The sequence below is a fragment of the Cottoperca gobio genome, chromosome 10 (assembly GCF_900634415.1).
Source record: "Cottoperca gobio chromosome 10, fCotGob3.1, whole genome shotgun sequence".
Lineage (NCBI taxonomy): Eukaryota > Metazoa > Chordata > Actinopteri > Perciformes > Bovichtidae > Cottoperca > Cottoperca gobio.
Genome location: NC_041364.1, coordinates 16,756,165 through 16,874,694, shown reverse-complemented (window position 1 = coordinate 16,874,694; position 118,530 = coordinate 16,756,165). Strand labels below are relative to the sequence as shown.

At 41.0% G+C, this 118,530-nt stretch overlaps 9 protein-coding genes across 17 annotated transcripts; 5 read left to right on the top strand and 4 right to left on the bottom strand.

The window, feature by feature from the left end:
- Positions 1-12,131: 12,131 nt before the first annotated feature.
- Positions 12,132-22,819, bottom strand: dctn4 (dynactin 4). 2 transcript variants are annotated; one of them, XM_029441333.1, is made up of 14 exons: positions 22,627-22,819; positions 21,846-21,916; positions 21,511-21,689; positions 21,266-21,309; positions 20,926-21,033; positions 20,146-20,166; positions 19,510-19,583; positions 18,199-18,311; positions 18,000-18,109; positions 17,821-17,894; positions 17,375-17,429; positions 16,670-16,777; positions 13,621-13,718; positions 12,132-13,544 (listed from the first exon to the last, which is right to left on the bottom strand). In XM_029441333.1, exons 1-14 carry the CDS (start codon positions 22,759-22,761, stop codon positions 13,325-13,327), a joined length of 1,410 nt encoding a protein of 469 aa, XP_029297193.1. In that variant the 5' UTR covers positions 22,762-22,819; the 3' UTR covers positions 12,132-13,324. The 2 variants fall into 2 exon arrangements, with proteins under 2 accessions (XP_029297193.1, XP_029297194.1); XM_029441334.1 differs by lacking the exon at positions 20,146-20,166.
- Positions 22,820-25,977: 3,158 nt separating this feature from the next.
- Positions 25,978-29,826, top strand: gpx3 (glutathione peroxidase 3). The gene is given in 6 exon segments (XM_029441335.1): positions 25,978-26,025; positions 26,028-26,081; positions 27,757-27,904; positions 27,999-28,116; positions 28,621-28,720; positions 29,335-29,826. Coding segments are annotated over 6 exon segments (669 nt in total). The 5' UTR covers positions 25,978-25,992; the 3' UTR covers positions 29,551-29,826.
- A 129-nt stretch (positions 29,827-29,955) lies between these two features.
- Positions 29,956-44,668, bottom strand: tnip1 (TNFAIP3 interacting protein 1). Of its 6 annotated transcripts, none has more exons than XM_029441326.1 (18): positions 44,516-44,668; positions 40,041-40,223; positions 39,341-39,484; positions 39,111-39,196; positions 38,910-38,969; positions 38,006-38,215; positions 36,159-36,253; positions 35,523-35,679; positions 35,170-35,262; positions 34,982-35,047; positions 33,795-33,926; positions 33,540-33,668; positions 33,310-33,444; positions 33,079-33,204; positions 32,841-32,924; positions 32,158-32,367; positions 31,813-31,897; positions 29,956-31,562 (listed from the first exon to the last, which is right to left on the bottom strand). In XM_029441326.1, the coding sequence occupies exons 2-18, from the start codon at positions 40,186-40,188 to the stop codon at positions 31,459-31,461; spliced, it is 2,064 nt and encodes a 687-aa protein (XP_029297186.1). In that variant the 5' UTR covers positions 40,189-40,223; positions 44,516-44,668; the 3' UTR covers positions 29,956-31,458. The 6 variants fall into 6 exon arrangements, with proteins under 6 accessions (XP_029297186.1, XP_029297185.1, XP_029297189.1 ...); XM_029441325.1 differs by lacking the exon at positions 44,516-44,668 and adding an exon at positions 41,323-41,437; XM_029441329.1 differs by lacking the exon at positions 44,516-44,668 and adding an exon at positions 41,323-41,437 and having other exon boundaries at positions 32,158-32,277.
- A 1,380-nt stretch (positions 44,669-46,048) lies between these two features.
- On the bottom strand, positions 46,049-57,145 carry anxa6 (annexin A6). Its single transcript, XM_029441332.1, is given in 26 exon segments — positions 46,049-46,504; positions 47,468-47,605; positions 47,827-47,885; positions 48,001-48,096; positions 48,216-48,309; positions 48,416-48,469; positions 48,697-48,776; positions 48,861-48,951; positions 49,977-50,090; positions 50,264-50,358; positions 50,445-50,526; positions 51,092-51,170; positions 51,466-51,524; positions 51,617-51,739; positions 51,882-51,940; positions 52,032-52,127; positions 52,616-52,709; positions 52,965-53,021; positions 53,143-53,190; positions 53,192-53,223; positions 53,314-53,404; positions 53,498-53,611; positions 53,703-53,797; positions 53,974-54,058; positions 55,791-55,846; positions 56,750-57,145. Coding segments are annotated over 25 exon segments (1,998 nt in total). The 5' UTR covers positions 55,794-55,846; positions 56,750-57,145; the 3' UTR covers positions 46,049-46,444.
- A 3,387-nt stretch (positions 57,146-60,532) lies between these two features.
- LOC115014696 (cationic amino acid transporter 2) lies at positions 60,533-65,439 on the top strand. Its single transcript, XM_029441732.1, has 11 exons — positions 60,533-60,902; positions 61,398-61,553; positions 61,634-61,799; positions 61,929-62,065; positions 63,001-63,223; positions 64,179-64,315; positions 64,399-64,501; positions 64,609-64,742; positions 64,843-65,009; positions 65,117-65,225; positions 65,309-65,439. The coding sequence occupies exons 1-11, from the start codon at positions 60,533-60,535 to the stop codon at positions 65,437-65,439; spliced, it is 1,833 nt and encodes a 610-aa protein (XP_029297592.1).
- Positions 65,440-66,876: 1,437 nt separating this feature from the next.
- LOC115014838 (platelet-derived growth factor receptor-like protein) lies at positions 66,877-69,713 on the top strand. Its single transcript, XM_029441927.1, has 7 exons — positions 66,877-66,997; positions 67,377-67,543; positions 67,629-67,771; positions 67,888-68,039; positions 68,166-68,459; positions 68,864-69,003; positions 69,298-69,713. Exons 1-7 carry the CDS (start codon positions 66,916-66,918, stop codon positions 69,502-69,504), a joined length of 1,185 nt encoding a protein of 394 aa, XP_029297787.1. The 5' UTR covers positions 66,877-66,915; the 3' UTR covers positions 69,505-69,713.
- Positions 69,714-71,164: 1,451 nt separating this feature from the next.
- On the top strand, positions 71,165-93,382 carry n4bp3 (NEDD4 binding protein 3). The gene is made up of 10 exons (XM_029441345.1): positions 71,165-71,392; positions 88,470-88,741; positions 88,873-89,038; positions 89,599-89,808; positions 90,109-90,230; positions 90,379-90,574; positions 90,665-90,757; positions 90,845-91,096; positions 91,292-91,550; positions 92,005-93,382. The coding sequence occupies exons 2-10, from the start codon at positions 88,503-88,505 to the stop codon at positions 92,391-92,393; spliced, it is 1,926 nt and encodes a 641-aa protein (XP_029297205.1). The 5' UTR covers positions 71,165-71,392; positions 88,470-88,502; the 3' UTR covers positions 92,394-93,382.
- A 1,061-nt stretch (positions 93,383-94,443) lies between these two features.
- rmnd5b (required for meiotic nuclear division 5 homolog B) lies at positions 94,444-101,435 on the bottom strand. Of its 3 annotated transcripts, none has more exons than XM_029441347.1 (10): positions 101,371-101,435; positions 99,692-99,862; positions 99,376-99,518; positions 99,160-99,297; positions 98,853-98,953; positions 98,091-98,257; positions 97,403-97,568; positions 97,099-97,201; positions 96,853-97,007; positions 94,444-96,399 (listed from the first exon to the last, which is right to left on the bottom strand). In XM_029441347.1, the coding sequence occupies exons 2-10, from the start codon at positions 99,828-99,830 to the stop codon at positions 96,336-96,338; spliced, it is 1,176 nt and encodes a 391-aa protein (XP_029297207.1). In that variant the 5' UTR covers positions 99,831-99,862; positions 101,371-101,435; the 3' UTR covers positions 94,444-96,335. The 3 variants fall into 3 exon arrangements, with proteins under 3 accessions (XP_029297207.1, XP_029297206.1, XP_029297208.1); XM_029441346.1 differs by having other exon boundaries at positions 101,327-101,416; XM_029441348.1 differs by lacking the exon at positions 101,371-101,435 and adding an exon at positions 100,898-101,146.
- A 3,096-nt stretch (positions 101,436-104,531) lies between these two features.
- Positions 104,532-114,238, top strand: LOC115015146 (serine/arginine repetitive matrix protein 2). The gene is made up of 3 exons (XM_029442353.1): positions 104,532-104,571; positions 104,731-104,914; positions 105,480-114,238. Exon 3 carries the CDS (start codon positions 105,559-105,561, stop codon positions 113,716-113,718), a length of 8,160 nt encoding a protein of 2,719 aa, XP_029298213.1. The 5' UTR covers positions 104,532-104,571; positions 104,731-104,914; positions 105,480-105,558; the 3' UTR covers positions 113,719-114,238.
- Positions 114,239-118,530: the final 4,292 nt, after the last annotated feature.

The window sequence follows — 118,530 nt, the reverse complement described above, 5'->3', positions numbered from 1 at the left end:
TGAAGAGAGGCATTTGTGTAGTCTATTTAGACCACCCTCTCCGTCTTTGTTTAGTCTTTTGTAGTGCTCTCCTGCCCATGATTCTGCTGGCTGCATTGCCTCTACTCTCCAGTGCTCTCAAAGAAAACTCCTTCAGTTGGATGAAGAGCAGTCCCCCAGTCGCTGGCACTGTGCAGACCAGCGCTCTGATGAATTTAAGGGACTGGGGCTGCTGGTCGGGGGCAGTGAACTCGGTCCTCCCCTGGTGCTCTCTGACAGAGTCTAATCCATTTAGGTCGAGTCCTGGCAGAGAATCTGAGGTCTGACAAAGCCCAGCTCTGTCTCTGCGATCCAGCCTACTGAGTTTTAAGCTTTTACAGATGTGTGGATAAAGTAGGCATGGAGCAGGCCCAGGCTGGGTTGGCTGACTAACTGGATGCAGGGTGCTAAATCTGCCTTTCAACAACAGCCTGATGAATCCTTCGTCTGCTTCCCGTCTCTCTGCAGAGCGAGCTCCGAGCAAACCTACACACAAAGGAATCCGACATCCAGAGCCTTGCGGTTATTTCCAAAACTCATAAGGCAGAATTTGGATGCGTTATGCTTTGTTGTTATGTTTAGGGCGGGCAGCCAAGCGTCTTATCAGCCCTGATGTTGTCTTTCTTGGTCTCTGTCCCAATGCTCTCCAGAAGGAGAGGAGGATCCGATGAGGAATGTAATTTCTTTTGACTCAAATTTCCATTAAGATCCCTTGTGAGCGATTGTCACACTGTTGCCATCAAGGAAACCACTGGCAAATCTGGAAGAAATTTAACATTTCTCTGATCAGACAAGTCATAGCAGGCATCACTGTTTGCCAAAAGTGATACGGAGGACATCAAAGCAGACAAAGTTGACTTTGTTGACGGGCAGTACATCTAGATTATGTCAAGGCAGCTGAGTACAAAAAGATTTATTCAACATGATGCTGAAACAGATGTCAGCGGTGTGCGCTGCCATGTGAATGCCCCTTTGTTTCACTTTTCACTCAAGAAAAATGAGTTACGGGGCCGTCATGGTAAAATCCACATCCAGCTTCTCTTTGCCCCCGAACAAAAACCATTTGAATCAATTTCTTTTGCTCTGATCAAGTCCAGAATACAGATATGGAAAGACAAGGCACATCATGAATCTATTAAAACGTGATGGAATGAAAACAGCATCCTCTAATGTACTACTGTGCAATCATGCTGAGCAGACATACAGTGCATGAGCTACAGTAAAGTAGCAAATAGTCATTTCACTAAAAGCTGCGGCCATGAGCCAAGATACACAACTACCACAATGTAAGGTTAGTTACATGTGACAGCATATAATACACGGTTTGGACAGGATAGGGAGGGCGTGAGTGTGTGGCTTAAGACCAGGATGGCAGGCAGTGTGTGGAAAGATGGATGAGGATGTGGTGGTTGGCTGAAATAAAATAGGTGTGTGTTAGGTGTGATAGCAGCACCTTCTGTGTGTCACTTCCTGGCCACCTGTTTGCCATCGAGCATGAATAGGAAGGTACTGTGCTTCTCTAAGTAGGATCCCCTCAACACCCTCTCCTCCTCCTCCTCTCTGAGCATTCTAGCACAAGTTAGGTCAGACTCCATTTCACAAAAAGAGCAACTCACTAGTTATTCTGCCAAACATTTCCTGAGAAACGGAGAAAAGTTTGAACGTTGTGTGGGCTGTATTGACAGAATGGCTGAGTCTAGCATGTCCCTATTATTTTATGCTGACCATAAATAGTTAGAATGTGAATGTTGAGGAAGTAACTAGAAGAAGAGTGGAAGTTAATCAGAAGTTTAGGAGTGGATTAAAAACAAATCACAGCTGGATGCATAAAAGGAAAACCAAATTCAAGTGTCCTCAACTGCTTTTTTTAAAGGAATAGTTTGACATTTTTGGAATATGTTCTATTCGCTTTCTTACCGAGAGTAAGTTGTAAGATCGATAACATCATTCTCATGTCTGTCTGTTCAGTATGAAGCTATGAAGACTGTATAAAATGTGGATATAGCTGTAAAATGTCAAGCTATTCTTCTAAAATTCCTTTGCGCATGGCGCTGGAGAGCAGCCCACTACAAAACACTAACTGTACTAAATGCAGGCAATGCGAGCAATCAAGGCGACACAAGACTGAAAGCCCACATCAGTGCAACACAATGTTATTGTCTGTAGAATCAAAGAGAAGACCATTTCTTCTGGGAATAAATCCAAAGCAGCATTCTGCCTCCTGAATCTGAGTCAGTAACCATCCGTGTGTGTTTTCCAATGGCAAGTCTAATTACTGGCTGCAGCCACTGTTAACTGACAGTTTGGGTTCTACCATATTTCCCCCCATAAACCTTTAGTAATGCAAGGCAACACCACACAACCCATTAAAAGTAGTATGTGACAGCTACCTCCTTTTGCAGAAAATGCACACCCATAGGTTGCAGAGGTTGAAGAAAACATGGAAGAAATGGGTTCAGCTCAGGTTATTTGACTGCAAAACTAAACTCATATTGTCACAACACAAGGCATTGCAGCTGAATATAATACTGTGTTTTCTTTCTCACTAGCGAGGGGCTAATGCCAGGGTACAATGTTTAACAGAGCATCCAGAAAAAGAGAAGAACATGATTGGCATGCAAGATCTTCTAAATGGAGAAAACTCTGAATCTAATAAAAGTTCTCAGTCCATCAAAGTCCTTTGCAGAATCACGTAATTATGAGAATGAATGAATAAAATGACAATAACATCTTTGGCATTGCAGTGGTATTTGTAAACTCGTCGGGTATTGATATAACAGCCATGTAAGTTATGAGAGTATCCCTGGAGACACACACCCAAATATAAACAGCCTGACATACACGCCTGCCAATCCAGCCAGAGGCAGCCATCTGGGCCTATCCAGTTACAGTGCTGAATAGGAAAATGAGAAAATAAATAGCTAGCGGTACCAAGTTCCTGTTCAGGCTGACTCAAGACAACCGCCTTCTCCTGTTCCAGCCCACAGGTGATCAAGCCAGTGTAAAAGCTTACTAATAAATTCAGCACCACAGCCCCCGAGGTGTCTGGGATTTAGGGGTCTTGATTGAGGTGATGTTTGACCTTCTGGTTGGAGCTCTGTGCCTCCAGAGGGCTGTTTTAAGCACTAAAAAGTCGTGCCTGGGTTTTAATTCCGTGACCCACTTAAAGGCTATGTGCTGGCAAACGTTCCCGAAAGATTTCTCGTCTGGCAGCGAACCTGGTTTGCTCGACTTCTGGTCTGCCAATGCTTAGCAACGCCACTCTTGTTTTCACTCCCCTTTAATTAGGGGCTGGATGGACCAGGAGGAGAGAAAGAAGGAGGAATGGACAAATGGAAAGATGGAAAAATGGCCAGAGAAATAAAGAAAAGGAGAAGAAAGTAAAGGCGGTAATAATAGCTGTGAATAAGAGGGGAAAAATGAAAATACATGGGGAGAGATGGAGATGATTTTTATTCTGTGCAGAAGGAGAAGGAATGCTTTGTTTAGCTTTTCATGAGGTCATGTTATGATAACCTTCAGCATGAAAATATTTATAAGGGTGAAAGAAAGGCCCTTAATAACAGATCATGTTGGACATAAGTTCCTGCTAACAATGTTGTGCAAGTTATCGCAGAAACATGAAGTCACTGCAATCCTCGGGCTTACACCCACATGTTGTTTTACTTATTTAAAGGAATATCTCAACAGCAATACAAACGTCTCCATGTGACTCTAATCTGTATGAAAGTACACCTCAGAGGTGGTCCCTCTTTCAACATCCAGCGAGCGGAAAGTTTCTTAACGCTGAACAGAGTGATGTTGATACAGTGGAGAATGTGTTGCTCTTGCTTCAGGGTGAACAAGGTCAAGTACTCAGAGGTCAAGCTCATCCATCCTGTCGCAAACGGAAAGATGTCAGGGATGCACTACTGCTGCACAGCCCGGAGTGCAGTCCCATACCTGGAGCTGTGGGGGAGCTGCTGTGTGCACACCGTTCCCATTTTGTAGCACTGCTAATGCTCATATTATTGTAGATTGGATGTTGCCCGCTAACTCCCATTAGCATCCTGTGTTGTGATAGTTTACATATACATTGGAAAAGGCCCCATGTGAATTAAAATGCAGAAGAAGTGAGATCCCATGAGGAGTCCTTGTTGCTAAGTCTCAACCATTATCAAAAGATGCTACACAGGAAAGGAGTGACAGATGCTTCAGATTGGTCCCAGACCAAAATATTCCCCTCCTTTGAAGACATATTGTCTTCCCTTGGGACTCTCCCTCTCTCTCTCTCTCTCTCCTCAGACGCTCTCTCCTCTCTCTCTCTCTCTCTCTCTCCTCAGACGCTCTCTCTCTCTCTCTTCTCTTCTCTCTCTCTCTCCTCAGACGCTCTCTCTCTCTCTCTCTCTCTCTCTCTCCTCAGACGCTCTCTCTCTCTCTCTCCTCAGACGCTCTCTCTCTCTCTCCTCAGACACTCTCTCTCTCTCTCTCTCTCTCCTCAGCCTCTCTCTCCTCAGTCTCTCTCTCTCTCTCTCCTTGGTCTCTCTCTCTCTCTCTCTCTCTCTCTCTCTCCTCAGACGCTGTCTCTCTCTCTCCTCAGTCTCTCTCTCCTCAGTCTCTCTCTCTCTCTCTCTCTCTCTCTCCTTAGTCTCTCTCTCTCTCTCCTCAGACGCTCTCTCCCTCTCTCTCTCTCTCTCTCTCTCTCTCTCTCCTCAGACGCTCTCTCTCTCTCTCTTCTCTTTCTCTCTCTCTCTCTCCTCAGACGCTCTCTCTCTCTCTCTCTCTCTCTCTCTCTCTCTCTCTCTCCTCAGACGCTCTCTCTCTCTCTCTCTCCTCAGACGCTCTCTCTCTCTCTCCTCAGACGCTCTCTCTCTCTCTCTCTCTCTCCTCAGTCTCTCTCTCCTCAGTCTCTCTCTCTCTCTCCTTGGTCTCTCTCTCTCTCTCTCCTCAGACGCTCTCTCTCTCTCTCTCTCTCTCTCTCCTCAGACGCTGTCTCTCTCTCTCCTCAGTCTCTCTCTCCTCAGTCTCTCTCTCTCTCTCTCCTTAGTCTCTCTCTCTCTCTCCTCAGACGCTCTCTCTCTCTCTCTCTTCTCTCTCTCTCTCTCTCTCTCTCTCCTCAGACACTCTCTCTCTCTCTCTCTCTCTCTCTCTCTCCTCAGTCTCTCTCTCTCTCCTCAGATGCTCTCTCTCTCTTCTCTCTCTCTCTCTCTCTCTCTCTCTCTCTCTCTCTCTCTCTCTCTCTCTCCTTAGTCTCTCTCTCTCCTTAGTCTATCTCACTCTTTCTTTTTCTCCTTAGTCTCTCTCTCTCTCAGTCCTCGATCTTCATTATTCCTCCTCTATTTATTTGACCGTCTCCCACCCTGCGACCAGGCCGAGCCACTTCTACTGCACTTCAATATCACCACTATCCAATGTCAGACAACAGATTGTTATTAACCCGTTGCTTCTATCATATACTACTTCCTACACAGTCTCACTTTCAAATTCTCTCCAATGCACACTCTCCCACCACTCCCTCTTATCAAAACTAAATGATAAAACGCACACATAACAGCGAGGTCTACCTTCCAACAATAAAGATGGCGGAGGGGTTTCTTTCAGGGTCACAGATAAAGTCTTCGTGGCTCACTGAAGTGAAATTCTCCCCCACCAGAGTCAACGGATTGGCAGAAAGATTATCTTTCCTGCGTAGGCAGGAAATCAGATCTGTGCGTCCCATCAACAGGAAATTAAAGACAACAACATGGTTTAGACAAGAGCCAACAAACCCCGGTCTACCCAGATCCTCCCAGCAACCACTTTACCCAGTGACTGGACCTGGCAACGCTTGAGGATATACTGACAGTGAAACACTCCTCAGTCCAGTCTGCAGATAAACAGAGTCAGGCTTATCTGGGCTCATTTCATTTATATGTCACTTAATATGGCCACTTAGATTTATTTATTCTATTTCACACCCTCTCTGACTACAATTAGCTTTCCCTAATCACACAAACTGTGTCATGATAATCTCATTACATGTTCCTCCTTTTGTATTGTTTCAACAGGGATGGCAAAGTATAATTTGTCTTAGATTCCATGGGCATGACAGAAATGTGTAACTTAGCCCTCAGTTCTCTTCCGACAGTCCCTGTAGGAACATTACTCTGACTCTGTTTCCACAGCTAAGCTTTAGTATCTATAAAACTCTTTTACAGATTTATTAATTCAGAGGGTGCAAGTTTAGAGTTGGCAGTGTGTGTACAGGTGGAAAACAGGATTACTTGGATTTAAAGATAATAAATACTGAATCAAACCCCAAGTCAGAGAAAGATGAAATACTGTCCACAAAAGGTGACAAAAGGTGTTGATATATTAGTTGCATTTCCCCTCATGCCAGGAAGTAACACACATTCAGTTCTCACAGAAAGCAAAACTCAGTAATTAATCTAGTGTATACATATATAGTCTGCAAGGGTACGATACATAACGTTCAAAGTAAATCAACAGTTATTAAGAATGCAAAACAATAAACTCAGCTGGGTGGTTCTCTGAGATGGCTGCCTTTTGTGTCATATCACTTAAAAAATATATTGTTTTTCTAATCACTACATTTGATCGTGGACAAGCTCAATCTTTAAGAAAATATTCCCAATAATCTTTAAGCATTTCTTTTATCACAAAAAGCCATTTTGGAACAGGGTTGAATGCGATGTGGTGGCTAATAGTAGCCATATCTCCACATTTAGCTAAGACAATAGCACCACATGGCATTTTATATTTTGCAGTTGAAATGTTGAGCATCTCTATCTGACACCAAACACATTACAGGTCACTTAGCAGATGCTCTTATCCAGAGCAACTTACAGTGAACTAACTACAGGGACAGTCTCCCCACAATGGTGGTATTGAACTCACAACCATCTGGTGTTGTATTTGGAAGCCATTCCACTAGACCACTAGGCCATCACCAAAAATGAAATAAGAAAATATGCTGACCCTTGCGTTTCTTTGCAGAATGTTATTCAAAAGACTTGTGTGATGTCACTTCCTCAATGCAATGTCACAGGGACTGATCCATTATTTTTATAGGGGGTAAATGGTATATATATATATATATATATATACATATATATATATATATGTAAATGGTATATATATATATATATACCATTTACCCCCTATAAAAATAATGGATCAGTCCCTGTGACATTGCATTGAGGAAGTGACATCACACAAGTCTTTTGAATATATATATATATGTATATATATATATATATATATATATATATATATATATATATATATATGTATATATATATATATATATATATATATATATATATGTTGAAAGGAGCCAGTTGAGGTGGTTTGGGCATCTAGTAAGGATGCCACCTGGGCGCCTCCCTAGGGAGGTGTTCCAGGCACGTCCAGCTGGGAGGAGACCCTAATTAGCTACTAATTAAATTGGCTTTAAATTAAATGCATTACGTGGGTTCCTTTAATTGAAAATCTTTAAAGTAAGATTCAAGTTAGCAGTAAGCTCATCACAGTATATTACCAAAACACAAATCAACAATCACAAAACAGCTATAATAATAATATGAGTACATACAGATAATACTCTGAGAGCATGTGAGGAGTAGATAAAGATGCCTGTCAGTATTTACTTGCTGACAAAACGTAATATAAAATATATAAAAGTTAATATAACAACGTCAGTTAGCTAAACTGCAACTGCCATTGTGTCATTAGGTTACTACTTCAACTGAAACTAACTGCTGCTGGAAGAATACAACGTATATATTGCTTTAAATACCTTTTTTGGTTTGTGACCTAGTTGTGACCTTTCATCCCACGTTATGGTGTTAGTAGTAATGGGATGTGGGCAGTGATTATTTTCCTTCATGGATCTGTCTCATTCGATGAATTATTTAAGCCCTGAAGAGGTGAAAGTATCCAATATTTCATCTTGCGAGGCCCCAGGTTGGGAACTTCCCCATACATTTCATATATAATACATATCTTTGATGAGCAAAACAAAGAATAATCATGAAGCCGTAATCACGCAAGTTATTATACACTAACACTGTGTGTGGATATAAAGCTTTAAAATCAGCTGCTGTTTACTGACTGACAACTACAGTGGGGCCTCTTCAGTCTGTGAAATGTGCCACTGATAGAGTCTACAACAAATCCACAGAGACAGTTTGACATTTCATATTCCTGCACGGTAAATCCAATGAAGCTCTCATTGATTCCCTACATTGATTTAACTCAGCCTCTCCAGGGTGAAATACAGCACTGCTCAGTGATGGGAACTTCTGTGTATATACTGGATGAGGATATACAGTGTTTGTGGTGTGTTGGTGGGTCATGTTAGGCTGGGCTTCTGTAAGTTTGGCTGCACGCCCCACAGGCGGCTGCACAGCAGAATCCAGCCGCCTTTGTCTTCAGAATCCATCCACATGTTCTCAGCTGCCAGCACACTTTCATTGAGGCCTAATGGGGCTTAGCTGCCTAAGAAGCCTCCGGCTATACCGTCCATGATGAGAAAACAAAAGTGTATCTATTACAAGTGTTGCCCTAATTGAAATCCTCTATTTATTGAACTTGCATTATTGCTGGTGTGTGGCTGAATTTCTTTAGGGCATGTAATTAATTTAGCCAATTAAGGAACCTTGTTTGGGCGGACACTTGTAGACCACAGAGGATTATCTTGTGCCGAGCATTGAGATCTCAGTGTGGCAGGTGCAGTGATGCATGGCTCTTTTCTATCTTCTAATCTATCTTTAAATGTCAGAGGAACTCAAGCTCTGCTCTGTTTGCTGAAATAAGCAAATAAATGAGTGTCTTTCATGCTCCAGGGGGAAATATCCTGTGACCGGAATTACACGTCTGTGCTAAAGAGACCCAAAGCCTTTTGGAATATTCAGGCATCGGTGTGATTATGGCAGCAAGCTCAGGTTGATCTTCAAGGTTTCAAGACTACTCACAAGACTGGACAAGACTACACTAGTGTACATGCTACATGCTAGTGAAAATCACTTCTAATTGCATTTGAGAAATACACTTATTTGATTTTGTACAAAGAGTTACATGAGAAGATGGATACCACTATTGTATCTGTACGCTGAAGCTACAGCCATCAAGGCATCATCCCTGTGTTCCCAGAGCATGTGTGTCTCTAGATAGAAGCTAACATTGTAAGTGATTGGGCTTCACAGTTCACAATTACAAATACAGTTGGAATGATATAACTCTATTCAGCCACTGTGGAGATATAAATGTCAAAAGTCAAGAAAACTTTCTGGTGTGTAAATTTGAGGGCATATTGAGGAGTTAAACATCAACAGGCTACAAGCTGTAGGTGGGTGATTTTAACATGTTCACCCAGGGAAACTTACATTGAACACTTGACCTCAGGTCACATTGCTGAGAACATAACTGTTTTTTAAGGTCTCCTTAATGTGTCATATTAATAAGAGGATATAGAGCTGGGGAACATAGGACCCTGGGAAACAGCCGCTTAGCATAGCTTAGCATAAACACTGGCAACATTGGGACTCAGCTTGCTCTGTCCAAACGTTAAAAAAAAGTACCAGCACATCCTAAACTTACTAATATCTCATATTTCAAGTCTTTGTGCTAAGCAGGTTACATCTTCTAAGGTATTTTTGTGATCCCACGGATACTTTTTGATTATATTTAAATGTTTTGCTTGAAACTGGAAAAAGCTTTTATCTCTTTGGGCAGACAGCAAAGAGAACCCTGTGGGACCAAATGTAGCACACGGTGAAAAATGGGGCTATCCGATTTCCTTCACTAAACTAGACTAATCCTGATTGTCTGATTTCATTTCTTCTCTGGTCTCTCCATTGAGTGGGAAAATGTAGAGAAAACAGCAGACTTTCAGCCCTCCAGCGGCTGCGGTGATTGCCCCGGGGCCCCAATCTGTGGCACTGGCCTTAGCTCGGGGTGCTAACACCCTTGTGTCATTACAGACGTAATGCAGCCGGTGAGCAATTGAGCAAATAATAAATGAAAGCAAAGAGTGGGCCTGCAGTCTGACTGGGGCTCAGAGGGGGTGTCGAGGGTCAGCTGCTTTCTCAGAGCGATCTTTTTCAACCAGCCGTCCAAAGTCAACATTCCAACTAACCTACAGCCATCAGAATGCAGACTGAATGAAAGCGATAGGAAATGGAGAAAGATGGAGAGAAAATGACAAAAAGAGGTTTTTTTCCTTCTTGAAAGCTAATGTTTCACCGGTTTGGCTTTCCCAGCTTTGGAAGCCCACATGCCTACAGTTATTCATCTGGGTAGACATCATCCATTACCTCTAATTAACCAGATGATGGTCTGGTGAGCAGAAAATGAAGGAGGCGATTAATCACTCACAGCACCTCCAGGCCGACTGTTCAACCTAAATATAAAAGGGGCAAGTGAACATAAAGAGCTCTCTTGGATATTGTTGTGCTTCTCCTCCTCATGCCCAGAAAAAGGACGTCCAAACTATTCTGGTCCACAAGCAGGAGAACATAGAGACTCATCTGACGATTGTATTGGTATATTTATATCTCTGCAGCTCTAATGAAGAAAGCACACCTTTATACTCAGCCAAGTACTGTACGCTGTACAGTTGATCCGTGAGAGGGGTAGTGATACATAGAGAAATGATAGTGGTGCAGGCTTCAAATTTGCCATCTTTTTATGAGATGGAGGGAATTTACTGCCTCTGTTGAGATGTAGTTTTTCTCCTCTACTGCTCGTTTCTTCTGTGGGTGAGCTGCTTGCGGTTTGGGCGGATGACGTAATTGTGGAAAGGTCCCGGGTGCAGTCAAACTTGTAATTCAGTGAGGAATTTTTCATCTGGTCAAGGCTGGCCGGGTCTGTCTTTATAAATAAAGATGTGAGTCTTCAAAAGAGGGATAAACAGAGGAAGAGGAAAGGAGAAACATGAAAGCCCTTTCACTCACTTACTCAACACCGGAGAACCGTCATATTAATTTCTAATCCTCATAACATAGTCACAAGTCAGGTGTCTGTGCTGTTTACAGTATGAGGTTCTACAAATAAGAACAGGCTGTTGCTGAGCATGAAATAACTGGAGTCTTGATCCAGGAAAATATTAGCCCTACACAGAGGAATCCAAAATTTGTCTTCCAGACGGTACTTTTGGGGATAATTCAAGGTCTGTTCACGAGTCAGTTATAAGGTTACTGCATAAATCTCCACTGCCATATGCAATTCAGTTATTTTCAATCACTGTCTTCTCTGTTTATATAAATTAAATTATGGCCGTGAGTATGTATATATAAGTTTAGCATAGCAAGCGTTTATCTTTGTTTAATAAAATGTGATATTCCCAGCTGGAATCAAAGCAAGCTCCCAGCAAGTGCAGGTACAACCTTTAGCTGCTGTGCACTGAAAGTCAGCTACTGCTGTCATCAGCTGTGCTTTAAGTGGGAGTCCGGGCTGTTTCAGTGGTACGGACTCGCCCCGTGCGTCCTTTATTACCTCATCTTCGGTGGTGATTTATGGCACTCACGCAGGCCACTTTTCTGAGCTGTTTATATCTGCCGAAAGATAAAAGAAAATCATGGCTTTATTACCCAGAGGGAGTGGGTCTGTTTGCACAGCAGACGGGCCTCATTGGAGAGCTGCAGGCCTGCACCACACACATCTGATGTGCCTTTTCACTGACAATAAACTGTCCAAGTGTGTGCAAAGCATCACTGAGGGGGACTGATATGTGTTAGATAGATACTATCAGTCGGAACACACATTCCATTATTATCTACTCCTAATGTTGACATTTTATCCCCATGACTCACATCCAGAAATAAGAAAACATTCAGCTTTGCTTGGATTATTCAATGTTTGTCTGGATCAAATTGTCGTGTACCTTCTCAGTCAATCAGACATACTGTGTCAGCTTGTAGGGTGATTCAAGATCACACTAAAGAACGCATGTCCCTGTATGCTCTCATGTCCTAGGAAAGCTCTTCCATGCAGCTAAAATCTGTTTGCCTGCAGCGCCATCCTGTGGTGAGACAGAGATTAACGTCATCATGGGATTCAGCAAACAGCCAACAAACTTTAAACTGCTTTAAGTCATGTCATCCCTCAACAAACAAAAGAAGTCGAGAGGTGCGTTACAGTATCACATTATTTTATTAGCCGGTACAGAAGATTAACTGTGTTGTGAGGCTCTGTTCTACTAACACACTTGAGACCAAATATGACAGCAGCTTACTTACTTATACACTGGCAGAGGTCAATAAATTCTACAAACCAAAAAATGATAGTGTCTCAGTACATTTAAATAATGAACACTTAATGTAAATTAGAGCTTCATCCTCTCCTTAGTGCCAGTGAAGGTGACTGTTTGACTTCAGACGAGTCAAATTATGGGCAGGTTTCACCTTCAACCAAAGCAAAACCTTTCCGATAAGAAAACAGTACAGGATCAGTGATGACATTGTCTAGCGTGTGCGATATTCACTATAGTTGAAGCATGCAAGTTAATACGATATTGCTGTCTGCGGAAAAAGGATGTTGCCGAGGATACATAAGCTGAAAGCGTAGCGGAGTGTGCTGCATGTGTGGGAATTGTTCGGATTGTTCTCAGTTATGATTTCTGATTCTGCTCATCCCTCACTTTCTCTCTCCATGTTGTTATATTAACGTATAACCACTCACTCGTCTTTCAACATAAACAGCTGTTTTTCACATACTTTATGTTGTTATGTTAAGAAAATCCAGAGCTGATACATTAAATACAACAAAACGTACTTTGTAGGTGCTTTGCCATTTAAGAAAATACTGCATGAAGCACAAAGATTAATCTTTCTTTTCTCCCCACATTCAAGCAAATAAGTGGATTTTTTAAACAATGCATAAACATTTTTAATAAGAGATGTATTGTAAATATAAGGTTCCGTTTCCTGTAGGTAACCTCACACTATACGGGCTTTTTACTGAAAGTATAGTGTTTAAGCTGAGGAGAATGATGTGGTGAGACACAGTATACCATCATGTTATTGGCAAACAAAACAAAACAAAAACCAGAAAGTCAAGTTAAACCTGAAGCTCTTATCAGTCTGCAGTCGGTAATAGTTTCATGTAGTTTTATAAACCATCGTGCAATCACTGTATGTTGCATAAAGTGTCTGTTGATGCACCTTGAGCTAAAACTAAGAAACAACTGAATGCCAAATAGATCACAAATATCTCCTACACCAATAAGCAGAATCAGAAATCATTCAATTAAATTCACCCCACAGTTTAAAGAAATTAGTTCAAAGAACCCAACACTAGGACTGTGTGATAGTAGAAGTATTCATGTTCAGGGAGCGAGCGGTCCCAGCCTCAGCTCTACATGGTGCGTGAGCCAAATGGCCTCGGCGGGGGTTTCGGGTCCGTCTTCGCTCTGCTTTAAGGGAGCCGCGAGGTTACGGAAGTCGTGTCGGATCTTAAATGAAACGGTGACGTCTGCATCCTCTTCTTTCTGAGGGATCACTTTGATGAAGAAACCAATCTTGTTGGATTTCCTGAAGGCAACAACACTGTGGAAAGAACAGAGGGATCAGGTTACGAGTTACCTCGCGCTATTAATTCTTCATGAGTGCGTCGTTAACTTACTCTGGGTCATCCTGGAAGTCCTGAGGTTCAGCCAGCTCATCGTACTCAGCAGCAGCATCCTTTCCTGCCAAGACCAGTTGTTTCCTGGGCACCATAACCTAGAAAAACAAAAACGTTCAGTGACTTTCAACCTCGATTTAAAAACGTATAGCTCCTCTGTTTTGTAGTACGCCAATGTCAATGTGTATTTTGGAAAAAAACAATCTAAAAATCCCCCTCGACTCACAAATGTGTTTTGCTTATTGTTGCTTCACTTGAAGGTTTGACCTTCCCTGTGCGGAATGATGGACGTGGAGAGTTTGTCAATTGAAGGCTGTTTTAAAAGTGGAAAGTTTTTCTGTGCTCTCCTTAAATCCAAGTTTACGCATAATGTTAAAGATTTGAGATTCTAGAATGGAGTCGGATTACTGCAACGTTAGTAACTTATGAGGGAAAAATCAGATGTATGGAAATTTGGACATGCATGAAAAAAACGTTACGTTTCTAAAAGCTCCACTGGAAGCTCTTCGAGGTGTTGCTGCTCCTGGCAGACTTCATTCAAAAAAGGTGTCAAAAAATCTAATTTGAATACAACCGATTTATATTTCCACTTTCCAGAAATCTAATTAGTCGTATTTGTGCAATGTGCGAGTGGGAAGAAGATAACTCTGGATCGCAGTCACCTGTAAAATAAATATGCTGTGCCCGGTATAGTCATCAGTAAAACATTACATACTGTAATATATAAATAAAACATATATGCAAGAGGCGAGCGAAGGCGGTTTTGGGAAGAGCTGGTCGATGAAATCAACCAAGCATGGCTCGCTGTGGTTCATGCCGCCCCTCCAGGTGTTTGAATATCTGATCAAGTAGAATGACAGGACTGCACACTCTGTTTGGACCCAAAGCGAATGGAAATGGGTCATGAAGATGCTCTGTTTTAGCCAGGAGCTCTTCCTTACCCAGTCTGGCCCATGACTTCATCGCTAAACAGGCCAAGACAAACAGCCTGTAGTCACCCAGAGCCTCGCAGCAGCTGCTGGCAACTGGCAGCTCAGCAGACCATTTACCGCAGGAACACGGCACTCTTAGCTGTGCATTTGACAGCTGACAGATGGAGGTAAAAACAGGACCCAACTGCTCTGCATATGAAAAATGACAAGGCTACCTACTCCAGAAGGAACAGGCGGCGTGAAGCAACAGACCGCCCTGCGCTCCCTCTGACGCTGGCTGAAAGATTGCAGGAATATGGATGCAATATGTAATATTTAAGAGTAGGCAGCAGGTGGTAAACAACTGCCACGATCTGTGACTGTGCACACTTCTTATATTCTGTATTTGAGCCATAATGCTCTTTCAAGCAGTTAAAGCTCCATTCATTGACGTCTGGCCACCATGTGTTGCGGAAGCACTACCAAACAAGCTGATAAACACACAGCCCTGAAATATTATTGCCTCATAAAGTGCTTTTAGTAAACAAGTGTGTACCCAGCAGTCGACATGGAACTAAATTATCATCCGTGATGACCCCTGGCCTTCCCTGCCAACCTGTTGCTGCTGTGGCAGGGGATCATTAGTGTCTATAAAGCCCTGGCTGCTGCTAACAGTGTCACTCTCTCCTTCCCTGCAGGCACCTGTATGGTTATGTAGCAGCTTTAGTTCCTATTTGGCAGGAATATTAAAATATCTGGGTTTTAGCTGTTAGACTGCAGAGCTGGGTGAGAACTCTCAACAAGTTTGTCATGAGACCCCTTTTATAATTAGCATATTCTTTAGAGTCAGGATCTACACCAGGGGTCGGGAACCTATGGCTCGCGAGCCATATATGGCTCTTTCGATAATGCAATATGGCTCGTTTAACATTTTTTAACATGATTAACAAGTAATAAATAATTATAGTGTGTCATTTTAAAGTAAAACTTTTAGCAGCGGATTTGTTTTTAGTTCTCCCCTCTCCTATCCTCCGCCCTGTCTCTGGCTGTAGGTTAAGGTGTGTTCACACATGAGTGCGTAGGGGGCGGAGCCCCGCCCTTCGCGAAACCAAGCAGAGGAGAAACTGCACAAAGCAAGCAGTAGACCGGGGGTGTCAAACTCAATCACAGAGAGGGTCAACATTAAAAACTGGGAATACGTCGAGGGCCAAACATGGTCCACATGTATTGAACAGGATACACATATTGGATAAAGTGCAAAAAGATATGGAACATATTTAAGTCAACTGCAAACGGATTGTTGAGCAGTTCAATTTTCAAGTTCAATTTAAATTTCTGAGCTGCAAAGTCGGCAAATGCGCTCAGTTCATCAGCAGAAGACAGTCGGACACAGCGTGGAGATGTTTGTCAGTGTGTGGAAACACGTAGTGACCAAAGTTTCCTTGCTGCATCAGTCTCCCACAGAAAGCTCGGCTTAGAAAGCTCTCACTGCATCATACATGTCCGTGATCACACGGCCCTGAAGCTGCAGGTTTAACAGTGAGATGCTTCGTTGTGTCGCACAAAGAGTCCAGCTCACATCGTCCCAGATGTGTGGTGTGTTTCCCTTTGCTTTCCAAAAACTTTCATTTCATTCACACATTTAGATTCTTCCTCAAATATGTCTTTCCCCGTGGTTGTGCCATGCATTGATTTAATTACCAAAACCGGCGGGCCAGTTATGACAGACATATGATCTTTTCTCGCGGGCCGGATATAATTGCCTTGAGTTTGACACCCGTGCAGTAAACACTGAAACGTGCATCATATATGAGATAAATAACGTAAGCGTTTAGTTTATTTAATAAAAGAGCTAAATGAAACACTGATACCACTATTAGTACTCGGAGACGTGTTATTCTTAAAAAATACACGCATAAAGTTGCGTTCAAATTTATATATTTTTATATATGGCTCTCAAGGAAATACATAAAAAAATATTTCGCTTTTATGGCTCTCCCAGCCAAAAAGGTTCCCGACCCCTGACCTACACCATCACTGCTTAATCATGGGGTTTTATCGTAGTTGGGACCCCTACTTGAAACTGATACTTTCTGTGCCTACATTCATCTCAATAAAGAAAGGAGAAAGTAAAATACCGTAGCAGTGCTGTTGATGTCATCAGCATCTTCGTCCTCACAAGCAGCCAATGTGACGTGGGTGATGTTCTCCACGGGGTTGGTCAGGGTCAGCAGCACTTGGCTCTCCTAAATAGACAGGAAGGGGAAAAAGACAAAAGTTTAACCCACATTACATTTCAAAGCCGAGTTCACTTTTAAGGTGTAGGCTTCTTTTGATCACTAAAACAGAGATTTTAGTTAGAACTCGGGATTCTTTGTTGAGGACTACGTTTAGTTGTTTTTGCTCTGATCAGCGATGCTTGTGGCGAGCAGGTTCTAAGGGATGCCTGGTGCATTTCAGCCTTTTCTGACCAACACTTGTATTAGTACTTCGATATCTGCAGAGGTGCAGTGTCTCCTTCGTGTCACAACCCCGTCTTAAAACAAAATACCACCTCACCATCATACACTCTGCTACTAGCTTCTGTACTGCGTTCAAATGTCCATTGTTATCTCTTTTTTTTTATTGATTTTACTTGTTAATCATTTATGCAAATGTTTTCATATATCTGAGCCGTTTTACACCTGGACTGCAAAGCGATGTTGGACAATAAAAACGAAGACTAACTTGAGCTCATTAAGTTACAGATGAAGTAGCTTGGTTTTAACAGTAAGATTATGAACAGAATGAATAAGACATGTGAACGATATACCCAACATGTCAGAACCAGTGCACACACTGACCTTCATGGTCCGGAGGTTTGGAATGGACATAATTCTCACTTCAGGGATGTAACTCCTGTGGGAGAAACAGGCAGACGCTCAAACACTCGGACCGTGTTCAACACAGCAATCAACCACATTCACTAAAAGCTGAGACTTTCTTTGGCGGTACAGGTCAAACTTAACCATTCACAAACCGTGAACTCCTGAGAACAGCATTACCCCAAAGCAGATCATGTATGTTTGATTATTTTACTTTAAAAATAACAAAATGTGTTTAAGATTGAGCTACGTTTGAATGGATCATTTCCTGAACACATGTTTATAGTTGCACTTGGCTACAATGTAACTTTAGGACCTCAATCTATCTAAACTACAGGCTTCAGGCTGATTTGTATTTTCTTTTATTAAAAAAGGATCAGCATCATTATGAAGACACATGTTTAGGACGGACTCTGAATACTCACACAGCCACCAGCTGGATTTTAAACTTGATTGAAGTAGGATTAAACTCTGGCTTGCTCAAGTTGTGCTCACATTTCTGCAGGAGGAAATTAAGAAAGAAGATTATTATCTAAATGTGATTTACATAAAAACAACAGCGTAACAGTGATGCAGGAGAGTAAAACCCTGACGTGGTACTGACCCTGCAGCGCAGCGAGCGCTTCATCAGGAGGTGCTTGTGTCTGGGGTGGAGCTGAGACGCTCCTGCAGGCTGGAAATCAGGCTGCAGAAGCCGCTGGCGCAGCGTGGTCACTGGAACAACACAATTTAGATTCAACGCTACCTCAATTAGAAAGACACAACTATTAGTATCGTTTAGTGAACCCTAAACAAGCTCTTACCCTCTGGTAAGCTGATGGGCCTGGTATAACAATCTTCAGGCAGGGGTTCCACTTCATCAAGTCCCTGGGCAGGTTCGATGGAGATCTCCTTCTGGTCCTCACCCTCTTTAAGGCTGGTGAAGAAACTGCTATCAACAATATGTTGCATCTCTTATAATGATAGCATTTAATGTAAACTGAAAGCCGTAAAGCACAGTGAGATGTGCTGATGTTTGTCACCACTCAGACCACATACACATTACAACAAATACAGTACAAGTGGGGTGTTTAACAACAGCAAAACTTTATCAAAACATTATTATTACAGGTCCTTTAGCAGACGCTCTTATCCAGCGCTACTTACAGTGAATTAACTACAGGGACAGTCTCCCTGGAGCCACTCAGGGTTAAGTGCTCACATGCAAACACAGACAAGAAGCGTGCCTGTGGAAGCGTGAGACCGTTTATGCGGAAGTGTTTAAAATGGTAAGGTTTCAGCGAAAATTCACAGTGGATGCCTGAGAGAAACAAAGTTTTCTTCACAAATTCAAGGTAACACAGGGTGACAGGGTCACTTTGTGTGTGAAGTATTCCTTTAACTACTAATCACCTACATATATCTTACAATGCCTGAGCATTTTCCCATCTTAAAGTAAGACCGTAGAATTCTCTTGTACTTTCTTGGGAACCGCTGGTTTGCCCAACTTGCAAAGACTTGAACAAATACTAGAGGAAGGTAATCTTATCAACAGTTCAGAAGCTATATTTTATTTTTTGTCAGGGTTACATTAAATTCGACAGGTTACAAAATGGACTTTTGAGAACTCCGCATTAGTGCCTTCAAGGACACTTTGACAGCCCAGATTTTAGACTTGGCTATTAAACTCCAACCTTTTGAGACAAGAGACCAAATTCACACAATTACTTTCATGGTGCCTTTTTGACGTGCGGCTCCTGGATCTGACAGCACACTTTGTCAATATAGTGCTTTTTGTCAGCCAATTATTAATTTTCCTCTCCAAGCAGGGTCCTTGAATGCATCCCGGTAGTGGACTATAAAAATGGTAATCGCTCACAACTGTATTACTACAAGAGGATGATGTAACTTTGAGAAAAAATAAGGGTGACGAATTGTTCACTGTGATGGATTACCTTTACATCTCAAGCCAAGTTTCAAGGCTCTACAAATTGATTTTCATGGCAAGCTGAAATTAATGAAACAATGGCTGCTGGATGGTAAGAAATCAATTTATCTAAGTCACCAATAATATGCATGTAGTTGTGAAGTAATAGGCAGCAGTAATTCCCTTTATACAACAAAAGAGCACTCACGAAAGGCCGGACAGGCTTGATATGGGAGCTCCAGACCTCTGCCTCTGCAGTCTGGTTCCAAGGCCATATTTTTCCTGAATGATTTAGGGGGGAAAAAACAAGATCAGGCATTCTGCATACTGAAAATGTACGAGACACGAAGCCAATTTATGAAATGACATAATCTACAACCATTTTTCTACATGACTACTTTTAACACAAGGTTTTGACCCCAACTGGGAATTTATGACAACTTTAAAAAACAAAAATGGAAATATATAGTATTTGATATTTAATTAAACAATAAACAACCCAATAAACAATTCCATTTGTCTTGTGGCAAGAGACAATAACAGGAGCATTTCTGCCCAGGATAGTGGGAGAGAATCAACTGTGACAGTCCGAGGGTTCAGGACTTAATTAGTATGACAAATAGTTTGATCCGGTTATACAGACTCTAACAAAGTCTTCCATTTCTTCTCTCCCTCTAACCAACATAAAGGCTCCCATTGAGTGGATCTCAGTCACATTTACCCAAGGAGACATTCATGTGATCTGTGAGGTCTCTCGGTAACAGATTAGACAGAAACAGACATAAAGAGAAGACAGTGCTACTGTAAAGACGAGACTATCCAAGTTGTGAAAAATACAACTCACCACCACATGAATAGTGTGTTGCTGGGGGGCAAAACCAAAATATCAGAGTGCATAAGCAAAGGAAAAGGAGAGAATAAAGAACCAGGTGAAACCAAAGCAATTTAGCAAACATTTGTGGCATTTTGGTGACATGCAACAGCAACAGAAATGCATCAGTGATGGAAAACAACTGCAGGACATCACAACTTAAGTGTTTAAAATGGTTCCAATACTACACAATAGGAATAGGACTGGTTTGCATTGTTGGATGTTAATTATTGTAAAAGCAGAATGTAGGAAGTGTAAAATCATGTACCAACAAGCTTTGAAAATGTACATTTTCTGCTCCGTTGTGGCCTTTTAGTGAGATTAATCACGCTTTCTTTCTGTTGTTTTGAAATTTCAATGTGGATGTTGATGCCATTATAACAAGTAAACAGCATTTTTATATTTATCCATACAATTATAGACATGGTATAAAGCTTTCACTCCAACCAAACAGCAGCTTATTATTATTATTCCCTCCTGCTTTGGTTAACAGGTGTGTTAATCATAAAATATTCTCAATGGTACATACTTTGAGCAAAATGTTGGTAATGTTATTGAGATTTAGGTAGAACCTCTGTATTAAATAAATCTCTTAAGAGCATGTAATCGTTAATCTAAATTCTGCTCCAACAATACCTGCACAATTGTTTAACAGATTGCAGCGAGACAACAGCTGTTTGACATTTGAAAAGGTTAAAGAAGAAGGTATGGAATTTTTGAAAAGGTGAACTGGGCTCAGAGTGAGTAAATTACCGAGAACGCCAGGGGCATGCACTGTCGTCTCCGGGCCAGCTTCTTCCTATCTCTATCCTGCTTCTCTCTGTGTGCCAGCTGCTGGTAATACTCGATCAGCTTGTTGATCTGTAGGGAACACAAATCCTGGTTATCAATGCTTTCTGTATTTTGTTTTTATAAAACTAAAGTGATGAAGGGTTGGACTCAAGAAACCACTTAGTATTGCTTTTGCCTCTGGCCGGCTATGTATGGATCTCACTTATTCAAAGACACATCTATTCAAAAACAAGTAATGCATGATCAGGAAGCATGTGAGCAACTTGTGACAATTTAAAAATGACCACAGGGAAAAACCTACCCGCTGAGTATGAGGGTTCTCTGGCTCCTGCCATCCACCGCTGGCTGTAGTGAAAGAAATCACCAAAACATGAGACTTTAAATAGCATATACTAATGACAGCTTTCTTCATGAGCTGAATCAATGAGAAACTATAGACCTACAGCAGGACTTTGTGTTATTGTAATGTTGGTGCTTATTACTCGTATTTGAAGTTAAACTTTTGGAAATAAAGTAAATATGACCACATTACAGTACAGCACCCACCAACTGATTTGTCAGCCATTCCCACGTCCCTGGAGGTCCAGCGGCAGAAGCCGCAGGCCAGGTAGTAAGCCTTCTTCATGGCCGTCTTGGTAGGATCATCAGGCAGAGGAGCTGGGATGTTGGTGGCTCGGGTAGATAGTGTGTGCATGCAACATGGGCAGTCAAAACAATTTGCACACCTACAGTAGAGAACAACAGATCATCAGGAATGAATGAATGACATTAATGACATAAATCTGATGAAGAAAGAAGACAGGTACAAAGTCAGCAGTGACCTTACACAAGTTATATTTTGTGTATGCATATTTCATTATGCATGTGCATGTCAGTCTCACCTGTTCTTTTTAAGCTTGGCCTCTGCAGATGGCATGTTCTCCAGACAGCTTGGACAATAGTGGGAGTCCACCTTATCATCAAAAACAGGGGTTTAAGAGAAGTCAGTCAAACCGTGCATCCTCATCCTAAAGTTTATGTTACACCGGTTACCTAACTGTTGGATTATCAAAGTGTTTTAATAACTGCTACATAACTGTGTATATGTAATAGTGCTTATCATACCGATGGCATTTATTTGGTACAATGTCGAAGATGGGGAACTGATTTTTTTGCTCAATCACGTTCTTACAAAGAAAAATCACTGACTAGTAATCTGAAGTTGCAATAGGTGAAACATCCAAAGCACTCTGGGTGTGGTGTCTATAACTGTGAGCCACGTTAACAATTTTTGATTTTGACAGTGAGGACGTTAGCTGGGGTTGACTAATGCTGTTACAAATAGCTTTCACTTGTCGGACATATTCTTTATATACGAGCAAAGCGAATACTTTAACGTTGAACTCAAAGAATAGCAAGAGCTCGCTAACGTTAGCTAGCATGTTCGCCCATTTAGGCTGTGATCCACATAGAGCTAACTCCAACGGAAGTTAATATGTCGCTTGCAGCCAATGAGATGAGGAGAAAACTTCATTGACAAGCGGCTTAGCCATTCAATGCGTGAGGTGGTTAGACTAACCCCACCTACCTGTCAAAGCTACTAGCAAGCCGGCTAACAACAAAGTAGCTAAATTAGGCTACCAACAGCTATCTTGAGGATAGTGGGGGAAAAGGTTCACGTACCTCGTGAGACACACATTCCAGAGACCGTAGCTCACTACAGTAACGACAGAAATAAAGTTGGGATAATGGGGCTCTGATCCTTTTCTCTCCACGAACCAGATAGACAACTCTATCTGGCTGAAGAAGGGACGCCATCTCTGAGCTGCGCAGACGAGTCTGTGGGCTCACTGACTGCACTGCTAGTACTGATGTCACCGCTAGTTGTCTGGTCTGTGAGGAAACACAGTGAGCTCAATGTCGACCTCTTGTGGTCAACACTAAAAACTGCAATGGCGAGCTCTGACGCCCTACGTCCCTAAATTGCGTAAAGAGGTTTGAGTCAATTACTGTAGGTAGGTCATGAGTTTACTCGACAGATGCCCAGGGGACCAAGTTCACTCCTCTCCTTTCCTCCGCTGTGTCTCTGACTGTAGGTGTGTGCGCTCGTGTGTGTTTGTGGCAGCGAGCGGAGGGAATGTGAACGCGCAAGGCAAGAAAAAAACAAAAAACTTTCAGGGGCGCGAGGTTCCGTTGGGGGAATATATGGGTCATTCCATAATTGGATGACAATTTAGACATCAACACTTTTGAAAAATGAACCTTTCATTTTATTCTTTTTTGTTATGTATTTAGGAAAAACAGATAATAAACCATCAAAAAAGTGATTTGGCCAGCTAAGGAATCAAATGTACACTTTTTATTAGATGTTTTATTTCTTCAATAAAACTCTAAAGAAAGTCCCATTTATATTAAATACTCATGTAGTTTTGGATAAAACTGGTTTAATATTAATTTAAGTAGCTTTTTAAATCGATCTTGCCCAACTTTTCAATTGTCACACGTTTCTTTTTACCAATTTCAGTATTTAATTTGAAATATTTGCTCAAATACATTATGCATATAATTAACCAAGCTATTAAAAGGACATTAGTTTAAACTTTTGTGAGCTGAGAAAATTATTTAAGGTTATTTTAATAGAAAATTATATAGTAACAGGGTTGAAGGGCTACATTACTTTTGGTTGTAGATCATGACATAAATGTGACAAATAAATACTCAGGGCCACAGCAATGTTGTTTGATAATATTTAATATATATTTTCCAATGAAGGATTAACAGGAAGAGCATCAATGATATATAAAAAAAACTTGTCAACACAACAATAAACTGGTTATAATCAAATATACACTGGACAAATATAAAACATGGAGGTCACTGAGGTAGTCAAACAACTCCACAGTGGAAAGGCCCCAGGGGTTGATGAGATGCGTCCAGAAATGCTGAAGGCTTTGGGTGTGGAAGGGCTGTCTTGGTTGGCACGCCTCGTCAACATTGCGTGGAAGTCTGGGACAGTGCCTAGGGGGTGGCAAACCGGGGTGGTGGTTCCCCTATTCAAAAGGGGGAACAGAGAGTGTGTGCCAACTACAGGGGTATCACACTTCTCAGCCTCCCTGGGAAAGTCTACTCCAAGGTGCTGGAAAGGAGGGTCCCGACCTCGGATAAGAGGTAGACGATGGATAGATGGAAAATACAGTAATACATTTAGAACATTATATTATGCTAAATTATACAAACATATGACGTACTATAAATAATAGAGTAAACTGAAGGAAATGCAATCCTGTTACTGAATGTCAACCTAATTATACTCTAATTATAGTAACAGGGTTGCAAATCAATGTTAATTTTAGCTTTTACCTCAGGAATTAATTCTAGTTTAGTCTACAATGTAATACTACTGTCAAGGAATGGACACACTTGGATATTTAACTAAAGAAAGATGTATTTGAAATTAATTTGTTTTAGTCTCATAATGTGAGTAACAGGGTTGCGTTTGTGTGAGTGCCACACTCCATCAAGAGTGAAAAGATTGGAACTATATTAAAAATAAAAGAGAGTACTTACCTTTGGTCTACCCATGGTGGTAGCACATGACTTGCTGATGTCATGTCCTCTGTGTTACGTGACTAACAGTTTTTTAACTTCCTCTGCCAAGCTAAAAAGGTTTCGGTAACAGGGTAGCGCACATGTTGTGGGACACACTGTCAGTGTGAAATTACTGTTATGTAAAATATGTTTATGATTTAACAAATTGATACCAATACAAGAGACATATATCAATAGAATAATACCAAAAAAAGTCAATAAAAACCTTATTTTAAATGTTATATTTGACATGCAAGTTGGTCACCAAGAAGCTGGGACAAGAGAAAAATGCTATTTTAGGGGTGTTTTTAGGGTGTTTGATATTTTAAATAATATTTTGAAAAACTTTTTCTGCAACTTTATATACATTTTGTCTCAAGACAAGTATATTTAACACAACAAGTGCATGGTTTAGCTTTTTGGGCATGGATTATTAGATTTTTTATATGTGGGATATGAAATGTCCTCCAATTCTGGAATGACCCATATATATATATATTAATTGTTTTTAAAGGGAGCGCGATCTACCCGCACTACACTCGCGATTGATGCTGTAATAGTGTCCCAGGAGTTTGTTCTAATATCCACTTTCTACATAGCAGCTACAGGGTCTGTCACTCAACATGGGGTCATAACAAATGTGAATAAAAAAAAGAAAATCCCTCAAAGAGACTGAATAATTTGACACATTTATTATGGCTTTCTACTCACATTGCCTTGCTGCTTAAAGAACGTATTTGGCCTTTGTGGGACACTGCAGATCTAAACTGAACACTGTAAAATATAAAGGACGATGTGTTTTAACAGGCCTGCCAGGGCATATGGCTGAGTTCCAGCTCACCATGGCAACAGCTGATCCCAGAGAGGAGAAATGACCCATGAATAAAAGTTAAACCGTATTACGTCTCTCTTTTAGGAAAGGTGGCGCTTATCATCTTGTATTTATTGAGATTCAGTAGCCTAAAGTTTAACTTGCCAATAGAATATTTTATTCTTTCACAGCTTATATCTTTTTTCTCATACAGTCTCAGTGAATACTTTTTATATTCACTGTGGGTTAAGCATCAGGCATACTCACACACACACAGACCTTGTCAACTTTGTTTGCTTTATTTTTGGCATCTGGCCTTAATTAGGGAAAGTGAATGTAAGGGAGATCATTTAGTTATTATATCTAAATAATCATTACTAAATATAATAGAATCAAAAGGATAACATACAAAATATCAAGTAAACAATAGACAGTACTTATAAGGTTAAAGCTAATCATTTCTAAAGTGTATGTTCTCAATTATAGATCGCATTCATTCATTCTCAGGCCCATCTCACTGTGTACACTGTTACGTCAACAGAGAGCGTCATCTCTGCCAGCTGTGCGCCCCTCCGCCCCCGCCGGAAGACTTCATTAATCCTCACTGGGAAGCGGACACACACTCACAGACAGCCGCCACTGTGTCGCTGATGGACGGCATGATGCATCCCTTCTTACCGCGCTGCTGCTGCTGCTCGGTTTGCTGCGACCTTGCTCCGCAGAATCTCCACTTACACAGGTAGGCTACCTGTTGATATCCACACACAACAAACTCATTGTATTAATCCATTTAGAGATAGAAAGACGGACCTTGACAACCTGATACCAGGTGACAACACTGTATTTTCTAATGAGGCACTGTTCACTTCAGCTGCGTTAACCTGAGTTAAGCTGTAGCAGGACAACGGGATATTTGTTCAAATGCATGTATTGATCTTCAGGGTCTTTTCAACACGTCATTAACAGTGTAATCGGTACATATATTTGGGATGTTGTGGAATATTCTTCTATATTATAATGAAGTTCTCGATGAGATGTTCAATAAAGTTACGGAAAACCAGGTTAAGTCTTTGACACTTTATTCTCAGATCTCAGAATCACAAGTCATACAGAGTCCGAAAACAGTCTGCAGGAGAGCTCTCTGAAGACAGAGAGAAAACATACATACATACAGGTGACCTCACAAAGCATTAGTTGCCGTCGGGACATCTGTCCTGAGCAAGATGTTCTTTTGGTCTCACAACAAGATATCCGTTGGATACACAAAACACGTCCTTGCACACATAGCAGTTTTCTGGTGAAGGACGAGTTAATGTTTTGCATAGTTATAGAAGAACAGAAAAGTACATGAACATATAATAATTACTATCACATTCCCCCCTTTTGATCATATTTGATTTGACAGTCATAACAGTCTTGGACATCCACACATATAATTCATAAAAGGATTTTAATATGCACTTCACAATGACTAGTCATGAGAAAGTAGCTGTTTTTGTGGAGAGTAGTCCTCCTATTGGTTGTAAGCAAAAGTTAATGAAACATGAGGGTACTTAATAATGTATATCAGTTATATTTACAGTTGTGTCGGATTGGTGGCCGTCGGAATTGTTTGGTTCGTCATCGGAGCCGTCTGGTACCGGGCTGTATCGGGTGTCAGTGGGGAACTGGGGAAATGAAGTGTATTGTACAAACGCGGATGCTATCATGCTACAGATAACCGTTCTTAATTATGGGGATGACAACACATATGCAACAACAGAGTAGAGACATGATGGTGAGGTACGGTACTGCTAGTCCAACCAGCCAAGCCTGCCAACCCTCGGAGGTCAGCCAGGACCACCAGTCCCAGCCACCAGGGCTGTTTGGCTTGTCGTCCGCCTTCAAGTCTGCCAAAAGGTTGTTGAGGTGCTCTATAGTGCGAGTGATGTTTTCAGAATTATCAGGAATGTAAGTACAACATGAATCTCCTATCACGTGGCATAAGCCTCCTTTTGAGGCAAACAAAATGTCAAGGCCCATTTGATGCTGGAGCAACATGTTGTCATTACAAAAAGTGTTTTCGTGTTGTTGTTTCTTAAAGTTTACACAAAGTGACTCATTAAAAGGGGAAATCGTTTAAAGAAATGGGTGACTGAAATGTTACCAAACACTCCACCCATAATCAAACATTTGAAGTGACAAAGTTCAAATCCATGTCAATGCATTAGCTAGAAAATGGGTGTTGTAGAAAATGGAAATCGTAATGCAAACAATTGATATATCCAATGTCCTTCAGGATAAGTTCATAAGGCTTTTTTGCATATATATCCAGAAAGCAAAACATACTCTAATAAAGAGCTACGGATGAACGTGTTGGCTGTTGGCCAGTAAAAACAAATTTAACCTGCTGTGTTCTGTGTATGTTCTCCCAGCGGTGTGACTCCACAGATGGCAATATTTACAGATACCAGGCAAACACTCTAAACGAGAGTCGCACTGTGAACTTCAGCGACTACAAGGGAAAGAGTGTCCTCTTCATCAACGTGGCCACTTACTGAGGATACACCTTCCAGTATCTGGGTGAGAAACGGCACGACAGGCATCATTATTTTGTGTTTCTGTTTAAAAAAATTAAAAATAGCTTCTCTACCTGAAATTTATTTTCCATTTTCAGGACTGAATGCACTACACGAGGAGATGAAAGCTCTTGGATTCACTATTCTCGGCTTTCCCTGCAACCAATTTGGGAAACAGGAACCAGGGCAAAAACATGAAATCCTGCCAGGTTTAATGTGAGAAATGTTTCTCTTTTTAAGTGCAAATCAATATCAGGACAGCCACAACTCAGTAAATGAACACACTGTAAACCCAACCAATTAAACATGAGGTTAAAATGCCATCATTTCAATTTGGTAAAAACCTTCTTCCTTCAAAATGTCAGCTTATTAGAAATGTAAAAGTCCTTGAAACTGGATTGTGTTTCAGCTTGTAGATGTGAAAACATGAGAATCTCCTAAATTTGAGTCACAAGCTTCTCACCAGACGGTATACATAGTAGTGCTCTGTAACTTCAGAGCTGGATGTAGAAAGGAATTTGCAATAATGGTAAATCCTCTGTCAATCAACAAAGCTTAATTTAATCAGGGAAAACATCCTTATCCTTATGGGTATCCATTGCAATAGTGTGTTGGAGTGTTTTGTTTTTCTCGGCTTGTAAGTGAATCTAGGGCAGCAGCCAACCCACAAAGTGCTCAGAGGCATGTCCACTGATAAGCTGCCCTCTTTCTGGATTCCAGGCATGTTAGACCAGGCAACGGATTTGTTCCAAACTTCCAGCTGTTTGAGAAAGGTGATGTGAATGGAAAAGACGAGCAAGGGGTTTTCACTTTCCTTAAGGTACGTGTGTGTGTTTGAATGCTTTACTCTAACTTTTCACAAACCCTTCAGACAAATATGTCATTACTTATTATCTTTAAACAACTATTAATAGCTTTTTCATTTATGACCCACTGGAAAACATTGTCACTAGGTTTCCTGTAATGGACGAAGAACGAGGAGTTATTATAGCATCATATAAACGATTTAATTTACTGAACAAAATCGATGTTTTGCCCCACGTGTTGGAAATCCCTCGCTTTAGTTACTCGTTACTTTGCAGATTGAAATGAATACAAATCAATGTTTTAATTATGATGCATTATATATTAAGCTACCCAACACTATCGTTCATCTTTACCAACTGCAACATCAAAGTGATGAACGCATTAATAATTAGTATCCAGTAATATAAATAAATGATTCTGAAATGGGTTATTTTACTTTAAGTATAGTTTGATGCCAATACTTTTGTACTCTTGAGTTTGAATGCAGGACTTTTACTTGTAACTGAGTATTTCTACACTGTTTTATTACTACTTTTACTTCAGTCAAATATGGGAATACTTCATTCACTATTGCTCGACAGTGCACAGACCTTGTTGCTCTGATAATCCTATGCTTCTGCCACGCAGAACTCCTGCCCTCCAGTTGGAGACCTCTTGGGGGACCCCAGCAGGATGTTCTGGGGGCCCGTGAAGCTCAGTGACATCAAGTGGAACTTTGAAAAGTTTCTGGTGGGACCGGACGGGAAGCCGGTGATGAGGTGGCACCCAAATGTCAGCATTTCAGAGGTCCGAGCTGACATTCGCAAACACCTGCTCCAACGATACACACAGATGTTTAATTAGATCCGAGTCGTCGTATTGTATCGATATGTAGCGCTAATGTAGAATATAAAAGTAATGTTAACAGATTCTGATGCATGAAGATGGCATGTTGAATGAAGAGGAGGCTTGAAAACAGGAACTCTGTGGAGCCTCTTCTGAGTCTGAGGTTCAGGTCGGCTCTTCAGTGCATTCGGGCCGCCCTGCAATCCCACAGCACCATGTCATCTTCTCATCCCAGGACCCGTTAGCTATTACAGCCTAAATGTTCATTACTTCTAATAAATAATTGAAAACGCACTGATTTGTTGACTGTTTTTGTTTCAAACAAGAAACTGTGTGGTGGGTCATGTTATGGAAAGGTGAACATGATGTAGCAATAAAAAAGGGGGAAATATGAACATGAATAAGCAGGGTTAGATTCTAGAAGACATTTAGAATAGATTTATTAAGCCAGTCAAATACAAAAAGTCTCACATGTGCTTTTGCCTACAGCAAAAAAAATAAAAAAGGGCTACAAACCAAGAAAATACAACTGCCAGTAATTACAGCATACCTTTCAAAGTGCAATTTGTAATTTTAGCTCAACCATCAGGAATTTGTTCCCTGTAACTTGTTTGATAAATCTAATTCATCTGCACACATGTTGAGCCCTTCTTGATTTGAGATTGGATCTTTAATATGGTAACGCACATTTATCGAGGTGTGTGGAACCTCTTAGGGCCTCGACTGTTACAGGACAGTCATGGCATAGTTTGCTGGTTGAAGTGGACAGAGAGCAAAGCCAGATCTCCTGGCTGAGTGCTTCCTGAGGAGAGGCTGTACTGTTGTAACTCTGGATCTAGGGTCTCAAAATGCTGACAAACCGTCCTCTTTCTGTAGCTCGAGCACAATTTGAATGTTTCAGTACTAGTTGCAGTGATTGCAACTCAATAATTTAACACAGATTAGCCGTGTGAAGAGAAGTACGTCATCGCTGCTGCCTTAAGGTTTAGGTGCTGTAACTTCTAGATGTCGGGGCTAAACTGAGGGCAATAGTACAGGATGCAGTAAGATGAGTATGAATATCGGAATGAGTGGTCAAATCATCAAATCAATTGTGGTCAAGTAGAAGTGTTGTGTTTAATGAGATTAGGTCCATCATCATGGGAAAATAAAAAAGGCTGTGTATGTACTGTGCATTGTGTATTGTGTCTGATACAAACATACAATGTCAATAGCTACAATATATTGGGATTACACTAACAACATAGAAAGAACAGCATTACTAAAGACAATGATTTACACTTAGTCAATGCAACTATCAAAACAGCAGGTTATAAATAAATCATCAATAATCACAATCATGTTTTTGGTATGACACCATCAAAATTCATTTCCCAAAACTTTTGTATTTCAACAACCACTTTTGAACAGTTACATGTATGGGACAGTTCTATAACATCAATGGTATTGAGGAAATTTAAATAAATCAATCAACATTCACATTGTATTCTATAATTCAATGTACTTATATAATCATTCATTGTTGGAATGAGTATATGTTGTCTTAGTCATATTGGGGAATGGCTTCCTGTAACCCTACAAGTAACAAACTAAGTGTCAGGTTGTTACGTATTTGCAGAGAAACAAGCACATAGGTATATCTTCAGGAGAAGAAAAAAAACAAACAGTGTTAATTATTCCAACCTATTTAATAAATGACTTCAGTTCCTGATAAAAAAAAAAAAAAATCTAAATAATATTTCATGTATATATTCAGAATAGCGAAGTGTTTCACAAATAGCCTTATAAAACGCAAGTATAAACAACATTACAATAGGATATCTACAGTTCAGTAGGAAAATTATAGATCAAATCACACTTTGTCAACTCAAAAACAACTTATTTCATGCTACTACCCAGACTCCGTTTGGTGGGTACCGTGATGCTTTAGTGCTTTCCAGGGTCAATGTTCTGTCGCTCCCTTTTTCCAAATCCTGCAGCTGCCGCTGCTGCAGCAGCCGCTGCTGCTGCCGTCGCCGCCACGGACTGATCTAAAGTCACACAAAAAAGGAACAAGACTGCATTATCGTCAGTCACAAACTTTGCTGCTACACACATTTAGCGGTATTGTGCAGTATAAACTCATGAGTCGATGATTTCCATGAAAGGATAATGATGGAAATTATTCTTGATTTTTCTTGTCAGCAAATCCCATGTAAAGACCAAATCCACAATGTACACAAATGTGATTTTTAACAAACATTAAGAATAAAATATTGTACTTGGATGGCTGTACCATACCTGCGTTCTCTGGTGGTGGTCTTGAACTCTCTCCTACTGCTCTGGCCCCTCTGGGCTGCGGGAAAGACGACTGCCAAGGAAAACCCTGACCAAAGAGAAAGCTCCAACTTAGTTGAAATCACTAAATATACCCATTCATCACAACCAGCAGCCCTCAAGTCTTTGCCCTAACCTAACAATAGCTATTGAATGTAAGCGTGGCTAGGTTAAGCTACAGTTAGACCTAATCATAACTTCCTCCCAAAAGATAAAGGGAGTAGAGGAAAGAGAGAAAAGAGCCTTGTTTCCTCAGTGAACAGGAGTCACTCCAGAGACAGAGACAGAGACGCCTTGGAGGACCCTTACCGGGGTAACAGGCTGGAAGTCTCGTACAGGGAGCGGTGCTGCGGTGGCTGTGGCGCCTGCTGCATTGGGCATCCGGGGAGGGAAGTGTACGGGCCAGCCTTCAAGGCCCTGCGGTCCCACCTGCACAAAGGGACCACAGTAGGGAGGGCTCAGCGGGCCGTTCACTGAGCCTGACGTGGGGTCTGAGGTACGTCTTTCCTGCTGCTGCCCCTACGAGGGATCACAAGTACACACGTGATCCCCAATCAGTGCACGGCTGCTACTCTCAGCGAGCACAGAGGCCGGGTCATGGTATGGGCCACCGCTGACCTTCAACCCTACTGCAGCTGACTCCCACTGAGGAGTGGGAACGTTCCACCTGCTGCACTGACAAACAACCTAGCTGGAGTGAGGCTCTTGTCCTGGAGTATTAATTTGTCCAGTATGAACTTATTACAGTCAAGAGCTACATGACTGCATTCTGTCACAAGGGGGCACTAGTCTGCAAGGTTTAACTCATATCCTACTGCATGATGCATCCCAAAGGCTTATAGAGCAACTTTCAGTGAATGCATTGTCCCGATTAAATGTATTTGAAAGAATGGCCAAAATGACCAAACATTTCACCTATCCAGGCTGACGGCACCATTTCATTTCACATTTCAACAACACTGCCAGGCTCAGACCTGAGCTGCAGCCAGTACCTGTTTGTGATGCTGCATCTGCAGTCTCTCCAGCTTGCATCTCTCCGTACGTTCTCTCTGACACTCGTTCTGTGCCTGATGAAGCTGAACCACAAACATACAATACAAAAAGGTCAAAACCAAATCTCAAATGAGAGCAGTTCAGTTACTGTTCAGTTGTGATTCAATGTAAGAAACAAAAGCTAAAGTATTCCTTGGCATGCCACATACACAGGATACTGTAAAACACACAGCTTACCTGATTGGTCAAATTAGTGATCTGACCCTGGAGTCTCTCAACTTGCCGCCTTAAGTCCTCTTTTTCCTCATTCATTCGCTCCCTGTCACTCCTCTCTTTTCTGAAGTCTTCTTCAAAGATCTTCACCTGAAGTACAAAACAACAATTATAATCAGCAAATAGAACTGTGTGTGTGTGTGTGTGTGTGTGTGTGTGTGTATATGTTGGTGTTTGTATCATTTCATGTCTGACCTGTTCCTTTAGTACAGTAATTTGAATCAGCAGATCCTGCTTCTTCAGGTTATTGGCTGCATCTGCAAAGTTACCCTGACCAGGTGGTTGTTGGGAGGATGAAGGGGTGTGCAGGTTTAAGGCTTCCTCTAAAGCCTGAAGTAAGACAAAACAAGTATTGAAGGAATTACAGAAGGAAACGTCCCTATGGAAAAGATGCAGCAATAGATAAAGAGATGAAGTGCACTCACCCTGTTGAGACGTTGGATCTCCTTCTCCTGGTACTCCCTCTGTTTGCTGAGGGGCAGCAGCTGATCTTGCAGGTAGCGAACCTTCTGCTTCAGCTCAGTGGTCTCAGAGTTGAGGCACTCCTTCTCCCCCTGAAATATACACACCCAAAACACCTTTGTTAGTATCCCAAAATATTTTCCCGCATGTTTCTGTGTCCTAGTTTAGAAATGTCAGAACCAATTTCACCTTGGGCTTTGCGTCCTTGTGTTTCTCACCTGAACATTTTCAATCTTGGACTTGGCCAGCAGCAGCTTCTTGTCATAGTCTCGTTGCCTCTGCTCTCGCTCGGCCTCCAGCTCAAGCACAGTTTTCTGGGACTCAGCCAGCCGTTGTCTGAGGTCTGTGATCTGGAGGGACAATGTTTTAAACCATTTAGTTGAGGACAGCATTTACCAAGCGCACAGTTCCTACATACAATTCTCATGAACACAAAAAAAGAAAAAAGTGATTTAGTGATAACATCTCTCTGGTAAAGATAAACATCAGCTCTTAAAATACAGCTTTAGAAATATGAGTTATGAAATAACCTAAACCACAGCAACAAGGAGACATTTGCAAACACACGCAGTTCTGTTTTTGTGTACAATATGAACAAACAGAGTGACGCAAATGGATATATCTAGGGTTCTGCGGTCTAAACCTATGTCTGCATGGTGTCCTCGTCTTAACAAAGTGTGAATCTAGGTTTGTTCATGATTGTGGATGTGTACATGCGTAGATGTGTTAGTATTAGTGTGAGAGTGTGTGCATGTGTGCGTCTCTGCTGCCCTCTGACTGCACCACAGGAGGAAGTCAGCGGGTACCAGAGAGGTGAGGGGAATTCTCACTGAGGTGCGACAAGCCTTGTGGTAAGTATGCTCAGATAGCAAGCTATTGCAAGATTGCACCTTTCCACTGGACAAGCGTGAAGAAAACACACGCGCACAGACACACAGCTGCTTTACTGCCAACTGACGCATAGAAACATCAGAGACCCATGTTCCTTAAAGATATTTCCAAAATGACTGCCATCTGTCAATTCACTTATCTGAAAGACTTTATGTATTATTCCAATTGCATAATGCAAAATTATTTTATATTTAGTAAAAACAGTGGAAAACGCAGTATAAATACTCCATGTACTGTCATTTATAAGTGCTGTATATATTTGCTTTGAATCTAAAAAGAACCATGGCATGTGGAAGAGGTCTTTGAAAATTACTTCATATGAAACTATTGAAATTACACGATTTCATAAAAAGGACAACGTGTGTTATATGAAATGACTAATTTTATTTTAAAGTTTTTCTGAGGAATCCGGAGAGAGTTCACCATTAATTCTCCTTCGACAGCTCTACATAAGTCGAAGACACAGCAATGTCTTCCCACACCCTTCACAACAGCTGTAAAGTCATTACTGTACCTTCTGTTCAAACTGTGACTTCATCGAGTTCCACTGAATGTCCCACTGCTTATTCACCTCCAGTACCTGTAAGCAGTGCCAGAAAGCAAAACAAATGACACTGAACATAAAGGAAACAAAATACACAGAAACTTTCCTCTATGGCAAAAAGAGGATGAGCAGTAAGAGCAAAAAAAAAAAAGTCTCACATCCTTTCTCTGCTTCTCCAAAAGCTTGATCTTCTTTTCATACACCTCTACATCACAAGGTTTAGTTGGAGTTTTCTCGGCAGCTTTTCCACTCTGGGGGCACACAAAACATTTCTTAAACCACAACATTCCTCCATTACTCTAACCCCGCATGGTAAGTGTTAATAAGCGGGGAAGTTTTAAGTCAGAAGGTCATTGAGAAAACCTTGTATTTCTAAAAAAGGAACATTTTTAAAACAAAATTGTATTTGGCAAGAAAATATGAAAGACTTATCAATATGACGCAAAGTTGTAAAGTATGTCTGTACATAATGAAAAAAATAGTTTACTAAGCAATTCATTTGAAAAAGTACCTTCTGCGGTGTGGTGGCCTCCATCTTGGGTCTTACGGCGGCTGATTCCTCCTTCACAGGCTCCTCTTTGGCCTCCGGAGCTTCGGTGTCAGATGGCACCGTCGATGTTGCCGCTGCTCCTCCTGTGACCAGCTCCTTAAGTTTATGATTCTCCTGTCTGAATCGGCAAGAAAGTGAAAATGATAGTGTTTGTGAGCAAAGTCCCTTATGAGAGTTTGTTGACGTTTTCACAAAGCTTCAGGAAGTCTTTGGGAAGAACCTACAATGCCCGCTGGACTTAATGACGCCAACAAAAAGCAATGGAATAATCCCCCATAAAAAGTGAAAGCATGTCAAGTGTCATCAACATCAAGGACAAAGTAAAAGTTGTGTAGGACTTTGTCTTCCAAACAGTAACGGGGGGCTGATTCCCATTATATTTAAAAGTTCATGAGAAACAAAATTGTCCCAGTTAAAAATAAAAAATAAAAAACATACCAGAGGCATGAGACTGAGCGGTTAAGAGTGTTTATTATTATTTGTATAGAATATACTGCAGATCTTACAATTTGTTCGCTTTACTAACAATAAAGTTCCTGCTCCAGCAGAAGCAACACAAAGCCCAGTCAAATGTAAAATAGAAGCAAAAAACATTACCTCAGCTGTTCCAAGTCTTGATTCCTGATATGATGATCGTCCTCCATTTTCCTTCGAAGCTCATTGTTCTCCTGTCTGAGCTGCTCACAGAGAGTCTATAAAACACAAAACCACAATAACGCACGATTCTGTATAAGGACAGCAAAAAAAGTTCACTCGAGTAAAAATTATGTTGGAATACTGTACACATGTATGAGCAGATTCATGAGGAAATATATGCCACCTCTAAAATGAGCCATGGTCCTATATATAAAATAAATAAATAAATAAATAAATATGCAAGAGGTTTTTGAAGCGAAAAATAAATAAATAAAATGTAATAATTACATTCCAGGTCATTTAGCAGACGCTCTTATCCAGAGTGACTTACTACACTTGTAGTGAACTAACTACAGGGACAGTCTCCCTGGAGTAACTCAGGGTTAAGCACCTTGCTCAGGGTGCAATGGTGGCAGGTATTGAACCCACAGCTTTCTGGTGTTTGGAAGCCATACCACTAGACAACTAGGCCATCACCACCCTATAATAATAATAATAATAATAATAATAATAATAATAATAATACCAAGTCACAGCAAATACAGCTTTACTTTTGCATTTTAAAATTAGGCCATAAAATGGTCCAAGAGGTGATGCACTTCCACTGTTACTGGCCATGAATATGCAGCCTCTTTATGTGAACATCTATATAAAATAAGCCTTAAGATTTATATTAAGTGTTTTTTATTGTATAACGTTAGTCTGATTTTATTGCAAATCACTATGCAACATCGTTAGAAATGTGCTATAGCAATAATGTTGTTAGTTAAAATGACCATTTTTTCAAATAAGAAAAGCTTGTGTAGAGTGCCAGTAGCTGTTGTTGTTGTTGTTGTTGTTGTGGTGAATGTCTTGCACAGCAAACACTAAACCCACACGGATAACTGAATTAAGACACCAGAACTACTGTTGCAGTGGGGAAACAACATTTGTCAGAAGAACTTTGTACACGTCATTAAAAAATAAAGACCTTTATCCTCTCTACAAATAAAATCTACCTTTAAAAAGATTCCTTCCTAAACACAGCGCACATATTTTATAATTTTAAGAGATGAAATACATTTTTACTATAAAAATGTACCCCTTAAATTAATCATATAAATCATATCTATGGATTGCATATGCATGTCATTACAGTCAATGTGTAGCATTTATGTTTTTCAGTCAGAATGGTTTAAAGCTATTCATTACATTTAAAAAAAAAATATTTTATTCATGATAAATCATTTTATATAGACATTTTCTCCCACTATAAGATTGTAATTCAAATAAAATGTTAAAGCTAGGGTTGGTAATCTAGCAAGAAAGTTGCCACGTTGCCAACACTACAGCCCGTCTCTTCAGGTCTCCCTCTAAAGACTCTCCCACAAACTTATCGTTACGAGCGTAAACACATTATAATGAGCGTAAACACATTATAATGAGCGTAAACACATTATAATGAACGTAAACATATTATAATGAACGTAAACAACTATCATGGCTATGTTAGTACGTAAGATAGTGACGCACAATGAGTGCATGGGTGGAGTGGTTGCAGTTTGACAGGCAGGCCGCCCGTCCAATCATTTAATTTGGGCCGAATGAAATGATTGGACGGGCTTATTACATCAACATCATTATTATTATTATTATTGCCACTGAAACTATTTTCTTTTTTTTGTCAGAGCATTTGATAATTTCAAAAACTGTTGTTGAAGATTACCAACCCTAGCTTTAAGTGCATATAAGCCATGTTAGGTTAAATGTCTTAAATCTAAGGAGGTGATGTTTGCTTCGCCAATCATACAGCATGACGTATAGCATACCTGTAGGAGGGAAGTCCTCTGTTCATTCTTTTGGACCTTAGAGGAAAGATGGTGAAACTCCACAGCCATTCGACCGAGGTGAGCTAAGAGCTGGTTCGGGTTAGACTCCTCTGCAAATATGCTGAATGAGCTCTCTAGTCTCTTTAGCTGGCTAGCTAGCTCAATGTTCTCCTGAGGCAGGACGGGGATTACTCCTGCCACTGACCCGGCCTGGAGATAACACACAGACACAATCAATCCTCCCTCTCCAGCTGACTACAATTATATATGCATTTCAACCAGCACAAGACTGAAAGATCAACATAGTGTAAGAGTGCTATTAGTTCTATAAAAAGCCACAGCTGATTAATCTGAAAAGCAGACAAACCAGTTTGTACTGTTTGGTCTAAATATAGAACTCACAGAACAAAGTTGCCTGTGTTTAAATTTTTACCAAAACTATTATGTTCAGGGGTGAAACTGTGGCAAAAAAGAAAAAGAAAAGTAGGCTATAGAATTTTACAACATGCATGAGAACAGCATGTTCTGGCATAGTGTCCCAATAACACATCCCTTAGGATGTTATGTGCGACTGAATGAATCAGTGGTATGTAATCTAGTCAGTAATAATCTTGGACTTTCCCCTGGTTGACTCAGGCTGGAGCTACCAGTATTGAGTTTGATGGTGAGTCACGGCACTAAGGATATGTTCCAAATATTGAGGAAATGGCTATGAAGAGGAAAGGTTAAAGTTAGCCTAAAGAAATTACCCAAAATATAAATCCTTCTTGGAATTTAGTACCAGGAACATTGTTATATTCTTAACATTAAAGATTCTTGGGAAGCCACAAAAAAAAGGAGAGTTCCTGTGGTAGTTGGAAAATTATTAAATCATAATTTGTATCACAAAAAGTCTGGTACGTACAGTCAAGGCTTCTGATGTCTTCCCATCTAAATTCACGACTTCAAACTCTGCCGAGACCTCCTGTAAAAAGCAAAACGTAAGTAGCACCATAATACAGTGTGACTTTAATTGTATCAATAAACTTGTAAGAACAAAAGTAAATAACCTCGTTACAATCACCCCAAAGTTGTTTCTGCCTGTACCAAATTACAAATTACTTACATTGGGCTTCTCAGGCTGAAGGGTCTTCCCTAAACAGCTGGTTTGCTCCTCCTTCAGCTCTGCTGTGGGGTGTAAACAGGGTTTACCTGGAATAAGCCATACCAAAACCAAGGTTAATGTAACTTTCAGTAAAGCAGAACAGCATCCCGCATGGTTACTGTCCAAAGTAATAATCCACTAATATAAAAGAAACTTAAATAAATAGTTATCATCAAATACGTGGGACCTACTTTGTGTCTCGGTCTGAATGGGCCCTCCCATACACAGACTGACGGCAAAGCTCGAGGACTTGAGGGCCTCGTTGTCTCTCACAAGTTCCTCCACTCGCTGCCGAAGCCTTGATGCCTCTGATTGAGACTCTTCCAGCAAATCACCTGCAAGTTTCAGAGAGATCTTGTCTTCATCTAGCAGCACTTCACTTGATCTAACTTAATTTTTTCAACAAACACTGCCAAGACTAGATCCATCAGCATGAGCAGTCACCAACTATGATGAGATACGATTGGTGATCAGTAAGAAATTACATGCGAGTAGCACCCTTTAGTGAGTCACAAAAGGAGCAATCAGGTGATTCACAAGCTTTTCAACAAACTACCAATGAAGATCATCAGGTTTTACTACATTCCACCTCATTTGTTGTACAAAGGTTTCCCTCTTCATTTGCATATTTTAACTTGAAATCCAGTCATGTTATATGTTATGGAAGACCTCACATAATGTCTTTGAAGGTGATTTTATCTTAAAATAATTAATTTAGTGCTGCTAAAAAATGAAGCTGGACACCATTTCTGCTAAAAACCACAATAAAGAAATGAATGCCCTATACATGCACACCAAACTGCAAAAATAAAACCCTCAGGTGTTAAGACAGCTGCTGTCATTAGCCCTCCATCGACAACTTTAGATAGCATGCTGTCTTTAGGAACTTACCTAGGCTCCTAAGTCCCTTCATCCGCTCCCTCAATATGCTATTCTCCTCCAGTAGGTGTCGATAGCTGCTTCCCCCTCCGGCCTCCTCCCTGGCCTTGACCTCACTCCCACCTGGATCATAGATGCGGTACGGGCCTTTCCCTTCCATTGCCGTCGCTCACTTCCTAGACATGGTCTTCTGAACTGTGGAAAGAAGAGACAAACTGTTATGTTCAGCTTAATTAAAAACAAGGTACCCAAAACTACTCAGCGGAAGACAAAAGAAATAAAATAAAGAAAAAACAGAAATAATTGCTAGCTGACCTTTATAGAAAACAAAAATTGCTGATAGTAAAGCCTTTAAAAACATGGAGGACTGAAAACTTGTTAAAAACTTTAGTATTGAAAAAAAGACCCATTTGAATCCTAAATTAAAAGGTGTACTGCTCATCGAGAACCACCAACATCAAATGTCGACACCCAACTGTCAATGCAGAGGAAGGAAACAGATGATCAGAAGCGTTGGCTGTAACGTTACAGTGAGAAAAAATAACTTAAACATTACCTTTTGGTTCTCATATTCCTACAATAGAAATACCATTGAACCACAACTCATGCTGTAGCGATATTGCAACCACTCAGAAACAAATGGTGTTTATGACACTTCTTGGTCGCAGATTAAATGAATACCACCCACTCAGACATGCTACTGTAAGTACCGTTACTATGAGTTAGCCAGCTAGAAAAACCTTTTCGACCCATATCTCAATTCATTTACAATGATGAGTGAAAACTATCGGTGAAGCCTGGGGAAAAAAATAAAGAGCAGCCTAGAGCTTTGAGAGGACACAAGCAGCAACAATATCACCGTAATGCTACCCTGCCAGAGTAAAACATGGCAAGAATGTGCTAACGTTTGTGAGAGCTAAATATGACAACTACAACGTTCATATCCGAGGGGGAAAAAGGACAAAAGCAGAGGAAAAATACTAAATGTTACGTGAAACCTGCTAACAAACATCTACCCAATAGATGAGAGTCAAATACAGCACAATCTAGCAAATGATAGCTACCTTGATTGGCTGAAGAAGGCTAATATTAGTTTTCGCTGTTGTCATGCAAATTGCTAGCAACATCCTCGTTAGCTTTCGGCTAGCTAACACTAGATGACAGTGCGGGACAGGAAGCCACTAGCTCTTCTTTTTTACCCATTACAGATACTTTTATCGATGCAATAAGTCGGTCGGAAAGCGGAGTTAAACAACAAACGAAAGAACAAAGAGGTATCTTTTGTTCTTGGTACCTTTCAGCTCGCAGTGGCCTCTCTCGTCTCTCTGCCAGACATCTATTGCGGAAGTGGTCTACTGGTCTATGCTGTAACCCGGGAATTTCCACCTCGTTTGATGTAAACAGCAAGTGATTGACAACTCGGCGGACCAATCAGGGCGCAGCTCTCTGTTATCGGGGCACCAACAGGAGCCCCTGACCGTAATGTAAACACTGGAGCAAAATGCTTCACTTATTCAGATTTCTTGGTAGATATTTGACCAGAATGACTCATGATGGACTTTTACATATATACATAACTATATGCTCATGACTGGCTCATGACACGATGACACCAGGGTGAGTAAAACTGGTAATCAAAACCAGCCTGATTTTTGTCTTGATTCGTAATGATTTTAATTAACTTCTTATTGCTATTTTTACCTTTTGAAACTCATCTCCTATAGTCCAAGGACAAACCCAACCATTTTCACAGAATCACTTTTTTCTTCATTGATAAATTTAGAGAAGGGGCTGGTGGGGGTTTCTGTGATTGCATCACACATTTCCTCTGAACTAGGAGGGCAATAAGGCCTAGTTTAAATTACAGTGAGTTTTTTTTTTTAAGTCCACACTATTGATTAAAAAGTATTTGGTATGAAAGCTGCTGTGATATATATAATGTTCATATTGTGATTAGAGCAATATATTATTATTTTCATTATTAATAAATGTTTTCTTCATCAATTGTTCATTGTATAAAACATTAGAAAGAAAGAAAAAAATGCCCATGAAGCTAAAGTTGACGTATTCAAACTGATTGTTTTGTCCAACAAACAGTCCGAAACCTCAAGGCACCCAGTTTACTATCAAAGTAATACACTAGAAACAGCAATACAATAACGCCATATACTTTTCAAATGTTATGTCAGTAACAGCTTAAGAGTTTGTTGAGAAGCACTGTGCCACAATTGGCAGAATTTTATTTGAGGCCCCTAATTTACCAAACATGAATGATTTAGAGCAATAGTGACATCTTGTGGGAATAAACAAACAGGTAATCTGCGGTTACCTCTTCAGGGAGTTCCAAAAATCATTCTTCGGTAAACTGGAAGCGCAAACTACCTCTGATGAAATTCATCTTGTGACTTGAAGTACTACAAAGTCTTATATAAATTATAAGTAAAAAGATAGCGCTGCATCAGAGCAATCAACATTGGAGGTCTTATCAGAAGCATGCTGTGTTAACACAGGAAACACCCAGTTTGCAAATTATATTGGATGACATGATTTAGTATCAATAAATGTAACTAACTTGGTTTTCATTTTATGTCCCCACCATTATTACTCCCTCCAAGGCGAAAAAAAGTGTATTTTTTTGGCATACACCAGTAATACTGAGGTGCCTCTAATATTGAAACTGCTGTAATAGAAAACAGTTTGGTAATAGCTTATATAATAAAATAAACCAACTTATTGTACCTTCCATGGTTAAGAATTTAAAACAGGATTTCACTATACTGCCTTATAAAGGCACACAGCAGTAACTACATAAAAGTAATCGTCAGATAAAATCAGATACTAGTACTCGACCTTTTAGCAGGACTAATTTATCTGGTGTTACTTTTTCTTTCTTTGTTATAGGATTTATTGCCTTATACTGTATATCTATAACAAACAATTAAACAACTGAGAGTTTGGAGCATCAAGATACTTTTTTAAATGACAGGAAATAGGTTGAAAATGTCAGTAAATTACCTTTAGCTAAGGTTTTAAACAAAATTGATGAAAATTACACATTTCTATAATATTTTTCATATAGTAAAACTGAAGTCGGATTTAAACTAAATGTTTTACCAAATATGTAATTACTTCATTTTGGCTTTGTTGGGGAGTGTACTGTACTACCACTGTATTACAACATTTGTCTCCTTGACTTCCTACCTCTCTGATGAATGAGTAATAAATGTAACAGAATAAGTGTGAGAGTGCGTGGACAGCCTGTAATGTGTATAGGCTACTCTGTTGCCCTGATTGTGCTTTAATGAAAATAAAACTTATTTGAAAATACTTTTCATACATACACATTTAGCTTTAACTGATTTTTGATTCAGTGCTTCAATTAAATTACAACAAAAAAACGACAACCAATAACATTTCAGAGCATATACTATGTGGACCAGCAGTGCCCCAATAGTAAGAAAACACTGGTAAAATGTATAAATGTGTTCCCAAGAGAGTTATCAGCTGGCAAAAAGCAACGGCGTGCAACCAATAACCTTGTCGTTAGTTATAGGTGCAGAATGTTTCAGTCTGCTGAAACAATAAACAGGCTGGTGACTCTGAGCCTGCCAGCTCAAAAACAAAAGCCAGAGGATACAAGTGTCACCCATCATTTAGTCTGACACTGTACACTTTGTTTTTTCCTCCCAACTACTTGAAAAAAATTTTTTTAAACCATTTCCCTCATTGTACAAAGACAGTATGCACCCCACCCTGTTGGATCAAAAGGACAGTCCAGTCTTCCGTCTCCTAGCAGAACGAATCAGCAGCTGATAGTCATTAGCTCTGCGCTGCTTAATACAAAATGTCCTTTTGTCAGCCGACTAGTGACTCCAGCTGTCCTCTCGAGGCCTTAAACCAGGGACATCCTCACTCAAGAGTCTCGATCACTATGCCAAAAATGTAGACGACATGTGCACTGGCACCAGATATGCTTGAATGTTAACTCTAACTGGCTCTTCATATCACTTTTCTTTACTGAAAATCGAAACTCTAGACAGTAACTACCGAGAAACCACTGTGACAAATAGCTAAATTAATTTCTCTCAGGCTTATGTATAAAAAATGTATAATGATAAAGAATACATTTTATTTTTAAGCTAAAATTGCTCTTAACATGGATTTACCAACATGTTGTAATAAATTACAAAATCATATTTTCCAGCAAAGCATTTGCTTAGGCAAGCAAGTACCCCTAAAACAAAAAAGCCATACAATTATAGAGATTTCTTCCAGCATATAGGGCAGAAATCAATCTTTTCATTATGTTTGCCTCACATGTAATGTTCCAAACATAAAACAACATCACTCGTTTCAGTGACAACATAAAGTTATTCAACCTGCCCTAGAATAAAAAACAAACAAGAAAACATCACAAATAATGATAATGACTATAATTTGCTCTGGTACTACACCTCAAATGTTAAAACAAATAAACAACAACTCACCCACACATTCAGCTTGTGTCGGAGAGAAGCACTTTTTAAGGAAACGGGTGAATAGGGGGGAAGCAATTTCACTGAGACTTGGGGAATTCCCATAACTCAGTAAAATGGCCTGATACTGTACACTAAGCCTGAACACAACCTGGTGTGTGTCCAACTGTGTGTCCTGCCTTTACTGAGCAGCACAACACGTGAAAAAAAAACTGAATGCATTTAATTAATCTTTGTACAATGGCTGTCAGCACGTACACCACGTTGCACACATTAATGCATGTCAACAAAACTAAAGGATAGAGGAGGCCACAAAATATGACACATGACATGAAGAGAGGAGCATTAAATAAATGTTTTACAGAATACTAACTTGTACAATACAGTATGAGTTTTGTTTACATGATCACTTCATGATGTCACTACAATCATGGAGACTGTAGATAAAATAAAATAAAAAGTCAAAGGCTAAAGCAACACACATAACTCTCTCTGCGGATGTAACAGTTTAAAATATGTACACCTTAATCAATTTAATAATATACAAATACATATTTAAGCTGCTTTGAACAAAGCTACAGTACAAACTTCCCCCAGCTGTCAAAAGGGAAATTCAAAATTGTGTATTTTGACATTGGCTACGTTTTAACAAAGTGCTATTGAAGTAATCTCTTAATCTGTTATAATTATCATCAAATGGAGCAGTTTCAGATTGGGTGTGCCATTAAAACCAGAGTGTGACTGATGCTGCAGACTCTATTTGTTGCCTTGAATTTTGGCGTACTGCAGGGGATTTCCTCGCCACATTCGTCTTTTTTTCTTCTTTCCTCTTTTAACTCAAAGATGGCCTGACAACAGCTGCGCTCACACATACGCAGTGAACTGACACACTGAAAAGAACAGAGACAGTTGTCTTGTCGTGTACTTTTCTTCTGAATTAATAAGTACAAGTCCAACTGAGACACATGAAATGAAGTGTTAAGTTAATACTATAAGTGTAAACAACATTTTCATTTTGTTAATTTAAATGTATAGGGGCATACATAACTAGTCAGTCATGGTAGGTAGTCAGGTAGCCGAGGAAGTCAGTCTATACCACTAGAGTGTTTGACTAACAAGAGCCTGATGTTTTTAGATTTAGGCCACCAACGTTAGCTACTAGCTGCTATCTAACAATGAAAATATTAGCTTGAACTGTTATTGTTCTGTAAATATCCCCCCTAATTGAAAAATAGTTGCCTTTATGAACAACAATAACTTGGGTATTTTTGAGTTTGTTAAGCAGAAGAGGCATTGAATTCGAGTGGGAGTTGCCTGATGTTAAATATTCTAGTTCTCATTTTGCTCGGCTCATTGGTATTGCCAACATCAACACAGTTAATCATTGAACGGCCAAACACAAACCATGCACTCCACCCAGAACACATACTAGCGCATATAAGGGCACAGCAAGAGAAAATTAGCATGATTTACATTTCACATGGACTTAATTTGCACATTAAAATGTATTATTGACATATTTTCCAAGAAGAAGACGAAAGAGAAAAAACATAATTTCTTTGTATTTTTCATCATTTTATTCCGATCTATATGATACCTTAAAATCACAGTAATCATTGGACGGCCTGGATCTGAAGGCACTATTCAACTTCTATTTGCTGTATTTCTATACCAACGTGAACATCTTCATGTTACATATGACTCTGTAAAAAAAGAAAGACATCATCCTGATGGACAGGATGATCAGACATGAGAGCAGAAGACTGGCTTTGAAGGCTGGGAGGTCATAGGTCACTTGGTTTGGCTGAGGAGTAGCAGCAGTTTAGGGACACTGACAACAGATACTGACATTAACCACCACAGTTTCACTATGTGATCGGGCTTGTCTCGTCATGATTTTTCATTGAAGTCTTTGAACGGAGCTGCAGAGTCTTGACACGTTTAATCTTCCCCTCCACAGAGCATCAGTAGGGTTTTACGGTAGTCTCCTGAGGTATCACCCTGAACAATGATAGAGACATACACAGAAAGATCGTATTAATAGAAAATAATGTTTTTGTCTGCTGACATTTGGTCATCACAAATAATTTTAAAGAACTAGTTCCTCATTTTGGGAACTACGGTCATTGGATTTCTCGCCAAGAGTTAGATCACATCTGTATGGTAAATATGAAGCTACAGTCAGCAGCAGGTTAGTTTAGCTTAGCACAAAGACTGGAAACAAAGGGAAACAGCTAGTCTGGCTCTGTACCAAAGTAGCAAAATCCACCTAATTACACTTCTAAAGCTGGAGCTGGTAGCTTTAGAGGGGCGGTAGGTGGATTTACTGTACAGACATGGGGTTTGTATGGGCCTCCTCATCTAAATCTAAGTCCTAAAATCTTAAACTATTCCTTTGAATGTATATTTTTTTAATGTATCTGCTTCCTCTCGGATGTCAGTGACACTAACCTTTCTGTAAATTGGTTAAAAATACACAAACGAAATGAATAACTGAACTCTAAAAGACTTCTTGTACAAAAGATTTTCACTAAATACACTCAAAATAAACTATATATAGCAAATCCTTGCTTTTGCATAATCTGATAATATGTCTTGCAAAGACAATGCAGAGCACCTTACTTGCTTGTTTGTATGAGTGATTTCATCTGTAAATTATTATAGAACGGCTTCTGGGTACTTCCTGTCTCTGCAGCTGTCAGCCAATCAGACAGCGGATATAGAGAGGAAGCATGCAAGGGAAATTCCTAAACAGCTGTGCAATAGCCACAGACCCATAGTCCACCGCAGGAAGCTATAGATTACCATACTCCCCCACCCCACCACAGCAGCAGAAGAAGGATTTGCAACACACGCTCACACAGACAAAGGCCAGAAGACAAAACGTCCACAGAGACACACAGATGAGAGGAGAAAACACAACAAACCGACCAGGAGTGTTAGTTGACAAAGGCTCTGACTTACGATCATAGTTTCTACCTGGATGAATTCATGGAGGGAAACATCATGTGTTTCTTTGAACTCTTTACGAATGTTGAAAAGGTCGATCTCGCTACGGGACACCATGATGCGGATCAGTGCTCTGTCGTCTGTGCCAAGGCCCTGCAGCAGAGATCAATATATTCAGTTTATTCTGATTTACTTACAGTAACTGTTGCTGTCTGAGTGCACTCAGCAGCACCAAGAAAGTGCACAGAGAAAGACACAAAACTTAAGTTTCCCACATGACAAACATGACCTTGTCACTACCCTGGTGACGTGCTGCAGCTTAGAATTATACAACTGCATATACTTGCCGTATTTAAAGCATTAGGAATAAATACCTTCATGGCTTTATACAGACGGTCTGCAAAATAAGAGGGCTGGTTCTTCACGCTGCGAACTGCAAAGCAAAGAGAGCGCAAGAAAGGGCTGAGGAGGAGTCACAGAATAGACGTTGTCAGCAGTCTACAGTGTGACACATTTAAAAACAAAATAAGGTCAAAGACAGTTATTACCTATTGCATAAAAGGCATTTTTGACATCTCCTGACATGTCCTTCTTGATAATCTGTTCAATGTCCTTGTTGCTGTATCTGACAAACTCCTGGAATACTGTGAATAGCAAAGGGGTATAATCATGAGCTCGACCGATTACATTCTGTTTTTGAGAAACACACACATTTAGATTTGTAATAAATTGATCACTATGATTTATCCATCTTGACCTTTACCTCTCCTAAGATGGGGGAAGCTTCTGGTGCACAGAATGCTCATGAACTTAATCTCCATGTCATCAGAGTCGGCATTGCACGCATCGGCAAGTTCCTGATAAGTTCAGGAGAAAGAACAGGAACAAATACTTGAACCAATTTTTCAATTTCATATTTTAACACAGTAAAATGTTAAAGTAAAATGTCAAACACTAAATCACCTGAGCATCTGCTTCAGCTCTTTCCTCATCTGCAGGGCCCTCCTCTCTTGCACCCTGCACAGAGTGAAGACGGTTAAAACATTTTTGATCTATTAAATATCAGTGGTTCACCAAGAACGTTTAGTTTTTTCTTTAATATGTAACACTGTGACCTTGTGAAAGAAAACTGCATGCATTTAAATGGATCTCGTGATGTCTGCTACAGTCAGCAGACAGACTGCAACCAGTGAGTGGGTGTGGAAACAAAACACAGCCTCAGTTCTCACGATGATGAACATTACCTGTGTGAGAGAAACAAGGATGCGGCAGAAGTGGCCTGATGTGTCTGAATTAATGGCTTCCTCCGTAGACTTCTTATAGGCTGTGATGTCAAAAGTTTTGCGTGTTAAAGGTTTCCAGAACAAGAAAACTGTTTGAACGCATTTGTTTTAGGTGCAAAACTCACCATGCTGATAAGCAGCATTCATGGCAAGTATTTGCTCATTGCTCCTGGTGACCAGGATCTCGACCAGGGCGTGTTCATCTGTCCCAGCCCCCTGGAAAAAATGATGAGTAAAGCACAAAAAGGAGAATTTTTCACCAAAGTAACAACAACCAAAAAAGAAACCCCACATAAACAAGAAGAGACTGAATGTGATTGGGGCCTCTTCATATCTGACTGACTGCTATTTTTGTTCCATTTTTATCATCTCCATTTATATTCTAATGACAGAACTTCCTAATACTGTATTCAACACCAAAGAACAAGGAAGTGTCGAGTAAAATATCAGAGATAAACTGTGTGTCGGGCAGACGATACAGGAGCCAGACACGAGGACAGTTTTTACCATCAGGCTTCTCAACCTCCAGACCCACAGACATACCCACTCACTCACTGTCTGCACTACATAAATATAAATATAATTATTTATTGTACTGCGCAACCCCCCTTTTTTTCATATATGTACATACGCTATATTGTTTTTTATTATTGGTTTAACTTAATTGTATATAGTACTCTCTTTACTTTAAAATATATATATATTTTTTTAATAATTTGAATCTCTCAAACACATTTCATTGTACCATTGACCCTGTGTTAACCTATATTTGACAAATAAAACTTGAAACTTGAAGTTGCTGATTCACAGATCAGTGCTTTGTGACCATTCAAGACTTAGCAATGCAGCCAACGGGTGTTTTCTATTTAATCCTAGCATGGATTCCTATTTTGGCTGTATGCCTTCAAATAAGCAAATTATTTAATATAAAATGTACATAATAGAGACATACAATTGTAAAACATTATTTTGCACTTCCTGTATGTTCAGAGTAAAGCTTTCAACACAAGGCAATACAGTCAGTGTTTACAAATACCTAAAATGCAAAGTTATTTGACTTCCAAATACATTCTGTGTAATTGTCTTGACATTCAAGCACCAACTGTACCTCTGGGCCTGACGTCAACCATCACAGACTTGGAAAATAATTAACAGTGTACTTCTGAAGCGGTGAATTCCACCCATGAGCTGTCTCTCTCTACTACACAGGTACTGTAAATCAACCATGTCATCTACTTTACCTCCATTGCCTTCTTCATCATTTTGGCATCAAACTCTGCAGGGTTGAACATGAGCCCAATGATCAGCCTCTCGAGGTTCTTTGACAGCTCAGACTTCAGGTCCTTCATCAGATCCTGAGGACAGATCAAACACACAGAGTTACAAGAAACAGCTTCAGGCAAATAACCAACGAGATGTTGACTTTAATGTATCTACTGGTACTTGTGCATCAGAAAATGAAGAGGTAAGACATACTGTATGTTCCAGCTTGTTGAAGTTTTAATTCTCAATAATGATCTTCCCTCACCCTTCCCAGTAGGGATTTGTAGGTCTGTCTGATCTCTTGCCTCTGAGCATTGCTTCTCTGTGCAACAATGTCAATGATTGCATCCTCGTCTGTTCCTGTAGGCAGTGACAGGCAGTAACATTTGTAAAACTTCTTTTGTAAAATTGTAGCAGTGTAAATGTGCTCTTTTAGGGTTGCGTACCGAATCCCTTCATAGCTTTCCTCAGCGCTTGTGCATCAGCAGCAGCGTCAAAACTGGGTGCAGCACGGACTGATGGCCTCAGCTAAAGTAGTGAGATGACACAATTAGAAGTGTGAGATTTAATAATAATATACACACATAATGTAGAGTGACAAAGCAAGATTATGTAATTGAATTTAAGTTTTATTAAATCACTAAACATGCAGAACTATACAACATGTGCAAAAAATGAAAAGTGTTTGTTGAGGGTGAGTGTGCCTTCTTGAGGTTAGAAGCCATGACACCACCAACAATGGAAAGGTGGGTAGGCTGGAAAACAACTGTTTTATAGAGTGCTAGTGAGACGAGCTTTTGTTGACCAAAATGCTGAGACTTTTACTCCAATTCACTGCAAGGACAAAGCGAGGCAAACGTCGGTTTGGAGAGCGCATGATAACAAAAAAAGATTTGTATTTGAGTGAGCAACATTCTGATCCCATCCGCAGTTACACAAAGCCATCACTGTGTAAACATGGCAGCGTAATCAGCACAAGTTCATGACACTCCAAAAAGCAGGTCATTGCAAGGCCAGAAGGTAATTAGGATGCATGCCACTGCCAAGCCAAACATGCATGACACATCTAAAGCAAGAGCAGATAGACCCAAACCTGGACTTTGGTCATGGCACTTGTTTCCCACATCTTGTAAGCTATCTGAGCAGCTTCAGGGAAGAACTCTCCAGCTAAGCTGTAATAATCAGTTTGACACAAGACATCACGGTCAGCAAAGCCAAAACTTCAAGTGGGACAAAGTGAGCACTTTTCTGGAGACAGGGAACTAATATTTAATTAACTGCTGTTTTACTTTCAGACAATCTTTTGATATTAACTTCACCAAGCAGTTCTCTATGCTGTTGCAATGACATCATCTTTCTCCCATAAGTCAATAAACATTATACTATCCACAGAAAACAATAACTCCTGAAGAGTGGTGCTCTATCACCCCCGTCTGGTTGCTGCCGTTGCTTGCAGCCATAACTTACTCATCATCTCCTCCACACAGATTAAGCAGAGTCCTCTTGTAATCCCCTGATGTGTCATCCTGAGAGGTTTATACACAGAATCAAGTTAAAAGTGTATGATCTTCTACTTTTTTTAATTCTAAGTCAATTAAATTATTAGTGTTTAACCAACCTTAATCATGTTATAAAGGGACTTCTCATATAATAAACGGAAACACTCTCGAATGTCCAACATGTCTATTTCAGAGCGAGAAATCATGATCCTGATCAGGGTGTTGTCAGTTGTACCGAGACCCTGGAAATGAAGGAGAGGACAAGTGTTCAGGGTCAGGATGCTAAGGCAACTAACTAGGAAAAACATGTCAGGATGAATGTGTTGCTAAGGCATGTCTGTCCACAAATACGTGACTGAATGGCATTTTTGACTTTTTGTTTACCTTCATTGACTTGTAAAGGCGCTTGGCATAGAACATGGGAACACTCCTTATGCAGTGGACTGTGAGAATAAACAAGAAAAGAGCCCAGTGTAAACTTGACAACTTCACACGCCTCATGTTATAAAATGGTACATTCAGTGTGTTTCTTACCAACAGCCAGCATCAGCCTCTCAAAGTCTCCAGACAACTCATGCTTTATGCTGTCCTCTATGGGAATCTCTGCAATCTTCTCGTAGGCATCAAAAACTAAACAAACAGAAGACATTGGCAAGTAATGTTATGTATCACGTGCTAATTGAGGTATCTAAATGTTCTGATAATGATGATACCAATCTGATGAACCTGGTAAATGTTACAATGTTACAGCATGCTGATGTTAGCTCATAGTTCCACTGTGTACAGCCTCACAGTGCTACTAGCATGTGTGTTGTTACACAAGGCCTCTTTGCATTGAACAAATGCTACAATTGGCATCTACCAAAGTAACTAATTATCACAAAAGAATAGTTTTCGTCCACCATATTTCTTCTTGATCTTTTATAACCTGTCTATCTGCGATGCACATGTTGAAATTTGGTTTCAGAACAGTAGCCTATGCCTCAGGCAGTTTTTGTGGCATTAGACAGAGAATGTAGACAACTTTCAAAGTGCCATTATCTGCTGAGACTTGAGGTCACATTGGGAATGTCTGGATTCCTCACTGTCATGTTAATTATCCAGGGAGCCGTGCTCACCCATGTGGAGGTGGGTCACACTGCGGTTTCCCAGGATCATGATGAATTTGGCCTCGTCTGTCCCCCACTGCTCTTCTCCGGCCGCATACAGATCCTACGCAGAGGTAAGAAAGCACAGGATGAGATATTGTAATAAAAAAACAAAACTAAATGTTTCAGACATCAAGAGTCTATCATTGAATGCAGAGCTTCGTTAATTGTACATTGCAAAATAAGGACAATTACACACACAAAGTAAAAAAAGTTACACTTTACAAATTTGATTACTTTTTGAAAGAAGGCCATATAAAGTCAATAAGCCCAAGCATGCTGCACGTCTCTACTAGTCATAACATGTTCAAATTCTCACTTGTGCATCCTGCTCCACGAGGTCTGCGTCCACCACTCCTGACTCATCTCTGGACCCCTGGAACCATCAAACCAAAAACAATCAGTCAGTGGTTAAAGGTACTGTGTGTCTACGACAGTCTCTTTGTGGTTGACTGGATACTTCGCTCATGATTACATCATCTCCTCTGTGAACTGACCTGAAGTAAAACAATCAGCATCTTCTTAAAGTGACCTGAGGTGTCCGCTGATTATATCCTCCTCAATGTCTCTGCCATAAGCTGGAGACACAGACATCAATATAACATGTTGAAAGATGTTTACCAAATAAAATGTTGATTTAAAATGATATCTTATTTAACATGCCTTACCATCCTTGTATGCTGCAACCATCTCATGCGTCTCTCTGTTGTTTCTAGATGCCATGACTTCAATAAGGCATCTCTCGTTTGTTCCAGCTCCCTTGAAAAAGAGCATTAAGTTAAATTAGAAGCAGCTTCTGCTTCATTAGATGTGACGGGAGTGAATAATCTTACTATTAGGTAAATGTCTTACTTTGACTGCATCATGGATTTCTTTGGCATCATGGTAAGCTGAGGTTCTCATCAGACTGACAATAAGACGCTCAAATTTGCCTGTCAGCTCATACTTCAGATCCTCAATCAGGTCCTGTTGAAACAACAAAAACATAATGAAGTTCTTAACCATCTCTGAAAAACGTGTTTCTATTTGAGCAAACAAAAATCAGAGATGAGATTACCTTTCCAAAGCTGCATTTGTACGCTGCAATGACTTCCTGCCTCTGTGCATTGCTTCTTGAGGTGACCAGGTCTAATATGGCCTCTTTATCACTACCTGAGGGGCACAAAGCAACATTTTCAACAAACATCATCTCAGCCACAGAAACTGATCTCTGACTGCATCACTGCCACGGAAATTCTTTGTGAGATTATTCAGCCTACGAGTAGAAAAGATTGAAGATGACCTTTTCCCCTCCGCGCACAAAAATCACGGAGGAGTGAGGCACTCACCGATGCCTTTCATAGCATTGTAAAGTGCCTCAGCATCAACGACGGGATCAAAGTCCGGAGCATCTGTTACTGTGCCTCTGAACACCTGAAAGAAAAAGAGTTCAACTGAATTTCAGAGGTGAGACATTTTATATTGTCATGATTCAAGAACAAAGTGCACACTGATGTCTAGGATGTGTGTAGGTAGTTCTGACACAATACAGATAAATGGCACTTTTTGCACTAAAGTTATAAAAAAAGAAGTTGTCATATACATGATTGCATTATCTCTCTAGCTAAGCCTCTGTGCATACTGTAAATACTCCAATATATAGTATATTATATATATATTATATAGTATTTTATTTTGCCATGCAAGCAGCGAGGCTCTAGGAATGGTTCAAGTTAAAGTTTATTATCATATAAGTTTTTTTTAAAGTACAATTGTACATTTCAACACAATTAATCTCTCTCATCCCTCAAAAATACTGCGGTATTTCCATAACTGTTTAAAGGATTGCCATGAAAAAGTATAACCTAGGTCCCCAGAGGATAAAGCATGCTGACTTTAGTGATATCCTGACTTTTCCTCTTTCATCAGCATGAGATTGAGTAAGTGTGAGCATGCTAGCATGCTGACTTTAGCATTTAGCTCAAAGCATCACTGTTCCAGCCTCACAGAGAAACCAGCAAGGTTTCAGCGTTTGCTCCTCCAACATTTGGAGATGTGCTCAGCTCAACCCAGACACCGTTTTTCAGGTTAACAGTGGCTTGACCCACACTTCCCAGCAGTAGCGGTCTGTGTAAAAGTGTCAGTGACGGTTGAAGCCATGTCTGCTATTGCAGCAAACTGCTTGCACCTGTCCCACCCCCAGCTGAGCAGAGAAAATCCTGCTGTCTGTGTGTGTGTGTGTGTGTGTGTGTGTGTGTGTGTGTGTGTGTGTGTGTGTGTGTGTGTGTGTGTGTGTGTGTGTGTCTGTGTGTAGGGGTGGGTCAGTGGGTGAATAGGAGCAGCAGGGAGTCATGTTGCACATAATATGTTGAATGACAGACCTCTGCAAAGGGAGCATACAACGGATCAAAAAGTTTACAAACAAACTCCATTGGGCTTGTAAAGAAAATATAAAGCTCTGCCCACGGACTTTGTTTTAAAACTGAAAAGATCATTTTAGACCTGGCTGTGGAGGTGTGGTGTTATAAGCTCATTCACTTTGGGAAATAAGAAAGTTTGGCCTACATATTGAAAGTTCAAGCTTCAGCTGCTGCCGAAGAAACTATTGCTGCATTGAGGCAGTCAGCCAAAATATGCTCTCCACCCTGGTGAGGGGCCACTGCACTCTGCTTTACTACGGACCGTCACTCCTCATGACAGCTGGAGAGCTGCACCCACATAGCAACAGGGCCGCAAATACATACCCCTAGCAACAACCCTTTTACTAAACTAATCGCATTTGTTATGGTGGGTTTAAAGTGGAAAAGTTTTATGAGCTAAATTTCGATACCTTCCTTCCTCCCTGGGTGCTGCATGTTTCGTATGTTAAGGCCACAACGGTGTAGAGTATAATTAAGAGCATGTGTGTGTTTCAGCTCAACTAAGAGCAGAATGACAGGACACTGACTTACAGCTCGGACAATACATTTGCTGATACGACAAAGGCATTGGGAAGATGCTGTCAGGTGTGTCCATAGATGTGACACCCTACACTGCTGCCTTTATGATGGGGAGGACTCACGTGGGGCAGAAAAATGAGCTCATTCTATCCACACCTCATTCAATGGTGCACAAAACCATCCGTGTTCCACAGACACAAGATCTGCTCAGCAGTATGTCCACTTACCATTTCTATATTTGGTCTTCTGTGTCAACACTGTGCAGGAATCAATAGTTTCAGGCCTAGAGAGAGAAAGAGAGAGAGAAATGCTGATGTAGGGCTGGATAACAGCATTGCAATACATCCCTGTCTTTGTGGAAGTGTCATTCCCTAGTCCCCCTCCCCATCGTGTTGCAAAGACATAATATGCATGATGATGATCCCTCCTTTTTCCTGAGTAAATCTAATGAGGAGGTCTGTTCAAGGGCCCAGATACAGACTAAGGAGACAAGTTTCTCACATACTTGACCTCACGTTCACCTAAAATGACATGCTTGTGGATGACATTTGCATTAAGCCAATATTGGCAGGAAAAGTATTCAGTCACATTTTCCGTGCTGCCATACTCTGACATATAATATAGCCATTCACTAAAGCATATGGAGTCAGCTGCTTAGAGAAACTAGTTCTGCTAATTTCCCCCTTCCTGATTATATTTCAAAACAATCACAGTGCAAAATTAATTACAATACATTTCTGCAGAAAAGGTCAAATTGAAGAAAGGACAAACATAGATGTATCAGCTTTTCTACAGAGTTTTAAATGCAGCACTGTATGTTTAAGAAGTGAAGCTCTCCCAAAATAGCATGCAGTTTAACCTAATGTCAGATTGAAGGTCTGGGGGAGTGGGCCTCTTGCCTATATACAGTATACAAAGCCACACCCTTCTCTGTACCCCGCACTATAGAATAAACTTCCGATGCTTTGTAATAGCTATATACTTGTTTTGTTTGTTTTGTTTTAGCAATACAAAGACGGTGTAGTTTCAAATGTACTCACTTTTATATCCACTAATTCACTAAATTCCAGCGGTATTCTGCTCTCTACTGCAATTCCTTGGCACATTTAATAATTACTCATCAGCATACTTATTCAAATTTGCTTCGGAATGAAGAGGTTTCCAAAGAACACTAAATATGGCTTACCTTCTGTGCGCAGGAAGTATCCGGTGAGAGGTGGTCCTGCTGTCTCTGCTCTGTCCCCGTTAACCCGGTCTGTCTCCTCCTCCGGTCAGACTCAGGCAGTTCCGTTACGCGTCCTCTGTGACGCAACGACTGCGGCTTTCTCTCGCACAGAGGTGTGTGTGTATATGAGCCTGAATGTAGCGGGGAGGTCTTACTGTAAAGACATACTATTTAAAAACGTAAATGACCGGGTAACATCGAGTCTCAACTGAAACCTCACGCACGGAAGCTGCGCACACCTTTTTCTGCTGTCTAGGGTTTTGCTGCAAAACGTTTATTTCTGTCTAAAAAAACATTTTCAAGATATTTGCGTTAGTTACAGCAAACCTTCATGTTGAGCTTTGAAAAAGGCAGTTTTCACTTAGACATATTTCTGAACTGTGTCACATGAGTTCAAATGTGATTTTGTGCCTGCTCTATTTCTGTCCTGTCAGGTGTCTCTTCCAGTAAGAGAGGGAGAGACACCAGCATAGTGTGCGTGTGCGTGTGTGTGGGGGGGGTGGGGGCAGAGAGAGGCTATGTCAAGCATTGTGGACCACAGAAGGAAACATGATAGAAATGAAACAAATAGTTCAGTTCAATTACAGACATTGATACAAACTTGCATATATAAAATCACAAATAGTTTTGAACTGGGTTTTATTTATAGCCCCCGAAGTAATTTCTTGTATGTGCAGCTCTGGTGGAGTTTTATGTGGAGAGTTTTGTAACTGTACTGCATTAATTCTTAGTGATGTTGTATGGAGTTTAGTGGAAGAAGTGGTGATGAGAGAGGAGAGGTGACTTCCAGGAAGCACAGAGGCTTACAGACAGTACAGTACCACAAGTAGCAGAAGCATGACTCAGTATGTTTCATGTGACTGGAAGCCAACCTCAGTGTCAATGGCTTTGTGGTTACTATCGACGTTTCACTGACATCACCTGACCTCAGCTTACCGTACAAACGAGGAGGATTTTTTTTTAAAATTCATGCCTCTATTTGAACAGATTGTGTCTATTGGGGAAATATGGCTGCATCTCACTTGTTTCTCTTAATCTTGCGTCTTCATGTCATATTATCTTGGTGGTTCTTAAAAACATTTCTCCGCCAGTGTTCAGAGTAAGAGGGGACCATATGAGGTAAACACAGATGGAGGTGGGAGGCACCAGTGATGAAATGTTATTGTTGTATACTGTCCTCTTCTGCTTTTAAAATGCATTGCACCCATGAGAACCTGACTGTAAATTAGGCAGAGTTGGGAAAACTGCAAAATGCCAGCCCAAATGTAATCTATTACAGACAAACAACAATTGTACTCAGTAACATCCCCAAGGGAATGAAATAGGGTTAATGAGGTTATTATAATTCACCGAAAATATTCAAATTAAAAAACTTTTAAAATATTTTATGATTCATAAAGTTTGCATCCATGATTTCTACATGTTCTTGTTTTTTTTTATTTCAGCCAAATTCATGACTTTAATAAAATGGAATACAAACTTGTGAAAACAAAACAACAAATGAAGTGAGCACAAAAGCATTTTTCACATTCTGAATAGGATTTGCTGTTCACAATTCTCACCCTGTGCCTTCCATGCAATAATGAGCACATTATTATCCAAACTGGTCGGGAGTGAGAAAGGCTACTTTGTAAGTAAGTCCATTTGAGTGGGAGGGTCACACAGACCAGTGTTGTATATATCGCAGTAAAAATCATGTTTCCTCCATCCAAGTCAACAGCACGGATATTTTTGCCTCATTGCGCCGTTTTCACCACACAGTCACCAGTCACTCCTCGTGGGACTGAAGACAAGGTAAACAACTTGTGTATCCAAACCTGCCTTAACTTCTGTGAATTTGAATGTTGGACTGTAATATTTCTCTGTTAACTGCACCTGAGATGTTTCTTTAATTTCACAGTAGACAGCCATAATTTGCACACCAATGATTATTATCTGATCTTCACAATGATACAGCACAACCCTCTGATCGTAAAGCTGCACATCACGTGTGTGGTAGTTGTTTTTTTAGTTAAGTATTACCCCATTGTCCCTCTGGAGACGCTATCTCAAACCGTGAGATCTGCAGATAGGCAGCCTGAGCTTTGAGTTTGGTCAAATGTACTTTGACCGTCCACACAGGCTGCTTTCCCACTCGCCTCCTGCCTGCTGAAGTAGATGCCAGGAGGGATTAGGGGAACTGAAATCCCCCAATAGGAGATGAGAAGGTGAAAGCTACCTTTCAAACAGCAAGTGTGTAGTCCTGCTGCATGCATAAGCCATGAAAGCTGCTTTGTCCTCCTCTGTTTCATTCATTCTAAGGCTGGCATGCTCACACCTCCAGGTAGAGATGGGGTCACGGCTCCTATAAGATAAGCAGGAAACTCTAACATAGCGGCAGTGATAAAGTGCACGTACACGCATGTAAACACACTTTGAGAACAGTGTCGTTTCTGGGGGGTTATGACGTACAATCTGAAAAACAATCACTTCTATGATAAATAATCATGTTTTCTTGATCGGTGTCAGACACTAGGAATGTAGTCATGCAGAGGTTTTTCAGTTTCTACTGTTGCCACATTCAGACGTTTCTTTTCTTATTGTTTGCTGTTTTTGAAGGACAAAATCCAAAGTCATAGACGAATGTGTACCGTGAAGTCTTGGATTATCTTGAAAGCATAATCATGAAAAGATTATAAAAACTCTCACTTACATCACAAGAATGAGTAACACACAAGAAGAGTCACATTAAAAATTAAGAAAAGAAAAGAAACATCTGTAACACTGTCCGTTTAATTTCCTTGGATGTTTCTTCATGTCCTTCTTTTTATTTATTTGGTCCCTGCTGTGTCAGATATTGTAAAAATTGATTAAATATTAATAATAAAACAATAAAAACAATTCATTTTGACAAACTGTGCAGCTGGTGTAGTCATTTACAATAGATAAAGAAAATTAAAAATGCCTTTTCATTCAAAACAAGCACGTCAACACAGATCATGTAAACACTGAATCAATCTGAGGGATTATCTCTGACATGATACTGCTGGTGAAGCAAGAACACACAACAACATAGAAAACAATTTTAGTTTATTGTCAAATTAAAAATCAATTTCCCGCACTCCTCATACAAGCTTGAGGAAGTAATCGTGTAATTGAAGGTTGTAAAGTGCAGTCCTCGAGCAAGGCGTTACTTTGGTGCTGTGGGCGGCAATGGAAACTCTAGGCATCAGCAGTATCATATCAGGGGGGTGATAAAGAAGGGCATGTAAAAAGGAATAATGTGATTTAAGGGAATGACAGATCCTATTAATTGTCTCTTCTAAGCACACCTGTGAAGGAAATACACAGAAGAGGTGAGTGAATCCAGCTTTCTTTGTCCTTAATGTGAATTAAATATTGGCTTTTGAGTTACATTTTACATAATCACAATTATGCTTATTTAATCTTAAATTTAAACAAAAAACGAATTTATCCAAGTTTCTATTGTTGATTGCTCTTTTTTGATGCATTAATGAATAGTTCCTTTTGGCACCGTTACATTAACAATAGATAATGTTTCATAGAAGGAAGAATGTTGTGTGTGGGGCTGACCTGACAATTATTCACTATCAGGTTCACTGATCCACCCTTTCTCACCCACTCCTCTCCCCTCTCCTCACTTTTTCTTACTCCCTCTTTCTCCCTAACATCAAACTGCTCTCCCACCTGTCTCTTCCTTTAGAATTCCCTCATCTTTCCATCCTGATCCAAACCCATAGAAGCATGTCGTGCGGCGGGGTGAAGTCCTTTCTGGTGGGCCTGTCTCGGAGGAAGCCCCTGGAGCCGGAGGGAGAGAAGTCCACGTTTAACCGATGCCTCACCACTCTGGACTTGGTGGCCCTCGGTGTGGGCAGCACCCTGGGGGCCGGGGTGTACGTCCTGTCTGGAGAGGTGGCCAGAGAGACTGCCGGACCCAGCATCATAATCTCTTTCTTCATCGCTGCCCTGGCATCCATATTCGCTGGACTTTGCTATGCAGAGTTTGGGTCTCGGGTTCCCAAAACAGGCTCAGCATACCTTTACAGCTATGTGACTGTTGGAGAGCTGCTGGCTTTTATCACTGGCTGGAATTTGCTACTCTCCTACGTCATAGGCAAGTCTGATACACAGGATTTGTTTCATACATTACCTACAACAATATCTTGTCTGTTATTCAGTGATGTATGTATAGGAAAGAAATACAATTTGGAATTAATATTAATCAAACTTGTGATTTCCATCCTCTGGAAACCAAATTATTTTCCATTTAAGTAACATGTTTGGCTCACTGAGAACATAATAACCCATGAATGATCAACCATCAACATGGGACTCTTGAGAACTCTGTGACCTTTCTTCTGCTTTACGAGTAGATTCTTAAAGTGTCTTTTAACAGTGAAAGATTAGTTGGAGTTTTTCACAAAAAAAATGGTATCCTAGTCATATACATCACCCTATAAACCAGGATTGTCGTTAAAAACAACTGAGTCGTAAAGTGTGAAAGACGCAGGGAAGGAACTATCACCATGAGTAATTCTGTTTATGACTAGAGTTAAAAGATGACTCAGGCTGATTAATCTATTTCATGTTTCTCTCACTATCTGCTCAGGGACATCCAGTGTTGCACTGGCGTGGAGTGGGACATTTGATGACCTCATTGGGGGCGTCATATCCAAATATTTTGAAGAAAATGCAGCCATGGGCCTGCCTGGCCTGGCACCTTACCCAGATGTCTTTGCTGCTGCTCTCGTCATGATACTGTCAGGTAAAATGATGAAACGTGTCATTATGGTGGCGGCAGTAATGCATACAAAAAAATTGACATTCACCATGTTTCCCATGAAGGTGTGCTGGCATTTGGAGTAAAAGAGTCGACAGTAATCAACAAGATCTTCACAGCAATCAACATCGTGGTGCTGCTGTTCGTGGCCGTCTCTGGATTCATCAAGGGGGACATCACCAACTGGTACATCAGCGAAGAGACTCTGATAAACGCCACAGCACAATTCAAGTAATGTTAAAGAGCAAAATAAGCCTGTCTGTGTTTGGGTGTGTGCAGGATGCTGTAAATACAGTAGTATTGCTCTCCTGGTTATCTCACTGTAAATACACAAACAATGATGCTCTCTCCCCAATTCAGAAACTTGAGCTCTACTGCCAATGTGACAAGTATGTATGGAGTGGGTGGATTCTTCCCCTATGGCCTTAGTGGAACAGTGGCCGGAGCTGCAACATGTTTCTATGCCTTTGTTGGATTTGATTGCATCGCTACAACAGGTGAGAGGACAACATCTCCCTTTTTCAGTATCTACTGATAAATGATATATAGTTGGATATGATTAGATTTTTATCAGTATATGATCCTTTCCTACATAAATATGAGATCAAATACACATAATACCGTATGTACAGTGACTGACTTCAGTATTTTTGGTGTGTTACTGCTGAGATATGATTCAATTGTAACAATTTGATATGGTATGATTCATCTAATGAAATGCAGCATTATATGAATTAATGTTAAAATCCATTTAGGAAAGGCAGTTTTATTTATAAAGCATGTTTTATACACAGAGGTAGGTTCAAGACACTGTACAGAGAAGTTAAAACAACACATTACAAAGTTAAGACAATACAGTTTAAAAAAGTTAAATAAAAGAGAGCTATATAAATAAATACAAACATTTGAAATAGTAATAATACAATGATAATATGGCCTTGACTTTTAAAAACATTGAGTTATAAGTGCTTAAGAACATTAAGGTTTTCAGTCTGGATTTCAAAGCTGAATGAATTATAATTATGTAATGATGTAAATTATGTTAAAGTAAAAAGTGCATCGACTTGATTAAAAAAAAAGAAATTGGCTGTTACATTTATAATGTTATTTACGTGTTGTGGCCTTTTAGTCACATCTCATGACCTTGATCAGATCAAGTTTGCTCGCTTGTGTCGGAGATAGTTCAGTTGTTATCGTGATATCTCGTATGATAACAACTGAACCATTTCCGTGACAACTGAGCAAACTCCATCTGATCAAGGTCATGAGATGTGACTAAAAGCTTTTCCTGGAAACATTTTGGACTTTATAGACTTATGTTTGTCAAACTGCTATTTGTCATATTTGTGGGGTATTACTCTTTTACTTTCATGTAACCCCAAACAGCTGAAGGAGTAATATCATTAAATATTCTTTCTTTCTTTCTTCACAGGCGAGGAGGTGAAGAACCCCCAGAAGTCCATCCCTCTGGGCATTGTGGCCTCACTACTTATCTGTTTCGTGGCCTACTTTGCTGTGTCTGCTGCTCTCACCCTGATGATGCCCTACTACCTCCTCAATAAAAAAAGCCCCCTACCAGTGGCCTTTGAATACATCAAGTGGGGTCCCGCCAAATATGTTGTGGCTGTGGGGTCACTGTGTGCCCTCTCTACCAGGTAAAAAACTACTAGTAGTACAGTTGGGATCATGGGATGTGACTGTCATTGGAGAACACAATGTAGGCCTGTGGGCTATAAAAATGATTGCCAAACATTTTACTACAGACATGTTTGGTTCCCAGAGGATGACTGGAGTGACTTTGGTGATTCCCTGACATTTCCTATTGCGTTGAGTTTAACATTTGTTGTTTTGAGTGAAATGTCTCCACTGACATTCACATTTCGATAGATTGCCATGCAATGTGATAGAGACATTCATGTTCTCCTCAGGATGAACTTTGGTAACTTCATCAGGTCAGTTTATCTAATACTTTAATTACTTTACTACTGATATTCCCATAAACCTCAGCTGCACTTTGTGTTGAATGTTACTTAACCATAGTATACCTGATTAACCTCAGCATGTAAGGATCATTTAGCTTAAAGCACAACTAGAACCTCACTGAGGTGCTAGCATGGCTGTAGTGTAGACTCTTCATCTTCATATTAAAGAAAACATTGCAAATGTCAGTGGAACATCCGGCTCCATTTTCTTGTAAAATCTCTGCTGTAATGTACTAAATCTAGAAAGTATTCAAGGCTGCTACAGAACATGTTGTGCAGAGCCACCAGGTCACTTGATTGCTAACCAAGCGTAGCCCAAGACAATTATGGTCAGCTATGTGTCTTATGAAAAGTGTCTGACACGATGTAAAAAAGTTTTTTGTGAGTTCACAGAAAAATATTAATTATTGACTATAAAACTGATAAAACATATAGAACAAATGTTCTCTCCCGGCACATTTAAAACTAAATATGTCACGGTCAGAGGCTTTACTGTTTATTCAGATTAGAATTGATACTAACAGTGCTTCTGTTGGAAAGTACTGTAGCATTATGCTATGCAAGTTATGCTGGTACTAAAAGCATTTTGATGATCTTTGACTGACCCTGTTTGCATTTGTAACTCCAGCCTGCTGGGTTCGATGTTCCCAATGCCCCGGGTGATGTTCGCCATGGCAAGAGATGGCCTGCTTTTCCAACCCTTGACCAAAGTAACCTCCAAGGGAAGTCCTGCTATAGCTACCATATCATCTGGAACCGTGGCAGGTACAGATGTTCCAGCTGTTCATCATATGTGGTGAGGCTTATGGACTTAAAGTAACTCTGTATCCCCTGGTTGTCATCTTTAGCCATCATGGCTCTGCTGTTTGACCTGGAAGCCTTGGTGGAAATGATGTCCATCGGAACTCTGTTCGCTTACACACTCGTGGCCATATGCATCTTAATACTGAGGTATATTTATTCTATCTGCTTCTTCTACCATGGTGCTTTACCTAAAATGCTGAGCAAAACTACATTTATGTTGCATGTTCCTTTTTTTTCTTCTTCTTTCAATCAAGGTACCAAGCAGATCCATCTGAAGACACAGACCTAAAGATCAAAGACTCAAACACCAGGTTCAGCCTCCTGAAGCCTCCATCATCTTCCAATGCATCCACCTCAAGAAGAGTCACAACCTTGACTATATTCTCTGGTACGCAAGAAAGAACATTTCTTGACCACCATCCCATCCCACCATTTGTGTCTCTGGTCCACAAAAAGATCTTTCTCATTTATCTTTTCTTTTTCTGCAGTTGCATGTGTGGTTGCACTGTGTGTCATCCTGACCCAATCATTAAATGCTCTAGCCAATTTGGAAGTATGGAGTCTGGTGGTTGTCTGCGTCCTCATCTTCATCATCCTGCTCAACACTTTCCTCATCTGGAGGCATCCTCAAAATAGCACCAAGGCATCTTTCATGGTGGGAGAATTTGAATTGTGTATCTCACAAACTAGACTTACATGTTCTGTGTAATTTCTAACAGACATCCAATATAAAATCCTTTAACGTGTATTTTCTGCTCACAGGTGCCCTTACTCCCTGCTCTGCCCATAGTGAGTACGTTCATCAACATCTACCTGATGGTCCAGTTAGGTGGAGAAACATGGATACGATATTCTATTTGGATGTTAGTGGGTAAGAGCATGTATCTGCTTGAAAGCTTCAGTTCTTTTATCGAGTTAGTTGCTGAACCGTAATGTTCCCCCTTTTCTTTCCAGGGTTACTGATCTATTTTGGCTACGGTGTCCGTAACAGTGTTCAGAGAAAGCGTCTCATGGGCATGCAGATGAATATTGAAACGGTCACCGGCCAAACAGACAAGGACATCATTAAAGAGGAAAAATTCTGAGTTTGTCTGGAGCGGAAATTGATTGAGATGTTACAGTGAGAAAGTGTGTAGCTATTGTTGTATATGCTTATCTGATCCTGAATATCTGAGTGCAACAGTAATTCATTGAAATATTCTCGTTGCCAACATTGCCTGATGTATTTTTGGACGTGTATATGTTGTCTGTATCTATGTCAGTGTCCTGGAGACTCTAAATCTACTGTCAAAGTAGTTTACACCTGTGTTTAAAAAAGGGCTCGAGCTTTGTTCCGTTGATAATTACTATTTTATTACACTTTGATGACAAGTTTACATTTTTAATATAAATTGTAAAATGTAAAACAATTGTATACACTTCTAATTATGATTATGAATAAAAAGATAAATATTTTTTACATGTCAAAATATAGAGTCAGACTATACAAAAGTAAGTACAATGTAGATACAGAATATCTTGTGAAATATCATATTTTTTAGCCTGTTTAAAGATTCACTTTATTAATTCTTTGTTGTTTCAAAGTGTAAATATTGAAACTGTACATGTTTTCAAATTCTATATTGTAAATGTATACCTTAATTAAAAAGAATCCAGTTTTCAAGACTATAATGTGGAGTTCACTTTCTGCACGACATGTTAATGAAAGAAAAGTCCAGTTCCACTCGTAATCTTGGATAAAGAGCCAGAGTTCACTGGGAACAAAAGGACCTTTCACTGAAGCTTACCTGTGTCATGATCAAGACCGCGGCTTAGCTAGTCGCTCAAAACGAAAGGTTTACATTGTTCTCACTGGGTACAGCATGCTATGGATATATTCAAATATGCAAAACCTTGATTTATTTACCTGGTTACAGACATTTAATTTCACAGAGGAGAATTGTTTAGTATAGAAATATTGGCATGTCAAGTTTATTTATAAAGCCTAAAATATCACGTTCTTCTCAGAGGACTTTACAATCTGTACAGCAGGATATTGGTTTAGGTTGATGGATTTTCAAAGGAAAATCTTGTTTTCACAGAAACTTTTAACAATATAAATGATGCATTTCACCAAAAACACCGAAACAAAAAGTTGATTTTGTGCATTTTATCTAAAGCCCCTCAGTGAAGGGGTTTATTGGGCACCAAATGCTTTTAATACCCTTGCCACAGTCTTCATCTGAGCTGTTTTTGAGGGCCAGACTCATGCTGCTAGCACACTTCCAGTCCAGCAGCTAAGCAAACAGGCTGTGTGATTCCACACGGCGGGGCCTCTGTCTCTGGACCCTCATTGGTCCGGACAGGCTTGAAAGCCTCCATTGAGCCGGTGAGGAGGAATTTGGGGTACTAATGCCACTCTCAGGAGGAGGAATTTGTGTGATTTTGGTAAACAGATGACCTCTCACTTTGCAAGCTCTGCCCTCCTCCTCTTCTCTCTGGTTTCTGCAGTACGTTCTCTGCGTTGAACTGCATGAACTAACAAACCACAGACCACTTTGATATTATTCCACTGATCAATAATGCCTTTGGCGAACTTGTTTGGATCAAAGGGGAGGCTGGTGCTGTGCGCTCTCCTTATTTGTGCCGTAATCTTCGAGTTAGGTAAGTGATTTCATTCACTTGCTGAGCAGTTCTGTGAACAAGTCTTGTGGGAATCACTAAGGAGGGGAGATTTTTGTTGGCCTAAAACATGATGTAGCTTACTCTAGAAGTTGGCATGTGATAAAAACCATTGATCCACCATGAAACCATTACCACCAAGATATTAACGACTTATTACTCGATTCATATCATTAAACATTTGCCTGTATCCTTATTTTAGCAAAGTGGTATAGTGGTGAGTATATGTTTCCAATATATATATATGTTTTATTTCTGGTCATTGCTACAATTTCACAGAATTTCCCTGCCGGCGATCAATAAAGGCTTATCTTATCTTATTTGAACTATTAATAGATCATGTGCTCTGTATACTGTGTAGCTTATTGTCAAAAAGACGCCCAAGAACAGAGGACCAATCCAGGAAGGAAAACAAAGCCAAGCATACCCAAACTTGTGAGATCAACAAAAAAAGGGCCCAGAGCTGTAACAGCCAAACCCAAGATCAAAGATACCCCTGCAGCCCCTGCACAGACCTTCCTCACACAGGTATCCACACACAGGAACATTCATTAAACACAGAAAAATGACTGCATTGGTGTATAACTGTGTGATTGTTATCTGACACATAAAGGTGCTAAACAGAGGGAAGTTTAAGAAGGTGGGAGACACTTTAAGTGTGCAGACAGGAGACACTCTGCAGCTGAGGTGCAGGGGCAAACCTGTGCAGTGGAGCGTCCCAACGTACCTGGAGGAGGATGATGATGGTAGGCTCAGGTAAGCTAAGGGACAAATACACCTTTATTGTGCATGAATGTTATTCTTTTAATGACAGAATGATAAATTATGTTGAAGTTTGTCTGTTTTCTGACTTTCCTGTTTCGGCTTTTCAGGATTGTCCAACACGAGCGATATGGCATTCTGACATTAGTCAACACTACTGGTGCAGACACAGGGGAGTACAGCTGTTATTCTATGTACTGTGAAGACACAGACTGCAGGAAGGAGTATGACAAAGCCATCAAAGTGTTCGTCTTCTTCCCCGGTACAGTGAATTAATTTTATTGATGCTTACACATGCACTTTGGGCACGTGGCAGCCTCTGTTATATTTTACTGCCAGCTTGATATCTTATCGTCAATCTGCCATATCTTCTCACTGTACCAATCAGATCCACAAGAACTATTTGTCCCGTCGTCTGACTACTACGAGGTGATTCAGCTGAGAACCAATTGGCCAACGCTCCTCCCCTGCCAGGTGACGTCACCCGGGGCTAAAGTGTCTCTACACCGCGAGTATCCACCAGTGGACGTGGCAGTGGACGGGACAGAGATCTCCTTTAACGTCAAGAAGGGCTTCACCATTCATCGACCCCGGCCTTATCATGCTGGAGCCTTGTTCTGTGTCGCCAGTCTGGGCAACCTGAGGCAGAGCTCCACCAAGTACATGCTCATCTATGTTAACTGTGAGTGCTGCCACTCAGTTGTCCACTCCCTTAAACGTGAATTCACTTGTTGCCTCTTTTTTTTTTACATACTTTATGTGCAATCAATGGATTGTTCAACTCCTTTCAATGCTTACACATCAAACCCTTTCAGGTCTCGAGTCTTCACATTTTGAACAAATGTATTTTTCTAACTCTCACAGCTTGCACTGGGCATACATACTTTACTAAAACTGCTTACAGTGCATACACTTCAACTATGATCATCTTTCAGTTTATACATTTGAACTGGCACTCATTTCTCTCAGGACAGAAAGCTGCCAGTTACAGACACACTTTCATTATGCTGACTAATGCAAGTCACAAATTGTTGTTTGGTTACTTATCACTTACATAACTCACTTGTATTCCACACTTGCCATCAGACCCCATGGCTCCTCCTGCCCCAGTGATACAGGCCTCATTGAGCTCAGTGACTGTGGGGGAGAATCTGCGTGTCAGCTGCTCTGTGCTGGGGGAACAGGACGTGGCCGTGGAGTTCACCTGGGAATACCCGGGACTGCAGGTCAGACACTCAACTTTTTGCTTTAATACTTTACAATATGGCCCACTTGCTATACTATAGATTTCAGGTTTGTTGTGGGACAAAGTAAGTGAAGACTCTGTGTAATTGATGTACATCCTGTTTCATTACTATATATTTTTTGTTAGTTCATTATTAGTTAAGACCCATACAACCTTTGTACTGCAGAGCATCCAGGCCTATAGCTGTCTATTAATGATTTATCAACATTTAAAATGCAAACTTAAAGACTTATTGTAAAAACATTACTTTTCTGGTCACCTGTGCTGGTTGCAGATCGGGAGGCCTCTGTACACACAGGACAGCATCAGTTCAGTCGGTGGAGGAGCGGCTCGACAGCAGTGTCAGTCTATCCTCCTGGTGGATGAGGTGAGGGACGTGGACCAGGGAACATATACCTGCACCGCCCAGAACCTGCAAGGAGCCAAATCCGTGTCCACCACTGTTAAAGTGGTCCCCAAAGCAAAACCCAAGAAGCCCTAAACCATCAGAACTGGATGATATCCCTGAGAGGGTGGAGATCAGGTGCAACATTTTGCTCTGTCAAAGTATTAAACAGTATTTTATGAGACACATATCAATATATGTATATGTATAGTGTATATCCTGTACACACGACATCTATTGCACGTCTGTCTGTCCTGGGAGAGGGATCCCTCCTCAGTTGCTCTCCCTGAGGTTTCTTCCATTGTTCCCCCTTTAATTATGGGGTTTCTTTTAGGAAGTTTTTCTTTGTGCGATGCGAGGGTCTAAGAACAGAGGGTGTCGTATCCTGTACAGTCTGTAAAGCACACTGAGACAAATGTATAATTTGTGATATTGGGTTATATAAATAAATGTGATGTGATTTGATTTGATATATAATTGCAACAAAACATCATGTTCTCCTGTCACCATGAGTAGTGGAAACACACTTCAGCATCACAAGGATCATAGAGATTGTGTTGTTTAGATGAATGTATGTCAACTGTTGTGCATTAAGCTTGTGCATTCAAAGTTTTGTATACACACATTGTATTCTGTCTTTTTCTACGTATTTCTTATTGTGCATGACCCCATCAAAGATGAAGTCATAAAAAATGTAATAAACAGTTGTGGTGGCAGATTGTTCATTTTAGTTTGAGTGAGATATTGTACCCGTACACATGTGTGTTGATGTTTAATTTCTCAATATTTTCATATATAAATTGATAATTATGTAAGATTAAGTTGTGATATTCATAATTATTTTAATACCATTATCTCATAATTTTGACAATTATAAAAATAGAGAAATTTAGTTTTATCTGAAAAACAATTGTGAGAAAAATGTAGAAACCTAAAACGACCAGAAATTAGTCTGTAACCATTTTAATAATAGAATAATCATTTTTACTTTTTAAGGAACAATGTTGAACATTTCCTGGTTCTAGCTTCTCAAATGTGATTTCCTCAGTTTTATTTTAGTTTGAATATATTTGGGTTTCTGACTGTTGGTCAGGCAAAACAAGACGTTTGATGAAAGTTTGAGTTCTTGTGAATGTGGTTTACATTTTCAAGTTTTCAGATCATAAAAATAATAGTTAATTGCAACCTTACAGAAAACGATAATGGTATTTTCCCTCAGAAGGATATGGTAAATGGCAGTTTTAAACTGTCAGGGGGCCCAGTGGCAACTGTTTGATGTTGGGCCCCTACTGACCCCACCCCCTTCCCACACCTCTGTGTAGACTTTATACACACGTGCTCATCAAGTACAGTGCACACAGCACACTACACAGAGCAGCTTCATTATCTTCCCAGAGACCAACCAGCACTCAGAAATAATATTTTACTAAATGAATAGTACTATTATTAGGTTTGTGTTAAACGTTATATATGATTATTCACCATATGAGCAGAATATGAACTCAAATAATAGTCTTAAACACCATTTTGGCACAGGGCACAAGACAGACATTAGATAATAATGCAGGGCCTGCCTTATTATCCTAAATGTACAACTAATAACATTACCCAACCCATTACACGAGCAATGAGCCTGGGACTTTTGTTTGTGTAGCGCACCTATATCCCTAATCGCTAGATGGCGTCGTCCCCCCTCACAATTTAAAGTGTGCCAGTCCAGCCACCCGGGGGACAGGCACATGTATCCCTGCCTCTCATGTGTCCTCTCACTCTGTTCAAACCTCGGAGAGGGAAAAGAGACAGTCCCAGTCTGCGCTCCTCTGTCTGCACGCCGCCAGCAGGCTGATCGCTGTCTGCTGCTCCTCACTAAGTCCTGGAAAATATCCTGCGGAGCCACGTAAACGGCGTTTCCTTATATAACCAGAGACGAAACTGCAGCAGAGTCCCAGTGCTGGTCCAAGAGATGTCTTGCGTGCAGAATATGGTGAGCGCCAATGTTTCTAATCTTTTCGTGATCCGCTCCCTCCTGCACATGCAGCGCTGCAGCTATAATCTATGTCAGTATTAGTGCATGGCTTCTTGTGCTCCATGATAATGGCATGTTCAAAACTTTCTGAAGACCAGACCTGAATAAATTAACTTGAAGATATGGTTTGATTTTGTATTTTAAAGGCTGTAAAGTCATGACACAGTGCTGCCCTCAACTGGATTATAGACTTTTAGTTTTAGGTTAATCCTTAAAATTTGTTTTCACTGTTGACCTGGCAACTGGCACTGTGTGTGTGAGAGAAGAAAAGAAGAAGAAGAAGAAGAAGAAGAAGAAGTGGACTGATGGATGAACAATGATTTGTTTGCCATTTATTTCCTGTCACTTTGCAGCTCTGGTGGTCTCCACTGACTGCAGTGTATTGAATAGTGTTTGGCCTGCACGGCTGTAAATGTTTGGGTTGAAGCTCACACTCCACGGTCGCTTTTGATGCACAGGAGTTTGGGGACAAAAGCTGTTTCTGTGTGTTGGAAAGCGTGTGTGTGTGTGTGTGTGTGTGTGTGTGTGTGTGTGTGTGTGTGTGTGTGTGTGTGTGTGTGTGTGTGTGAAGGGGGAGACACCGGCCCAGTCTTTGGGACTGCTGGGCTGTTGTCGTGGAGACCAGAGGCCACAGGTGACCTATGACCCAAGGACTCATGGAGCGTCGCAGGAAGAGTCCTTTGAGTGTGGTGGTTGTGGGTGCGTGCTGACGTAAGTGAAGGAGGAGGTCTGACAATAGAGAGACAATAGATGTGTGAGCTGTTGTTGGAGACTGCGTGGTAACCATTCCTGTAATTTAGGAATTATAGGAGAATTCAAAGAGGTGATAGCGGGGTGATATAGTGCTGTCTCTGCTGGTGTGACTGATCACTGCATGGTAATCACAGAGACAGTTTAAGTATTGTTTAGGGTTCAAGTCACTGCACAAAAATGCATTTCTCCATCTCATCCAGCCCACTTCTTCGTGACACAGCGGTGACTGAGAGATGAGATTTTGCAATCAGCTCTCCTTTATCATCAACTTCAAAAAAACAACCAAAACAAATCAAATAGTGCAGTGTTAGCTTGAGTTGTGTAAGGTCAGGATTGACTGCAAGATTACAGTTTAAAGTGGCAGTTCACCCAAAACACACACATTGATAGTTTAGGTAATTTACCAGGAAAATACAGCAACGTTTGCAGATTACAGCTTCTCATTTGTAAAGTTCATAATTGCTTGTCTCTGTTTTTTGTAAGTGCAGAATGAATACTTTTGGAGCTTTTGGCTGTCTGTCTCCTCAAATAAGCACTTTAATGACATTGCTTTGAGCTCTAATAACTTGTAATGTCATCATTTTTGACATTTTAGAGAATTTTAGAGACATTAAGAAAAATCTAAACCTTTTCAAATATTTTCAAATAAGTCACACTGATAATTGCCACATTATCAACTTTTGGATATTTAATCAAAAGTATCCATTTCCTTGATTTGATCAATATTGCAAAGCCCATCTGTTGGCAAAAATCTCCCAATAGGCTTTTAGCTAACAACCTATTAGTACAGTCTGACTCTATGCTGTTCATCTCCCAGCAGAATCAGCCAGACAGCTGATGATAGGATGTCTTCGTTCAGCTGTTTGAACTCCCAGGGGGTTGATACGTGTGTGTGTGTGTGTGTGTGTGTGTGTGTGTGTGTGTGTGTGTGTGTGTGTGTGTGTGTGTGTGTGTGTGTGTGTGTGTGTGCGTGTGTGTGTGTGTGTGTGTGTGTGTGTGTGTGTGTGTGTCTCATTCAAGTACTGACAGCTGATGAAACACTAATTCTGCTGATTGGTCAGATGTCTGCTGACCATTTGCTTCTTGTTGCTAACCTAAAGATACAAACTCCCCACACATCACACATCGCACAGTAAGTTTGAATAAAGGTGCAAATAAATATTTGTCAGTGCCCAATGAATTCAACGTCACCACTGTGAACTACAGCACAATAGTTTGTTCTAGTTGTGTAGCGTGTAAGTGCATAGCAGGTCAGTCATGCATAGTACAGTCTAGCAGATGGTGTAGCGAGGAGAGCTCACTCATAATGGCACAGTGTTGGTAGAGATTTCCCCTCCGGCCAGCCAGCTAATCAAACACTAATCAGCCTTTCTGAGTTCGGTCTGTCTCCCCTCCTCAACTCTTGTTTCCTCAGATTCTCCTCCCCTTTATCCCCATTTTCTCCTAATCTTTGGCTTATCCCATTACCCTATTCTCTCCCTCCTGTCAGCACTCATCTCATAGACTCTTTATAGACAAGGCCATGCCTGATCGCTCAGAGGAGAAAGTGCTGTGCTCTTACACTTAGAGCTTTCACTCCTCGGTCATCCCTCTGCCAGTGGCTGGCCTGATCCGCTCTGTGGGCCGTCTGTCGCTGCGATTAAGAAAATCACTGTGGGGTTTGGCCAGGCCAGGCGCGCCGGGCCGCCTGCCTAGATTCTGCTTCTGTTGGATATAAGGCTGTTTAGCTCAAAGCAATTACGGTAAATGGTAATAGTTTGCGTGACATTTATGTCAGTAGAATAAAAAGAAAGTGTTTTTCTGTGTAAGTAAAATATTATTCTGCAGTAGATGATCAGTTGTAACCACATTGACTACACAGACATGTGGTTACCCTTAGTCTTGTGTGATGCCTCAGTAAAACAATGATTTATTTTGCACAAGCTGCTCAGGTTGCAGGGCCCACCGGCTTGAATTAAGATATTTTCCAAGTGTCAATACAGAGAACAGATCTGAGTTAATCATTATCCCCAAGTGACCGGTGTTTCCTCCTTATAGCTGCAGATTGATCTTTGAAAGTATGTTGCAATTCTAAAACTAAAATAATAAAATACAACTTAAAATATATAATAAAAATAAAAATATTTGTCCTAGAGACATGGAGTTACTTGTAGTGACAAACCCTAAGAGAATTAACACCCAGCTCTGCAGTTCTCTTCAGCTCTACAAAGCTTTTCAGCATCTTTCAGCTCATTGTTTTGGTTTTACAGTCTGCAACTTTACAGCTTTGGTTTTGGCAGGCAGCATTTTTAGCGAAATGCTCTAAAAGCCCACCATATGCTACCTGCTCAGCACCCAATGGCAGACAGACAAGGTTTTTATTAGCATTTAGCAACCCCGTCTGGGGATGGAGGAGAAAAATCCAGAGCCAAAAGGAGAGTGAACATTGAACTGTTTGCTGACATGTTAGCCATTACAACTTTATAAAGTAATAATAAGTCAGTATAATAAGTTTGTGTCGTCGACCAGAGCCTGAAAATGAGCATGGAATAGGAGTAAAACACAGAAAAGGAAGATTTGGTTGCAAAAAGAAACACAATGTCAGTTGTATTTAAATATTTTGGCTACAGAAAGGATGACCAAAAACTGGTATTTTGTCTTCATCTGGTGAAAATCTTTCTTTTTTTTAATATCACGGAAAATATCGCTATGTCAGTTTTTTCCAACCATGAAGCCCTAGTTTGCAGGCATCTAAGCAAAGGTGGGAGTTTTCTTTGGCAACAAACTGGGTTGTCTGATGTGATACAAGTACATGTTCTGTGCTTTCCTTGTGTAACCCAAAGAGGTCAGCGCTATCTCCAGACACTTTAAATGTAAAGCCTCTGTCCACCCTCTGCAACCATCATACCGGCTGTCTAAATTACATTATTGGGCAGAAAACAAACAACTTAAAAAACTTTTCACAACATTTATCAGAATCAGAATTATTTTTATTGCCATGTAGGTTTTCACCTACAAGGAATTTGCTGTGGTCACTGGTGCACAAGAACAAAAATTGGTGCATGGATATATAAGTGAGTATGCATGGGTGGATCTGGCATAATGAGGAGCTATCTTGGTGCCCTATATGCATATTTATATCTATTACATTTTTTTCTTTCTGCCAGATGTAAAGTACTTGGCATATATTTCATATTTCATGATAGTAAAGACTGCTGTGTCCAGTATTTCCTGGTATTACTGACTGGTTGGTGGAACTGCCCCCTGATTGCTGAACAATAGTTTTATCCTCATGGGACAAGCGGGACCCTCTGACCTTAAGAGGGTAGAGGTCTGAGAGTGGAGGAGGGCAGACAGACCCCATGCTGTAACCTTTTGTCTATAAATGTCACCAACTCAGAGGGCACACGGAAATAGCTAGGACTATTGTCTTGTTGACGAAAGTAGCCTTTTTGCCCTGTGAGTCAGCTCAGCCTTATCGTTACCTCATGTTTTTATTGATCGGGCTTATCTCCCAGTGAGGAGGAGCGCACACACTCACCTGCCTTAGATATCAGTGGTAACCCTGTGTGTGTGTGCAACGTACTTGGCCCTTGTCTCTTTTATTTAGTCTGAAGAGTTGTAGCGTTGAGAACAAAAGGCCACGAGTGTAAGCCCTCCTCTGTTTATTTATATCTGCGTGTACAAGTAGCAATGGTCCTGTTCTCTACAACAGCCTTTCAGTTTGCTGTCACATCCTGTTCTTTTCCATGAAATCAATATGTTGGATTTAAAGGTTACATTCAGTTGCCATGACCTGCACATGTCTCGCTCAGCTCATACAGGTAGCAAAGTGGAACAGTGGTTAAGACTGGCTGGCACGTTGTTGTTTGTTTTTTAAGGAAATAGTTTGATATTTTGCAAAATACATTTATTTTTACATTACATTACAGTTAATTTAGCTTTTAGCTATTTGTTTTCTTGTTGAGAGTTAGGTGAGAAGATAGATATATCACTTGTATTTGTTTAGTAAGTTTGAATGTATGTCCACCAGCCGGTTAGCTTAGCTTAGCACAAGGACTGGATACAGGTAGCCTGGCTGTTCCCAAAGGTAACACAATCTGCCTTGTTGTTTTCAACTTTTTGGTAAACAAACATGTTAATTAGTGAGCTTTAGAGGTGCTGGTAGTTGGATTTTGCTACCTACAGACTAGAGCCAGGTCAGCTGTTTCCCCTTGTTTCCAGTCTTTGCGCTGAGCTAAGCTAAACCTATGCTGGTTCTAGCTTTAGATTTACCATACAGACATGAGAATGGCATCGATGTTCTCATCCATCTTTCCCGAAAAGACAAACTATCCCTTTAGGAATGGAACTTCTCTCAAATTATTCATTTGTGTTTATTGTATGTGAAATTTGTCTCTGTTAAATAAGATACTCGTACATAATGACAGAATTTCATGTCACGGTTTTTCAAAGAACTGTCAGACACACCAAGCTCAGTTGTGTGTCTGACGCCAAGGATAAGGTAATTTTTCAAAAGCCAACATCCAGCATGCCTCCCATAGCTGCTTCCTGTTATGTTATTGTTCAGAAGAGCTTAGGCAGAGGAAATGAGTCTAGCATGGGATGTTGTCTCGTCTAGTTGACTGGTCAGACAGGTACAGTTTCTGTAAGCAGGCCCCGACTCGTCCCTCTTTGTTGTTTCTGCCTAGCATGTCCATCTATGGATCTCCACATTCCTATTCCCTCTTTGACTTACCCTCCCTCCTGCTGCTAGCATTTTTTCATCCATTCACACACACAAACACACACACACACACACACACACACACACACACACACACACACACACACACACACACACACACACACACACACACACCACCTTCACCACTCCTCCAGGTTCCCAGAGCGTTCTTGTTGGTGCTGCTCTGTCAACCAGCTGAGAGACTTACAACTGAGAATCTGTGGAATCTGAGGCTGGATTTGCCTGTGAGGCCCAGAGGTAATGACAGGGGTACAGCGGCACCTGCTCAAGTGTTAGACTGGGCTGCCTTGCTTTGATGGGGTTATCCCCTCTTTTCATTTTTCAGCGGATTTTTCTTGAAGTTGCACTGAGCGGGCCAAAAGACACCCGAAAACATCACATTCTTGCTATGGAATGCCTTTAATAGCGTGCCAATCGCTACATTGTGCATTTCTGGTTGGCAAGGTGCTTTATTAGCTGGGATTCCTGTGCGCCCACCTATTGGTGCCAGCTTTAAGAAGCCCAGATAACTCCTTCACTGCCCTCAGCTCTGCTGCCTGCATCACATGGTGAAGAAAGAAAAAAGGAGTCGCTCTCTCCTGGTAAAGGAGCAGAGAACAATGTCCCCTCTTTTCTCCCAGTTTGAGTTATGTAACATGATACGATGTAGAACCCGTCCAGTAACCCAGCCTCAGGAAGGAGGACTTACACTCAGACTATTGTCCAGACGGTCCACGCTGAGAAAATCCCCACGCTCTCATTTTCCACTCATTCCTCATCTGCGCTCTCTTATTTTTTCCGAACCCTCATCCCTCTTTCTCTGTGTTCCTGCTGTATGTCTTTCAACCCAAGTCTGATCCCTCATTATTGTCTTATTACCCGTGAGCAAACAAGACACATTGTATTGTTGGTATTGGTCCAGTGATGCTGGCTCTCCCATATGTCAATGCAAGGTCTGGATTGACCAACTCAAAACTTGTTCACATGCAGGGCTTTTGTTCGTGAAACTGGGAGAACAAGTCCAACCACACCGGCCCCTGAGAAGGCTGAAAGAGCACAAAGAGATGAGCAGGTGAGGAGGGGAAGTGAAGGAAAAAGGAGAGGATGTAGGGTGGACCGGAAAGTACCAGGTTCTCTCAGGGGAGTCAAAAAAGATTTATAGCTTTAAAGGTCGACTTTAGTGATTTCTCCCAGTTTCATAAATGAAACACACAGGTGAAACCATCATCACACACAACCTAACATAAGCTTAGTCTCCTATTTAGATCCGTGTAAAGTCATCCTGTTTGCTCTGCAGGTCAGCGGTTATGACCGGGCAGCTCCCTCCCATCCACACCTCCCAACTGCCATCACACACTGAGAAGTAGGAAGTCATGTGGCATGATAATGAGTAGCGCGGGCATGATACAGAAAGAGAGAGAAATAGAGTGAGCATGGATTCAGGTGCAGAGAAGTAAGGTTTCAGGTGGACAAACAGACAGGTAAACAAGTTTTTCCTACCTATTCTTTTGATCTGTCTGGGGTTTTATCTGCTTAGAAAAGTCAGTCCTATGATAAAGTACCTTAACACCACAGTCTACTGTGTCACACTGGGCTTCAGACCAAAGCAAGAACTTGCCTAACCTGTGTGTGTATATTTTATACATTGCTGAGCTTGCTGTGGGGAAAGTTTGACTTATTTACATGCCAGCAAGCTTAACATGCTCTGAACTCACTGTAATTGAAGGTTGAACAGCCTGATTGTTAATTTCTTACCCCAGGAGGCATGCTTCTTTGCAGTGGAGTTGGATTATAATTAGCTAACTTTTTAACTAAATCTTCTCTCCCGGGTGAATGACGTCACACTGAGCGGTAGCCTCTGCCTCCCCATTCACTTCCAGCACAGAACAAATACGCTAATTAAGTGTTAATTATTAAGTGTCCCAAAATGGAGCCACATGGTGATTAAAGACTAATATAGAGTATTATCTGCTCCGCTAAACTGTGCACCTTGATTTCCTAAAACAAAAAAACTCTTTCCATTACGTTCTTTTTCTGTGTTTTTTGCTGATTGTCGGTCTGATGGTCTATTTGTGTCCCTGTAATTCCCCCCGAGGACTATTCATGGCTTAATGTTGTACCCAAGCTGGGTAATAAGATTGCATTAGACTGACTTGTATTGCTATTATTGAATTGTACGGCTTGAGGCAAAATTTCCCAGCTGCACATGGTGAAATTCTCCTCATGTTGATGTTTCACTTTTTGTTTCTTGTTGCTCTGCTGTCTTTGTTAACAGTAGAGTTATGACCTGTGTCGGCTGAACAAGCTGATTTGAAGTTCCCACTGTGCGTTTCAGCACCAACATACAACAAACACTCTTTATTTACAGAGAAACTCCACAGGGTGGAAAAGTGCTGATCCTCAGCGTGCGTCAGCATCAGTGTTTACTACCTGACACGCAGCCTGCTCCGCTCTTCCTCTGGTGTTACAGTGCAGATGAGATCAAAGAAAAGGTTTGCTGGGATGTGATCGGGAAAGCTTTTTATCTTTGCGGTTTATTTAAGCTTGAATTGGAAAGCATTAACATTTAAAGCAGTCAACCCATATATGTATATTCCTCTCAATCCCTATCAACTTTCAGCTGCAGCTCACACGTTTCCTGTTTGTGTTTGTGTGTGGTCTAACATTGAGGGTGTGTGGATGGATGGATGCACGCAAGTTCACTGTTCAGGAACTGGTTCAGGTGTGGGTCGATGTGGGAACCACTTGATTTCTATCTGTGTAATCACAGAACAGTGACTCCTACATGAACTGCTCACAGAAACAAAGAAGCCACACAAAGAAAAGAGAAAGAGAGCCTCTGCTCATGTCCCCCCTATCCTCCGCGCTCAAATTAATTCAATAAAAAGCTAGCTCGTGCTTTTGTCTATATAAGCTCAATTAACACTGTACGCCTCCCCCGCTCTGATTATGTAGCAGAATTATCAGTCATTAAATGTCTGATATTACCAATTTAGCTCTCATGAGAGCTAAGGTGCTTTAGATAATAGATGTTTTCTTTTTTTAGGTAATCCACTTCACTTCAGGGCCTGTAGCAGAGAAACAGACCCTTGTCCTACAGCATCACCCATATCAATGATATATGGCACTTTAATAATTACCTAGAGAGAAATGTAAGGAATTTGAGTTTGTTTCCTCACATCGCTCTCTCCCTTTACATTCTTCACTCTGAACTCCTCAGAACTGATAGCAGCAGTTGGCAAACACTGTACAGGCTTTGCTTGTTAACAAGGTGAACAGAAACCAAACAGAGAACTTGAGCTGAATTCAGGATAAGGTGAAATAGATTGCGTGCCACTCTGCTGTTTGCTTTCTCAAAGATTCCAATGAACTCAGCGAGGAAGTATTTCTGTATGCTGCTGTTTTCACAGTGGTTGACCTTTCTTGATGACATCAGGGAAAGGCTAGAAATGCAAATGGGTTTATCCAGTGTGGTTTTGCTGGTGGAATTGTGCAAGTAGATGATATGGGAAATCTGGAGGGATATTTGTCTCTGTGCACTATTATATTCTCAGAACAAGTAAATATGTTTTTTTTTTTATCTATAGCACTCTCCCCATGCCAAACACTGTACTTCATATATTACCCTTAAACATATCGCCAAAATCATAAGATATATATAACATGGGGCCAAAATGTGTCATGCTTCCACAATTGGTCAAAATTGGACCAGCAATATAAATATGTATGTATAGTTTGTCTCAGGACCCGAGGACATACAGTTATTCTCTTTGGTCCTTCAGAAAGCCCCCTTTAAGTAACATCAGGAGATCTGTCATCAACCCCAGCCAACGATACCTGGGGCAGGGCTAAATGCCTCTTATGTTAAATGTGACACATACTGTTCAAAGATACGAGTACGCTAAACAGCCAAAGGGGTTATTTTAGAATGAAATAACTCTTACAGTGATAGTGTTTAGAAATGAGGTCAATTAGCTAGCTAGCTAAAGCTGAAGTCTGGTAGTCAGCAAAATCATACATTTTCTAGAAATGACAAGCTGCTTTTGTCTGACATCAAGGACCTTTTGTTTCCTTAAAAATTCATGTAATTGGTAAACCTGCCACCACTATAATTGTAAACTACATTACATGTCGTGCGAAAATAGAAAGATTGACAGGTGTAGCAACAATACCTAAGGGTATTGTGTGTTCAATTTGTTCGGAGATTATTTCCAGTTCAACCCCCCAGATTACTAATGCAGGACTAGATAGTGTGAGACATGCAGTTGCTGCTGGGTAAATGTACAATTACAAAGTATATTTTAGTGAAGAACATAATGTGTTTTTAAACGTTTACCTTTTATCAGATCTAGAATCAGATCAGTTAGCACCTTGTTTTTACCACTCAGGGTGATTGGTAGATTAGTTAGTAGTGTGTGTGTGTGTGTGTGTGTGTGTGTGTGTGTGTGTGTGTGTGTGTGTGTGTGTGTGTGTGTGTGTGTGTGCAAGTGTATGTCACTTAAAACAACACTGAGGTCAGGTACTTATCCTTATGCTGCTTGTACTAATCTCTCTTTTTCACACATACATACTCATCGAATTAAAACAGGCATTAATCTAAATAAAGTTTAGATTAACAAAGGGATTATGCAATCAATCCTTTTTCACACCACAAATTGTAAACTCTTTGATACTATTGGAAGAGAACGAGAACAGGGTTGTTGTCGAATACATTTCCCCATAAATAACACAAATAATACATTTGGAGGTAAGAGGTAGCCCTGTGGACACACTCCATTGTGTGCCATCTTCTCACACTGAAGCAGCCTTATGTAACATCCAGATCAATAAGGTTTCATGAAGCACCAGTACAACCAGTCACCCCAGATAACCCCAATATCGCTACTGTAGTCAGAGCCAATAATTGAATTCTTTGCAGAAATGCAATAACGTAAAGTCAGCACAGGCAGTAAAGGAAAAGGTGCGCTGTGCAGACCACCATCAATAGACTAACTGATGCAAATTGAGAAAACCCACCTCAGCTTGTCCGCCTCAGAGGAAGTATTGACGGCTGACTTCATGGAGTGAGTTCAAGTCAGTCATTAAAAATGGTGAAACTGCAAATCCTCTAAGGCAGCCATTGTTTCCCAATTCATCCCAAGTTTTGAGTTTCAAGGTTTTGGTCTTAGTCGACTAAGATTTCCTATATCGATTAGTCATTTTTTAATGCTTTTTTCATGCTGAATGACTGAGTTGACTAAGAATTTCTTTAGTCGAGGACAGAACACCTACATTTTACTGGACTGCCAACTTATACTGAGTTATCATACGGTTCAGTCATATTTAAGGATAAACCTTGAAATTGGTCCACAAAATAGAAGTCAAATAGAGTGTTTATCCAATAAAAAAAGTTCCAACTGAAACTAAGAGGTTGGGGATGTCACATGAAGCCGTGTAAAAATTGCATTTAAAATGTCAAAACTATCAAAAATAGTATAAATAAATCCAGCTGCCTTCGCCTTGTGTTTTACTTGTAAGTACGACCCACAGCATATTTTTGCACTTTAAGTCTATTTTCTTCTGTTTTTCAGTGCTACAGGGTATTGTTGGGCAATGTGCTTCAGTGCAAAACATATTAGTGCATCACAAAGTCCAGCAAATAGTTAGGCTTATTATCATTGATAATAATGAGTTCAGGGTGAATACAATGGTATAGTATGGTATACAAGCTGCTCCAGTGTTCCCTAAAACGTGTCAGCTTTCCCCCGTCAGTACTCGTAGAATAAAACGTCTGTGTCTGCTCTTAACTGTCTGTGTGCTGTCTCAATAGTGCCCTGTATTTACAGCCATGACCAAATATGACCCGTTGACCTCTGTAAAGGCTCAAGTGTGGCTCATCAATGGAGACCGTGTGAGACTGAACACTGGGCCTTCAGCTTTAGCACCACCATGTCTGACCGCCAGTGAATCTTGTCCCATGTTTCACACAGAGACTGCTCATGATCTTGAGTGTCATGAAATGAAAGTCGACCTTTTTTACGCAAAATTCTCTCTGCTCTCTCGTTCAGAAGACAACAATCACCTCGAGGTAGTTTAGCTTGAGGCATTTGACCAAATGTCCATGTCTGTGTGTAGCTTGTCAGATTTTACAGATGTTTGACACTACATGACACGAACTGTGTTCAGACACACAGAAGACGGAACATTTCACAAGCCTACTTTTCAGCGTCTTCCCTGAAGGTCCTCAGGGTCTGTGGAGAGGAACGAAGTCTGTCTGCCTAATTGTCTCCCATCCATAATGAATAACCTGCTAACAATTAAAGGCTGCTGCCGAGCAATCCTCTGTTGTCATGCCCCGCAGCCAGAGACAGCCTCACACTCACTCATTACACGCTTGCATGTAATTGTCAATCAGAGAGTGGAGCGCTCCTTTGCTTCACATGAGGATAGTTACTTTCTATTCGGCCTCCGGCACAGCTCATCCTCCTGCTGCTCACAGATTTAGACAGTTCAAACTTCAGTACATCAGATACAAGTCACACTTGACTTGAATAATTGGTAATTGATTAGATACTTGTTTTCTAAAAAGTTTCACTGATCGGTTTGTGTGGGGGAAGACGATATTGATGATTTGTCTTTATTTTTTGTGTCATGCACACAAAGTGCCCAACCCTTATGGGTTCATTCCATAACAAAATTACAGGTTCTCTTACCGCTCAGTGCTAAACTAAATATTCTGCCTTCTCTCCCAAGCTTGGAAAGTAAAATTTGCTACTAAAAAGTAGAGGAGCACCGATACTGATATCAGATATCAGTCAGATATTGACTCAAATAGCCAGATCGGGTATCGACGACAATGAGCCGATCTGGTATCGGATGCCATTATTTAAAATAAATAACAATTCAGTACATTTATATTTATTTTTTACATTTAGTCTTACACATAAAAGAATGATCCCAGTCACTTACACACAGTGAAGCATGCTGATATTATTAAACACTGGTATCGATATCAGGAATGAAAAAGTCTGATCGGGGCATCCCTTCCCTTCCTGAAGGACAATTTCACAAGTGTTTCTTAGTCATCCAGCCAAAAGAAATCAACATAAATGGAGGTCATTTTACTAAAGAGTACAACTCTTATTACCCTGTAGACAGGAAAGTGAAACTAGCTCACACAACAAACAAAGTCTGTCCTCCTCTGGAATGGCTTTAAAGCTGCCGATCTAAGGGGAAAGTTGTGTTTCCTTGTTTGATTTTGGAAACATGTCACTCATATGGTTTCTTTGTGCCACTGTTCTCAGAGATCAGTGGGCCGGTAATGGTCATAATCAGCCTGTTTTGAAAATGTGTCAGAAGCATCATAATACATCAAACCTCTGACACCACCATGAAATCCTGTCATGGCAAAGTAGGAGTTAAATATAATACTGCAGTTCTCTTTAGAATAGAATAAATAAGGTCAGTGGTTGATTTGGTAATCGCACTTTAGTGTTTTACACAAATAACAGCTGTGAAAACTAGCGAGCACAGCTTTGATAGAGCTTATATAATGTAACAGTGTGCACTGTGTGGGAGTTTTAGATGTAACCTGCGAAGTTACCCCACAAATGAAAACAAACTTTGATCACGGATCAGGGGAGGGATATCGCAGAGGGAAGAGGGCAGAGCGCCGTGCATTTGCTTTTTTCAGGGATGTGTTGATAGACCCACACACACACACACACAAGTGTGAGTGAGCGTCTGTGGGAGTGAGCGCTTGGTGCATCAAAAACTGACGAGCCCGAGCTTGTGTTGTGTGAAGCATCTTTGGAATTTGGCTTCCCGTCCTTCTCTCTTCCGTCTCAGTCCCAGTGCTGACCTTTGTGTTTCTGAGGGTTTGAAATGTCCCTTCTTCACGCTGAAGCATTTCAATGAAAGCCTTGTTTTCCCCACAGGACTCATGATTACAATATTTTAGGAGTGAGCGTCCTTGAAACCCTGCTCTTGAAGGCTGCATGTTTTGTTTTCTTTGTGATTGTAGTAAAGTGGCATCTGTATGGTTTTCTGGAAGAGTTAGGATATCACCCTGAGAGACGCCTCACTGAAAGCCTTTAGATTAGACACTCTCAGCAGCATGTTCACATCTTTCCTCTGTGGTATGCACTTGTCTGTATCAAAAATAATGTTTGGGAATAGCAGTATTCAGTATTCAGTATCACCCGTTCGCTGTCTTAAGACAAGCTGTGCAGTTCCACAGGGTAATTATACTGATGCTCAGCTACAGTCAGCGGGCTGACAAGGTGTGCTGACCAAATGCAGTCAGTCAATGTGTTTCATTCATGTACTAATTTGAGGCTGCCAGAAACATGTGCCAGCAGCATATGCAGGTAAAAGTGTACGACATCAGAATAATAGAGAGGCTCGTCTGTTTCATACGCAGCACTTTGATGTTCAACATTTTTTACACTTGATCAAAGTTAGCACCATTTTGAAAAAGCTTGTCACTGCTTCACAAGAAGCATAAATCAAGAACAGAGCACTTTTCAATTAGACCATAACTGTTCAAGGCTGGCAGGAAGCACGGCTTTGATCCATGTGTGTGTGTGTGTGTGTGTGTGTGTGTGTGTGTGTGTGTGATTTAAAGATGTGTGTTGCATTTCAGGGCCCCATGGTTAGTCGAGGCCGGGCTGTAAATCTTGCTGTGTCTCCTGGTTTACTCGGGGCCCATAAACTAGAAGGCAATTATGTAAAACAACTGGATGCAAGATTTCTTCAGTGCTGCAAGATTTGTGGTTGCAGCCTAAAATGATTTTTACCCTCCTATCTACCCAAAAGGAATTGCTTTGCCTCAGCTGCCCCCACCTCGGCCCCAGTTTCCCGTCAAGCATCGATTGGCCTCTCATGTGGCATTTGGCAGATACAAGGCACAAACAGAGTAAACTACCGTACCTAAAAATACTGTGTCAGACCTTGGCCAGTGGCCATTAGGTTTGACATACTCATGATTTATTCATATGGTGTCAGACACATACACTCAGCATGACCTGCACTGCATCATCCATATGTCTTACTCTGACCCGAAAACAAGGAAAGACTTCCTGGTAGAACGGCACCAGAGAAGTTCTCACGTTATATTTGATTATATTCGTCATCATTGATTATCGGGTTTCTTTCCTCAGCCTGAGTTCGCTATTGGCTTATTAGGAGACGGATGCTTTAGTGGGAAGTTTTACATTGGAAGAAATTGCACCTCATGAATACAAACATGAGCAGCTTGTGCTGCTTTGATCCCGGACTGGCTGAGAGCCCTGAGTGGAGTGGGCTGGAGTTGCTGTTGCACAGCTTTTTTATGCCTATTTTAACCATTTGCATAATTGTTATAACCGTGTAGGCCAGCAGTGCAAAGCTCTTGATAAATGTGGAATGTATTAGGAGCAAGAGGAGATCCCACAGTGTCACAGCGGCTGTCTGTGCTCATACATAGTATATTTCTGTGACAGCAAGAGAGACACCTGTGTGTACTAACTGAGAACTGAGAGTCAGGGGGTTACATGTTTCATCCAACAAATGATGTACAGAATGTACATTTTATTGAACATTTCCAAAAGCTTGACTTCCTAACAGACAATTATTTTCACTATTGTATTAAAAATTGCAGCAACCAACCTGAACTTGTCAAGATATGTAATCAATCCATCCCAGTGACCCCATTCTTTGCTTTATTTTTCTGTAAAGTTCTGCTATTGCTTTATAGTAATGCAGGAGCCAGCAGGACCGGTTTGAAAGCTCATCTTGTTGGTGCGTTTAAGGACACTCTGTTATCTAAAGCTTGTCAAACAATCCCTATTTTAATGCAAATTAAAACAGCATTCATGTTATCTTATTGTTCATCTTTTAGGTTGGATCTTGTTACAACATACCTTTCAAGTAGAGTCGTTTTTGGCAGCCATATCTCAAATATCAGATGTCTTTGAATGCATAAAGGAGGAAAATGCTTTACCTCAGAACCATAACATATTCCTAGTGTCTTAAGCCTCTGGTTTATTTTCTTAATATAATACAATGAATTAGGAAATGAATCTTAAGATTTGTTGTAGAAATGTTAAGTATTCAAGATTGGTTGTTAATTATTAGCAGCATGTCCGGTATGGCCCTTTAAATTCTACCACAGTGCCACATCAGCCGGCCCTCGGGTCCTGTTTATAGTCAGAGAGACTGCGGTGTGTTTGTGTGTTTTATGGTCTCCTGAATGTTTTATGGCTGCTGGGAGTGTTTATGCACGGGAAGAGAGAGGTTCAACAGGGTGAAATCAATAGTGAGCCTTAATGAGGTTGTCTGAAAAGAAGAAAGGGAGGGGATATGTGGGTGATTTGATTGACGATCTTAAGAGAAGATTTGCTTCGACTCAAACTCAAATTGATAAAACAATAGTGCCTCTAAGGTAGGTGTAACTTGGCAACATGTTTCGCAAAGTCAAGAGAAAATGTTACTCATTGTATTGTTTCCCTTCTATACAAAATGTTGCCGAACTGACATTAAAATGTAATCTCAAAGCCACCATATCTGTTGAAAATGTCATGAGGCCGTGCTAGATTTGTGATGCAACACTGGGTGTAAACATTGGTATATTTACACGTGATTTTCATGAGGGACAGGAAATTTGCAAACAAAATAAGCTGCCGCAGCACTTGTTATGTGTGTAAGGATAACATGAGCTCCGGAGAGTAAAGACAGATGCTGTAATAACTGCATTATGAAATAGACATTTTCAAATTGGTTTGGGATTTGTCCTCTTTGTATAGACATCATTTCACATCCATTGTTCTCTTATAAAAGGTTTCCATGGTCACTTTGTGTGTGTTTGTTTTGTAGTGAAGTGCTATGCTGTGTTGTGGGAAGCTGAGTTGTTCTAGCTGTGAGACAGCTGTCTGTGCAGAGAAACACAGCTGATGAAACGTTCGTAAAGGGGCGAGTTTAAGGTGGAGTTTATTTCAAAAGTCACTTTAAAGCATACTGACTTTAGTGATCCTCTGACCTTTCATCTAGTGCCACCGAGGTTGATATTTTTCGTTTTCAGTGAAATGGCTTGACAACCATTGAATGTATTGGTACAGATATTAATTGTGCTCTGAGGAGGAATCCTATTCCTGTTTTTAGTCCTGGCTTTAATGCTGCTTTGTAAATGCATGCTAAGATGCTAAAATAACAGAGTAACGGTCTAGAAATCATAAGATTGTTCGTATAAGCATGTTATGTTAGCACGCTGCTAAATGTGTATGTTTGGTTACATCGTATTCTATGACAGTAAACTTAAAGTCTTTTGGCTTTGGACTGTTGGTCGGACAAAACAAGACATTTGAAGATGTCACACTGCGACTATTTGATTATTTGTGAAAATAATCACCTGATCAATCGATGCACATTATTGTTATTAGCAAATCTGAAAATCACAGAATGAAAATGCATCTAAATTGTAAAATGTGTTTAGAACATCTTAACCGAGGGCCTATAATTATGTTGCCATCAACAGCATAGTCATCCTGCTCATCAGCTCATTATTTACTATAAACAGGTCGACCTACTTCACCTTCCTTTTCCCTTGTCTTTTTTTTACAGAGCACCTTACACCCCAACAGAGCCCTGTAACCAATGGCAACCTCAGTCCAAACTCTTCCTCTGACCCGTGGCCCCAACAAAAACTTCCGTAACCCGTTGCCCCTCTTGTCCCGTTGCGGCATGGGAAGTGTAGGCAGTCTGGTGGAGAGACCAGATGTGTCTCCGACTAAAGGCAGCCGTGCAGTGCCTCAGGTGAGACCCAAACAGACCAACAGTCTCCTGAAGAAAGGCTTCACCCAAAGAGAGCTACTCAACTACCTCAACATCACCAGGTGAGTGCTGCCATAAAATACAGAAGCAGATGCTTTCATAGTACGTTTCACATTCTGCAACTTTGAAGGCGAAGTAGTCTGGAAGGTACTATAAAACGTGGCAGGACTTGACCTACTGTGCTTCCAAACAGGAAAGAACCTAAAGCAAGCGGTGACGGTAAGAAGGACGATATCTCCGGCCTCGGCTCTGCCTGTGGCCGTGAGGAGGACAACTTATACGCCAAGGTCTACAACAAAGACGGCACCGAAGTAGATTTGACAAAGAACTCACTGCCAAGTGCGGGCAAGTATGAAAAGGTGAATATTGTTGTTTAAAACACTGTAAAAGGTCAATCTTTGCTAAGCATCATGTGCATTACAATATTCAGGGTTAAATAGATAACTTAAGGAATCAGGGAAAACTTCAAAGCATTTTAAAGGTACTTTAAAGCAGTAGGTATGAGGAGGACAGAGTCTCATTCAGCTGAATGATTTCCCATTCATTTTATAAATGATATACAGCCTGCCTGTGCTACATTGATCAGTATCACATGTATACATCTCTGACAGTGTGGTACAACACCCCCATAGCCGGGTACCAGCATAAATCAACCTTAAACTTCCTCCAGATCACCAGCGTAGATTTAGAATCTGCCATTTATTGTGTTGCTGGATTTATTGCAGCAATCAAATCTCACCATTTTTGCTTGAATTGATCAACTCTAAGAACACAGAGGGGCGGACAGCATTGATTTAATAGAAACATTGTGATTTATTGTTCCATAGCCCAGCCCCCTTTGCTGTGAGTAAGGTTTCTACGATCTTTGCATCCTCTTAAAGTTCCCTGAACTTTCCAGCTCTTGTTTCGTTTTCTTCAGGCTCGTTTAAGGTCTGCCTTCAAGCCTGTCACCCCCAAAAATTTCTGCTCCATGCAAAACCTCTATCCATCTTCCAAGTCGGAGGACGTGGACCATGGCCTTTCCAACGGGCTGCACAGAGCCTACGCCCATGTCCCCAAGGCTGTCTCCACCTCTTCCTCCTCTTCCTCACCCTCCCGTCACGGAGCACCGACATCCAGTGGTAACAAGGTATCTAAACACATGATCAAAACATTAAGCCTTGTTCCCTACTCCACTTATCTGGCTGGTTACTTTTCAGAATATCCCAAAAAACATAGACTTGAATTAAACTTGTTGGAAAGTTGAGCTATGGGCCAGAGAGTGATTTTGGAAACAGGATCCAGTATTTTGGATTGATTACAGAAGCAAAACAATTACCTTCTCATGATTTGTAAATTATTCAGCCATTATTTGGGACTTAAATTTATCTTTTCTCAACCAATAATATTGCAGTGATGAATAACTGTATAATTATGTAATTATGTGTAGGCCCTCTCCTCGGTGCGTGGGATGAGCCAGGAGGATGACAATCTGTCAGACTCGGGCCATAACTCCATGAGCAGCCTGCCGCCATACAGGCCTCCCTTCCGCCCACACCTGTCTCACATCAGGTATGCAGCCGCAATATTTTCTTCTTAGCTCTACTTTATATTCAAAAACAGTGTTGCTATGATTGATTTTGTATACTTAATGACTGTGTGGGTGGTGATAATGGAAGAGATCTTAATGGCCTTCGGGGGTTTCTTTTTTTTACCTTAGTGCGTCTATGGGACACATCAACACCATCGGCTCCCTGGACCGCACCTCTCTGGGCCAGAAGGCTGTGGGGCCAGGGGGCGTGGCCATAGGAGAGATGGCCTGTCGGAGCATGGCAACCCTGAGCCGTCTGGTTCCATATGGAGGGGAAGCTCCACCTCCTTATGAATGGACACTCTCCCTGTCTGTGGAGGAAGTGGTGAGTACTGTGCAGATGGATTGGAGGATGGATGAGCAGGTCAGAATTATTTACTGGTGACTGGTGAGTCCTTCATGTTGTCTTTTCCAGGTCCGGGATCTGGAGGAGCGCCTGGTTGAGAAAGAACACGAGCTGAAACAGATGAAGAGAAACCTGGATGAGAGTGAGGGCGCCATCGCTCAGGTGAATCTCATTGTCTGTTCTTCACCATTAATCTATACATCCAGCCTCTCTTTTGAAGTTTTACCCACACATGCTCGCCGCATGCAGGTGTTCGAAGGGAAACAGCGTCTGTGGGAGAAGGAGGTGGAGGAGCTGAAACACCTGTATGCCGCCAAGCTGCGTCAGGTTTCCCAGCATGCCCAGCGCTCCCAGCGCAGCCTGCAGTTGCAGCTGTTCAAAGCCCAGCAGGAGAAGAACCGACTTCAAGAGGAGCTCGACAGCCTGAATAGGGAAAGAAGCCAGGAGGCTGGAGCCATGGTGAAGAGAACCAGTCCCACTCTGGAGGAGACGCAGTGGGAGGTACAGCATTGGGAGGAGGGGGGAGGGGGACACTTTATGGCAGGGAGAAGCACTCAGAAAGTAGTGATTACAGGGGACAGTGGAGATAACTAAATTCCTTCTTTGTTTTCCTGTTAAAATGATTATAACCAGGTCAGTAAAAATGTGTGTTTCTCCTGCCCCTATCCCTCATTTTCACATTACTCTATCTCTCAGGTTTGCCAGAAGTCAGGGGAGATCTCCTTGTTGAAGCAGCAGCTGAGGGACTCCCAGGCGGAGGTGGCCCACAAGCTAAGTGAGATCTTCCAGCTGAAGACGCAGGTCAGGGAGACCCGCACAGATCTGCGAAACAGAGAGGGCCAGATAGATGCACTGAAGCTAGTCCTGCAGGGGACACAGCATCGCAGGTGCTCCTCTCAGACTGCACATGAGGAGGGGAAAGGAGCTGAGGAGAGTCCTTCAGCTGGGGCAACAGGTAGATTTATGTATCTGTTTCTTACTTGTGTGTACATAATTGTCACTGGCAATTTTTTAACAATGTGCTCTCATGGTTAAAATACTTTAGTCATGCACAAGCTCATTTGTTGACACAGCACTTTACCAAAAGCATGTTTCAAAGGAGTTTATGTAACATACATAATACGATTGGAGGGAAAAAGGTAAAAGAAGCAAGATAAGTATATGCCACAGATGCCTGTTTAATATCAGAGCAAGTGAGGCATCAAAGCTGGGATTCTTATCAACACAGCTGGAGCTTGTCTGGGTTATTTTTGATTTACGATGTTTACATACTCAAAATCAGGTTATTTGACTAACCAGGTCAGGAGCAGAGTTCTCTGCACATTTAAAAGCAGCTAATGTTTTTCATTATATTTCCCCTACGGCTCTGCTGGATTGTAGTTGAAGCCATGTGAACCTCTTGCTTGCAGGAGGCTGCGGGGGCCCTACAGAGGAGCGTCTGCGCGCAGAGCTCCTTCTGGAGCGACGCCAGAGCGAGGGCCAGGCCATGGCTTTTGAGGAAGAGAGGCAGACATGGCAGACAGAAAAGGACAAGGTCATCCGCTACCAGAAGGAGCTGCAGGCCAGCTACTTAGAGATGTACCACCGCAATGAAGCGCTTGAGAGGGAACTGCACCAGCTGAGGGCAGGCAGAGAGCTAGGAGGAGCAGCAGGAGCAGGAGCAGGAGGAGAGAGCAGAAATGGGACATTGGAAAGAGAAGTGCCAGAGCTGAGGAGTGAGAGAGAGGGTGAAAAACAAGACGACAGACCTTCCTCTGGTTTGCCGTGGATAGAGAGAATTGAATCCTCTGAAATTTGAATGTGACAGACTTAGCCGTATTTGCATTGCAAACTGTTTCTCCCAGAAGTATGGTTTCTACAGAGGTCCATGTGCCTGCCAAGAACAGGGAAAGAAATTAAGTCAAATTATGAGATAAGTAACATTTTTACTTACTAAGCCAACACTTTCAGAAATAAGTTTTGACAGAAGTCAGAATTATTAAAGATGCCAAGTTAGTAATTATGAGTACATCTTAGTCAAAATGCTATATTAAACAAATTTCTTGAAAGAAAATGATGCAAAATGTTGATCCACGATGTAAAAGTAAATCAAACTGTCCAAATGATGAGACTTTAAGTCACGACAGAGATAGCACTATTTCAAAAGTTTGACTTATTGTCTCAGTATTTTGACTTTGATGATCATTTTCATTTGAACTGCGCACATCTTTTCACCTACCATTCCACTTCTCCTCTCTGTGAGGAAAGGTGCATCTCTGGGTTAAGTATCAAGGATTAAAGCGATCTCGTGCCAAGGTACTAATGCTATGTCTTTGCCATCAAGAAAACTAACTGTGTACAATTCTGAAGAAACTGGAAATGTTGGACTTTTTCTCAATCGGTTTCCAGCTCCTGTCACGTGAGATCTATATATTTTGTACATAATGCAATTTGGATTTGTTTGGCCTTTTGTCATTGCGTTTCAAACACACTGTTGTCTTAAATGGGAATATTTTCACGTATTTTGATTGCAATGAAAGAGCCATCAACGGGTTAGGAAGCTGAACACGACTGCCCTGCTTATTGGTGCGAATTGTTGCACATACCCAGCCAATAACAAATAAATGCATGACATAGGTGAAGTTGTTCTCTTGTATTGTTTATTATTAATATACGAACATTCAAAAGCCAGCTGTCAACCGACATTTCAACATACTGTGACTCTTGTCTATTTACTGGAATTAAAACTGTACAATATAAATGTATACATTTGTTTTTGGATTCATAATAAACATTTATGAAGTGGTGTAAAGATTGTTGCCATTTTCTGTTGTAAATCAAGGCTGCAAAATGGTTTTCTGTCTACCGTTGTCTAAATTAAACTCACCAGAAATCACTTGTCAAAATGTTAGCGGTGTAACTGATGGCATTCACCCGAGGGCTCAGACGCCTGCCTGCTCCGGAGGGGCTTAGAATCTCCACAGAGCGTGCCAATAAAACCCAAGGACAGAAGCTTTATGACAGAATGAACAGAGCAGTGGAGGCTTTTGGGACTAATGTGGCTTTTAGAGGTTGAGCCTTGAATCCCTATCTCAGCCTCTCCCTAAGGCCCTCCCTGCTCTGCCCCAGCCAGTCCTCACATACCATCTCCTGCAGAACAGACAGCAGGGAGGTGGAAGGTCAGCTGAGCTGGAAACATAGGAGGATCCCTAAATAAGTTCTTCCTTGGAAACCATAAAATGCGCAAACTAGAACAGAGTGCCAAGGATATTTTGGCAGGCATCAAAGCTTAACTTTTTTTAAATCAATGTGTTATGTTTATGGCTTTGCATCAGTGGGCATATCCATACAATGGGAACAATAAAAGATAACATATGTAAGTCCATAACGCAGGTTTATTTTTTATACAGGGTCATAATCTGAATAGCTATGAGCTGTGGCTGACTCACAAGGCTCTTACTTTGGCATTTAAAACATTATATAAACTGGGGCTTAATATAACTGCACAGCACAGGAGTGGTTTACTGTAGTGGGATGAGAAAGGATTCTTACCTCACATGTTATCACTGTAGGAGGGTTGCAGTGCTGAATGCCATCAGTGCTGTTTATCTGATGAATTCACATGTCTATTAAACAACATTTATGCAGGAAAACAATAGTTCCGTGTTGTGACATTAAAACCTCGAGTTTGAGATCTGTTTGACTTTGAGGCTGTTTAGTCCGAGTATGGAAAATACAGCAATAGCGCCACTGAGTGGTGATGAAAGGAGGGACGAGCAGCGACAAAACCATGAAGGAAAACGGTCAGTGAGTTATGGTGGGAGCAGGCCACCACCAAATGCCAAAGTTACATGCCTCCAAAAGTGACCTGGAGTATAAATTTTTATTTTTAATTTCAGATGCAAGTATATGAAACATGTTAGAGGATAAATATTTACAATAAAAGTTGTTTAACACACAAAAGCAGGAAATGCAAACATTCAACAAAATTAATACGACAGAAGTACAGAGCGCAAGCAATCTGAAGGAACACTCAAAGAAGCAATGAATGATTGTCAACCAAAAAAAGAAAAACAGGAAATCCAGTGAAAGTCCACACAAAATATGTGCTTCAACCCATTTCCAAATAAAAAACACCAAGATAAAAGTTTTTATCTTAAACTCTGACCGAGTGTAATGTTGCATCGTCAGTGTGAGTTATGCTGGTGCGGTGCTTGCTGAACAAATTAGCCTCACTCGAGTGTGAGGTGACATCACCAGTTTTCAAGAGGACACCGAGAACTAGCACTATTAGCATTGATCATTTTAAACATACTGTATTGTACATCCAAATGCCTTGGATCTTGTGATACACTTTCCCCCCCCCCAGCTAAATAATATATACAAACTCCTATAACACCCAAACTATCAGCCTCAGCAGTGAAATATGTGTCATCTTTGTTCAAGACTCCTTATATAAATGTACAACTTCAATAATAACTGCAAAGTGTGGTATGAACTGTTACAATGAGCCCTGAGGAAATGTATGAATTTTAATGTTTCTATTCTGACTCCATCTCAAATAAAAGCTACGCAGCAGAGGAATTTTCTAAGTATATATTAAATAGCCACAATGATCAGAGGACTTCTTCCCCACCCACGACGAGTAAAGCTGAATCACAAGCCTAGTCACTGCAAGTCAGACCATACAGCTACCGTCACACCACTTTACATCTCCAAATCACATGGCCTGCAAGCTTAGGATACACAATGCGGAGCAGAGTGAGGCGATGGCACAACCGGGATGTGAACTGTTGAGTCGATAGTTCTGAGAGTTACGCAGTAGTGTTGAATGTGCATGTTCAGTTTAATTTACTATTTTACATGAGCCGTTGTGGCGGATGCAATGAAAAATAGAAACAAAGCACATTTCACAGTAGTATATATTTTTTGTTTCCTTTTTGTCACTGTTTGTTAAATACATACATAGAACAAGACAAATGGCTTTTACAATGAGGAAAAATCTTGCTGGTGCCTGAAGTCACAAAAACAAAATCTGTTCCATCTTTGATGAGTTAAATGTTTTACTGATCAAACAAATACATCAGCCAAAAGTGACTTTCAAGCTACGTGAGGCCTTTATTACATTATGGAGGAGAAATGGGCCTCCACAGTTCCCTTCACCAGCAAATAATAAACCTTCAACACGTTTGTTTTTCTGTGGTTTTTCTCATGTATAATAGAAGTTTATTACCATTCTGAAATCAGAAACTGCCCATCTATACCATTTATCCACGCTCACCCATCCATTATCATTCAACTGCTTCTGTCACAAAAAAAGAAGAAGAAGAAAAAAAAAAGAAGCAGTCATCCAACTCAAACAGTCGATAAAGCCGAGAAAACAAACGCTATAAAGTATTACATACTTTAAAAAGATAAGCCTATAACTCTGCAGGCATTTGCAAATGAGTTTCAATGAAAGAACCTTTTTCAGAGGTGCTTCTTCGTGAGGATGTTCTCGTTACTGACAGACTCCTCACTCTACTACAGGTTGTAGTTGGACCATCCCCGCTGGACTCTGTATACTACGCAAAGTTGGAGGGTCCGAGGTGGGTTACGGGATGTCCAAGGCTGTCCAGAGGAGCACTGGGATAAAACCTTAATGCTTACAATAACAGGCCAAGAGGCCAGGGACAGAGGAAAAAGGGCCAGAGCATATGGTCCTGGAAATGCAAAGAGCTCCAGGAAACTTCATCCTTACTCGTGAAGAAAGTGTACGGTATCAAAAGTAGATCTGCTTGGCATGTGACGGGTTCTGCTCCATGGGGCAGTACGGACATTTCAACCTGAAGATGAGACAGGGGGAGGGAGAGCAGGATGTTAGAGTGTGTGCTTTGTTCGTTTATAAAGGACCATGTTGGTTGTTTTGCCTGATTAACTATATAGCTTGTAAACTTTGTATAGCTGACCATTTTCTAAAATGAACTTAGCTTTTGGATGGATTTCTTCATTTATAGAAAGTCATTGCTTTCCATTCATTTTACCAAAGTACTGTAGAATAAAATGTGCTGAGCATTCAGTTTTTAAATGCTAACAAATATCAGTAATCGTTTCACAAAGTCCATGTTTGTTATTCCTCTTCTAGTTATGATGTCCAAACATAAAACTAAAAATAATTGCATTTCATTAAAGAAATGCAATTTTGGCAGCAACAGTGACAACACAAGTTCTTTAACTGTTGCTACTCACACAACCTTATATTGCACATATTAATCTATCAGGTTGTGTTGCTGACTTACTTTCCAGCGTTAGTCAGTTTGTTGAGGGCATCTCTGGAGATTACGTGGCCACAGATGAGCTTCATGGGAGGATTGCTTTCTGAGGTCTGCTGCCTGAGGATCGGGCAGGCGAACACAGAGTGGTACCAGCACTTCTTCCCGAGGTCGATTTCAATCTACCGGAACAGACACGATGTGAATCAATTAAATGGTGAATAAGAATGGAAAGGAGCAATAGACGCCGTTTGGAAATTCCGAGGGACTTACAGGCAGCTCATCTTTGTGCGTCCAGACTCCGCTGCACTGTCTCTGCTCTATCACCTGCTTGATGTTCATCAGCACTGGCAAGGCCATACAGCCTGATGCAAAACTGCAGAGAAATAGACAAGGCAGCTTTGATTAAGTTTGACTATAGTTATAATATATATAGTTATAGCAATAATGGCGCAGTCTATATTTCATCCTGTACTAAAATAATCTACAAATTAAGTGTTTAACTATAGTCTCAATTTTGGTGAAATGGAAATAAACTCAGAGATGAGGTGTTGTGTGTTGTTCGAGGTATTCTAACCTAACGCTGAGTGGAGACTCTACAGAGAGGCCCAGTAACGCGCAGGCATCCCTGGTGAAGATGTTACAGATCTCGGCCCACTGATTTGTCTCCAGCAGACTGCGATACGGAGAGTTATCTATGCCATGACGCAGGTACACCAGACTGCCCATCAGGATCTGAATATCTGCAGGGACAAAAAAGGACAGGTGTGGAAAACAAGACGATCAAACATTACATGTATTGTGAGGTAAGCCTCAGAATAACCTTTTATTTGCCTGAAGAACACTTTCAGTCCTTCTTGGTTGTTAATATACAAATCTCAAATTGTTAAAGGGACTCTTCTTAAAAGGGGACATACCATGAAAAACTCCCTTTTTCAGATTGTGCACATACATTGGGTATCTGGAGTGCCTCCCAACCCACAAAAGGCTCAATACAATATACCTGCCCTTCATCTGAGTATCTCCACATACGGCGTGAGAACTACTAATCTGAGCTGAATCTGATTTTTCAGGAGGGGGGCTTAAAGAGACGAGCACTAAAACAGAGTTCTGGACAGACAGTACGGGTATAATAATGAGTTTCTTTAATATTAAAGCATGAACCTAAACGTGAGCATAATATTTCCCCTTTAAGAAAAACTGTGAAATACGTATAAAGTAAAGCATCTTTGTGTCAGGAATGTCATAATGATACCGCTGTGTACCTCTCTGGTGCTGAGAGGCGAAGGGCTGGAAGTGCCTGGCATACTGCAGGGCCTCCATTTGGTTGCTGATTCCTCCACTGAGCAGGCTGATAAAGTACAAGCGGTGCAACTTGAACTCTAAACTGCTGTTCAGATCCAAAAGGCGCTGCCGATTCGTCACAGCCCACCTAAAAAAGACACAAACATGAATAAGTAAAGTCGACACTTAGCGATATGCCTGTCATGATAATTGCGTGATCGAAGCGCCTTTGTGTGTCCAGAAAAGCACTATATAAATTAAATGTATTATTATTATCATCGTACAATATATGGACATGACCTCCATCGTTTTTTGCTGACCTCGAAACTGCCAGTTGTGTTTACATGCATTTTTGTTTGCATAAGAGTGAACATGATGCCAGAATGAATAGCAGGATCTTCACCACCATTATAAGACTTGGGTGCAGTGTTTTTCAAAAGTGTCATCTGTGGCATGAACAAAGTAAACCATACATTTATAAAAGTAGTAACTTCTACTAAGAGGCCTGTGAAAACCCCAAAGTCTGAGAAGTCAGTAGATTACATATACTATGAAACAACTTTCCCATGTTACATTGTATTGATAAAGGCGTTTGTACTTCTTGTAGCGCATTTTAATGTTAAGCAGCTAAAATGTTTACCTTTATTTCTACCAATGTGTGGAAATAGTCCAATTCATTTTTATTTTTTTTACAAAGATAATGACTGTCTAGACACAGATAACAGGAAAAAAAGAAAACATACTCTAGTGCCGGCCTGAGGTCCTGCATCCTCAGAGCTTCAAGGATTCTGTTCAGCTCCAAGAAAGGCTGCTTCATACTCATATCTATAACTACACCAGACTCCTACAAAACAGACAAGGGTCATTTGAATTATAAAATAATTCTTACATTATTCATTCCTGACAAAAAAACAAGGATTAAAACTACATTTGAAGCCCCATAATGTTGCTTCAATTCAGTTGCATTAATACATTTCAGAAATAAATACTCTTAAAGCCATTCAGGCTGTGTTCACACCAAAAGGATGTAGAAGGCACTTGGTTACTTACCTGACAAAGATCCTCTGCTACACTGAGCATCCCTTGTCTGTACAGGTGCTCCACAATGGTCTCACTCAGGTATTTCTGTCTCTCTGGGGTGTCCCACACCGTCTCTGCCACCACAGCACTGATCTCAGCATCAAAATTCTGCAGAGAAGCATATCAGAAGTTAAGTATATGCATGCCAATTGTGAAATGTTAAAGAAAGTTGCTACAGGTCCTTACCCTGTCAATGGCTTTGCCGACTTTTGACACACTGCCATGGATGTCCTTATGTCGGGAGGCGAGCATCTGCACTGTTTCTTTGATATTCTTACAACACTGTGCCATGGTCTGAGACAGGACTGATAAGTCTGCATCTTGTACTCCTGCAAGAGAAAAAACAAAAGTCTTCACTGTGCATGTCTATAATAATATGCACCTGGTGAATTATGGTACATAAAACGGTAAAACTGCTTTGAAAACAAGATTTAATTAACTTATTTCATAAATATCATATCTTCATATTGTTCAGTCCATTATGTGCATCAGTTTTTCTTACCAAAAGCAACTAGTTGTCCTCGTATCTCACAGACGCTGCGCAGGAGCTCGTCTAGCCTCTCTTCAGACTGGTGTCCGTACATTACAAAGCGATGAAGCACTTTTTCCAGCTCCCGCTCAACACACGCACACTGTTCCATGGTTCAGACTGGAACACTCACACACACAACACCTAGATTTAAGAGAAAAATACAGGTCAAAGCCAGTGAACTAGTAATATAGCCCAAGTAATATTGAATTGTTGTAGGTCAATACTGAGAGATACTAGATGTTGATAACATGTTTATTTTTAATTTTGGGGGGCTTTAATTAACCTTTATTTTCATTGTAAATTAAGGTGCAATCTATTTTCTGAATGAATTGTTTCAACGCAAATAATGGTAAAAAATGTTGTTCTCAATTTCCTAAAGCGCAAGGCTAAATACAAGCTTAATAAAGAAATTGTTTTAATACAATGTATTAAAAAGAATTGTGACTGAGACATGTACTAGGTGTGACTCTGTAATGCTGAATAGTAAATTTGCCAGTGTAATGTAATGGTAACTCTGTTTCTAAACTACTCAACAGACATGCCAATAGTGATATAATAATAGCCCAGCTGATGCATTGGTCAGGATCAAATAATTAATGTTTGTGTTGTCTCTGTAGTTTGCTGCAGGTTGATTCAACACAAAAGAAAATCCTTCAAATTTGGATTGTGGACCTACTAAAAAGATGTAGGATCCCATTCCATTATTTCAATGTCACAAACCAGTTGCCTGCAGTATTTGACAAAAGAGAGATCATACTGACAACCCCAGGATTATCACACAGCTGTCTCGAGGACAGCCCAAACGCTGAGTTACAATGTTTTAAAAAGACATTTGACAGCCGGTAAACACACATTCATTTTTTAAATCAAGTGAAAAGGGCAAACCGAGCCAGTACTACCCTGTTTAAAAGTTTGGCCTGGTGTTAACACTGCTAACAACTAGCAAGGCCTTAACAATGTTAAACGCAGGCACACTGTGCACTCTGCGGCCTGGTGTTTACTAACGCCAGTCCCCACTAGTGTCTCAACCATACAAAGTATAATGTAATCATCACGTAAAGAAAGAACATTTTGATCAGTGATCTAGTTTGAGCATCTTATCTGCTTTCAGATAGTATTACTTTCTTGTTAGAAAAACATGAAATCACTGATGAGTATAGCTTTCCTGTAACTCACCGTTTATAAACTGAAAACAGAAAATGTCCACCTAGCAGTTACCGTAATAGAGCTAAACAACATAAACTTAATAAAAAACGTTTATATATAAACATAAACGTATTTATATTACTCGCTAACAATGCTAAATACAAAGTGCCACAAACTACTAACAATGTATTTTGATGCGATGGGGTAATTTGGAAAATGAAGCTGCCGCAGAGCTAACATAAACAAACGGAACCAGTGTCTGGCTGGCTACGAAAGCTCGCCGCTGCTAGCAGCTACATAGCTAGTTGATGTTAGCCGGCTGCTGACTGACAAGGCCCAAATCATTTCAGGAAAGAATGACAACCCGCGTGTCTTCAATATTTTGTATTATCCCAACACGTAAAACATCTATCGCCTTTGAACTGAATTATAAGATATGTTTAAATAAACGGCACTCACCTATCCTGCTAATTAGTTAGCAAACATTAGCGTTAGCCACTTGCCTGTTATGGCAACACTTCACCAGCAGTTGTAATGCGGATCTTCCTGTGTCGCATTCTGCTTAAACTAGACATTTCACAATAAAAGTCATTTTCTCTGCGACATAAAATAGCATCAAACGCAGACTTTTCTCTTGCACATGGGCGTTATGGAGCTGTTACCACTTATCCTTTAAAATGTTGGCACAATAAGGATATAAACAACATGCCAATATTATAGCTGGTAAATGTAGAGCTCATTTTAACAATTTTATATACTTTTGGGTAGTTACATCTGTTGCAATGCATCATATGTTATAGGCTATATCTAAAGTCTTGATCCGCAAAATAACTAATAAGTAGGCCTCTAAAGCATTCAAATCGATGTAGTGGAGTAAAATACAATATTTCCTTCTGAAATGTTGTGGAGTAACAGTATAAAGTAGCATAATCATGTTATTTTAGCCGGGTAAATCTGTCGTTTCCTTTTACTCCTCCGGAACGAGCTGCAAGTTCAAAAATAGTTTAAAATAAGTTTTTACTGAATAATGTTGTTGCTTTCAACAAGTACCATTATCTGCCTTAATGCTTTTATCCTCTGATTTATGCATGTGTTGTGTCTGCTGTTGTGTTTTGTTATATTTTTTGTTGTGATGTTATCTGACTGTCCCCGTTTGTAGTATATGAAGCGTTTTTACTTGCTGCACATCTTGACGAGGACTCCCTGACAGAAGAGATATTGTATCTCAACGGGACTTTTTCTGGTCAAATAAAGGATGCATTAAAACATTTAAATGTTCATGTGGAATACAAGTAAGCCTAACTCAAAATTGTCCATCACTGATAACCAGAAAAGTAAAAATATTACATTAAATAAAAGGCCTGCGTTAAAAATACTACTTAAGAAAAATTATTCTCAGGAAAATGTACTAGCTGATATTTAAAATATGGCTTTGACTAATGGTTATTTTCATTATAGATAATCTGCTGATTATTATCATTTATTGCTTTGTTTATCAAATGTAGGTAAATAGTGAGAAATAGCCTTAAGAATTAGTGACACCGCCAAATGTTTTATGTTCAATCTATTAAAATAAAAATCATTCACACAAGAAGGCAATTAAAGAGTACTTTTACTTAGTTGCATTCTGCCACTGAATAGTGCTTGGCCTAAAACAGGAACTAGGTCAGTTAAAAAAAAAGATAGATTTGAAATTTGATCTTTTAAACTGTCATTAATACTAGCACTTAAATAATAATAATAATAATAATAATAATCATGAGACTGGCAGCTTGTTTAGCATCATATCCCCCAGATATAACACAAGCAGAAAGAGTAACCGTAATGAATTTTTAAAAGTAAGTTATCTTCACACATAAGGAAGTGCTGTGCTAGACCGCATTTGACATTTGCTCAACATGTGGATGAACATCAGTCTCTCTGCTGCCAAGCCCCTTAATTTAGAAGGTTATCATAGATTTGTCTGCTTATAGATGCCCACGCAGCGTATTGTTTATGCACAGCTTAATGGTGTGTTGCATTGCTGAGGGTGGGTGAGGTCTTTGGACTTGAGCAGGCTGGGGTGACTAATCTATCAGTGATGTAGACTAAAGCTCCCCATAGCTTTAGTCTGAGGTGCTCATAATTCTTTCCCTCTGAGTCCTCCTCCAGTCTACAGTGCTGCCATAACCACAGAGGTTCAAATATACCCGCACTTCAGTGCACTTTAGTTCACACTATCTCACACCCAGCACACACTTGCATGTATGTTGTCCTCTCCAACCTTTTAAAAGTGTATTGTTCTGGACGTTCAAGTTTTACACTTTCACTCTGTGTTTTTCAAGTAATATCTGTTTATTTATAACACTTAATAAAACAGTGTACGCCAGTTTAGTGTATTAGTTCTAATTATATCATCCATCCTCTTCTTAGTGCCAGTTAAGAGTTCAGAGGATCACAATTTGTGTTTGTCATGTCATTACAGTCTCTAATGAAATATGAAATTATATACAGGATACTTCTGAAAGGGGATCTGGAGTTTATACACAAAAGTCTATTAACAATAATGATTTTCTACAGAATTAATTATGTAAAAAAAAAGATGTATTGCTGTTGTATAGCTCTGTGAGTAGAGACAACTCTACCAAGGTCACAGACTCAGTTCCTATTTCGGCTATCCACACTAATAATGGGAAATTCAGACAGAAAAAGGGGCCAAATTACTTATATGATGCCATACTTATAATAGATAGTTGATTTTTCAGTGTTGTATTGGCAGCTTGATACAACATACGACACAATATAATAGACCCTCAGTCTATGCAACGTTCAGTCGGGCTGTAAATTAAGGTTTTCCATTGGCTTGCCTTGAGTGACTTAATGACTGAGAATGAATGTTAATCTCATGCGGTATTAGGTTAGGGACAGAGGGCTTATCCAAACTCCCTAACATTAAACATGCCCAGACAGCCACAATGTGGCTCAGAGGGTACTGCTATTGAAGCAATAACCTTAACCTAACCCTAACCCTAATACAGTAAAATAACATGATCCCTTTTGATCAAACGTTAATAAATTAAATGTGAATTTGAAAATTAAAATTAAAATTGTCATTGGCTGAAGTGATTCCTGGAACATAAAATATCTAAATATGAAAGGGAAAAACATGACCTAAAGCATGTCACCTTACCAAGTCTTGTTGCACAGGAGTTCTGCATGTGAGCTGTCAAAGTTGGGTGGTCTATGTTAACCTTTGACCTGTTGTACCCCAGCTACACCTTACAGTAGCATTCACACACACACACACACACACACACACACACACACACACACACACACACACACACACACACACACATATATACAACATTAACAACACCGTCAACGTTCAGTATAACCTCATATGTAGAGGTAATGTGGACAATGTGTGGGCTTTACTTCAAGGTTTGTATTCCCCCTTTATTTCCCCACCAGCGTTCCCAGGCAAACAGCTAAATCTATGGCTATCTGGCCCTGATAGTATGGGGATATATATAGAGGAGCCCTGTGACTGATCTGGCTGTAAGTGTCAGATTCCAGGCACACTCATCCGTCCTGGCTGGATCAGCACCTGCTGCTAACTATAAACCCACCCACCCCCAGCGCCGCCCCCTAGCCCAGATCACACAGGAAATGTCCAACCAAACCCCAGCCTGGAGAAGAAAAAAAGATCCAAGTTGGACTCTGTAAGTAATTTCCCCGAGGCCAGCTCAGAGGGGAACAGGGGAGGGGCAGAAATAGAGATGGGAGCATTAGAAGATGTAATGGGTCTGATCGAGATGCCCCTCTCTGCTTTTTCTATTCAAGTCTGATGGCAGTGTCTTTTACATTTTGAATTTGTCTAGCCAGAGTGGCTCTGCCAGACTGGGCTGTACAGACCTGCTCAGTCCTGGATTCGGCATGTGCACAGAGGTCTTGTAAACGTGGAATGTGCTTTGGATTTTGAGAGACAGTTTGGTGGATGAGGGGGAAGATATTGCAACACAGAGGAATTCCATGCCTTCAGGAAAGCCTCATCATTGGGCAAAGGTACAGTGCCAATTGTTCTGTCTTTCTCTGCTTGCATGTGGAGCAGTCAGTCCTACACCAAGCCAATGTAATGTAATGTATTTGGAAGAGCAAATGTTTCTATATGTGTGAGTTGAATAAATCTAAATATTCATGATTCAAAGTAAGTCGTACATCATATATAATGCCGAGATAAAAATATTGTGAGCTTTTAAGCACATGTAGGGATACACTGAATTTCTCGTATCAACTTAATATTTTGGACAACTTAAAGTGAATGTTTGTATTGTGTTAGTTGTGTTTGTTTCAAGTTGCCTGCTACTGCTTTTAAAGACATACTGACAGTTTTATTTTTATGTTCTAAACCCCTTTTGGAGGTTTACAATATCTCTGTACTATTCTCGGCTCGGAACAGGGTTAAAAGCTAAATTTGATGTTGACAAGCTAACAAAACAGGAACAATGCACAGTTTAGTCTCTATATTTGCTATTAATAGGTGTTTGCCTCTCAATGATATTCATCAGTGTTACTTGTGATATAAATGAATGAACTACACACTCTCCAGATGACCATATCTTATTTCCAGTTCAGGAACAGAGCCCAGAGAAGGCTAGAGGAGCAGACTGGACTGGCCACAGCGAGAATTTGGAGCTTGTGGACGAGCGATGGACAGCTGGACTCTCCAGGGGGACAGCTACTCCTTCCTGCGCAGTGCACCCCACAGAAACCTTTCCCTGTGCCATCGTGACGGCACCCCCAACCACGTCGAAATCTTCGACATCATCAACGTCCCTCAGCGCAGTGCCATTTCCGAGACCACCTGCCTGTGTGACATTTTTGGAGACGACTGTGAGTTGCCCTCCCTCTCAAGCAGCCCTGCTGTAGGGTTTTTTGTCCCTTCCCATAGGGAGGTAGACGGGACAGCTGCTGCATCACCTCTGGTGGATGATCTGAACGACTCAGGCTCTTATCACACCGCACCGGGCTCCAGTGAAGGAGAGGAGGGCTTTGAAGATTCAAGAGAAAGGCTTTGCAGCCCCCTGTTGCAGAGCGAGTCTTCACAGGGGAGGCAGCTGGAGGGCGATAGACTAAGCTCAGGGCATCCAGAAGTTTCTGAGGACAGTAGCCCAAATTTAGAACCTAAAAGCAAATCACCAGTACCTCAGCTTAGTACAGCTAGCCCAACACCTAAAGGCCTCAACACTGGTGAGAGGACCCCCTCATCTGGACATAACAGCCCATATACCCTCAGTACAGAGGGAAGAGAATCATCTTTGTCTTCTTCCTCAGTTGAAAAAAGATGTTTACTATCATCACCTAGTCCTAGACCAGCTCATTCAGAAACTGAACCAAGGAGAACCACTCCTGTTGTCAAAGATAGACATAACAGCCCTGCGCATCAGTCTTTATCTCCGAGTCCCTCCCCTGAACCTCAGAACTGTGTCAGCTCATCCTCCTCTGAATCATTGAACACCCCATCGTTACCTGAGTTCAGGGTCGTCGCACAAGGCTCACCTGAACAAAGGAGCAGCTACTTTGATCAACACAGCAGTCCCTCACCTGAGCCCACATCCAAAGATTTCTTTCTAGAATTGACAGAATCTGCCTTTGAATCTAGAGCCTCACTTTCATCTCCTTTACCTTCATCCAGTAGTACAGAGTTATCATCCAAGTTGAGAGAAACACTGGCCTCTCCTGAGCTGAAGAATAGGCCCTACTCCCCTGATACTCAAGCATCATCTCCTTTTTCTGAGCTAAGAGGGCGGGTCTCACTGCCTGATCTCCTCAGCAGAGGCTCTACACCTGATATTGAAGACTCTCTCCACACCCCAGAGCTGATTTCAGGTCCTTCTCCTGAGAGCCAAGATACAAGGTTATCAGCTGAACTTTTTAGCACTGTGTCTACACCAGCCCCACGATACACACCACCCTCACCTGTCATTTCAATAGCAACATCTCCTGAACTTGTGGAAAGTAGTGTCTCACCTGATTTAAGACACACAGCTCCCTCCCCTGGACTACTCAGTGTTGCTTCTTCTGAGACAAGAACTCCCTCTCCTGACCCCTCACATAAAATAAGACACATTTCAACACCTTCTGAAAGCAGGACCCAGGTGTCTTCACCTGTGGTTAGTTATAGTTTATCTCCATCACCGGAATTTACGAGCAACACTTCTCCCATAAAGCACAGACACACTGCTTCCTCACCTTTAATCAGAATTACAACATCCTCACCTGAGGTCAGTAAGAGAGAGTGGTCTTCTGAGGTGGAGACAGCATCAGCATCTCCTTTCCTAGAGCTTCACCCTGACTCTGCCTCAACAAGAAGCCTCACTTCGTCCCCTCATATTACAGGGATTTCTTACTCTGTTGTTCAGCCTGAGGACAGGTGCACTTCCCCATTTCCTGAGCTCTCTCGTTTCTCCACCCCTAAGCCTGATAGAACACTTGTGTCCCCTGAAGCCAGGAGCCCTACCCCAAGCAGAGACAGTATTCAGAGCAGTGTAGCAGATTCCACTGGTACACCAAGAGACTTCCCTCACATATCAGGCTTCACAAGCTCTGTCCTGCAGCCTGAAATAACTCTACCGCACCAACCCTGGTATCAAACACCTTCTAATCATCCAAAGCATCACACTCCCTCACCTGAGCCAAGATATCAAACCCCTTCATCGGACAAGTATCAAAGTCCCTCACCTCAGCACAGAAGTAGAAATTCATCACCTGTTGCCCCATCTCCTGAGCAGAGGTATCATCAGCCTTCACCAGCAACCCTCTCCACTGAGTGCAACCCTCAGTACACACAGCTTACTCCTCCTCTAAGAAAAACACCTGAGGTTGAGGGGGATTCCTCATCAGTTGATATTACAGTAACACAATATCCCACACATCTGGCAAAAGAGAGTGTGTCACCCACTTTTGAATTAGACAGGAGAGACAAATCAGTTGTAGCTGAAATGAAAAGCAATTCAACAGTGGTGGCAGTTCAGTCACCTGTATCTACTTCAGCTTTCTTAGCTGATACAATGGTAGATAGTTCACTAAAACAACAAAGCACAGAGACAGAGGAAACAACAAAGGAAGATAACCTTCAAGATAAGTCAAGTTTAGCTTCATTCCCTGAGGAAAAACAAACCATTAGCCCCACCTTTGTTCAGAAAGAAGATATTTACAAAAATCCCCCCATAGAAATCAAGTCTCCCTCTCCTAATCTTCTAGTCTCTAAAGACAGGAGTCCAAATATTTCACTCGTACACAGGGCTATATCCAACTCACCTGTGCAGAGAATGGGAGACACACAGCCTCACTTCACTAATTATTCCCTAACTTCTGAAAGCAGCAGCTCATTAAAATCAGCTTGTACACCTGAGCCTGCGAGAAGACAACTGTCAACCAGAGTTAGGCGTGAAAACAAAGAGAGGATAACAGAGGACATGGCCCACTATGTAAACAGAAGGCGGACTCCCTCTCCGCCACTCACCAGGTTTACACCGGTCCACATTATAGCCCCTGAAAAACCGTACAGACAGTGGCAGAACAGAAGCTGTAGCCCCTCTCAGGTTGAAGCATCCTCACCACGTGGTAATTTAAAGAAAGCTGTGACAAATAGGGAAAGCCCCAATGTTGCCCATGTTGACAATAATAGCCAGGCTCACTGGGTCAGGCAAGGAAGGCAATTGGAGATGGAGAGGGAAATACAGCTGGAGGAGGATAGGGAGGTAGGAAGGGAGAAGCAAAGGGATAGGGAGATGGAGAGAGAGAGAAAGAAGAGGGAGGAGCGGGTTCCTGAAAAGGGGATGGGTTGGCAGGGGGACGCCAGTTACAGAGGGGAACAGGTTGAGCTGTCATTCAATGCCAGGAATAGAAAAGGGCCTGCGAGTTGCAGCACAGCTCCCACAAGCAGAGAGAACCGTCAGGGACTGCCAACAGTGCATTCCTATTCAGAGAGCTTGCTTGCCACCAGACAGCTACAGCAACAACAGAGTCTGCTTAGACTGGCTTCCCAACAAGACACCAGGGGTGGTGGTCCCAGCAGACGGCTTCAACCTTCTGCACCCCACAACAAGAAGAGTGTTCCTGGACGCAGGGCTGCAAACAGGCCTGACCGGAGTTCCAGCTCTAGCATGGGAAGTGAGCTTGATGAGGCAGACGATGAGGTGACGTGGTTTTCGGACTTGGCTTTCAGCAGCCTGTCAAGCCCTGAGGTAGATTACCTTGACATGTACAACTCCAGCCACCATTCATCTACCAACATTTCTCAACCATCTATGCAGGAGAGCCCAGCTGGTGTCAATGCTGCCTGGCCGGCCTATGCTGACTTCAGGGGTTCTGCTCCCAAGCTGGACAATGATGAACTCTCCCTCCAGCAACCATCGGCATACTACACAGATGGCCTAGATCAATCAAGGCACTATGAGATGGGGAGCTTTGAGTGCGTAGATGTGGCCGTGGATAGAGGGGACTCCAGGAGGGTGAGGAAGGGAGTACCAAAGAGACAAATTCAGCTGAAGAGAAAGAATAATGCTGAAGGGAAGCAGGATGGGAGCAGTGGAAATAGCAGTCCTGGGTTACCAGTGATGGAGGAAAGCCCCTCTCTAAAAAGTTGCTCCAGAGAGACATTCATGAGACAACACAGTACACCAGCAGCAATGCAAGAATGCTACCCTTCTGAGTGCAGCCCTGTGTCTAGTCAACAAAATGAAAGAAGATCCAAACTCCAGAAATCTGTTTCTCTGGATGAAACATGCACTAAAACCAAGATGGCCACTTGTCTCATCAAGAGTGTGTTGTCCAAGAAGATGCAGAGTGTTGATCGACAACCTGATGAGCAGGCAAGAGAAGAAGAAAGTCCCACTTTTGAGGAAAACAGCCCACCAACAGAGAGTACAGTAGCACCACTCAAAGAGTCCTCAAAGCCTGACTCACATAATATGAGTTCCAGTCTTCAGTCAGAGTATAGTCTTTCATCTGAGGTCCTTCCTGTGAGAGGAGAACCAAGCACAAAGGATGAAGCCAAACCAACAAAAAACTTTGGAGTGAGATCCAGTAACAGGCCAAGTTCATCCAGCAGCAGCCAAAGTGTTAACTTTTCACAGACTGAGAGTGAAGAGGCTGATTCTCAAAGCAGGAAAGCAGCCTCACTAAGATCTAAAATGAGATCAGAATTGAAAGTGCCATATAGTAAACAGTCAAGAACTAGAGTACAACGAGCAGATGAAAGTAAAACATGGGACGGAATAGAGGGTGGTGACTTAGCAAATGCCACTGCCGGTAACACAGGATCTCTTTCTGCCTTTGGAGCCAGCAGCATGCAGACCAGGGTGACAAACAGAGACCAGGAATGTGTAAACAAAGAGGACCATAAACAACTGCAACAGTGTGTCAAGGGCGCTTATATGTCACAAACACAGGAGATTACACTCAAAGCCGTGGAGAAAAAGAAAGCCTCCCTAAATGTCTGTCTCACACCTGACGCAGAAAACAAACCTGAGGCCTCTTCACCAGATATAAAGGAGGAAACGCTAGGGATCAGTGTAAATGAGAAACCAGAGGAGGAAGAAGGAAATGGGAATAATAAAGTTAAGGTCCCCATTCACAAAGTTAGAGATGTGAGACGACTTGTAAAAAATACATATAATCTGTCTTTCAAGGCAACTAGTGCTGTAATGCCATCAAATGTTGATGACAACAGGATGGACATTTTAAATGAGGAAAGGAGGGAAGAAATTAAAGAGGAAAGGAGGGAAGAGGTCCTAGCACGGGAGGAGAGGGAGGTAAGGCAAGAGATAAGGAGGGGGGAGAGGAGGGCGGAACAGAAAAAGGAGGTAAAAGACTTAAAGCTGCAAACCTTATCTCCACCTCTTCAGAGCAAAGGAAGTCCTGTTTCACGTCCACAGCCAATGCAAATAGAATACAAGGCTGTTTGCTGGAAAGAAGGCAATAATAAAATGTCATGCAGCAAGAAAGACTCAGAGAACCAAGGTGACAAACCTCAGGCTTCTCCAAAGCTTGTCACGAAGGTAAGCAGAGAATCACCCTTGAATGCAAACACAATAAATTACAAAACAGGAGACACAGATATTGCAAAGCCATGTCAACATGGTCCTAACATGGCAGCAGGAGCACAAGAGACTTTGACAGAAATCCATAAAGTGCAAGACAACGATGACAAACCTGTGGTGGTTAGAACAGACAGAAAACCTCCCATGCTCGGTAGCCTCCCCAAACTACCCAGTAAAGAAAGAGAGGTGTCCACTGCTGTAGTGTTAATAAGGGATGGATCCAGCAAGACAAAGCCATCTGCATCTCCAGCCCAGGGAGAGATTCCCACGTCACTCCAAGCCCCGGCTGCTTCACCTTCACCTGGGCCCACTAACACTGGTAGCAGTGGCCACTCAGTTTCTATGTTATTAAAGGAAAAAGGCTACCACGCTGACATTGGAGCAGTGGTGGGTGACAACCAGAATGCACCTGGAGGTAAAGAGGTTCTCCGTAAGCATGTGAACAGCCTAGAGATCCCCCTTCAGACCCCCACTCCTTCAGATGGAGGTCAGATCGAGTCTCATAGAGAGAGGACATTCTCCTCCTCATCCACTACATCTGGTCCCTCAGTAGCATCTGACAACACAGACACCCTTACAAAGACTAGAGAGGATGAGAGAGTTAGCAGTAAGCCTACAGTAAAAGACACAGGAAAGCAAAAAAGTGCTTCTCCGCTGAGGAATACGCAGGAGCAAACACCACCTCTCGCCAAACAGAAGGAACCTGGAGATTTTGAAGTAGTAAAAAGACCAGATCCAACTTTCCCCCCAAGGTCACCTGCAGTAAGGAGATTCAGACCACAGCCAATTGAGGTTAAGTCACTGTCTAAAGAAACACAGAAACAAGAGACCCCCACAAACTCTACAGGAACCAGTAGGCCTCAAGCCATTGAAGTTAAATCTATAGCAAAACATTCTCAAAAGCCAGCAGTGCCTCCAAAGCCAAGCTGCAAATTTATACCTGCAGATTTAGGAGCAATGCCAAATGAAGCGCATGGACTATCAGCAACAACATCTACTGTAAAACCACAAGGCGAGGAGAGGCCTCAAACAATTGTAGTGTCCTCACCGACAATCTATAGAAAGATCTCCAATGAATCCACATCAACGTCAAACTATTCAAGAAAACTAGCTGTGTCTGCAGTATCCAGCCTCAAACCTCCATCTTGCAAAGCAACAGCAACCACCATCTCTAATCTCTCAAACCAGTCAACAACACCATCAGAGACAGAGGCATCCAATGACAAAGGTCAGCAGCAAAAGCCAGGGGCTTCGCCTCAAAACTCCAGATATACACAAAGACCCTCAACCTTTGCTACAGCTCTAATATCAGTCACTGAGCCAGGTTTAACCTCAGCTCCAGGCCCAGTGTCTGACCCAAAAGCAAACCCTGCCCCTGTCCCTGACTTGGCTGGAGCCAACCAGGCAATGGATTCAGACAGCCAACCACAGTATCCCAGGACGGCTTACCCTCATGAACAAGCTATGCCGGTAACTTCAAACAATACAAAGCAACTCACAGCTGTTTCCACAACACAAGTGCCAGGATATATGCACCAGCCATGCCGCAGATCGCTCTCCAGCGAGCGCTCCCAATGGACAAACGACATGCGTTTTTATGCCTCAGATGACCCTCCAAGCTACGATGAAAGGGAGAGCTTCAGTCCCCTCATGCTCCCAGATCTGAACCCCAGGAGGTCAAATCGCTATCAACCCTCCTCCCGCCCTCCTCCCTGCTCCTGCACAGCTAGCTGCCCTTCCCACCCTCGTCTCACCCCTCCTCACCATCACCACAGCCCCCATAACCTTACCCCTCCCGCCCCTCCTCACTCTCCAGGCCAGGCACTACCTTACCCAGTGGTTCAGCCCCCACTCCGTCCCCACCAGTGCAGACCTGACCCTCAGCCAATGAGCTACCAGCCCGGCTCTCCCAAATCAAGTCCCCTTGGTCCAAGCCAACCACCAGCCATGTATCAGCCTCTCCACCAGCCTCCTCCTTGCCCTCCCCATCCCTCGCTCATGCAGGCCTGCCCTGTCCAGCCACTACAGCATATTGACCCTCGACGACCCCCTGTCCACAGATCCCCCCAGCAACAGCCGCCAGGCATGGCTGGGGCTCCTTACAGCGATCCTGGCCACGACCACTCTCCTGGCCTTCCTCCGATGGATCCCCAGTACCTGTGTGGCCCTCAGAGCCTGGGGCCTTCCTATGGCTCTGAATATGGGGGCGACAGCTCCAGTTTGTACTCAGACAGTAGCTATGGACAGACACCTCGCAGAGTGCTCCTGGATCCTGAAACAGGGAAGTATTTTTACATTGAGGTGCCTCTACAGCCACTGAGGAAAATGTTGTTTGACCCAGAGACTGGCCAATATGTGGAAGTGCTAATCCCGCAGCAAGCAATGTCACATTCAGGCCTGTATCCTCCTTCAGCAGCTCCCTACACATCTCTCCACAATCCCAACATGTACGCTCCTGCTCCACAGTACATGCCCTATGCAGCTCCTCCTCCCCAAGCCCATCCCCAGACTCAACCTCAGCCACCTCGATATCCTGAGGCCGCAGCAACAATGCACCCTGGTGGGCCTGGAGTCAGCTACAGGAATCCTTCTGGCCAGGGGTCCAAATCAGAGCCCCAAAACCATCCACCACTGGACCAGAGTTACCTGGAGAATATGTATTATGTTCCCACAGGGATGAATGCGAGCCCCAATCCTACCCCACCAGATTATTACCACAAACATCCCCCCAACATACCCCCAACAGGGGGGAAAAGGTCCTGAAATAGAGGACAGAGGCCGCCTTCCTGGAGCCTGTTGGGTTTTAAATACACAGTGTATAAAAGGGCTGTCTAATGTTAGCCTGTAATGTTATTTGAGTTTTCACATTGCAACTGAAGACAGCAATTATTTGGTTGTTGTGTATTTGCTGCTGCTTATTCTGTGCTAGGCTGCTTTAATAGCACAAGATATATGATTCTTGAGTTTGAAGTTTTGAAAACACAAGAGAGGAAGCCTTTTTTCTATGAGGTGTTCTTAAGATTATAACCTAAATCTCAAATGATCTTTTACCATTTTTGTCACTTTTGATACACAACATCATACTGTTAGTTCACCAGTAATGCACAGGTAAAGACAAATCAATAGGTTTACTGATTTACTGATGAGTGTACTTTAACAGAAATATCTCCAAAAAACTTGAAAATACTGTTTTAAAAGAACCTCATATTTATTTTATTATTGTGTTATTTCGATGAGTGAGTTTGTGCACATGATGTCTGCATTAACAATGCCAATAAACTATGTCACATAAGAATTGCTCTGCTCTCATGCCTTCATCTATTTTACTATAGATTCTTTCTAGAGTTCACTATCTCTGCATTTATTTACTAGCATGTAAGTAAGGTGTTAAGTACTGAAACTGTACACTCATGTAGCTTTCAAGCTAATATAGTCCTGAAAGATGATATTAAATTGAGTAACTTCATTAGAGATTTTATTGTTTTCAGAAAAACAATGCAATCTACAGTGAGATTGCTTAAGATCTGGCTAAAATGGACAATACAGTTAGGGAGTGAGTTAACTTTAAGTGACTCTTTATAGGTAAGTGTCATGTGCACACACACTGTCCCCATCTACAATATAAAAAAGGCTACAATGTGGGGTATATTAAACTAAATATTAATTTTTACAGTCCATTAAACATTTGGACTTACAATTACACCAAAATATACAGAGACTTTGCTGATAAAGTGTGTAAGTTATTGCTAGTTATTTTCACTATAATACATCAAATGTTTTATAAAACTTATTCATCAACCAGTAGTTTTGCAACTGATCTGGTGTCACTTGGTCACATGACATAAAAGTTATTGAAAATTAAGATTAATATTAATATTCAGTATAAAGATGTGTCTGCTGTATGCTACTGTGAATTTGTAGCAGCACATTGTACTACCGTGACCACTGGAGGGTGCCACAGACCACCAGAGCAGCACAGGAAGTCCCATCCTGAAGGTCTGTCTCAATCTGCTCACCTCTCGTGAGAAGACCCAGTCACTGTAAAACACAGTTTAATGTTTCCTAATCAAAACCTGACCCTGTTAACTGAAACCAGAACCCAATTTGTTAGTCGAGAGGGACACAATTGTTCTCCCCTTTCTTTGATGTGGATGGCAGTAAAATTAATGAGAGGTCTGACCAGTAGCTGAGAGGGGCTTTAGTGTGGCTTTGTGTGTGCATGTGCCTGATTGAACAAAATCATCTGAAATAAGCAACTCAAAGACCCACAGGAACACATCTGGAGGGGATATAACACTGACCGCACCTGGCAAAATGTGTGGTGTCTGTATGTGGGTTATTTCTTGCCCTGGAGACCTATCCACAACTCTTTATGATTAGGAATGACTACTGAATCAGGAGAGAGATGCTGCGATGTCCTGCTGATTTGAAAGAGACTATTTTAATCCCCACAAAAGCCATTGTGTTATTAAGGAGGACACTGAACCTGTGTATTTATGGCAGGTCATATAAAGAAAGGTGGCCGCCAAGTTTATCAGTTAAAAAGTAATAATTGCACAGCAACAGCATGTAACAACAAAACACTAGCGATAGCACACAGGTTCAAAATGTATCTCAAATTCAAAGTGACCCCATGTTTATTAATAGTTTGCAGAAAATAAATGTACAATCAATCCTACTCCCTACAATTTCCCTTCAAGTTTATTACCTGTATTGTCACATAACCTATATAAAGATTAGGAACACACCTTACACACACTAAACTGTACTGGCACACCTAATCACTTCCAAACAAACACACACACTTCCACACACCATAGGCCTGTTGCAAGAGGCACGTTTTTTAAGTCCAAATTCCATTCTGATGTAAAGATACCTGTTCTGCAGTGGGGAAGCAAACCTGCTTCTTGAAACAATTCCTAGCACAGTGTGGCTTTGTTGTATTTATTGTGAAGGTCTCTGTCTAGAGACTACCTGAAACCCCTTATGTTGATAGCATTGCTATAAATAAATACTTTTATTTACCAAAATTACCATTTGTATCAATTACTCAACCTACGTTACCTTGAATTCTTTGAGAAAACTTTATTTTTCTCACATGCCTCCATGGTGAACGAAGAATCCAAAAAACGGAGAAAAGTCTAGATGAATTGAAGTAAATGGGGGTTGCATTTAACATCAGCAAAACTCATTAAAAAAGCATTCGTTCACAATCTCTTACAAAAATTGTGCTGTCCAAGTCTCCAGTCATATGCTATTAAACCTTAGTATTTAAAACTCTTCAGACTTGATGTTGTTAACCGCGACCCCCATTTACTTCAGTTCATCAAGAACTTTCTCCGTTTCCCGGTTCTATGTTCATCGTGGATCCATACGAGAAAAAAAAATGTAATTTGTGATTTACAAATGGTAATTTTGTGAGTGATGTATTCCTCTAACTAACTTGTGCTATAACAAGTGTTTCTGCTTTAAATTAGCAAAGTATTACATTACTACAATAATGTAGCTTCTTTCTAATGATCATTTGACATTGATCAACATTTTCCAGACACATCCTCCCCACCGTGTGTGACTACAGTGAATTCCAATCATAGATACACACAAACAGACACCATGACATCATTAGGAGGGCTCTGGGCTCTTTCCAGTACGTCTGTTATTGTTATGGTTCTGTGACCACTTTTTCTACCCCACAATGTGAGGACACACACACTGTAGGAGTCTTATCATCAATGCCGCACCCCGGAGTGAGTGGGTGGGTTTGACTCCGGAGCCACGTTTGATGTTTTGACCCACTGGGGGGCTGATTGGCTGATGGAAAAGTCCTCTCTACATTGTCTTTATTGGTATCAGAAATGCAAAAAAGAGTGGGTTGTATGGGCCAGGCAGCTAGATAACAGGCAGAGTTTCCAGTGATGATAAGTAAGTTGTTTGAAATAAAATGTGAAATGTGCTTCCTGACATTTTCCTGCGAGTGCCCTCTGCTTATGCGGTCAGAGATTAGATGTCAATAGTTTATAAAAGTGAAATTCTAACTAGAGATGACTGTATCTCCGACTCAGAGAGGAATAAAGCAGCGCTATGTGTCAGTCAGTCTGTCCATGACTGTGTGTGTGTGTGTGTGTGTGTGTGTGTATGTGTGTGTGTGATGTATCGATCAAAGGGAGGAAACCAGGTCATGAGGTGAATGTCTAGTCCCCGGCAGACATTGATGTTAGTAATTTCTGACTGGTTGGAAACGTTTATTGTAAGCATAGAGAGGTCAGCCTTAGCTGAGAAAGGTCACCAACATTAATACATTTACATTTTAAAAAAACAACCTGATTTGATATACTTAACCGTCCTGGTTAGTAGACATTTCAACTTGTGTTACATGTGAGTTGTGAGCTGGTCCTCCTAATTTTCCCCTGTCAGCATCTCAGATTGTTTTATTTGAGTTCAGTGACTTTTAGCCTGAATAAACTAGGAAGTGCCAAAATGTTAATCTGAAAAAAATCAAATAAAAAGATTGCATCTGATATGCCCTATCTATCCTTAAACACACTATGATGCACATATCTTTGTTGTCGTTGTTGTTTTGTTTGTTTTTTGTGATCTGTCTGTTTCGGATGTTGGGTTTAGTTTTGTAGTTTTAATTTTGTATTTATTTCCAGTGTTCCTTATCTTTCTGTATATATATATATATATATATATATATATATATATATATATATATATATATATATATATATATGTATGTATTGTCTGATAAATTGAAAATATCTCAATAAATTAAGTGTTTGAAAACAGTTTCGCTTCAGCTCTATGTTGGGAACCTTTATTGCCTGATACTGCCATGTCACATAGGCAACCTTTATTGACACCATTAAAAGGGAGAAGACACTTTGAGAAATATAGATTAACAAGAGAGAGCAAACTAAAGCCAGTCCTCTTTATCTCAAAGATCACCTTACCTGCACGCTCAGGTAAATGCCCATATAAGGACTTTTTCCAGCAGGAAGTGGGCAGGGCTGATTGTTACAGCCGGTGAGTGAAGCAAGAAGAGCGGAGATAAGAGGAAGGAGGGCCAGACAAACATGTGAGACGCCGGTGAACGCCAGTAAAACCGTGCCTTCCGGCATTTACCTTGTTGTCTAGCAACCACTGAGCATAATAATGACTCCGGGTGTGTCATACAGACGTCGCTCTCTCTCCACCAGGTGGGGTGCCTACCTGTCTGACTGTGCAGATTTCACGTCATCTCCTGTGATGCATCAGCCTAAACCGGTAATAATATTAATCAGCCAGAAATGATTAAGCTTTGCATGACTCACCTGTAGCCTACTAATCTTCAATATTTGTTTCTAATTATTGATTTTGGCCATGTGCTAAATTAAACAGTAAATTACTCTGGCCTAAGATTTTTTAAAACATTATATTTATTGGTTTTTAACATTGAAAGAACATACAGTCATCCTCAACATCAAGTATTCAAAAAAGAGAATATATATAGCCTGTATATATATATATATATATATACAGAAAGATAAGGAACACTGGAAATAAATACAAAATTAAAACTACAAAACTAAACCC

What these genes read in the sequence shown, in the direction of transcription:
- dctn4 (XM_029441333.1), bottom strand. Translation starts at nt 22,761, where the DNA reads ATGGCGTCCCTTCTTCAGCCAGATAGAGTTGTCTATCTGGTTCGTGGA. An exon ending in GCCCATCAGCTTACCAGAGG is followed by an intron (nt 18,110 to 18,198) that starts GTAAGAGCTTGT and finishes GTGTTGTTCCAG; the next exon opens with TGACCACGCTGCGCCAGCGG. An exon ending in CAAACCTCCGGACCATGAAG is followed by an intron (nt 16,778 to 17,374) that starts GTCAGTGTGTGC and finishes CTGTCTATTTAG; the next exon opens with GAGAGCCAAGTGCTGCTGAC.
- tnip1 (XM_029441326.1), bottom strand. Translation starts at nt 40,188, where the DNA reads ATGGAAGGGAAAGGCCCGTACCGCATCTATGATCCAGGTGGGAGTGAG. An exon ending in CAAGACTTGGAACAGCTGAG is followed by an intron (nt 35,680 to 36,158) that starts GTAATGTTTTTT and finishes TTGCCGATTCAG; the next exon opens with ACAGGAGAATCATAAACTTA. An exon ending in ACTTCCAGCCTGTTACCCCG is followed by an intron (nt 31,898 to 32,157) that starts GTAAGGGTCCTC and finishes CTCTTTGGTCAG; the next exon opens with GGTTTTCCTTGGCAGTCGTC.
- LOC115014696 (XM_029441732.1), top strand. Translation starts at nt 60,533, where the DNA reads ATGTCGTGCGGCGGGGTGAAGTCCTTTCTGGTGGGCCTGTCTCGGAGG. An exon ending in TCTCGTCATGATACTGTCAG is followed by an intron (nt 61,554 to 61,633) that starts GTAAAATGATGA and finishes TTTCCCATGAAG; the next exon opens with GTGTGCTGGCATTTGGAGTA. An exon ending in CTGTGTGCCCTCTCTACCAG is followed by an intron (nt 63,224 to 64,178) that starts GTAAAAAACTAC and finishes TTGTAACTCCAG; the next exon opens with CCTGCTGGGTTCGATGTTCC.
- LOC115014838 (XM_029441927.1), top strand. Translation starts at nt 66,916, where the DNA reads ATGCCTTTGGCGAACTTGTTTGGATCAAAGGGGAGGCTGGTGCTGTGC. An exon ending in GATGATGATGGTAGGCTCAG is followed by an intron (nt 67,772 to 67,887) that starts GTAAGCTAAGGG and finishes TCGGCTTTTCAG; the next exon opens with GATTGTCCAACACGAGCGAT. An exon ending in CATGCTCATCTATGTTAACT is followed by an intron (nt 68,460 to 68,863) that starts GTGAGTGCTGCC and finishes ACTTGCCATCAG; the next exon opens with ACCCCATGGCTCCTCCTGCC.
- n4bp3 (XM_029441345.1), top strand. Translation starts at nt 88,503, where the DNA reads ATGGCAACCTCAGTCCAAACTCTTCCTCTGACCCGTGGCCCCAACAAA. An exon ending in CCACACCTGTCTCACATCAG is followed by an intron (nt 90,231 to 90,378) that starts GTATGCAGCCGC and finishes TTTTTACCTTAG; the next exon opens with TGCGTCTATGGGACACATCA. An exon ending in TCCTTCAGCTGGGGCAACAG is followed by an intron (nt 91,551 to 92,004) that starts GTAGATTTATGT and finishes TCTTGCTTGCAG; the next exon opens with GAGGCTGCGGGGGCCCTACA.
- rmnd5b (XM_029441347.1), bottom strand. Translation starts at nt 99,830, where the DNA reads ATGGAACAGTGTGCGTGTGTTGAGCGGGAGCTGGAAAAAGTGCTTCAT. An exon ending in CGCCTCTCAGCACCAGAGAG is followed by an intron (nt 97,569 to 98,090) that starts GTACACAGCGGT and finishes TTGTCCCTGCAG; the next exon opens with ATATTCAGATCCTGATGGGC. An exon ending in CGCACAAAGATGAGCTGCCT is followed by an intron (nt 97,008 to 97,098) that starts GTAAGTCCCTCG and finishes CTGTTCCGGTAG; the next exon opens with ATTGAAATCGACCTCGGGAA.
- LOC115015146 (XM_029442353.1), top strand. Translation starts at nt 105,559, where the DNA reads ATGGACAGCTGGACTCTCCAGGGGGACAGCTACTCCTTCCTGCGCAGT.